Source organism: Cervus elaphus, chromosome 15, assembly GCF_910594005.1.
Source record: "Cervus elaphus chromosome 15, mCerEla1.1, whole genome shotgun sequence".
NCBI classification, from domain to species: Eukaryota; Metazoa; Chordata; class Mammalia; order Artiodactyla; family Cervidae; genus Cervus; species Cervus elaphus.
The window spans coordinates 63541003-63685181 of record NC_057829.1 but is presented as its reverse complement, the minus strand read 5'-3'; the positions used below and the strand labels follow the sequence as shown (position 1 = coordinate 63685181).

Genomic DNA, 144179 nt, shown 5'->3' with positions numbered 1-144179 from the left:
GATAAATTTAGACCTTCTAGTGAGCTACTCTAGATTTTTTTTTTTCCAGATTCACAATGTATTTTTTATTTTTTTGTCTAAAATTTTCTTTTTCATTTTTACCCTCCTGATACTGGAGTTTTCTGCAGCTCTTTTTTCCTCTCCCAAATGGAGTAACTTTAGTTAGTTTTAGTGGTTATTAGAGTTGCCATCATTTCACATTTTCTTGGGAGGATGAGCATAGACCAACTGTGTTTTGGGCAGGATTCAGATAAAGCCAAATCCTGTCACTAACTAGGGCTGCAGACTGAGTGTCGCATCTTTCACTGGTTCTCAACAGTCAACTCCTCTGCCAGGTCCTTTACAAACAAGATTTCATTGAGCTGTCCCAGCTTCCCTGAGAGGTCTGTATTTTGTCACCATTATACACAGGGACACCCAGAGATGTTCAGTTCAGTCCAGTTCAGTTCAGTCACTCAGTCATGTCTGACTCTTTGCAACCCAATGAACCGCAGCACGCCAGGCCTCCCTGTCCATCACCAACTCCCGGAGTTCACTCAAACCCATGTCCATCAAATCAGTGATGCCATCCAACCATCTCATCCTCTGTTGTTCCCTTCTCTTCCTGCCTTCAATCTTTCCCAGCATCAGGGTCTTTTCCAATGAGTCAGCTCTTCACATCAGGTGGCCAAAGTATTGGAGTTTCAGCTTCAGCATCAGTCCTTCCAAAGAACACCCAGGACTGATCTCCCCTAGGATGGACTGGTTGGATCTCCTTGCAGTCCAAGGGACTCTCAAGAGTCTTCTCCAACACCACAGTTCAAAAGCATCAATTCTTCGGCACTCAGCTTTCTTTATAGTCCAATTCTCACATCCTTACCTGACCACTGGAAAAACCATAGCCTTAACTAGACGGACTTTTGTTGGCAAAGTAATGTCTCCGCTTTCTAATATGCTATCAAGGTTGGTCATAACTTTCCTTCCAAGGAGTAAGTGTCTTTTAATTTCATGGCTGCAATCACCATCTGCAGTGATTTTGGAGCCCAGAAAAATAAAGTCAGCCACTGGTTCCACTGCTTCCCCGTCTATTTGCCATGAAGTGATGGGACCAGATGCCATGATCTTAGTTTTCCGAATGTTGAGCTTTAGGTCAACTTTTTCACTCTCCTCGTTCACTTTCATCAAGAGGCTCTTTAGTTCTTCTTCACTTTCTGCCACAAGGGTGGTGTCATCTGCATATCTGAGGTTATTCATATTTCTCCCGGCAATCTTGATTCCAGCCTGTGCTTCTTCCAGCCCAGCGTTTCTCATGATGTACTCTGCATAGAAGTTAAATAAGCAGGGTGACAATATACAGCCTTGACGTACTCCTTTTCCTATATGGAACCAGTCTGTTCCATGTCCAGTTCTAACTGTTGCTTCTTGACCTGCATACAGGTTTCTCAAGAGGCAGGTCAGGTGGTCTGGTATTCCCATCTCTTTCAGAATTTTCCACAGTTTATTGTGATCCACACAGTCAAAGGCTTTGGCATAGTCAATAAAGCAGAAAGTCAATAAAGGAGAAATAGATGTTTTTCTGGAACTCTCTTGCTTTTTCTATGATCCATTGGATGTTTGCAATTTGATCTCTGGTTCCTCTACCTTTTCCAAAACCAGCTTGAACATCTGGAAGTTCACGGCTCATGTATTGCTGAAGCCTCGCTTGGAGAATTTTAAGCATTACTTTACTAGCATGTGAGATGAATGCAATTGTGCGGTAGTTTGAGCATTCTTTGGCATTGCCTTTCTTTGGCATTGGAATGAAAACTGACCTTTTCCAGTCCTGTGGCCACTGCTGAGTTTTCCAGATTTGCTGTTAAGCAACTTAAATGTTCAAAGCTCACAGTTAGCATCCTTGGCTCTAAGCTTTGTAACTTTATTCTTTCCATACTAGAATGCCTCCATCCAGTCTTTTCTTTTATCCCAGGCATCAGAGCATTTCCATACCTGAAATGGGGATTGAAAAAGTTGGCTGGAAAGAACTGGTGGTGGAATCTCTGCAGCACAAGAGGAGTCATCACAACTTCCTTACTTGCCTCCCACCATCTCGCTCTCCATCTGCCCAGTTTCTCCTGGTTCCCCTAGTTCTCCAGCTGCCATCACCACACCTAAAGGACACATTGATCCTCACCTTGAGGCAACCTCAGTCAGTCAGTCCAGTCACTCTGTCCTATTTGACTCTTTGTGACCTCATGGACTGCAGCACACCAGGCTTCCCTGTCCATCACCAACTCCCAGAGCTTGCTCAAACTCATGTCCATCGAGTTGGTGATGCCATCCAATCATCTCATCCTCTGTTGTCCCCTTCTCCTCCTGCCTTCAGTCTTTCCCAGCATCAGGGTCTTTTCCAGTGAGTCACTTCTTTGCATTAGGTGGCCAAAGTATTGGAGCTTCAGCTTCAGCATCAGTCCTTCCAATGGATAGTCAGGACTCATTTCCTTTAGGATTGACTGGTTTGATTTCCTGGCTGTCCAAGGGACTTTCAAGAGTCTTCTCCAACACCACAGTTCAAAAGCATCAATTCTTCAGTGCTCAGCTTTCTCTATGGTCCATCTCTCACATCCATACACGACTACTGGGAAAACCATAGCTTGACTATATGGTGCTTTGTTGGCCAAGTAACGTCTCTGCTTTTCAATACACTGTCTAGGTTTGTCATAGCTTTTTTTCCAAGGAGCAAGCATCTTCTAATTTCATGGCTGCAGTCACCATCTGCAGTGATTTTGGAACCCCAGAAAATAAAGTCTCTCACTGTTTCCATTGCTTCCCCATCTATTTGCCATGAAGTGATGGGACTGGATGCTATGGTCTTAGATTTTTGAATGTTGAGTTTTAAGTCAGTTTTTTCACTCTCCTCTTTCACTTTCATCTTTCATCAAGAGGCTCTTTAGTTCCTCTTCCTCTTCTGCCATAAGGGTGGTATCATCTGAATATCTGAGGTTATTGATATTTTTCCCTGCAATCTTGATTCCAGCTTGTGCTTCATCCAGCCCAGCATTTCTCATGATGTACTCTGCATATAAGTCAAATAAGCAGGGTGACAATATACAGCCTTGACGTACTCCTTTCCCAATTTGGAATCAGTCTGTTGTTCCATGTCCAGTTCTAACTGTTGCTTCTTGACCTGCATACAGATTTCTCAGGAGGCAGATAAGGTAGTCTAGTATTCCCATCTCTTGAAGAATTTTCTAGTTTCTCGTGATCCACACAGTCAAAGACTTTAGTGTAGTCAATGAAGCAGAAGCAGATGTTTTTCTGTAATTCTCTTGCTTTTTTTATGATCCAACAGATCTTGGCAATTTGATCTATTGCTGCTCTGCCTTTTCTAAATCCAACTTGAACATCTGGAAGTTCTCGCTTCACGTACTGTTGAAGCCTAGCTTGGAGAATTTTGAGCATTACTTTGCTAGTGAGAATTTTGAGCCAACCTGAGTGGAGGCAAATCCCCAGCTTCCCTTTTTAAAGCAGAAACAAGGATAGCACTTTTCAGAAATAAAGGAACATTTACAAAGATAAATTGTTATTCATTCGTTATTCATTCGATATAATAAAATGACATGCCTACAGATGCACTGACAATTCCAAGGCTGACCATAAAAGGCCAAAAAGTGGGCAGTGATCCAATTCCTGGAAATACCCACCCCTTCTCTAAAGCAGTTGGAATAATCCTTTCACTCATTAACCTATGAAATTACCCAGTGCATAGGGAAACTGAAAGTGTGTTAGTCACTCTGTCATGTCCGACTCTGCAACCCTGTGGACTATAGCCCACCAGGTTCCTCTGTCCATGAAATTCTCCAGGCAAGAATACTGGAGTGGGTAGCCATTCCCTTCTCTAGGGAATTCCCTTCCCAACCAAGGGATTGAACCTGGGTCTCCTGCATTGCAGGCAGATTCTTTACCATCTGAGAAACCCCATGTTTTGGGGCCTCTCTCAAGCCTTTTGAGACAGACCACATTCTGTCTATGGAGTGTGTGGTGTATTTCTCTCAATAAATCTACGTATCACTCTGCCTCTTACTAGGAGGCAATCAGAAAGCTGAGATATAAAATACCTGAGCTGCAGTAAGTCCTGAGGCCAGGTGTGCTATTTCAATGAAAAGTAAATGGGTTCAGGTCTTAGCTCATGAATTCAAGTCCCAATCTGAATTTTGGCTGGGTTTGAATATCACGTGAACTGTGTGGTTTCAAAGTTAAGAGTGTGTTCACACTCTAGCAATGCCCATCACAAACTGGCTGTGAGACCTCAGACTGGCCAAATCAATCCACCCCTCCAAGCCTCATTTCCTTCCTATGTGAGGTTTCAGGGAAGATTGAAGACGTACATACACACAGCATTCAGTAACCTCTCCCATAATGTTCTGCTATCAGTGAGCCTATGAGTTGGGTGTCAACACTCCAGTTTCACAGGTGAGGCAGCCTTTGAACCGAGGTCTGCCGTGGTCAAGGCCCATGTTCTTCCCATCTCCCCACTGCTGTGACCCTCATGTGAGCACTTGTTCACATACTGTCTTGCACTGTTACCAGACTGTATTTGAGGAGGCCAAAACAGCCCTAAGTAAACAACTGTTAGAACTGCATGCATGAATGCCTATGTTAGTAAAAGGAGAGGAAATGATTTGAATTTGAGAGACAGAAAAAGCTCTTGTACCAGAGGCTAATAGATTAATTCATTTAGACAGTCAGTTAGTTAATATTTACTGAGTATTCATAAGATACCTGGCCCTATTCATATAGATTGTACAATTTTAGATGCCTGGAGGTAGTGGGTAAGGCAAGTTGGGGGGATTGGAAGAATGGGGAAGTTGGCCTAAGAAAATTCTGAATTGTAAATTTTAATATTTCTTATTATTTTCAGATAATGGGAAACCTCAAACTGGGTTAAAAACTATTATTAGAGATAGTAAAGACTGATATTATAGTATGATTTATAATAAATATATTATTAATGTAATAAATATATTAATAGTAACTGTTATGTGAAAACATTTCTGTCCTCTTTCTATTCCCAAATTTGGTTGCTTGCAAACTTTGCATAATCTCTCAAAACTAGCCATTTTAAATTCCAAATTAGCCAAGTCCAAGTGAAGGCTTTTATTGGACTGTTGCTATGGGCAGAAAATACTTGAAAAGAAGACTTCACTTCTTGGATAAGAGGTGCACAGAGTCTTCCAGAAAGCAGGGCATCTTGTCTGGAAGGAGGTTTATGTCATTCATTTAGTTTATGAAAGGGACAAGCAGCACAGGTAGGAACCCCAGAGGTCCCAGGTATGTGTAGTTATTTGAGGGGTAACACCAGCATTGCTGGTGGTTAAGTCAGGATGTGGTTAAGTCTGGATGAATTGGTAGAAAGTGGTGAGGAGAAGGAAGAACCCAAGGCCAAGGATCCCTCCATGTGGGCATCTGCAGGTTCAGGCAGGTAGGAGAATGACAGGTTAAAGCAGGTTGGATCACAAGTGACACAGTGAGGAAGGGCTCATGGGAGTGGCTCCCAAGCATGAATCCTCAAAATGAGTGTTGAAATGGGAATGGGATGACTCTAGGGACCGCACTCCTCTTGCTGTCATTCTTGACTCATTAAATGGATTCTGACTGGTGCAGAAAGGGGATGAAGGAAGGCGGTCTAATCAGGTGCCTCCAAGAAAATTTGAATCCCAGTCTGTCATAGGCTGAGCTATTTTGGTAAATCATTTAATCTTCAGGCTTCCATTTCCTCATCTGTAAAGTGGGGATGACAACAACAGTACCTTCCTCCCAAGATGCTATGAGGATTAAATAACTTGATGACTGTCACATGTTCAGCATTGTACCCAGCACCTAAGCACCTCGGTGCTCAGTACCAGGCAATGATGATGAATGTTGAACTGGCAGGATCTAGGGCTCCCACTTTTGGTTTGCTAGCTCCTCCAGGGCAGGATCTAAGGTTTTATCTTCAGTGCTCATTAAACTATTTAGTTCACCATCATGATTGTTAATAAAATAACATTCAGCTATTGTGTAACGTGGCTTCTGCTTCCAATGATGACTAATATCTGATACCAAGCAACCTCTGTGTGGACTTGGAACCAAGTCCTCCAGGTTTTTTCTACCAGAAGAAGAGACAGCTGAGCTATAGCAACACAGTTGTGCTGTCATGTGAGTCATCCCTGCTCCCACTGCTTATCCTTCCATCAGTCCCTGAACCTCAGATCCTAATAAAAGAGCCAGCATAGAAAGAAAAAAGAAAGGAATATGACAGAAGAAGTAGAGAATGGTCCACCTGGAGGGTTGGAAGGCATTTCTGAAGGTTTTCCAGATCAACCACCCCATAGCCGATTAAGTAACAGCGAAGTCCAGAAGGGGATGGAGAGAAGTGACAGGAGGAAGGAAGGGGACCCTCCAAGAAAAGGCAGGTTACAGATGTTAAGGGTGTTCAACAGAAGCTTTGCTTCTAATTCTGATGTTAACAACTGATCTATGCTATGTTGGAACACCAGACCACCTTACCTACCTCCTGAGAAACCTGTATGCAGGTCAAGAAGCAACAGTTAGAACTGGACATGGAACAATGGACTGATTCCAAATTGGGAAAGGAGTACGTCAAGGCTGTATATTGTCACCCTGCTTATTTGACTTATATGCAGAGTACATCATGATACATGCTGGGCTGGATGAAGCACAAGCTGGAATCAAGATTGCAGGGAAAAATATCAATAACCTCAGATATTCAGATGATACCACCCTTATGGCAGAAGAGGAAGAGGAACTAAAGAGCCTCTTGATGAAAGATGAAAGTGAAAGAGGAGAGTGAAAAAACTGACTTAAAACTCAACATTCAAAAATCTAAGACCATAGCATCCAGTCCCATCACTTCATGGCAAATAGATGGGGAAGCAATGGAAACAGTGAGAGACTTTATTTTCTGGGGTTCCAAAATCACTGCAGATGGTGACTGCAGCCATGAAATTAGAAGATGCTTGCTCCTTGGAAAAAAAGCTATGACAAACCTAGACAGTGTATTGAAAAGCAGAGACGTTACTTGGCCAACAAAGCACCATATAGTCAAGCTATGGTTTTCCCAGTAGTCGTGTATGGATGTGAGAGATGGACCATAGAGAAAGCTGAGCACTGAAGAATTGATGCTTTTGAACTGTGGTGTTGGAGAAGACTCTTGAAAGTCCCTTGGACAGCCAGGAAATCAAACCAGTCAATCCTAAAGGAAATGAGTCCTGACTATCCATTGGAAGGACTGATGCTGAAGCTGAAGCTCCAATACTTTGGCCACCTAATGCAAAGAAGTGACTCACTGGAAAAGACCCTGATGCTGGGAAAGACTGAAGGCAGGAGGAGAAGGGGACAACAGAGGATGAGATGATTGGATGGCATCACCAACTCGATGGACATGAGTTTGAGCAAGCTCTGGGAGTTGGTGATGGACAGGGAAGCCTGGTGTGCTGCAGTCCATGGGGTCACAAAGAGTTGCACACAATTGAGGGACTGAACTGAACTGAACTGAAACTACGTTGTAGAGGCAGAGATTTCTGGGGAGTAGACAGGAGGTTTCTGGGTCTGGGTCTCTGCCTGAGAATCTCTTTGCAAAGAGGCATCTAACATCTTCCGTAGATATTCTCATCAGATAACTAGCTTAAATTATATTAGACTTTTTTTCTCAACCCTAATTACTCTTTTCCACTTTTCTTTTGTAGTACTCAATGTATGTTGCTACCATTCTTTCCTTGCCATCCCTTTCCTTTTTAAAATGTTGCTTCTCTACTTCTCTTTCATTCAAAGTATAAACATTTTTTTTAAAAAGTCCCTTCATTTCCTTCTTTTCTCTCCCACTGCCTCTTCAACGCTCTATCTCCTGCCCTTTGCCCTTCTGTTCTTTCTGATTATTTGTTTCCTTTTCTGTTTTACTTGCCATTTATCTTGCTCTAACGCTGCCTATGAGCCTCTATTCATATTCACATCTACATCCTCAGTCCAAGATAATTCCATCTCTTCACAGGGAGGAGAAAACTAGAAAAAAACCCAGGGCTCTGGGTTCTGGCTCTTCTCTTATTGTGTAGCTCTGTTATTCCCTCTGCTTGATTCTTAGTCTCAGCACTGAAAAGAGAGAATGATGCAGGAATACTGCTCAGCAATGTGCTCCACTAATAATCTTTCAACCAAAGCCTTAGAAGGTACAGCTTTGCTATATAAGGTGCAAGATATTCCAGGCTGATACTATGCCTTTCAGGACTAGGTAATCTGCTAAAGTCCAGCCTCTGCCACTCTACTGCCCACATTGGGACACTATGTGATTTTGGAATTACAGAGATTTTGACAGAAAGCTTCTTCAAAGCCAACAGAGTCAATCTAGCCACTTGCCATCTATGTCCCTGAAAAGGGAAACTCACTACTTCTCGAGGCAGCTTAATTCATTCCATAACCAAATAAGAAAACTAGGTTTTTCAAAAAAAGCACATTCATATATTTTGTCTTGGTGGCTGTTTGCTTAGCAAACTCTCCTTCCATGAACTATAGTTATTTGTAGTCTTCAGTAACCATAGGTCATTCCCCTCCTATCAAAGTCTTTGCAGGAGAGGGCTTTAGAGTTATCAGAATACTGGATTATTTGTCTTTTTCAATTTTATAGATGTGGTGGTAAAAATGTGTTTGTAGTGCATGGATCCATCCTCATCAGCCTCATTGTCATGTATGATAATAATAGCTAATATTTCTATAGAATTACTATGTGCCAAGCATTCTGTTTAGCATTTTGCATATATTAAATCAAGTAAATGTGATTTCTCTAAACAACTTCTCCTATTTGCTTCCCTATTGGGGAATTTGATGGCCCATCAAGAAAAGAAGGAATCTAGATGTCACCTAGTCCAATCCTCAACTTGTCCCATAAACCCCAGAGAGGGTATATAGTGTGGTAGTGGTAGGATCTTAAGTATCATCTTAGGTGGTAGTGTGGGACCTCAAGCATCTTACTAAGAAGTTCATTGCACATAGCCAAGATCAAGAAAGGTATTGTAGGAACCTGAGATTCTCTTTCATAAGAATTTGCCTTACTTTGCTCTACATGTGGCTAATACTCTGCCACAGGGTGCCCAAATCACCAACCTTACATTGTTATCTTTTAAACTAAGTCCTTCTTTGAATTTCTTTTAAGGCCATTATCTCTCTTTCCAGAATTTCCTTCCAAGCCACTGAGATTTCTGAATTAGGAACAAAACCATTTCAACTGCTCTTCCATTAACTCCCCTATCAGAACAACTAACAGACACAGTTCAGTTGACCTATTCGAGATCTACCAGGTCTTTCTGCCTGGCTTGTGGAAGGATGTAAGAAGCAGTGGGAGAACAGGTATCAGGAGAGGGGAACCCTGGGTAGAACTCGGAGATGGATGACGTCTTAGTGGGCTTCATGTGGAACAGAGCACATCTCTGGCAGGAAAGAAGGGAGCTGGATCCCTGGTTATTTGCTTCCATTGAAGTTCACCTGAGTTCTTCTCTGGGATGGAATTGGAAACTCCTGCCCAATACTGATTGTGTACATTTCTTCTCAAGACCCTCTCTATGACCCATCTACCTTTGGAACCATGTTTGGCAGCATCAGTAGAGAAGAAAGATTTAAACTAGAAAGATGGAATTTGTATGGATTTCAGGGTTACACATGGACTTCCCTGGAGGCTCAGACAGTGAAGAAATCTGCCTGCAATGGGGGAGACCTGGGTTTGATCCCTGGGTTGGGGAAGGTTCCCTGGAGGAGGGCATGGCAACCTGCTCCAGTATTCTTGCCTGGAGAATCTCCATGGACAGAGGAGCCTGGTGGGCTACAGTCCATGGGGTCACAAAGAGCTGGGCACAGCTGAGCGACAGCACAGCACACGATCACACACACATCTGTGTGTTTGTTCATTGTACCGCTTAAAACTGTGGGAGCTTGTGTAAGTGACTTAACTCCCTGTCTCCAATTCTTTCCTTGTGACTGATAGCACTGATCTCAAACGCCAGTGTGGGTTTCAAACAAGGTAACATGGAATAAGTTTGCATAATGTTAGGTATAGACACTCAGTAAATGTTAATTTTCTTATCTCTTACTGTGTGTGTGTGTGTTTGGAGAGAAGAGGAGGAAGATTTGATGAGTATGGATGGGAGAACTGGTCCAGAAATAAAGGATCTATAAGTAGTCAAACACAAAACAGAAAAGAACAGAGGTGAGAAATGGAAAAAATAAGTTTAGAAAAATGCTATCAACAGCAAATATTAACTAAACACCTCCTATTTATATGTTTAGGTTCTCTACCAGTTAACCAGTTTATAGGACTAAATGATTTTTTTTTGGCTCTTAGTTCCCACCCAACTCCCCTACATCTGGAAGCCTCAAGTCTTAACCACTGGACCACCAGGGAAGTCCCAGGGTATTCTTGTCCTCAAAAAGCCTCAGTACTTTTGAGAAGACAAGATTTATTCATTTATAAAAGAGATAATTAAAATACAAAGGACCTGCTGCTCTAGGAGTTGAGAGGCAAGATCGGTCTGTGTTTCTAGTCTCTGGAGACTGGACAGCAGTGCATTGGTGCTGTGGGTGGGAGGCAAAGGAAGATGAGAAAATCTTAAAATGATTTCAGTCTGATGACAAAGGCTTGGAAATGTCTTTACACGGGGAGACCGCTGATTTTGTTAAAACTGCAGTGGTGCAAACGATCTTGGTATTTTTGTGACAACAGAAAATCCCCAAACAAACCTAAATGGGGCCTGCTGAGGGGGAGGGGTGGGGGTGGGCAGGCTGAAGACGTCCAGTGCATTCTCCTGGTTTCCTTATTCAATCTGAGAGATGCTGATGCCCCTTGTGGAGTTACTTATCTAGATTCTCTCTAAGCTCCGTTTCTTTCTTTCCCCAGCAGATCCCTGGAGAGATGCCCTTTCAACCTTCCAACTCTGCTAAATGCCTTTTGGGTCCCAGCAGTGCAGCCCATCGGGTGGTTGGATTGACTTACAGCAGACTATTACTGAGGGCTGTTAGGGTTGGTGGAAAGAATTCTAGCCAAATCCTCCAGGTTAGAAGAGAAATGACAGCTCCTCCTCAAAGTATTCCTGTGACAAAGCACAGCAACCACCCTACAAAGGGTTAATACTCCCCCCTCTTTGCCCCCCCACCCAACTTGCTGCCAGAGATCAGCTAATCTGATAATTATGGCAACAAACACAGTTTAGACAAACAAGACCTGACCCTGAGGGTTTGGAATGAAAACATTTACTCTCTCCCTCCCCAGAGAGGCTGTGCCTGGAGCATACACACAGAGAGACACTGGGAAAATATCCTTGTGCAGACGGACAGGGTGAAAACATCTGTGTTCCTGAGCTGCTTAAGAAGATAAAGTTAATGGGGAGAAGGAAGGGGGTGGGGGCGGTGTGGGGAGTGGGGAATGGTCCAGTCGGAGGGTGTGCATGTTTGGAAACATGCACCCAGAAAATATACCCAGAACTGGAGATGTAAGCCAATTGTAACTGATTTTACAACAGAGGCACAGTGTGAGGAGAGGTACAGAGGAATCTGAGTGATGCAGAATTCCAATGAAAAACCTGGATTGTGGCTGGAGGGGGATAAACATGTTAAACTCCCAAAGTAGGACTTCTCCCTGAGAGCTGGAAGGGAAGATTATTCCAAATAGTCCACGATGCTAAGTGAATGTATTAGTAATATCTGCTTGCCAGGAGTGAAGCTCACAATGACTTGGTTGGTCATCCTTTTCTCATCCCCAGTTTTGCTTCTGAGCTGAACACGCCCTTTCCCCCTCGCTGTCTGCCTCAAAACTTGTTGAACTAATAATACTTTCCCCACTTTAGGAATCTAAAATGATGCTTCCCAGAAGAAAATTTTCTGCTTAAACTGGAGATTCTGACCTTGGCTTGCTTTAACCTGGAATTCCAACAGCTTTTCCTTTCTCAACTACCCTCAAGTTTTGCCCCACGTACCTATGAGCCTAATGTCATCCTAGAGCCAGATGTCATTTCTTTTTTATACGTGGCTAGTGGTGTATCAGCTGGTAAACACGCCTTGTCCCTTAGAGCTCTCCAAAGGATCTCTAGGTATCTGAATCCTTGGAGATTTGCAGATCATATATATAGATGACACCGAGCTAAAAGGAGCAACTACTGTGATTGATGATAGGATCAAGGTTTAAAAGGAATTCTGTAAGGTGCAAGATGGCCTAAAATCAATAAGAGAGATGATGCGCCAGGAATGTGAAGCACTGCATTTAGGTCAACTAATCAATTTACGAGTATAGGATGGAAAGACCTGCAAAACAACAGTTTATGTAAAAAACAAAACACAACAAACAAAACATTTTTTGGTCATTGACTAGTTCAATGTGAGATAACAGTGAACCTATCTGAGTGCATGGTAGGTGTTAGTAAATTACCATAATCATATTCACATTTTACTGTATTCTAATCTAGGGAAGGGTAGAGCTGAACAAACTTTCTTCTTCCTTGTTTTCCTAAAGTATAACTGTTGGCTGACCAAGTAGAGTCTAAGAGGTTATGCCGATCAATTTTCCTTTGTTTGTGTTTTAATTTAATTTCAGATTCAAGGGCCAAGTGGCAATCTACGTAGGATCCACCTTGGAAATCATCATACCTTGTTCAGCTGGTTCCAATTGCCCCTGGATTTTGAATCCCACTTGGGTCCACTTACCTCCTCCTCTACCAATCTGTTGGAGAGTCAGAGAGTCCTCTACTCCTAAAGGAAAGACATACCTATGTGTGTGCTCAGTCGTGTCTGACTCTGTGACCCCATGGACTGTGTCCCCCCAGGGTCCTCTGTCCATGGGATTCACCAGGCAAGAATACTGGAGTGGGTTGCCATTTCCTCCTCTAGGGGATCTTTCCAACCTAAGAAAAGATTCTTCTTTCCAAATAGTCCAGTCTTCTCACCTCTCCTTACAGACTCCATGGTTGTTTGTCCACTTGTTCATTTATAAATCCATTGACATCACTATGTGCCAGGCACTGTACCAGGAACCAGGATTCACTAGTGTTAAGACCCAGTCCTTGCCTTCATCAGGCTTATGTTCTCAGGGGGGTAAGCAGACCCTAAATAAAAACTAAGAAAATTTCAGGTAATAAAAAGATATGAAAATTTGGGACTTCCCTGGCAGTTCAGTGGTTAAGACTCAGTGCTTCCACTGCAGGAGGTATGGGTGAGACCCCAGTTCCTTGCAATGTGGCCAAAAAAAAAGGTCTGAAAATTTACACTGTACTTGAAAATCCTTGCATCTTCTGCCTAGAATTCTCAGAATGTTACCTTCTGCTTCCTAATCCAGCTCAAGTTCCACCTTCCCCTTGAAGGTAGAGAGTTCTGCCAGCTCTCTCCTCCGATTTTCTGGTGTCCAGGGACTTGTAACACACAAATAACACTCAGTTGCTCTTTAATTGTTTCCCTTACACTAATTTTGCCTCCCAATTGACTGTAGGAGCCAGTAAACTTTGAAGTTAAAGGATATGCCTTCAATTTAAACATATTCAGTCAATCTTTAATAATACACTGTTAAAAAGGAAACGAGAAGCACAGCTCAAACATAACCTGAGATTTTAAAGCTGATTCCCAGATAACCAGAGAACTTCTTTCAGTGTTTCCGAAATCCTCTAGAATAAGAGAGTAAAATCAAGATGGTAGTTTGTTTATTTGCTGAACTTAACTCCTCCAAAGAGCCCAAGAGTCTGTAAGGAAAGGAGATCTTTAAAGCAACAAACATACTTTGAACAGAGTATTAGTAAGATTAGAGAGAACAGCAGGAGAGAAATAGCCAGCAAGCTCAAAAAGGGAAAAAGTTAGGGCAAATTCAGAAAAATGCTCAGTCCAAAATGAAGCCCAGATAACATTCTTTTGGGCACTTCACACTCTCTAAAAGAAAAACAGCCCCAAAACAAAACAGAAATAGTACAAATGACCATCAATAGAGGACTGATTAAAACAATAATGGCACCTTCAGAAGGTGTACAGGTATGTGGAAAGAATAAAGTAGGTAAAACTATATACATGGATATGAAGAAATGCCACTGTGTAGTTTAAGAAGCAATTCTCAGAATGATACAGATAATATGATTCTTTTCATTAAAAAATTTGTACACATGGAGAATATGCATTTAAGGATATATATACTAAATTCTGGAGAGGGTGTAGAGAAAAGGGAACCTTCTTACACTGTTGGTGGGAATGCAAACTAGTACAGCCACTATGGAGAACAGTGTGGAGATTCCTTAAAAAACTGGAAATAGAACTGCCATATGACCCGGCAATCCCACTCCTGGGCATACACACCGAGGAAACCAGATCTGAAAGAGACACGTGTACCCCAATGTTCATCGCAGCACTGTTTACAATAGCCAGGACAGGGAAGCAACCTAGATGCCCATCAGCAGACGAATGGATAAGAAAGCTGTGGTACATATACACAATGGAATATTACTCAGCCATTAAAAAGAATACATTTGAATCAGTTCTAATGAGATGGATGAAACTGGAGCCCATTATACAGAGTGAAGTAAGCCAGAAAGATAAACACCAATACAGTATACTAATGCATATATATGGAATTTAGAAAGATGGTAACGATAACCCTATATGCAAGACAGAAGAAGAGACACAGATGTATAGAACAGACTTTTGGACTCTATGGGAGAAGGTGAGGGTGGGATGATCTGAGAGAACAGCATCGAAACATGTATGTTATCAAGTGTGAAACAGATCGCCAGTCCAGGTTGGATGCATGAGACAAGTGCTCGGGGCTGGTGCACTGGGATGACCCAGAGGGATGGGATGGGGAGGGAGGTGGGAGGGGGGTTCAGGATGGGGAACACATGTAAATCCATGGCTGACTCATGTCAATGTATGGCAAAAACCACTACACTATTGTAAAGTAATTAACCTCCAACTAATGAAAATAAATGAAAAAAAAAAAGGATATAAATACTAAATTGTTAACAATGGTATTTCTGGGAATGGGTTATAGACAATGGGTTTGGGGAGACAGGAGGGGATTTTAATAATTTTATAACTTTTATAATTTTAATAACTTTATAACTTCTGAACTGTTGTATGTTCTGCACTTAATTATGAATGCCCAGAGTGGTTCCTGGATTTATATATGCCCCTTGTGCCACATGGAAGGACTTCCGAAGAGAATTCCTGAGCACCTGCCAATGGACTGCATGGTTTTGCTGTAGGGGCATTCTTAGGTAGCACCGGAGTGTGTCCCACCAGAGATGTGGCAGGGCACACAGGAGAGCCATGAGGAGGTGACAAGAAGCATGTTTTGTGTTTGCTTCCTTAATGCAACTCAAGGATGCACTGAACAAATTCCTCGACAAATTTTGTTGTTGTTGTTATATAAATGGACTCTGGGAAAAAGGTGTATAAATAGAATTTTTGCATCACCAGGCAGTAAGGGAAACTAATATTTAAGAGATGTTGAGGTCAAGAATGTGGCTTTGGAGGGACTTCCTTGGTGGTTCAGTTGTTAAGACTCCACTGCAGGGGCCTCGGGTTCCAATCCCTGGTTGAGGAGTAAAGATCCTGCCTGCTGCATGGTGTAGCCAAGCAGAAGAAATTAAAAAAAAATTTTTTTTTGAAAGAATGTAGCTTTGGAATGATGCAGACATTTTGAATTCTAAGTTTGCCACTTACTAGCTTTGTGATCTTGGACAAATTAAATCACCTCTCATTGTTTTCCTTCTCCTTCTTCTGAATCTTTTTGCTGGGTCTCCTCCTTTTCTTTTCAGCCCTGAAATGCTAGTGTTCCCAAGGCTGCTGTCCAAGGCCCTCTTCTCCCTTCCTTGGGTGATATTATCTTCTGATGGCTTCAGTTAATACTACTGTATGCCTGTTAACATAAAAGGCAATGAATAAGACCAAATCTCTCTTCTCAGCTTCATGATCTGCCTAATACCTTCTAATGAATCTCCATTTCCCTCATGCTAAAACTCTTTAACATGCATAATATAGTCAGTCCTTCAATATCTTGGGCCAGGTTAGTTTTCCAATCTCATCACTGACACATTCCCTCTTCTCTCTCTGCTCCATTCAGACCAAACCATTTTTAATTTCTTCCACTAACCATGTTATGTGCTTCTTGAACATTGGACTTTTACAACTATTTGGTCCTCCTGCTGGGCAATGCCAAAGAATGCTCAAACTACCGCACACTTGCACTCATCTCACACGCTGGTAAAGTAATGCTCAAAATTCTCCAAGCCAGGCTTCAGCAATATGTGAACCGTGAACTTCCAGATGTTCAAACTGGTTTTAGAAAAGGCAGAGGAACCAGAGATCAAATTGCCAACATCCACTGGATCATCAAAAAAGCAAGAGAGTTCCAGAAAAACATCTATTTCTGCTTTATTGACTATGCCAAAGCCTTTGACTGTGTGGATCACAATAAACTGTGGAAAATTCTGAAAGAGATGGGAATACCAGACCACCTGACCTGCCTCTTGAGAAACCTGTATGCAGGTCAGGAAGCAACAGTTAGAAATGGACATGGGAAAACAGACTGGTTCCAAATAGGAAAAGGAGTATGTCAAGGCTGTATATTGTCACCCTGCTTATTTGACTTATATGCAGAGTACATCATGAGAAACACTGGGCTGGATGAAGCACAAGCTGGAATCAATATTGCCAGGAGAAATATCAATAACCTCATATATGCAGATGACACCACCCTTATGGCAGAAAGTGAAGAGGAACTAAAGAGCCTCTTGATGAAAGTGAAAGAGGAGAGTGAAAAGTTGGCTTAAAGCTCAACATTCGGAAAACTAAGATCATGGCATCTGGTCCCATCACTTCATGGGAAATAGACGGGGAAGTAGTGGAACCAGTGTCAGACTTTATTTTGGGGGGCTCCAAAATCACTGCAGATGGTGATTGCAGCCATGGAATTAAAAGACACTTACTCCTTGGAAGGAAAGTTATGACCAACCTCGATAGCATATTAAAAAGCAGAGACAGTACTTTGCCAACAAAGGTCCATCTAGTCAAGGCTATGGTTTTTCCAGTGGTCATGTACGGATGTGAGAGTTGGACTATGAAGAAAGTTGAGTGCCAAAAAAATCGATGCTTTTGAACTGTGGTGTTGGAGAAGACTCTTGAGAGTCCCTTGGACTGCAAGGAGATCCAACCAGTCCATCCTAAAGGAGATCAGTCCTGGGTGTTCATTGGAAGGACTGATCTCCTTTAGGATGGACTGGTTGGATCTCCTTGCAGTCCAAGGGACTCTCAATATGCTGAAGCTGAAACTCCAATACTTTGACCACCTCATGTGAAGAGTTGACTCATTGGAAAAGACCCTGATGCTGGGAGGGATTGGGGGCAGGAGGAGAAGGGGATGACAGAGGATGAGATGGCTGGATGGATCACTGACTCGATGGACATGAGTTTGATTAAACTCCGGGAGTTGGTGGTGGACAGGGAGGCCTGGCGTGCTGCAGTACATGGGGTCACAAAGAGTCAGACACGACTGAGCTACTGAACTGAACTGAACTGAACTGAAGTGCTATAGCCTACTGGTCTTGCACCTACCCTGGTGGTTTCCCAGTACTACACTCTTCACACTGCCTTGAATGACCTGTTGACACATCTGGTTCGCCCATCAGATCATGAGCCCCAAAAAGCTGGGACCATTTTTGTCTTGTTTGTCACTGTATACTTAGAACATTATGCCACCAATACTGACACTTGATAGTCTAATTATAGATATTTGTTAAATAAAACCGTATTGTTATTAACATGAGCAAGGTAATATAATGGGTAAGAATTGTGAGCAAGGTGATATAATGGGTAAGAATCAAGGTCTGGGTTCAAATTTTAGTTCTACTGCTTCACAGCTGTGCAACTTTTGGTGAGTAATTAACTCGTCTGTGCCTCAGTTTCCTGTTACCTTCTGTGACCCCATCTAAAATGCTTAGAGGAAATGGACTAGATGAAATAATTGTTTTCATTACCAAGCAAGAGCTTAGTAAATATCAGATAAGTTAACACTTAGAAAAACCTTAGAACAGTTTCTGTCACATAGTAATGACATAATAAATATTATTTATTATTATTACTATAATTTTGTAATGATAAAAATAATCTCTAGTTTTAAAACTTTAGAATTCTGTGTATAGATTACACTTAAACCACAGCATATTTGTATTTAGTAAGTTAGGTAGTCTGATATCTTTTCCCCTCTAGGAAGGTATTTGAATGCTCGAGTGGAAAGTTATTAGGAACTGTAAGACAGAAAGGGAGGAGATTCAACTGTGTTTAGTGTTAATAGTGTAGATTTCAGTTTTTCAATACAGTGGTTGGACTTTAATGTTTCTATGGTTGTTGCTTTTGTTCTGATGTCTGTTCTCAAGCTTTGGTGTGCATTGGCATCACCCAGTAGCTTGTTGAATTATCCATCAACTATCTCCGTTGCTGGTCCTGGGACAGGGCCTGGGTCCATGGACTTTTACAAAGAGCCCCTGGTTCTGATGCAAAATGAGATTTAAGACCCTGTGAGCTAATAAAAAGCAACTGGTTAAAATCAACAACTACTATGTCTGGGTGGCAGCTTCGGGCTCAGCAGGACTTTGCTGAAGTTGCCTTCTGGAAAGGACCCTGAGAGATTGGTGTCCCAGAGAAGCCTCTGCTGCTGGGCTCGATCATTTCCTCCAGGAGACTCCTAAAGATGGCTGGCTTCATCTCTAATAGGAACAGCTGCCAAGGAACCGCCCTAGGCTTGTTAGGGAAGGGGAAGAGGTGGTCCCCCAGGAGGTACGCTGGAAGCACCATTGGAAGCCCTTGTGGAGGCGCCATCCTATAGCAGCAAGTAACAGCAGTGCTTCTCAAAGCCAGACTCCAGGATCACCTGCATCCAGAATCACCTAGAGAGTTTGTTAAAATGCAAGTTCTTTGGTCCTACTCCATACCTACTGACTCAGGATCTGCAATTTAAACAAGCTTCATAGATTTGTCTGAGACATGTTGTTGTTCAGTCACTCAATCATGTCCAACTCATTGAGACCCTATGGACTGCAGCACGCCAGGTTTCCCTGTCCTTCCCTAACTCCCGGAGCTTGCTCAAACTCATGTCCATTGAGTCAGTGATGCCATCCAACCATCTTATCCTCTGTCGTCCCCTTCTCCTCCTGCCTTCAATCTTTCCCAGCATCAGGGTCTTTTGGAATGAATTGGCTCTTCACATCAGGTGGGCAAAGTAGAGTTAGAGAACTTGAGTTGATCCCAGTGCATCCCAGCCTCTGCCATCTGAAGTGGAGAGGTGTTTTTGTTTTGTTTTGTTTCGTCACACTCTCCTTCCCAGCAGACTGCACAGGACCTAAACTGACTTCTCGGATTCTATTTTAAAATTTTATTTGCTTATTTATTTTTCGTCTGTGCTGAGTCTTCATTGCAAGGGCTTTCTCTAGTTGCAACGAACGAGGGCTACTCTTTGTTGTGGTGCACTGGCTTCGCATTGCAGTGGCTTCTCTTGTGGGGGGCAGAGCTCTAAGGCCAGGCTTCAGCAGTTGCAACACATGGGCTTCAGAAGTTGCAGCATGTAGGCTCAGCAGCTGTGGCTCATGGGCTTAGTTTCTCTGTAGCATGTGGGATCTTCTTGGATCAGGGATCAAACTTGTGTCCCCCACACTAAGGCAGATTCTTATCCACTTTGCCACCAGGGAAGCCCCAGACTTCTCAGATCTTACATGATCACCAGCCGTCAAAGACCAGGTGGAGGGTGTAACCTCGAAAAGACTTTTGTAAATCAAAGCATAACTTTCTTTGAATTTTTAGATGTTATGCCCTTTTCTGAGGGCAACTCGAGTGGGCATTTGGTTTTCAGGGAGTGTCCGGTTAAAAGGATTTTCTGTAGAGAAATCTCAACTGTGGGCCGTGTCTGGATTCCTCCTGTGGGTCCTGCGAGGGCAGCAGGGCCATCCGGGTGCACTTGGCTCTGCTGAGTGAAGCGTTTTGTAGGTGACATCTATTCTCCTTATCTGTCAAAGAGAGATGAGCCGGGACTGGGTTGCCGCGGGGGATGTTACCGCCTTGGTTTTCCCATCAAACTCTGTCAGGCTTTGTAACTTGAAGGAATGAAAGCGGGGAGCGGGAGAGGGACAGTTTCTAACGAGCTGTCAGCAGGGCCCCACCAGCTTGCCTCTGCCCTGACTTTGTTCCAGTGCTATTAGGGTAAAAATCTTTGAGTTTCTCTCAGAGAAAGAGAAATGGCCCGGGGCTGAGAGGCACAGATTCATAAGTAATTTCCCTCATTATACACTTCCAGTGCTTAATCACCATTTCAAAGAGGAAGAGCCATCACAGTGGACTTTGAAAACTTTGCCCAAGTCAGGGTGCACTGCCCTTGTACTGTAGCTTCATCAGGGTGCCCTTCTCAGCTGCCTAAACTGGGGGAGACCTGGCTCTCAGCAAGGCTGAGCTATAGGAGGACTTCTCTCCCTAGTGATTTTTAGGGCTGAGACAAGGCCTAAAAATGCTTGTCCCACTTTTACAAAGTGCTCGTGCAGAGATCGCTCCAGAAGTGGGATCTGCTCGCACGGATGAGTTTTCCAAGGAACCAGAGAGGTGGTCTGAGTCAATGCCAAGTGTAACCTTGGATGGGAGGGTATCTGGAAAGTCAGAGCAACCCAGTTCCAGTAATCCCAGAGTTGAAAAGCGACAAATTTAGCAGCAAAACCTCGGTACACTAGCCATTTTTGTTTGATGTAGGAATTATAGATTTATTTTTGTCAGTCACTCTACTATTTATTATAAAATTACACATTCAAGATTATAATGTTAAAAAATCATAATTATCTTAAATAATCTGTAATCCAGGATTACAGATGGTATGACAACCAATAGCCCTGGAATGCACTTGGAATATTTACACAAGTAGTGCATGGATACATTCTTGTAAAATATTTAGAAGTTTACACAGCAAAAAGTCCCTTTCCCTCCCATTCCTCTTCCCAGAGGTAACCGCTGTCAACAGTTTGGTAAGTATCCTTCAGTCATCTTTCTAAACATTTATATACACATGTATGTATATATGCACACTCATCTTTTCACATAAATGAGATCATATATCACATATTGTTATGTAACTTAAAAAACCCTGAATAAGTGCATATATCTTGGGGATATTTTCATGGCAGTACATATGAGTCTTCCTCATTCATTTTCACATCAGCACAGTACTGTATTTATTATAGGGATGAACCCTTCTTAGGGAATCACTCACTAACTGGTGGGCATCAACATTTTTTCCAGTGTGTTTGCTATTTTAAACTTTTAAAAACAATGTATGCCCAAGCTGCACCCAGACCCACTGATTCAGAATCTTTGAGAGTAGGGTGTACATTTTGGATTTTTTTCAAGGAAAAAAAAAAAAAAACCTCTGGAAAATTCTAATGTGAAGCAAGGATTGAGAATCATAATCTATACATTAAACAAAATAGAACTCTAGAGCATTTTACGGTAGTACAATTACTATGGAAGCAATCAGAAACTATCAAATAGTCACTCATTAAATTTGAATAATTTACTTTGAAAACAGCTTGAGTGAATCAAGTTATCCAGGTGAAAATAAGTTTGATGTTTAATAGCTGCATAACATTTTTTATCTTTGGAAATGCTTTCCTTTTTTATCTCAGCATCTTGGATTTGAAGCTGTGAGCAAGGTAGTCCAGGAATGAAACAGTCCAGGAAGCTGATGGGGCTAAAAATGATGCTTCTCAAATTTAACGTGCTTAGTAAAAATCTGGGAATCTTCTAAAATTCATATTCTGACTTAGTTGGTGGTCAGAGGTGGGGCCTGAGATTTTGTATTTCCAACAAGCACGTGGGTGACACTGATGTTGCTGATCTGAGGACTGTACTCATCATTAGTAAGAACTGGGGTAAAAGGTAGTAAGCTACATACAATGGAGAACCCAATTCAACAGAAGAAACTGAGTGTCCTCAAATGATGGACACTTGGCCTGACAAAGAAAGGGCTGAAAGGAGAAGGGAAAACAGGGTGGGGAAGGATGAAGGGCAAAGAAGCGCTTCCTCTACATTAGCTAAGCAAGGATACCTTTCATCTTGGAATCCCATGCCCTGGACAGGGGCACATCCTGAGTGTGACACTAAAAGCATTCTAAGACTGTTGGTTGTCGTACCAGCTGTAATCCTGGAGCTTGCCCAATACTAGTTCTTGTCTCTGTAACTTTCCCTTCTGGGGAATCCTGATGGTAGCCCATGGGTCCTGAAGTGCTCATGCCACAGCCTTTCACCTCATTTACAACCCGCTCCTTCCCCTGGGAACCAGAGGCCCTAACTCTGAACTTGACTTGTCTCTGCCCATCATTTACTCTCTTGGTCCATGGTCTTCCAGAGGAGACTTTGTGGCCCAGCACTAGCTGTTATACCCATCAGACATGAAGTAGACACCACAAGTCTCTTGGCAATACCCACTCGCTATCTAGGATAATTCTGTCCTATTTGGGCAATGCCTGTCATCAGTTTTCCTCTCACCCTTTAGAGATTCTTCTTCTGTGTAGAATAAAAACAATAAGCATGTAAGTATGTGTTTCTGATCCTTCCTTTTTCTTGATGTTTGTTTTTTTCTTTAATAAAGATCTGATTCACAATACCCTTTTTTACTTGCTTCACGCTTCTTAACTGAGTCACAAAGATAATATACTTGTATCTTACTAATAGAAATTAGATTTTTTAAATACTATTTTTTTGTTTTTATCATTTGGAAGAAAAGAGCTAGGAGCACTAATACAATGATAAAGATATTATTTTAATGGGCCATTTTCTCTTGAAAATATTGGCCACCAAAATACATTCCAGAAATTCAAGATTAATGTGTGCAAGCTGTAGGGTCTGAGAGGTGCTACTGGGGTGGGAATTAGCAGGGGAATGCCATCCATACTGGAGGGAACATTCTGAGGGGGAAGAACTGGCCTCAACTAGATGAATTCCTTATTATATGCTTTCAGTTCCTTTTCCATGAAAAGACAAACAGTACTCATTATGGCTGTAATTTTGGTAATTTTATTTGTACATTGCTTTTATTGTCTGTCTTCTCCATTAGATTAGTGAATTCATGAGGACAGGGACTTTGTCTTTTTTTTCACCATGTAATCTCTTTTTGGCCCTGCTAAATGGCTGGTGGTATCTTACTGTTTCCCAACCAGGACTGAACCCAGGCCATGGCAGTGGAAGCACCAAGTCCTAATTACTGGGCTGCCAGGAAATTCCCTCACCATGTTGTCTTTAGAACCTAGTGAAATGCCTGGCACATAGTATTAACAGGAAGTCAATAAGTATTGATACAATGAATAAGTGAATGGAAAAAATAATGAAGAAAAGAAATAGTGGTATTATGAGATGAAGTTAAACTAGGTTAAAACTAAAATTAAAACTAAAAAAAGCTCTCAAATTTACAAAGCTAATAAATGTATTATTGCCTGCCATATTAATAAACAAAGGACTACACTATCATCAGTGACTGGGGCCACAGCATAGGGTGAACTGGTAAACCCTGAGGAAACTTAGGAAGGGAAAGAATACCAGTCATCTACCAGCCACTAGACAGCAGCTACTCTCTATGGTGAGCACTGAGAAAACTCAGGATGTGAAAACACAGTATATTGGCCCCAGATAGCTGAGTACCTATCAAAGGAATGATTTCAATGAGCCCAGACTCTTGCACCTTCCTATATAGAAAAGCACTAGATTCCTTAACTTGCAATTTCTATTAGTAGTTTTCTTTAATTAAGAGTAATCTTTTGTTCCTACTACCTGCCCTTTGTTGTGAAACTCCTATATATCCTAGCTCCCTGCTCACCTCTTTGGAACAGTTTTCTCAGGGTTACTAGAGATGCTGCCTCCCTGGCTTGAAGTCATAAACATTCCCACCGAATGAAATGTAACACTTGACTTTTAGGTTGTGAATGTTTTTTTAGTTGACAAATCTTAGCTTCGGAAGAAAGATTCCTGATTGGAAAAGTTGGAGACCCATTCCTTCAGTCATGTGGAAGATTGAAACATAGCGTACCCCTTTCAAATAATTTTGACGTTGTTATGCAAATCTTTGTAAGACCTATGCCTCTTCCATTACTAGAGCACAATATTTCTCTGTTCAGAACTTGGAACTCTTGTATGGAAATTAATATGATGTCAGAAAGCAAATACAGGGACTTCATTACAGAATAAGAACTTCCTGTGGTCTTTTTAAACACAAATAATGGACCAGTAATACAGTTAAAATGTTTTTTAAAAATACAATTTAACTTAAGGAGAAATTATCAGATTAATATTAATATTATTAATATAATAGATAATAAATTACATATAATATATAATCATATAACATATAAAATAATATATTAATATTATATTATATAACTAATATATAATATAATATTATAAAACAATATAATATAATTAATATAATTAGTATCAGATTAATATTTGGTAATCATTAACATAAAATATTCTTTGCTACCTGGAATAAAAGCACAGTATGATATCTAAAATCAGAACATCTCATTCAATAAAATTTTTTGACACCAGAGGCCACATGGCAGAGTGGAGCAGGGACCCTGAAGATAGACTACCTACATTCCTATACCCACCATTGTATCAGCTCAGTTCAGTTCAGTCACTCAGTCGTGTCTGACTCTCTGCAACCCCATGGACTGCAGTACACCAGGCCTCCCTGTCCATCACCAACTCCTGGAGCCTACTCAAACTCATGTCCATTGAGTCAGTGATGCCATCCAACCATCTCATCCTTTGTCATCCTCTTCTCCTCCTGCCTTCAATCTTTTCCAGCATCAGGGTCTTTTCCAATGAGTCAGTTCTTTGTATCAGGTGCCAAAGTACTGGAGTTTTGGCTTCAGAAACAGTCCTTCCAATGAATATTCAGGATTGATTTCCTTTAGGTTTGACTGGTTTGATCTCCTTGTAGTCCCATGAATTCTCAAGAGTCTTCTCCAATACCACAGTTCAAAAGCATCAGTTCTTCGGTGCTCACCTTTTTTTATAGTCCAATTCTCACATCCATACATGACTACTGGAAAAACCATAGCTTTGACTAGATGAACCTTTGCTGGCAAAGTAATGTCTCTGCTTTTTAACATGCTGTCTAGGTTTGTCATAACTTTTCTTCCAAGGAGTAAGTGTCTTTTAATTTCATGGCAGCAGTTACCATCTGCAGTGATTTTGGAGCCCCCCAAAATTAAGTCTCTCACTGTTTCCCTTGTTTCCCCACCTATTTGCCATGAAGTGATGGGACAAGATACCATGATCTTAGTTTTCTGAATGTTGAGTTTTAAGCCAACTTTTTCACTCTCCTTGTTCACTTTCATCAAGAGGCTCTTTAGTTCTTCTTCACTTTCTGCCATAAGGGTGGTGTCATCTGCATATCTGAGGTTCTTGATATTTCTCCTGGTAATCTTGATTCCAGCTTGTGCTTCATCCAGCCCAGCATTTCTCAAGGTGCATATAAGTTAAATAAGCAGGGTGACAATATACAGCCTTGACATACTCCTTTCCCAATTTGGAATCAGTCCATTCTTTCAGAATTTTCCATTGTTTGTTGCGATCCACACAGTCAAAGGCTTTGGCATAGTCAATAAAGCAGAAATAGATGTTTTTCTGGAACTCTCTTGCTTTTTTGATGATCCAGTGGATGTTGGCAATTTGATCTCTGGTTCCTCTGCCTTTTCTAAAACCAGTTTGAACATCTGGAAGTTCACAGTTCACAATTTGCTGAAGCCTGGCTTGGAGAATTTTAAGGATCACTTTACTAGCATGTGAGATGAGTGCAATTGTGTGTGGTAGTTTGAGCAATCTTTGGCATTGCCTTTCTTTGGGATTGGAATGAAAACTGACCTTTTCCAGGCCTGTGGCCACTGCTGAGTTTTCCAAATTTGCTGGCACATTGAGTGTGGCACTTTCACAGCATCATCTTTTAGGATTTGAAATAGCTCAACTGGAATTCCATCACCTTCACTAGCTTTGTTTCAAGTGATGCCCACTTGACTTCGCTTTCCAGGATGTCTGGCTCTAGGTGAGTGATCCCACCATTGTGATTATCTGGGTCATGAAGATCTTTCTTGTATAGTTCTTCTGTGTATTCTTGCCACCTCTTCTTAATATCTTCTGCTTCTGTTAGGTCCATAGCATTTCTGTCCTTTATTGTGCCCAGCTTTGCATGAAATGTTCCCTTGGTATCTCTAATTTTATTGAAGAGATTTCTAGTTTTCCCCATTCTATTGTTTCCCTCTATTTCTTTGCATTGATCACTGAGGAAGGCTTTCTTATCTCACAGTTGTATGGATGTGCCCTTTTTGGCAAATTGTTCTAGTGCTTTTTGCCTCAATTTGTTAATCCATTAAATGGAATAATAAGACCACCTACTTCAACTGTTTTTGTAATTTAAATGAACTAGTTTTTGGTGAGCTCTTAGGACAGTACCTGGAGTATAATAAGCACTATGTGCATGTGTGCTCAGTTGCTCAGCAGTGTCTGACTCTTTGCAACCTCATGGACTGTAGCTCACCAACTCCTCTGTCCATGGGATTCTCCAGGCAAAAATACTGGAGTAGGTTGCCATTTCCTTTCCCAGGGAAATTTTCCTGACTCAGGGATCAAACCTGCGTCTCCTGCATTGCCGGTGGATTCTTTACCCATTGAGCGACCTGGGAAGCCTGTAAGCACTATGCACATGGTTTTATATAAACAAACTCCTGTAATGTGCCAAGCAGGTATCAAGCACCAACAGGCTCCCAGGAAAGTTGTGAACTAGTATCCTCTGAACTCTTGCGATATATCAAGCACTAATCTGTACCAGTTTTGCGTCAATTTTTATGACAATTCTGATGGCGACATCATCCTCCCTCATTCCTTCAGCCAGTACTTATTGAGTGTCCACTAGATGTCAGGAGCTGTTTTCGGTCCTGAGGCACAGCATCTTGGGATTTATGTTTTTAAAAATTATTATTTTACTAACAAATGATTTTCAATAGCGCCCTCAATTTCCAGATCAGCTCTAAATTGTAGTGTGTCTCACTAATCTCTATTAAAACATTCTTATAACTTCTGAAGTTTTAAATTACTACATTCCTAGAGCTTTGTAGAACTATTTTTTCACATGTCTGTTCTACTTAATTATCATTGTTAGAGACTATCTTAATTTTGTATTCTTGTGGAATCACTTTCAAATCTGTCATTTTTCAACAAAAACTTGATTTTTTAGGTTATAAAACAATATATTTGTTGGAAAGTATGTTATTTTTCTATTGAAGCAATGCTGTAATGCATAGTTGCATATCTCTATGCCTATCTATCTTTGTAAACTTATGTAGAAGTCTTTAGGATAGACTCCTAAGAGGAGAAATTGCTTGGTGAAATGGTATATGCATTTTAATTTTGACTGATATTGCCAAAATGCATTCTAAGAAGAGGTTTTTATCTATTGACAGTCTCACCGATAGTGCACGAAAATGCCTACACCCCTACACTCTCAACAACATGATTTAACAATATTTATATATATTTTTGTCAGTCTCATAAGCAAAAATGGATAAATTGGTGTGGTTTCAGTTTTATAATGAGGATGATTTTTGGTCCATTTATTGGCTATTGGTACTGATTGCTGATTGATTTCTCTATATCCTCAATTCATTTTTATATTGATACAATGAAGCTCTGAGTATCTAACAGATGTGACTGATAAGCAGGCTGCAAGTATTTTTTCCAAGTCATATTTTAACTTATGGTATCTATCATCAATTTTTTTCTTTAGGGCTTCTGAGATTATGTCATGATTGGGAGAGTCTATGCCATCCCAGTACTGCTTCAAAAATCTCCACTATCTTCATTATATTGTTTGTAGTTTAAAATATTTAAACCTCAAAAAATTGCTGCTGTGATAGCAATTATGATTAACTGTAGTACTTAATTTTCAGTCATTAGCAGAAGTCACATATTTTGAAAATCAAATAATAATAAAGTGAGTTTGTTTTAATGTGGTAAGTTTCCTTCATATAAATGTTTAATTATATGCTAGACATAAATGACTTGTGAAAGCATTTTATAGAGGCGCCTCTCGTTTCTTGCATATATTCCCATGTTTATAGAAAATGGCTAAGAAAATAGTTAGGGAGAGACCACGGCAGAACCTCTCTGAGGGGAATGAGTATTTAAAACAGAGTAGAAGTCTTTTGATTACCTTGTTCTTCACATCCCTAACCACAGAGTGAAAGTCCTATATTTTCTTCCTGTTTTTGCCCAATCAACAAAGACGTGCTTTGGAAAGCAGGTGATGTAGAAGCTGGTTATTAAGAATTAATTCTGAGTGAAAAAGTTATAGAGATCTGTGCACACAATGTGCATGTAGCTAAATCGACTGTATTGTACATTTTAAAATGGTTAAGATGGTCAGTTGTACGTTATTTTTTTTTACCATAATTAAAGAGTTAATTCTGCATTATAGTGTATGTTTTTAATCAATCAACTAGTATTTGAGTACCTATTATGTATCAAATATCTTGTTGTGGTGGATGATACTGGGAAATAAATTGGTGATTTCAGTCCTCAAGGAACTAACAAGCCATCAAGTTGGAGAAAATAGTTGAGTAAGAATGAAAATGTACAGTCTCAGGCAGTGTAATGATACCAAAGGAGAGAGACACAAATTCTTATAGGAGTTTTAAAAAAGCAGAAATCTGACTACAGTGATAGAAATGTTAGGTACTTAAACGGCTTTCAATGCACTTTTAACATATATTTTCCAAATTGACCCTTTTACCAAATCTAGGAGGCGTTATCTCCATTTAACAGATAAGGAAACAATGGCTCAGAGGTTGTAATTTTTCTGAGTTCACATGGCAGAGCTGGGAACTAGATCCAGCGTTTTCCAGTTCTTACTCCTAGTGGGCTTTTTTTAAGCTGGCACTGAAGATTTACTGCCTGAAAGTTTTGAGGGTTAGAGCAGAATACAAATGTGCTAGGGACACTGTGGTTATGTATTTGTTAGAATTAGGATTATTCTCTCCTCACTGTCATCATGCCAAAGAATATAAAGTAATTTTTATTTATTTACTGATTATGCTGCACGGCATACGTGTCTTAATTCTGCTACCAGGGATCAAACCTGGGTCCCCTGGATCGGAAGCTCGGAGTCAACCACCGGACCACCAGGGAAGTCCCTCAAGTAACTTTTAATATAAAGTAAAGAATCTTTTTTTCTTACTATTTACTGCAGAGAGAAACTCAAATCAAACTGCAATTGAATGAGGACTAATGTGCAAATCTGCAGTTTCACCGCTGTGTATACACAGCCATTTGGCCAACTGCAGTCCATGACAGACATTACTTACCCATCACGTCTGACATCATTCTTTAAAGTCATAATACATGTGGTACAGTTAATATCATTCTGATCTGACCCAGGTGTGACAAAAAGGAAAACTAACGCATGTAGCAGAATAAAGTTAGTGAATTCGAATTTAAAAGCAGTTCTCAGGGCTAAGACCACATGAGTTACATACATTTTCTTAAACCACATCCTGCTGGTTCAGTGAACTGACTCTACCCAGAAAGTGCAGAGCCTTAGGTCTTTTCATACAATAACCCTATCTGATTGCCCAGGGTCAAGCTGCTGTTTATCTTTGCCAGACACAACCCATATCCTGAACAGAACCCATATCCTAAAACCTGTGTTTTTCACCAATTACTTCAGGGCAATACAGGCTCTGACATTCTTTCTACATAATTACCTAAACAAGAGAAATAGTCTAATCTTTTGATTTTAAAGTATTAGGTAAAAGTAGCTCAGTGGTAAAGAATCTGCCTGCTAAGGCAGGAGCTGCAGGGGCCGCAGGTTCGATCCCTGGGTCCAGAAGATCCCCTGAAGGAGGAAATGGCAACTCACTCAGTATTCTTGCGTGGAGAATCCTATGGACAGAGGAGCCTGGTGGGCTATATAGTTCACGGGGTTGCAAACAGGCAAACACGACTGAATGACTGAGCACCACTACAAACGCACATACAGTGGTCAAGAGCTTTGCTTTTTTCATTTTCTTTCTCACGAGTGCGCAACATTTTGCAAAAGAAGGGCCGTGCTGCCCTCTACTGCAGGATGTTGAAATGTTCACAATACACTTCGATATCCGCCTGCCACCCCCACCACAACCCAGCTTTGTGGGATAGAGGAAGACAATCTATTACAATGTTTTACACTATCCCTTTAGGAGGTGTTTAAAAGAAATGTGAAAAACAACAACAACAACAAACAAAAAAGAAATGTGTTCTTGGAAAATAGGTTGAATTTGTTTCCTTCATTATTTCTTTATCTACCTTCATCTTATACCAAAGCGTAGGACTTTAGGACATGATCTAACAACAAAAAAAGGATATTACAACTTGAGGGGGAAAAGCTTAAGACATTGCTCTAGAGGTAAGAGGCTGTGTTTTGGTGCATTTAGGTAGAAACAGAGCAAAGGGAGGAAATTTTATTCTGACTTTAAGTTCTGTGATCTTTTGGTCTCCTTTCATTTGGAGTGTTGTCATCAGTTTTCTGCTAAGGTGATCTTACTAAGTGTCCAGTACAATTCTAAGCATTTTAGAGTCAATCGTTTAATAATATTAAATCATTTAATCTTCACAGCAATCCCATGTGGTAGAATTATTATTAACTCTGTGTTACAGGTAAGGGAACTGAGGTATACAGGGGAAATCTAGTCCCAGAGGCCATGCTTTTAACCATTATACTATACTGCTCCTTTAAGTACAAAAATTATATAACACAACAATTTTTAAATGGTGCTCTAGAACTTAGTTACATTAACAAGTAGATAAAGCACAGCCACACTTTTCAGTCTTGTTGATATCTGTTATACAAAGGCCTCAGCAGTTTTTAAAAAGTTCTGCCCATGTAGGTGCATAGTATAGGAACTAATATTAGACCTTGTCCACCCCAGGCCTCACTAGACATGCCCTTCTATGAAACAGGAAACAGCAAGAGACCTTCACTAGGTCTAATCCATGTGTGCAGGTGGGAAGAGAAGTCATACATAGGGAGGGAGGGATTTCTCTGGTGGTCCAGTGGCTAGGACTCCAAGCCAATGCAGGGGGCTTAGTGTGATCCCTGGTCAGGGACCCCATGTGCTGCGATGCAGAGTTCGAATGCCACTGAAGATCCCGTGTGCTGCAGCTACAACCTGGCGCAGCCAAATAAATAAATACTTTAAAAAGTATATGAGAGAGAGTAGAGGAGTGAGGGAAGAGATGCAAGGAGATGGTTCCACCAAGACACACCCAGGAAACAAACGAGCTAATTTGAAGAGAGTGGTTGATAAGCGATCACTTTCCTTAGCAAGAGTAATCTCAATACAGTAGGAGGACAGCATCAACCTAGGGCTTCTACACTTATCTTCTCGGCCACAATTTAGACACATGGTGACTACTGAACAAATCTCCTCTTACAGCTTTGATTTTTATTGTTTAGCGCACAACTCAGATTCTAAATATCCTACCCTTTATGACAGCGTATGCCCAAACACAACCATTCCAAAGCACTTTTGTGCTTGAGTGCAAAGTGTGATAAACTGCTCTGTCCCTTGACTTGTTGCTAAGTGTAGATCTGGGTATCAGGGGCAAGATTAACTGCAATTAGCAGGTGTAGATTTACTTAAAGGTCCATGCAGGGCCCACTGCTGCCCTAGCCTGCCTCTTACACTATGGGGCAGTGCTGTCTAGCTCTGAAGGCTTCAGATTTCCAAGCGAGTATATTGTTAAAGGGATTCATTCCTGATCAAGTTGTTGCTGTATGGTTCCCACCTCTTCCCTTTCAATTCTTTTAAAGAAAAAAGAAAAAAAGAAAAAGGCAGAAGGGGGATGGTAGGTACAGACGGTCCCTTGAACAGATAATCCTAATGAAGTCAGTAGGCAGGGGGAATACCTGCTGGTCTTCCTTTTGACCCTCACTGCCCTTTCCCTGGACTCTTTTCCCTGCCTGCCTATTTGACTGGGCAGTGTTTGCCTCTCAAGAATCCTTTGAATTATCCATTGGCGGGGAGGCAGTCTTAATCCATTCTAAGTGTTAAAATTAGCGATGGCCTGGAAAGCATTTTGTTTACTTCAATACACAGAGTTTGCTTAGAGGGGCAGCCAGCAGGACTCAAGAGAGGAGTACTGAAGTTAATCTCCGAGAAACATATTCACGAGGAGACTTGGATTCCACATAATATATAGTCTCCTCCCCTAACACCCAGTAATTGTCCCTTTCTAAAACTCAGAACAGATATTATGAAGACATGAAGAAAAACCACTTAAGGTACTTTCTTTACCCCTATCAGCACTGATTTGGTTATGGGGTTGTTTAGGTTGCCAATCAATATTTATTTGGACTTAGCTAAGTTGATAATGTTGAGGTAACCTAGGGTTGTTTCTCCCCCTAGTGAATGACGTAAGGAGTGACCATGATATTGTTGGCCAGTGCTGTGAAGACTGTAATCAAACTTTGGGAAGGCTGGGCTATAGAACATCCCACTCAGCAGTTGCCCTTTGCCTCTGCTTAGGGAAGCACGGGAAGTTCACTGTCATTTCACCTTCCGTGTTGAGCTTGCAATCTTAAAGGAAAGTGTTGTCAATGAAACACTGTGGACAGTTACCTTTAAAACTAGAGGCTAAATTTCTGAAAAGAAGCAAATGATACAAAGGTTGGCAGCTGTTGCGCAAAGGTCTTCTGGCTTTGTTACTTTGAATGAAAGATTCATTTTGAGATTTGTCACATTATCCAATGAAGGGAGGCTTAAGTATTGCTTTTTTTCTGAAAAACCACAAGTACAGGCTCTTCCACCATTTACTGAATACTTACTAAGGGAGACTAATACAGACTAAGATCTCTAGCCAAGGGTGTGCAGATGTGCAATGATGCCAATAGCCAACATTTAGTGAGTGCTTACTATGTGCAACTAAACACTTGATATTTATTAACTCATATAATCCCCACAACAACTCTTAAGGAATTTACTGAGCAGGACCAGAGAGGTTAAAATAACTTGCCTAGACTTGCCCGAGTTGGTAAGTGGTAAGGCTAGATTCTAAACCCAAGTAGTCTGCCTCCAGAGCTGGGGTTCTTAACTGGGCGTTTTCTAAAATATTGCCAACAAGATACAGAAGCATAGGAAAGAGAGATGGATTTTAACCAGAGTGAGGGTTAAGGCAAAGCTTTATGGAGGAGGCATTTGCTCTGGATCTCGAAGGTCAACAGGTGAAGAGAGGGGCTGGGGAGGAAGGAACAGCCTGACTAAAAGAAGACACAGTTTGAGTATGGGCCAGCTGACGACAGCAAGATGTGGTTGAGTGCCCGCGTGGGAGAAAAGCTGGAGGGGGAGGCCGCGCCCGGATCCGGAAGGTCCTTGAGGACCAAGCTCTCTCAGTAAGGCAAGGGGAGCAAAAATCTCAAACTATAAGGGTGGCAGAAAGGAATTCCTGGACACTTCTTCTTTTAGTAGGATGGTCCCCTGTCTGAAACCAAGGCAGGTGGCCCACTAATATTTCTCTCCGGGGAAAACAGCCGATCGAGATGGTCAAGGTCGTCCACGAGGGCTCCGGAGCTGCACGTCCCGGGCGAGGACTCACGTCCCGTGCGCAGAGGCCGGATTTAGCTGCCAGCCCGAGCCGGGCCAGGCTGGGTCAGGAATGTGCGTACTCCCGGGCCTGGCAGCGAGAACACCAGCTTCGCGGGTACGGGAAGGCCAGTACTTCAGAATTCCCGTCAGCTATCTCTCTCTGGCCTCTTGGCCCTTGAAGGTCGAGGAGGCCGCCTCCTCTCTACGCAGCTTGGCTCCTCCCCTCAGCCCCGGGAGGGCCAAGGAAAAACGGCCTCAGTGATAGGAGCATGCTCTGCCAATCAACCATAGCCCCGCCCCTTCCCAGCCAGCATACGTTGCATTGGTTGCATCATTACCGGCCCTCCGATAAGAGTTTTTCTTTGATTGGCTAATAGCATCCCCGCCCTCCTGTCCTTTTTGCGTCAGAAGCTCGCGATTGGTTAACCGCGTTGCCAAGCTCCGGACGCGGCTCGACCATTGGAGGCCGCGGGGCGCCCCACCACGCCGGCTAGGTGAAGGTGAGAGTCTCCTCCAGTCGCCGCGGTTGGACCGGACCGAGAGGCTCCAGGCGCTGGGTGGAAGCTTTCAGTCAACTCCTGCTTTCTAGCTATGGCGCCTCCATCAATCTTTGCCGAGGTTCCTCAGGCCCAGCCGGTCCTTGTCTTTAAGCTAACTGCTGACTTCCGGGAGGATCCGGACCCCCGCAAGGTCAACCTAGGAGTGGGAGGTAAGGATGCAGTGCCTAAGAGTGTGGGCAGCGTGGGAGTGGAGCGGCCTGTGGGGACCGTAGGAGATGCCGAGGTCTATAAAAATAAGCTTGGAGTCGAGGCAAGATCTCCGAGGCTTAGTTCAACCTGCCTCTTGTATATGGAGTCCCTGGAAAAGGGAGATGTATCTGTGTACACACAGAATAAGTGTAGCAGTCAAGACACAAACTCAGGTTTTCTGATTCCACATTGTGTATTCATTGTGTATTACACTGCATTCTTTCTCCTCTTAAGAAATGGGGCAGTCAGGGATTGAAAGGAGGAGGAGAAAAATAAGCCTGATAGGCTTGGAGTCCTGGCTACTGGGGAATGGATAAAGGAGACCTCTTAGCCCTACAGAGCTCTGGTCTGAGTCGGTGAATATTTGAGTGACTACAAGGTATTAGTCAGGTACTTTACCAAGCCTTATTCAGGAAAGACTGAAGCTTGGAGATTAAAATCAGCAGGTGTTAAGTGAAATAATAAAGATCTAAAATACTTCTGAGACAGGATAATGCTCCCTTGGGATCTGGGAAGAATGTTTGGGCTGTGGGGGGGAATGGGTAGAGATGGTGGAAAAGAGAGGAAAGAATGTGGACAGTAGAAGCTTACTTTCCACACATCCTTGTTATCATTTCTTGTGTGTAATTCTTGGACCTTGGACAGCTGAGAGCATTGGGTTCTTTTTTTATTACTACCAAGAAAAAGATTTGGAGTGGAGTGCCTCTGAAGTTCCTTTAACTCTTAATCTTCTCTGATTTTGTTATTTCTGTCAACGTCGTTGGGATGCTTGCAGCCGCAGGACACTTACCCAAGGACATACAAAGCAAGCCAAGGAAAAGAGCACGAGTAGGATCATGTTCTGTGCTAGGGAACAGACAGAGTAGAAGGACTAGAAATTTCAGAAAGAGAAAAACTGAAGTGTTTTGTAGAAAAGAAGCAGTGGCAAGAAGGAGGTTCAGAATCAGGTGTCCCACAGTGATGTCTGTTCATAGGATCTGTTAAAGTTTTCACTAGGGAGTATGGGGAAGGGGTGAGGAAAAGGCAGGTAATGGATACATGGTAATGAAGCAGCAGGTAATGAAGCTGGGTATTGGATACATGGGCATCCATTATATTATTCTCACAACATTTGTATATGTTTGACATTTTCCATAATAAAGCATAAAAAACCAGTTGTACATAGTTTCACCCACAGAGGGAAAGTGATGCTTTTAGCAGGCAGCAAAGTAGGGGTGATATTGAAAGACCTTGAATTGAATTGGAATGAGCACTATTCAAGCTCTTAATTTAAAACCAATCCAGAACCTCCAAGTATTTCTTCAGAGCTGGGTATAACATGATGAACTAGTATTGATGTTACTCTAAATACATCTTTTTAAAACGTTAGATTTTATTTGCTCGGTTACCTTTGAACTATCCTACAGGCTTTAGGTGAGGATTAAATGCATTTAAAATGCTTAGAACAGTGTCTGGCACCTAAGTAGGAGTTATGTAAGTACTAGCTATTACTGTGGTTGTTTTGGCATTTCTTTGGGTGGGTTGCATAAAAGATGTTGAGTAAAAATTTTCAGCTCAAGAACTGCAAAATGAAATAACCCTGGTTCAGAAATAAATTGCCCATGCAGAAAATAATCACCCTGCCAGCTCTGGCCAGAGGTGATTGACTCAGAAGCACATTCTGTGGCCTAGATGGGGGTCACTTTGACTGTGAAAGTGCCTTTGTCATGTGAGAACTGAGGAATTCTTTCTCTTTATTACAAGCAAATGATTTATGCAGTTAATCACATTGAGTGCTCAGGATGACTCTGGAGGGTTGTTTATTACTATTATTGTTTTAGAGGTAAGAAAGCTGAAGCCCAGATTGATGAAACATTTTGGCCTAGGTCATAGGCTTTTAAGTGGGGGAGCTGGGATTACAGGCCATGTCAGGTACCTGGGTCTCTGTCCCCTTCTCTATTTTGGGCAGCTTCAGGTGGTCCAGATGGAGCCAGTGCACTGTGGTGGGAAGAGTGAGAAGACTTGGGTACAGGCCTGGGTCTGTAGTCCAGTGATGTGACCTTGGAAGTGTTATTTAACATCCCAGGCGGGACTCCGTCGATTAAGTGAGGAATGACCTTCCTCTAAAATACTACTCTTAAGATTCACAAGCATGTTACATGACTGTAGTATAGGATAATAATGTTACTGGTCTAATCAGATGACTTTGAAGTAAATAATTACGTGTGAAATGTGACATATAAATGAAAAGTGCTATATAAATGTTATTTTTATTGAACACTGTGACCCATTGTTTTTTTGTGGATGGTAAGTGTTCAGATAAGGGTCTCATTAAAGTATAATATTGTGAGAAGTCTCTTTATGGCATTCTTATGTCCTAGCTCTGTTTATACACATCCCAAAGTATATCCTTTGTGAAGGAAATGTAATCAATCTCGCTGACTTTGGGGAAGGTGCTTTTTTTTTTTTTCCTTTCTAAGTTAAGATAAAACCTAATGGAAGTTATCCAGCTCAAGTTCTGGTGATGCTGGGCATTTAAAATAAGCTGCAACTATAATCTCATTAGATCTTTCCACTTGCAGATAGTTTCCCCAGGATTTTTCTTCTTGCTGTTACTATTTGCATAATTTCCATGTAGTAACAGAGCAGAGCATCATATTTTCCAGTGTTGAATATGAAGCTAAGTTTCAGACAGTAACTTTAAGGGCAGGGGAAATATGCATCTAGCCTGATGCAGCCTGAAGCAAGACATTTCTTCACAGACTCCAGTTCGTTTATCATGTAAACTTTCTTTTGTTCCAGATAAACTGTGCTTGCTTTTATATTTGTTGTTTTTAATGTGGTTTCCTAGCATTTTCAAATAAAATTGTGGGTGAGATGTGCTGTATCAAGGGTTTCTGAGTAACCCCTACCCTTTCCCAGGGACCCTAGTTGGAGAAGGGCCTTAAAGAGGCATATGTTCATGGGCTCTTGGGTGGGAATGGATGAGGAAAGGGGGGGTGATGGTTTGGTCACTTAATTTTCCATGTTCTTTTGGAAATTGAGACCTCTGTACTCACCTGCAACCTGTGTGACTCTTTAAGAGCTGGTCCTTGGGGAGAAGGGCAGTGGGTGCATGGAGTTGGGGGGTGTGCTGGTAGAAAGACCTCTTGCACAGTGAGTCCCCTGGGGCCTGCTGGCTTCAGGCTTTCCCTGAACATCTCTTGCTCATCAGAAAAAGCACAGGGATCCATGCACTTAGTAGTATGGCAGCCTAGCCCTTACTGTCCTGTGATCTTGGGGAAACTTCTGGCCTCAGTTTCCAGATCCCTAAAATAGAGATCATGATATTGTTTTATGAGTTGTTATAAGAATTAAATGACAGTTTTTAAAAAAAGGTGAAGTGTTTAGCACAGTGCCCTGTATGTACTAAGTATTCAGTAAGTTCTTGCTATGACTATGGCTTCAGCCACCATCCATGTCTATAATTATAAAATCTTTTTTTCCATCCTGTACTACTTCCCTGAATGCTGGACCCATACTTGCTACAGTTTGCTGGACGTGTTGTACAACCACCTCAAATTCAGTGTGTTCAGAACAACACGTGAATTCTACCCTCCCCCCATCTTTTCTTTTCCTCTTCTGCTTACTTGGTTGCCCCCTCTCCCACCTCACCCCCACCAGTCTTTATTCAGACTGGAGAGACTTTGGAGGTTGTTGGTGACACTTTCATCAATTCTGCATCTATTTATTTGGTCATTAGGTTCTGTCTTTTCTTTTCCTCATAAGTTTATCGTGAATGTCTTCTCTTTTGTTTATCCCTGCGGCTGCTGCCTTAATTTAGGACATCATTATTTCCTTTGTGGATTATTGCAGAAACCTCCTTACTTAACCATCTATTTCTGTCCTCCTTCCAGTTTGTTTTCCAGTTTGTTGTCACTCGAATGATTCTGTTTAAATGTACGGCTGTCCATGTCACTCACTTAAATGCTTTCAGTGGCTTCCCCAGTGAGACACTGTTCCTTAGAAGAGACTCCAAGACTCCTTGAGCCATTCCTTGCTGTTCTTCCATGGATCTTATTTCTGAGCCACGAAAATGCAGATCCTCAAAAACCTCATCTCTCCAAGCCCCTGGGACCGTGCACAAGTGTTCCCCCTGTCTGGAATGCCCCCTTTCCTTGTCTGTCTTTTAAACTCTTATCATCTTTCATACTCTGTCTTTTGTAAAATCTTCCCTGATCACTTACAGGAGAATTAAGGACTCTATGCTGTGTTTCCTGGGGGGAGACCAGACAGTATCTTGTTTTATCTTAGTCACCTCTGTATAGCTGCTTCTAGTCAGTGCCTGGTTCATGGTGGATTCAGTGAGTACCTGTCAAACAAATGAGAGAATGAAAGAATGAATGAGAAGCTCATAGGTCCAACAAACAGGAATAAAATCCCTATGGCAGAGCAAGAATAGTGGTTGTTGATAATGCCTCTTCCTCACTGCTCTGATCAACTGAGAGTGACTGCAGGACAGTTAGGACATTCAGTAGGATGGTTAGACAAGGCATTGAGAATAAATCTAGAACTGAATCTGGGGGAAACTGGGCAGTGAAGGAAGCAGAGGTGTGAATTGGCCAATTTTTCTTTTGTCACAATATGGACCCAGTGCCTTCCTGCCTCCAGTCATATTACAGGATTTTTTAAAGTTGCACGGAGTATGTTTGTTACTGGTAAGAGCATTCGTACGAGGACTTTTTCTTTATTTTTCACATTTTATTTATTTATAATACATGATTTACAAATGACATAAATATATATAGCATAATTATGTATTAATAGAAATCTTCTAAACATAGATGGGAAGCATAATAGAATTAGTTTTTCTATGAACACCCGTATTCTTGTACATCTAAATAGTATCCCGTCAGTGCTGTAGTCTGTATATACTGCCATTGCCCAGAATTTTCTGGAAACCTTCTTTTCCAGAGCATGTTAGACCCACAGAGGAGGACATCTTTTTATAGCTATTCTCCATTCATATTCAGTCCATTCACCCGCCTACTCTGCTGGGCATAATGCAAGTACTGTTTTCAAAGATTAAATTTATGTTCAAAGGATGAAAATATGGGACTATTGAGGATATGCAAAATAATGAGATGTTGCCTCTATAAACAATTCCAAGAGAAGAATTCCAGGAATATTTAGAACAGTGGTAGCACTGTGATCATAGATGGGGTGATCTCTTTCAGGGACAGTGATTACTTGAGAGTAAGTTATTTTGGTATCTCTTTGAAAAACCAGACCAAACCTTGCCTGATAAAGCAGGATTTTTGAACTCGTTGAGAGGGAGTTAGTTTGGTAGGCCAGTGGGTCTCATGTGACTAATATGACTGTATTGTGCATCAGGTTCACCTACCCAGAGACTGGTTGTTGATTTGTGGCTGTGTCAGTCTGGAACTCTGTTCACATTTTTATTACTGGCTTGATATGCTTATCAGATTTGCAGATGACACATTCCTGGAGGATAGGGTTAGTGGATGGAATAGAAGACAGACGCAAAATCAAAATATCTTATTAAGTCTTATTTGTTGTCTGACTTTTGATCTAGTAATTTTACATCTAGAAGTTTTTCTAAGAAAGCCCTCATGAATGTGTATAAAGATATAAAAGCATTCATTACCTTGTTTATATTAACAAATAACCAAAAGTAACACAAATAGTTACTAAATTATATGTAGAAAGGAATATTGTCTAGCCACTAAAATTGTGTTGTATATGGCTCATGTGTAAGAAAAATGCCCAATTACTTCTATGCTAAGAGAAATGCAAATTTAAACTACCCTGAGATAGCATTTGCACTCTTAAATTGGCAAAAATTCACTCAGTGGCTGAGGCTGTGGGGAAGCAGACATTCTTATACACTGATGGTAGAAATGTAAACTGATAAAATCCCTAACCTATGGTAGGAATGTGTGACTCAGACAGTATAAGAATCTGCCTGCAATGCAGGGGACCCGGGTTTGATTCCTGGGTCAGGAAGATCCCCTGGAGAAGGGAATGACTACCCACTCCTGTATTCTTGCCTGGAGAATGCCATGGACAGAGGAGCCTGGTGGGCTACAGTTTAAGGAGTTGGAAAGACTCAGACACAACTGAGCAACTAACACACTTGGTAGGAAAGTAAACTGCTAAAATCCCCATAAAAAAGCCAAGGTGGCCATATCTATCAAAGCTGCAGATAACACAAAGTATGCTTAAAGGTAACATATTTGCATTTAAAAGGACCATATTCTTTAAACTTTTCATCAGTCGCTGCCAGTTTCTTCCAGTCAGTTGTTTTAACCATATTTGTCATACAACCATGTGTTGTAAATGAAAATCAGTTGAAAGTAGTAAACTAATGTATACCCTCAAAAACAACAACGAAGCTACAAATACACATACTTCTCAACCTACTCTTCCATTTTCAACCCTGCCTCTTAACAGCTATATTTACATACATGTAAGATGATGGATGTACAAGGCTCACTGAAGAATTGTTTTCTAATAGCCAAGGATTAGAAACAACTCCAGTGTCCATCAGCAGGAGACTGACTAAACAAATTATGGTGCATTTATCAGTTATGCAGCTCTAAAAAGAATATAGACACAGTACAGAGATTTAGGTAGTTAATGATGATGAAAGAGATTCATAATATACATTTAACAAGTGGAAAAAAGCATGCTGATAATTCTATATAAAAATGATACATAATTTATAAAAGAGTATACTCATGTAAAGTTTGGAAGGTTATACACCAAAATTTTTGCATTCCTCATCTCTGAGTGCTGGAATTACGTGTTAATTATAATGTTTATTATTTTGTTTCTAGGCTTTTCTAAATTTTCTGCAATCAACATGTGTTGTTCAAAAAACATCAACTACCGTAAAAAGTAATTAGAAAAAAAAAAAGTCAGGGATTAAGGCTGAGCAGAAATCAAGATAAGAATTATTTAAAAAATGTCAGTTTCATCATCCCTTGCCAAAGTATAGGCTTATTGGAGACCTAAACATTCCAGCAGAAGCAAATTCCTCTCAGGAATCCTGCTCAGAGAGATCACTGGCTTGGATACAGGCCAAAGCAGCTGTCCTCTCAAGCTGTAATCTCAGAATGATCATAAGGTACTATAGGGAAAAAAAATCAGTGATAGGGTAACCCAAGGTGGACTGAAAATAATTGTAGCATAGAAGAAATGCTGAGAAATGTGCTTTAATCACTATTAAACGTTATGAAATAGTTAAACTTAACATCAGTGAAAATGTGAAGCTAAGGAAGTGAGTGGTAAGAACAGTCAACATGGTAAACACTGGCTGTTATCAAAAATCAGCAAGAGGACAAAGATGTGTTTAAATTGGATGTTGGATGATTGTGTAACCAGTTTTTGGAATCTTCAGTCACAGAGTGTCTCCTTGCCGTTTGTCCCATTTCTGTTCTTACAGGACCTCCGTCTACTGCCCTCTTTCTCCGTGTTTGTGTTTGCAGGTGAGGCGTTCATCTAAAGTAGCACTGAACCCTTCTCTTGGGGAGATGCAGAAAGAAGGCGGTTGCAGGGCCGGTGGCCCTGGAGACCTGAGTGCCCTAGTAATATTGACATAGCTAGCATTTATATGGTATTTTTAATTTGCTAAGTGCTTTTGCGTGTACTCTGTCACTCAATCAGGCTCTGTCATATCCCAGTTTTATTTCAGCTTTCTACTTGTTGGAGGTAAGAGCTGTAATTTCCAGAAGGATAGGAATCACATCTGTCCTTCTGCTTGTCCAGCACCTAGTCTGGTGCCCGCCAAAAGCAGGCAGTCAGCAAGTGAAAAAACTTTAATTCCCCTCCCAGTTCTGTTTTGATTGGAAGGTGGTAGAACTCCCCCTGTTCACAGTTCCAGACTCTTCCTTGGATGAAGCCTAAGGCTCCTCCGTTGTATGTCTCTTTCTTGTATCCTAGCTTATCGCACCGATGATAGCCAGCCCTGGGTTTTGCCAGTCGTGAGGAAGGTGGAGCAGAGGATTGCTAACGACAGCAGCATAAACCATGAGTATCTGCCCATCCTGGGCCTGGCAGAGTTCCGAACCTGTGCTTCCCGCCTGGCCCTTGGGGATGACAGCCCAGCTCTGCAAGAGAAGCGGGTGAGTTTTGGGTGAGGATCTGTTTTCTCTTTAGAAGCTGTGAGGGTAAAAAGAGGTTAAAAATTAGGTGTCATGTCTATTGAACTGTCAGTGAGTAAGGGTTTAATGAGTGTGACCTCAGGAACCTGATTGTGCAAGTAACGTGCTTTTGTATAAAGCATAGTTTCTTTAGTTGTTCACTTTTGCCCAAGAAATGGTCAGATTTCAGCTGTTGGGTCTGAAGCAGTCACTGGGAATACCAAGCCAAGGGATCTTAATGGAATGATCAAGACATCAGGGTCTGGATCCAGCTCTGCCACTACTTTTGACCAAAGGCGGCCCCTCCAGCCCCTACGACTCATCTATGAGTTAGAGAAAGACTAGTTTATGGTTCATGGTCCCATAAGGAGTATTTGCATAGGGAATCATTTAAGGGACGACTGAATGCCCAAAATTCTGAATTTCAGAATTCTGTGTGTATGTGTATTCCATACCTTTTATCATATTTTCTGAAGGAGCCTGTGGCCCTCCAAAGTCTAAGAGCCACTAGTCTAGACGCTCTCTGAAGATCCTGCCAGTTCTAATATTTGATTCTTCTAGTCTTGATCTCAGCATCTCTCATTTAAGTCCTTCCTGATACGTAGTCTATGTGTAACTAGAGATACATGGAAGAACACATTTGGCCAGAGGCTGTGTGTGACAGAAAGTAGTGTGATAGAGATTATCAGTATTATAGGAATTCAGAGAGAGAGACTGGTAGAGTCTGGAGGTGGGGCTTGAGCTGAACCTTGGGGAATGTGGCCAGGGCTCATTCTGGTTCTGTACTCTGACTCTATTATCTGGGTGGTTTTAAAAGCATACTGGTGGCAGGGTCCCGTACCAGGCCTGTTCGATCCGAATCTTGGACAGTACCACCCTCCTCTGCCCTTTTATTTCCTTTCCCTCCAATTCCCTTCCCCTCAAGGGTATTTTTTAAAAGCTCCTCAATGTGACTCCAAAGGACAGCCAAGGTTGAGAACCACAAAGCACAGAGGAAGAAAAAGGAATATTTGTCTAGAACACTGGGAGTCCAGGGACAAAGGTTGGAGGTAAGCAGGTCTGCTGCTGCTGCTGCTAAGTCACTTCAGTCGTGTCCAACTCTCTGTGACCCCGTAGACGGCAGCCCACCAGGCTCCCCCGTCCCTGGGATTCTCCAGGCAAGAACACTGGAGTGGGTTGCCATTTCCTTCTCCAATGCATGAAAGTGAAAAGTGAAAGTGAAGACTCCTCCGTCCATGGGATTTTCCAGGCAAGAGTGCTGGAGTGGGGTGCCATTGCCTTCTCCGAAGCAGGTCTCGGTTGTAAAAAGACCTACCTGAGTAGAGCTGGGAACATGTTGGCTAGATCAGGCAGGCTGATTTGGCAGCCAGGGCAGGGGAAGCCCCTAGAAGGTTTGTGCAGAGGAGTTACCCAAAAATGGTATTTGAAGAAGATAGACCTGGCTGGAGTGCAGGAGGGGGATGAGCTCAGGTTTTTGCAATAGTCCAGTTAGGTATTGTGCAATTTAAACCAACTGCCCTATTGCTCTGCTGGGCCATTATCAGCCCATTGGAGCAGCCTTCATGTATGAAAGGGACCATGTCTTGGAGTCATTGATTTATTCTCATGCTGTTACCCACACGCCCTGATAAGCACATGGCAGGGTAAAATGAACGTTGCACACTCTAGGATATGTCAGGAGACAGGGAGGCTCTGGATGAAGATCTTGGAACTCAGATTAATGATTAGGTAAGTATCAATTAACTTGATGAGGGTTTTATCTGGATTGGTATGAGAGACTGTGAAGGAATACTGATAGAAATAGGATAGAAATGGTAGAGATAATGGTTAGCATTGGGAAGTTGCCCTGAAAATCCAGGGTTTCCACAGGGGAAGAGAGAGAGTCCTGATGAAGTTTGAAAATGGGGAACTTTGGTAACTGGGGATGATGTTTTGAGACATTGTTGATAAATTAGTTTTAACTCCCTTGTTAACAAATGAAAAACAGATTCTGTGTTGGCAAGCTTCTTCCTCTAACACTGTACATTTCTTACATGCTTGTTAACTCTGCTGGCAGATAGACACTTGTTCCCCTGCCCATTGTTCCCTGTTTTCCTCACTTAATACTCAGGGCTGTTGCTGGTGGAACAGAGCCCTTCCTCTTAGTCTAGTTCATCCTGTGTTGTGTTTTTGATCATAGAACAAATTTAAATGGCAGTCTGTAAATATTTGAAGACTTAAAAGTAAACTCTCTTTTTTTTGGTAATGGTTTAGGGTACCCTCTTGGCATCTCCAAAACTCTAGGTACCTATTGATACTGAGTTCTGAGCTCTTCCTCTTGCCCTGCACCTCCCCCAGGTGACTATCTTGTTCAGCCCATTGTCATCCGATTGGATTCTCATAATAGCCTCTGGCCTCTAGTCTCTTCCCCATTCTAGTGTATACACAGTGCAGCTAGAATGATCTTCCTCAGCAAAAAAAGAAGCTAATCCTGTCACCTGCTTCCCCTGTCACACACACAGTGTCTCCTCCATTATCTACAGGGTAAAATGCAGACTCTGCCCTGGGCATGCTGCGTGTTTTGTAGCCAGGCTTCATCCTGTTCTTCCAGTTAGTTACTCTTGCTCCCAGGTCCTGCCGTCCGAAGAGCCTGCTGTTTTCTAGACCTGTTGGGCCCTGCCGTGACTTGGCACTTTTGCCTCAGCTGTTCCCTCTGCTGGGAATGCCTCCTTCACTTCTCAGACTCTCCAGTCCCACCTCCAAGTCCTTCAAGGCCTGATCAAGGGTCATTTCCATGTTGAATCCTGAGCGCTCTCAGGCGGAGCTGGCTGTTCGAGTGCTCTGAGTCATCACAGGACTGCACCGCCGGGGAAATAGCAGTGCTTTCTGGATTTAATGTACAGTTCTGTAAGCCTCTCCCTCCCACAGAGCCTACCTTCTTCCAGGGTAGGAGTGATGGCTTATTTGTCGACCTCGCAGATCTTCAGCACTTAGCTCCTATCCTGGCGCCTCAGAGACCTCAGATATTTTAGTTCCCTCATTCGCTCAGATAACAGATGAGTGCTCACCGCTAGGCACTGTTCTAGATGCTGGAGCACAGTGGTGACCAAAACACCCCAAGATTCTCCACCTGGCTTACGGTTTTGTGGGGAGAAACCCAAGACTAAACATAATAAATAGAAGCACAGTATAGTGTATTGAGGATGATAAATGCTGAAAAAAAAAAAACCAGGGCAGGGGAAGGTATATTAGGAGTGCTGAGGGTTGGAGTGGAAGTTTAACTAGGGCAGTTGTGGTAGAAATAGAAATAACATTGGAGCCGAAACTTGTAGGAGTTGAGGCGTGAATGAAAGAATGAACCAGAAAACAGACAGTAGTCATGTCTCTTCTTAGACTGTTCTTCTCAAGATTTCACATTACCATGTCCATTAACCCTTTTGAGGAGCCCCGTTTTCTAGACTCGTCACCGCCGCCTACCATTTTTCCATCTTCAGATCTTGGAATCCAGACTAAATGTCCAACTTTCATCTCCTACTTGATAAACATTTCAGCTTCTGAAATTACTGGGCCCCTGCGGGTAGGAGGTCTTGTGAACCATGAGATGGCATCACGGTTCCCTGGCTCGGACCATTACCTTTTAGAGGTTTGGGGTTTTCTCTGTGGTTCTCACCTTGTTCTTGTTGTTTTTCAGTCGCCCAGTCACGTTCCACTTTTTGCGGCCCCATGGACTGCAGTGCGCTATGCCTCCTGGTCCTTCACCATCTCCCAAAGTTTGCCCAAGTTCATGTCCATTGCTTCGGTGATGCCATCCAGCCATCTCATCCTCTGACGCCCTCTTCTCCTTCTGTCCTCAATCTTTCCCAGCATCAGGGACTCTTTTTCTTCATCTAGTTCAGTCCATGTTTATTTAGTGCCACGTGCCAGATACTGCCCAACTAACTGGGGGCACCCAGATCAAGCGGGGTGCATTCTGAGCCAAGCGGGGATTCCTTCTGGCAGCATGGCTAAATTGGAAGTACAGATTATCTACTGGCATAGTTTTCTGCCAAGTCTTAACTGCATTTCTCTTGTTCTGGATACCCCTGTTTAGCCACCGAGGCCCCGTTGCCTGCTCCCTTTGAAGTTTGCATTTATTTTCTTTGCTATTATGGTTTTTTCCTTCATCCCAAATAGAAGACTTTCTTGGGCTTTAGAGCAATTTGCCAAAAATCAGTTCACAGAATGATCAAATGGACATATTATTGATTCACCCAAAGTTTGTTCCTGCTAGTTGTCGATACAGTTTAGAGCAACTCGTGTTTCACTGAATTCATCTACTGTATAATATATTTTTAGAAAGAATGATAATTTCTTGAGAATTTGATATGTCACTGTCATATACCTCATGAATGTCAAGGATTGGTTAATGTTAGTGAAGTGGGTTCATCTCTTGCAAACATTTTTAACCTAGTGCACTGACTTTCTAGGGAATCCCAGGTGGCTTGTGGTAAAGAACCCACCTGCCAGGCAGGAGACATGGATTTGATCCCTGGGTCGGGAAGATCCCCTGGAGAAGGAAACGGCAACCCACTCCAGTATTCTTGCTTGGGAAATCCCATGGACAGAGGAGCCTGGCAGGCTACAATCCATGGGGTTGTAAAGAGTCACACACAGCTTAGTGACTAAACAGTAGCAATTGACTTTCTGACTTCTTTTAGTTAGTGAATTTGCTTTCTGGAGCGAGAAAGGAGTTGGAAGCTGAGCACAGAAAATAAAACCTACACCTGAGAATGTCTTCACTGATATCCACATGCACCTGTCACATATCCATGGTAACTTAAAACCCTATTCAAGGGAAACCTTGCTCATTTGTATAGGAAATAACATACAAAGTGCTGAGGTGTTTGAAATATGAAATAAGGAATAAAGTTGACATTCAACTTAGTTGATGAGAAACCCATGAAAAAAAAAATGTACATTTGGGTTACATGACCTTGGTGGCCATTTGCACAAGGAATCCAGGTAGATCACACGTGAAGGCGAAACCTTTAAAGTAATGGGAAGGTACTGGTGCTCAGGGGCGGGGGTGGAGGCAACTACTGTGAGGAACCACATCGGATGTGCACTGACCTTTTCCACTCCAGTCCACGGCCTTTGCTTCTTGCAGTGGACGCCGTGCTCCGTTCTTTGTTTCCCTGAATGTCAGTCTCATTTCTGTTTCATGTTTCAGTGTTCTCTCTCAGATGCTCAAATCTCTGAATAAAAATAGAGCAGTGGGGAGTAAGAGCGACAGTTGGTATCATTGCATGGTTCCAAGCTTAAAGGGGATTTCTGCTCATGATTCAGTATTCATCATGAAGCTGACACGTGGCTGAGTCAAAATTTTTTCAAGTTGTTTTTAGGATGTCTCCATTGGTTCTTGTTTTACTGAGCATTTATATCAGAAATAGCTCTGTTTTTCTCTCCTGTTATGATGGTCATTTGGTGATCATTTTCTTTATCTAGCAGTATAACAAACTTTATATTTCTTTTCTCTTTTTTTTGAACATGAGAAAATCAAAGTTTAGTAACACATATACATGGGAGAGGCCTAAGAAAACTGACTCACTCCTATAGTTGTTAATAATCACACATTCAAGGGATAACTCACTTGACCAAGGGGTATTTTTAAATGTATTGTTGGATTCATAGTGTTTATTAATATTTATTTGGGACATTAATATCCATATTCATGAAAGAGGGCTCTCTTTTTTGCTTTGTCATCTTTTAGCATTGGTGTTATGCTAGTTTTTTTAAAAAAGATTTTGGAGGCTTTTTTTCCTTATAAAGATTTGTTTTTTTTCCTTTTTTTGTGAAAAATTTCAAACATATGTAAAAGTAGATAAAACATGGTAATGAACAAACCCCCATGGATCCATCAGCTAGCTTCAACAGTGCTTTATATTTGGTCACCAAAGTGGAATTATTTTACAGCAAATTGCAATATAAAATAATAAATAAATATAAAATAAATATATAAAAAAATAAATATATTTTTTAATTATTAAAAAATTTCCAACTAACACATGAATAGATTCTCCTTTTTTTTAAAAAAAAACATAGATTAGGCCAAAGTCCCTTTGACCACTATTCCCACATCCTAGCTCCCTCTCCAGAGGTTGTTGCTGTTATTACATTGGTATGTGTACTTCCTTTTCGATAATTTCTTTATGTGATCTTTTTCTCTCTTTTCTTCTTTAGACATTTAAACAACATGCAATTTATGACATTTCCTTAGTTAGAATTGTGAAAGGGCAGGATTAAAGATGTTCAGATAGAACAACAGAAGTAGGGCCTCGTGACTAGATGTAGAGAGAGGCAATCTGGAAGTATGCCCAGCTCTGCCACTCACCAGCTATAAATCCTCTGGCAAACCACTTCTCTGAATCAGTTTCCTCATGTATAAATTGGGAGTCTAGTACTTATTTTATAGGGCTATGTGAAGGTCAAATAAGTATGTGTGTGAAGTGAAAGTCGCTCAGTTGTGTCTGACTCTTTGTGACCCCATGAACTATACAGTCCATGGAATTCTCTAGGCCAGAACACTGGGGTGGGTAGCCTTTTCCTTCTCCAGGGGATCTGCTCAACCCAGGGATCGAACCCAGGTCTCCCGCATTGCAGGTGGATTCTTTACCCACTGAGCCATCAGGGAAGCCCAAGAATACTGGAGTGGGTAGCCTATCCCTTCTCCAGCAGATCTTCTCGACCCAGGAATTGAACTGGGATCTCCTGCATTGCAGGCTGATTCTTTACCAACTGAGCTATCAGGGAAGCCCATGTGTGTGAAGGTTTTTTGTAAAAGGCAAAATATAAGACTTTAATAATTGCTCAAGTGAGGCCATTCTAAGATGAGGAAGCCTGAGGAGAGAAAGGTAGTGTTTGCATAGCACCTTTGTTCTGTGAGGACATTTCTAAGGATTAGTAAGCCTTCATTATAGCGATGAGAAGGTGCATTGCAGATTGATGTTGATGGCAAGCGCAGAACATACTTTACAGGCTACTGTTGGAGGGCAGTTTTGATCTTGGGATGGGTACAAAGGAATGAGTTTGCCTTGAAGGGCACACTTAATGTGGCCTAGGTATGTCCTCTACCTCTGTGTTCAGAGGGATGCTCCCTTGGGAGTCAGACTTCCAGACTTCCTGGGTGAAGACCTGGCCTTTCTGCTCAATAGCTGGTAACTGAGGAAAGCACTTCACTTCTTAGCCTTTGTTGTTGTTCAGTAGATCTGTCGTGTCCAACTCTTTCCAACCCCCTGGATTGCAGCACACCAGGCTTCCCAGTCCTTCACTATCTCCCAGAGTTTGCCCAAACTCATGTCCATTGAATCAGTAGTGCCATCCAACCACCTCATCCTCTGTCGTCCCTTTCTCCTCCTGCCCTCAATCTTTCCCAGCATTAGTTTTTTTTCTAATGTGTTGGCTTTTCCCATCAGGTGGCCAAAGTAGCTTAGCCTTAGTTTTCTTATTTGTAAACATGGGCAAATAATACTTCTTCATGTCTTCATGATATTTTATAGAGATAACGCATTTAAGGAAGTGCTCTTCATTACTGTATTTTCCCTAATGTTATCTGACCTTACCCTTAAATGACCAGCAACCCTGCTGTTTCTCTTTCAGGTAGGAGGTGTGCAGTGCTTGGGGGGAACAGGTGCACTTCGAATCGGAGCTGAGTTCTTAGCGCGCTGGTACAATGGAACAAACAACAAGGACACGCCCGTCTATGTATCCTCACCAACCTGGGGTGAGTCCTGTAGCTGTAGTGAGAGGAGAAACAGAGGAGCCAGGGGAATTATCCTCATGAGTCTCACTGCTTACACTGAAAATGTAACCCAGCCCTGGATCAACTAACAGTGAGTGGCTTAAGCAGTGGATTATGGCAGTACATGGGTAACCTGATGCTTAAGTTCAGATTGGCAATACTTTTTCCCAAGACTCTGGCGAACTTGTGTTTTAGTGAATGTTGAACCTTCCCGGAGGAGGGAAATCCCTCTGTGGTAGGATGTAAATCAGCATGACGACAACTGGTTGAACTTGTTTTTGGTTACAGTCATTCCTCTCAATCTTAACCTCTCTCCTCTATGTCCCCCAGTGGACGTGGAGCCTGTGAGGGCCCTGGAAGCTGCTTTGTGTCCTTTCCATTTATGCCTCCTAGTGTTTGTAAAACATTTAATGTTTTACCCCTTTGTTTGCAGAGAATCATAACGGTGTCTTTATTGCCGCTGGATTTAAAGACATTCGGTCCTATCACTATTGGGATGCAGCGAAGAGAGGACTAGACCTCCAGGGTTTCCTGAATGATTTGGAGGTGGGTGATTAGAAGAGAAAAAGTGGACAGAATGCCAAGGTTTCAGGCAGAGTGGGGGACAGTCTTTGGATCAGGTGATAAGTGAGAGAGTCTGAGACATCCTCCCCAAGCCAGATGCATTTTTTCTGAAATGGCTCGTAAGGAGGGAGTGCCTGTCCTCTGTGCCCCTGACTCTGCCCCACCATGTCCCTGCTGGTCTCAGAGCTGATGTGGCTTCCTTCTCCCCAGAAAGCTCCCGAGTTCTCCATCTTTGTCCTCCATGCCTGTGCGCACAACCCAACTGGGACTGACCCGACTCCGGAGCAGTGGAAGCAGATCGCCTCCGTCATGAAGGTAACTGCCTTTTCAGGGCCGCTCTTATATTGGTGTGTATTAGCAGTTGATGTATTCAAAAGAAGCACCTATGTACTGAAGAATTTGGAAAATAGAGAAAAGCCCAAAGAAGAAAGTAAGTATTAACTATAAATTCTATTACCCAAAGAAAGCCACTGATAGCATTCTGGTATGCAGAATGTCAGGCTCTTTTCTTTTTTAATTTTTTTAGTGTAGTTATACATGCTTAAGTATGTCACATCACACATTGATTAAATCAGTTGATGGTTGTTTAGAGCCCAGGTTTCTTATTCTTGTGAACAATATATGTAATAAACCATTTTATGATTTCCTTGGGGTAACTTTCTACATTGGAATTTCTAGCCCAGGGTATGTGTGTGTGTGTGTGTGTGTGTGTATTCATTAACGTGTTTAAAGAATGCTTCTTGATAAACTACTGTGTACCCGGTGCCATGGGGGTACAATAGTGAACAAAGCAGAGGTGGTCCTACCTTCAGAGAGTATGGCCTGTCTGAGGAGATAGCTGTGTTGATGGGGTGCCTTGGAGGCACATATCCCAGACTTTGGGGAGTGCGTGTGTTTTGGGAGGGCTGATGGTAGCAGAAGAAGCCTTCCTGGAAGAAATGGTTTCCCTGTTTCGCCTTGAAGGATGAGGACAGGTTGGGGCTGACAGGGAAGGAAAGTTTCCTACAGAGGGAAGAACACTGTCAAAAGCCCAAGACAGAGGTCTTGGTCTGTTTAAGGAAGATAAAGTAATTCTTGGTATGGGCTAGAGTTCCAGGGGAGGGGGTGAGTGACAGGCCAGGTCCTGTGCTGAAGCCTCAGACTTGATTCTGAGGGCGATGGGGAGCCCCTGGAAACCTTTGATATCCTGGAGTGACGTGATCAGTTGTGCCCTGTTGGCAAAGCAGCATCGTGACACTCTTCGACTATATACTTAAAGAAATGAGCTTTACTGATGTCATTAGATTTGTTGCTTGGTATTTAGGTGAGCAGAGAAACACGTGAAGTGGAGTTGGATACAGAAAGGAAAGATATAGGAGAAACGGACAGAATGAGACGTTCCTTCCAGGCACCAGTTGGGGAAGGAAGGCCGATGTCTGAGGTCAGTCCCAGGAGCATTTCCTGCCCTGACTCGCTTTCCTTCCTCGCAGCGCCGGTTTCTGTTCCCCTTCTTTGACTCGGCCTATCAGGGCTTCGCATCTGGCAACCTGGAGAAAGACGCCTGGGCCATTCGCTATTTTGTGTCTGAAGGGTTCGAGCTCTTCTGTGCCCAGTCCTTCTCCAAGAACTTCGGGCTCTACAGTGAGTGCTCTCCTGTGTTACAGCCCGGCTTCCCTGGCTCCACCCTCACTGGACCCCCAAGGCTGATTCCTGACCTTCTTTTCAGATGAGCGCGTGGGGAATCTGACGGTGGTTGCCAAAGAACCAGATAGCATCCTGCGGGTCCTTTCCCAGATGGAGAAAATCGTGCGAATCACATGGTCCAATCCCCCGGCTCAGGGAGCACGGATTGTGGCACGTACCCTGTCTGATCCTGAGCTCTTTAATGAATGGTAAGGGGCTCACGCCCGATGGGTGAGGGGTGGGGATGCAGAACAGAGATTGTCCCATTACATCTCACTGTCTCTTCCTTTTACTTTGGCAGAGGCAGGACAAAATTGCTTGAGCCTCTTTGAGTGTCAGTCATTTCTCTAAAATAGGGCTGGCTCCTACATGTGTGTGTAACATAGAACCGGGAGTGTAGGAAGGATGCCTTGGGTGAATGGGAGTTTCTTCTCCTCTCCCGCCTCCCAGGCTTCCTCCTCTTAAAGTCAGGAAATACAGGGAGGGATTTCTGTTAGAATAAAGTTAGTGCAACAGTTTGGGGGCTCTTCCTTCTTATCTAATTTATATGTATTTTATCCTATTTTGAAACAGAGTAATTTTTGTGTAGTAGCTGAATCTGCAATCTCTACTTAATATTAGGCCTGATAAAATATATTATTCTGTCTCGAGCAGCACCATGCTGAAGTGTGAGTTAAAACATAAGTGGTATTACAGCCAGTCTACCTGAGACTAGCAATGAACTCCATCAGTGAATATAGTCCTTCCCTTCTGTCTAGTAAGTGCATCTCTCTGGTCTCCTTACCCACCCATCTAGGCATCAACATACCATAATAGATAGGTTGTGATTCTGTTTTTAGCTTATAGATTAGGTTACATTTTAAAAATTTTTACGTTTTTGTGTGCCATCTCTGCTCTCTTGGGTTGGTATTCATATTGCTGTCCACTCAGGACAGGTAACGTGAAGACAATGGCAGACCGCATTCTGACCATGAGATCTGAGCTCAGGGCGCGATTAGAAGCCCTCAAGACCCCGGGAACCTGGAACCACATCACAGAGCAGATTGGAATGTTCAGCTTCACCGGGTTGAACCGTAAGTGGCCCCACCACCTGGAATGCTCATCGCTGGACACAGCACTCCTCACAGTCATTCAGGGCTTGGCTCCCTGAGCTGTCGCCCATGTGGTCAGCCATGACTTTGGACTGGAACAAGTTTGATTTTCTCAGTGTGACCCCCTCCATCTCCTGGACCCCTGGGGTTTCAGAAGAGCATTGTTGTGGCCCACTGTCCTGACCATAACTCAGATATCTTCATTTTGGTGGGCTCGGGAAGTGGCTCAGGGCTGACTGGGAAGTAATAGGATTTGTACCTTGGAACCTTCATTTATGAAACATCTTTTATAAAGGCTCAAGCACCTTTTGGCTTGTCCTTAATCTTAAGTATAAGTATTATGTATGATTTTCCAGGGACTTAATTTCTTAACAGGTCTTTCCTAGTCTCCAAGCATTGCCTAGGCTATAACGTTCTCTCTTCATAAAAAAAGAACTTAGATTTGTAGTTGGAATTAAAAGCCGATTGAAAGTCTAGTAGGCAGCCTTGCATGATCTTGGTCAACCATCAGTGGAGCATATCAGCGATGGGCCATCCCGTCTGATGAGAGCAGACGCGTTCATGTAGTAAATTATTCCCAAGCACCTCAAGTCAAGCCACTGTTCATGTGGTGCAGATGTGACCTCGGTGTGGCACTTGTGTCTGAGTGGCTCTAGAGACAGATATGTGCTTTTGGGTAGTACGTGGACTGTCAGAGGTGCTGGGAGGTCCTATAAACCAGGACCATCAGTGCGCCTGTTTGAAATGGGCTCAGAGAAAAGCAAAGGTGGTAGAGATTATATATTGTAGACCCACAGAGATATTTTGGGTAAAATGAGGCTACGTAAGAAAGTAAACAGTTTAGTTAACCTTGGGTGTCCTCACCATCCTGGTGTGGGGAATTAGTGCATTGGACTAAGGAAAATCATCCTTATACAATTTTTAAGATATTAAGTGTAATGGAAATGGTAGTAGTAGTAAAATGGAAATGGCTTAGTAGTAATATTCTGAAAGCTCACAAGGTGGAGATGTCTTCCCATAAAATATCCATATTGTCCTGCTGTCCAGAGTAGGGACTTAGTTTTATTATGGATTGGAAAATGGTGAGAATAAACGTGGGCTTATAACATAAAGCTACATATTTAGAACTTGGCATCATTTACCACCCCCTCCTTTAAAAAGAAAGAGGAGGGGTTTTTTTTGTTCCCAACATTTTATTAGGAAAAATTTTAAACATACAGAAAAGTTGGAGGAATTGTACAGTGAACTCCATGTGCATACCACCTAGTTTTTACAGTTCTCACGTTGCAGAGCTTCCTTTACTACACTTTATCTATCAGAACAGGGGCTTTCATCCTGAAATGATATTTTTAAAATTGTGTTTGTGTATGTTACCCTTTTTTTAGGGAAGGAGTCCCTAACTTTTACTTGCTTCTCAAGTGTGGTACTCCCCTACCCCACAAAAGTAGAGGAGTTTTGTTTCTGTTTAAAAAAAGAAGGTGGAAGTCCTGTATCCACATCTACCTCAGGGGCATGGGCTTAACAAGTGTGCTCTTTTGGGAGTTACAGTGCCTGCCTTAAAATTCCAGATCCAGAGACTAGCTTTGTAGCCTTGGGAAGGTCATGTAACTTCCATCTGTAAAAGGGGGGTGATGACTGAGCTAATATAAAGTGCTTGGAACACTGCCTGGCACAAAGTGTTTGCTCCTCTGATGATTATGATTTTATTACCATGTTAGTCTGCTTGGGCTGCTGTAGCAAAATGCCATAGACTAGGTGGTTCAAACAACAGAGGTTTATCTCTCACAGTTCTGGAGACTGGGAAATCTGAGCTCAGAGTGCCGGCACCATCAGGTTCTGGTGGGGGTTCTCTTCCTAGCTTGTAAATGGCTGTCTTCTTGCTGTGTCCTCACGTGGGGTGGAGGAGGGAGGGACAGAAGGGGAGAGAGAGAGAGCTCATCCATGAGTAGGCTGTCTGGTCTCCTCTTAGAAGGTCATTGCTCCCATCACACGTGCTTACCCTCATGACCTCATCTAAACCTGCCACTTCCTAATACCATCACATTGGGGGTTAGGGCTTCAACATATGAATAGTCCATAACTATTAATATTATCCTGTTCTCTCAAACTGATGGTGTCTTAAGGGTGCTAATTACTTCAGGGGAAAAAAATCACCTAAAATCCCACTAAATGGCTTTACAATAAATCAAAAAAGCTCTAGATATTATGACAGAAAGGAAGTACAGACAGTCCCTTCCTATTTTGTCCACAAGCGTTTCTGCAGACTCAGGGGAAAGCCCTGCTGCATGTGTGTGATTGACAGTTGAGATGCACCAGGCCTGAGAGGTCTTGCAGTTTTCAGCCTGTGAGTTCAGGTACACAACATTTATCCAGTAGCTCTCATCTCAGGGCCTTGTCCAGCGTACTGTGAAAATGAAGTGTCAAAGTGAAGTTGCTCTAGGTGCTCAGAGTTAAGCAAATACAGTTGAAGAAACATAAATGAAGCGATTCTTAACAGTTTTTCATATCAGTGGGTTGGTCTTGTGTCTGTGGGTTTGGTTGGGTTGATGGGCTGTCCTGGTGAATGTAACCTTCAAGGTTTGATGGACAGGTAGTCCCAGATTAAAATTCCCATCAGGAAAAACCATGTTAAGCTTTCTGGGGATTAGAAAGTTAGCTCATGAGAGTAGTTTCCAGAATCTGTTGAGCGTTACTTCTTGCTGTGTCAAACTAACAAAATAACTCCTATTGTTTTGCTTCTCTGTGAAGGGGGAAAGAAGGAAATTGTCACTATAATGGACTCTTTGGACCTCCATTGCTTAAAGGATTCCTTCTGCTCTGATAATGTCTTTTTTGGTTTTCAACAGCCAAGCAGGTTGAGTATCTGATCAATGAAAAGCACATCTATCTGCTGCCAAGTGGTCGGATCAACATGTGTGGCTTAACCACCAAAAATCTAGAGTACGTGGCCACCTCCATCCATGAAGCAGTCACCAAAATCCAGTGAAGAAACTGCACTCAAACCAGCACCACCAAAGCGGTCCTCTGTTTCATGTGTTCCCTGCCTGCACAGACCTGGTTGTAAACATCACAACTAGATTAGAGACTACTGAGGGACAGAAAAGGCTACTCTGGTGAAGTGGCTTCTGTTTAAACTGGCCCCACGGGAAAAGAACATCTCTTGAAAAGAAATAGGGGCCTGGGATTAGAGCCATTTTGGAGGTCAGAGCAAATTAAGGTTTTTATTTGAGAAGAATAAAAAGGTACTTTGATAATGAAACAAATGTCTTGCCCCCTCGCTGGAAGCAGGAGTATTGCCCATGTCACTCACGTGCTCCCGTGTGTTGGTTTACTTTGTATCAAGTCAAGTCCCAAAGATGAAGTTGTCTGAAGAGCCAAGTGTGATTGTGGGTGTTGGCTGTGTCATTAAAACTCGTCATCTCGACCCAGAGTGTCTGCCTCCCTGCTTTTTCTGCATGGTTGTGTCCCTAGCCCTATGCTTGAATTCTTTAGGGTGATCAAGGTAAGAAATATATTTATATCTCACCCACACATTTAACTGAGATAAAAGTTTCCCAGAATAGTATTTACCCTTGCTATGTGTAGTAGATTCTGTTTTCTCTTCTATCATGTTCTATTTCACTAAAGTAATAAAAGTAAAAGTGCTGATTGAGACCCATGGACTTGATTTTGTCATCCTCTAATGGGTTGTAACCCACAATTTAAAATGAATGCTATGGTGGGACTTACCAGTTGCCAAAGAAAATACTAAAATGTATTCTTGTGCTCTGCCTCCCTTTGTGAACTCACCATCCCACAGCCTTTTGTCAGTGTCCTTCAGAGGCCAGCCATCATCTTATATTACATAAGAAACTGAACTTCATGGATTCATAGAAGGGTTGACATCACTCAGGGTGATTCTAAAACACAATCTCTCCCACTATAGTTGGAGTACCTCTTAGTCTATTGAAACGATTAGAGCCACTTAGACATAGATCATATTTTTCCAGGGAGTCCAAGGGCCTCTCCAGATGATGGTTTAGTAGAATTTCAGCCTTACCTCAAACAAGAGGGCTACTATTTGGCATTTTAAAATATTGAAAAATAACTTGTTATGTTAACAGGATCTGCTATGTTATCCTGCTACAAGATCTGTTAACAGGCATCCTTTTTAGGATGCCTTTGAGCTCTAAAATCCTATAGATTTTTAGAATATATTTGCCATGCATATCACTGACAAAGGATTACTATTCTGAATTACAAAGGATTACAATTCAGGATTTTTTATTTTAATTTTTAAAATCCTACATATTAAACATTAAAAGAAAAATACAAATACTGTAGGAAAAAATGAACAAAGGACATGAATGGGTAATTCAGAGGGTACCAGAGCTGTGTGCATTAATGAGGGTAAAGCTCACGGATAATTCTGAGTGGATGAAAGGTGAAATGAGATGCCATTTATGAGACCATTTCTTAAAATGTGCCGCATACTGTAGTTGCTTATGAGTACATACGTATGTAAGTAAGTTTTAAAATATAGGTAGGAAAGGTATACCTCAATCTCAGGAAAGTGGTTACCAGTGAGGAGAAAGGGAGTAAGACAGTGAGATGCTTCACCTGTAACTAATATTTTCTTTAAAAATTACATATGTAAGGGAAATCTGAGGGGCTTCCCTGGTGGTCCAGTGGCTAAGACTCCACGCTTCCAATTCAGGAGACCTGGGTTCGATCCCTGGTCAGGGAACTATACCCCATATGCTGTAACTAAGAGTTTGCACGCTGCAAGTAAAAGATCTTGCATGCCACAGCTAAGGTCGAGGGCTCCCCGTGCTACAACTAAGACCTGGTGCAGCCAGATAAATAAAACTGAATATTTTAAAAACAAAGGTCTGAGGAAAGACTATTGAATATGATTTATTGTCAGGCCCTATTCCAAGCCCTTTATATATATCTATGTAGGTTCACTTAATCCTCAACGATAAATCAATGCAGTGGGCATTAATGTTATCTTCACCGTCCACCGAGGAGAAAACAGGCACAGTGAATCAAGTGACTTGCCTGATACCAGTATCAGTCACATGACTCACAGGTGATAAGGATCTGAAGCCCGAAGTCTGGCTCCAGTCCACAAGTTTAACCTGTTACTTAACCCTGCTGCCAGGCCTTCCTCTCTGAATCTCCTCCAGCAGGAGGGGTGAATGCCGAGCAGCTCTCAGGGTCTCCCAGCGTGGCCTGTGACTTGCTCAGTGTCAAGGGCAGAGTAGACTACAGGGCTTTCTCTGTCAGAATTCAGTCTTTCTGAAGCCTCATCTGAAACTCTTCCCTTAGTGACTCAAAAAGGTACAAGGTGACCATGTTTATCCAGGGCCGCCTCCTTCACTTGCCTCCCTTCCTGAAAATACCTGTCCAGTTTTTCACTCTTCCCTCACAGGAAGAGGGAAGACACTCCTCACCAATTCCTATCCCTCACCAGTTCCTTCAGCATCTGCCTGGAATAGGACGACACCATGTATCTCCTCCTGGTTCTTGACTTGGCAAAGGAGACGGCAACCCCTCTGCCTTTGAAGGGCAGAACCACACATCTTTGCCCAAGAATCCAGTTATACTAGAAGCAAACTTTCCCTCAGTGCAAGGCGAGAACTCCTCTCCATTCCTCATACCTCACCAGCAGTGGCTGGAAGCCTCATTCAGACAAATCTCATGTCACAATGGAGGATTCTGGAATGAACAGAAGACAGTGGGAAGTCACTGGAATCTGGGACTCTAACATTTACTTAGCACTCAGGCATTATCTTAGTCCTCAGTTCAGTTCAGTCACTCAGTTGTGTCTGACTCTGCAACCCCATGGACTGCAGCACGCCAGGCTTCCCTGTCCATCACCAACTCCCAGAGCTTGCTCAAATTCATGTCCATTGAGTTGGTGATTCCATCCAGCCATCTCATCCTCTGTCATCCTCTTTTCTTCCTGCCTTCAATCTTTCCCAGCATCAGGGTCTTTTCCAATGAGACAGTTCTTCACATCAGGTGGCCAAAGGATTGGAGCTTCAGCTTCAGCATCAGTCCTTCCAATGAATATTCAGGACTGATTTCCTTTAGGATTGACAGGTTGGATCTCCCTGTTGTCCAAGGGACTCTCAAGAATCTTCTCCAACACCACAGTTCAAAACCATCAATTCTTAGGTGCTCAGCTTTTTGGTCCAACTCTCACATCCATACATGACTACTGGAAAACCATAGCTTTGACTATATATAGACCTTTGTTGGTAATGTCTCTGCTTTTTAATATGCTGTCTAGGTTTGTCATAGCTTTTCTTCCAAGGAGCAAGTGTCTTTTGATTTCAAGGTTGCAGTCACCATCTACAGTGATTTTGGAGCCCAAGAAAATAAAGTCTCTCACTGTTTCTATTGTTTCCTCATCTATTTGCCATGAAGTGATGGGACCGGATGCCATGATCTTAGTCTGAGCCACCAGGGAAGCATCTTAGTCCTCATGACTACCACAGATAATCTGGAGGTACTTCACACCCACTTCTTACATGAGGCTGAAGCTCAAAGGACCACTGCCGGAGTCATGGGGCTGTCTTAGAATGGGAAGGTTCTGGGCCAGGGGTGGGGCACCCAATGCCTCAGCGTGGGGCTCATTCTGAGGCTTAGCAACCTGCAGGAGCCCCTGGAGCATAGGTACATAGCTGCTGCTGCTGCTGCTAAGTCACTTCAGTCGTGTCCGACTCTGTGCGACCCCATAAATGGCAGCCCACCAGGCTCCGCCATCCCTGGGATTCTCCAGGCAAGAACACTATCCTATAAATCTTGTTAAGTCAGCAAGTCAGGAACACTCAGTGTTGGGCTGCATCCCACAGGCCTGCAAGCCCTGTACTTACCCAGCCTTAAGACAAAAACAATAAAATTTTACAGTCCTTTTTTTAATTAAAAAAAAACAAAACAAAACTGGCTGCATTGTGCTGCATGTGGAATCTTAGTTTCTTAACCAGGGATCAAACCTGCACCCCTTGCAGAGGAAGCATGGATTCTTAATCACTGGACTGCAAAGGAGTCTAAAATGCTACAGTCTTGAGGGCTGATCAAGATCTTAGTAGTCATCAGCTGCAGCCTGTCTCTCCCAATGCAAGGGTCTCTTCCGTGTTGTCCCTGACTCATCACTTTCAACTGGGTTGGGTGGGGGGTTGTGTTCTTTCAATACTTGGTGAAACATCCCATTTTACCGATGGAGCATTTTCATTAAAGAGGTCTTTTACTTTGATCCAGAATTTGATTGCCATCTACCCTATCCCCTGGCTCCCCTCCTCCCTTCCTTTAAACGACACACACTAAATCTCTGGGTACTTCTTTTTTTTTTTTCAGTGGGTTTTGTCATACATTGATATGAATCAGCCATAGATTTACACGTATTTCCCATCCCGATCCCCCCTCCCACCTCCCTCTCCACCCGATTCCTCTGGGTCTTCCCAGTGCACCAGGCCCGAGCACTTGTCTCATGCATCCCACCTGGGCTGGTGATCTGTTTCAGCACAGATAGTATACATGCTGTTCTTTTGAAATATCCCACCCTCACATTCTCCCACAGAGTTCAAAAGTCTGTTCTGTATTTCTGTGTCTCTTTTTCTGTTTTGCGTATAGGGTTATCGTTACCATCTTTCTAAATTCCATATATATGTGTTAGTATGCTGTAATGTTCTTTATCTTTCTGGCTTACTTCACTCTGTATAAGGGGCTCCAGTTTCATCCATCTCATTAGGACTGGTTCAAATGAATTCTTTTTAACGGCAAAAATAAACTCCAAATGGATTAAAGATCTAAATGTAAGACCAGAAACTATAAAACTCCTAGAGGAGAACATAGGCAAAACACTCTCCGACATAAATCACAGCAAGATCCTCTATGACCCACCTCCCAGAATATTGGAAATGAAAGCAAAACTAAACAAATGGGACCTAATGAAACTTAAAAGCTTTTGCACTACAAAGGAAACTATAAGTAAGGTGAAAAGACAGCCCTCAGATTGGGAGAAAATAATAGCAAATGAAGAAACAGACAAAGGATTAATCTCAAAAATATACAAGCAACTCCTGCAGCTCAATTCCAGAAAAATAAATGACCCAATCAAAAAATGGGCCAAAGAACTAAACAGACATTTCTCCAAAGAAGACATACAGATGGCTAACAAAGACATGAAAAGATGCTCAACATTACTCATTATTAGGGAAATGCAAATCAAAACCACAATGAGGTACCATTACTCGCCAGTCAGGATGGCTGCTATCCAAAAGTCTACAAGCAATAAATGCTGGAGAGGGTGTGGAGAAAAGGGAACCCTCTTACACTGTTGGTGGGAATGCAAACTAGTACAGCCGCTATGGAAAACAGTGTGGAGATTTCTTAAAAAACTGGAAATAGAACTGCCATATGACCCAGCAATCCCACTTCTGGGCATACACACTGAGGAAACCAGATCTGAAAGAGACACGTGCACCCCAATGTTCATCGCAGCACTGTTTATAATAGCCAGGACATGGAAGCAACCTAGATGCCCATCAGCAGACAAATGGATAAGGAAGCTGTGGTACATATACACCATGGAATATTACTCTGGGTACTTCTGATTGATGACCCTTCAAATATTTGAGAGTAGTAGTTGGTATTCCTTGCTTTTGCTTCTCCATGTGAAACTCCACCCTCCATGATGCTTCAGTGTTTCTGCACAGATTATGGCTTCTATATCCTTCACCACCCGGCTCGTTCCTTGGAGTCCTTCAGTGAACTTGTGTCGGTGCGTGACTGGGTCTGGAGGATGCGAATGGATATGACCTCACACTCATCTCTTCATTACCTTTCATTTTATTTTTCTTTCTATCAATGTTTGTTCTCCTTCCTATTTAAAGATGCTTGCCCTTCATAAGGGAATGAGAAAAACTGGAGTCCAGTGATTTCTACCTTCTGTCAATCTATCATTCTTCCCAAACATAGCTTTAAACTGACTTCTAGACAGGGGTGATAGGACCTCTAAGGTGGCAAAGATTGGTTCATGAGGGCAAAAGAAGGTCTAAAATATTAAAGTGGTTTTGTGGTCTTCCAAAGCAAAACCCTACTTGACAAAATCTTATTTCTGGGTATCTTAATTTATCAAAATCTTAACTTCTCTTGTTGGGCAGAATTTGAATTGAGTATTTCTCTCTGGGGGGATTGCTAATGAAAAACCAGTTGGAAACACTTCTTTAAGCCAAAGTATACTTACCAAAGTGCTCCAGTGTTTTTAGCATATAAAGAAGTCCCAATCTCATGAGAATCTGGCCTTCTTAATTCTCTTGTTACATGTCTATTCCCTGCAGTGTGTTCCTTTTTTCCACTAGTGTTCACACGAATGGCCTTGGGTAAGTCTGGGAAAAGCTGGCCTTAGCCAGTTACACAAGGTTCTTTACTGCAGGGCTTCTCCGTGCGCCTCTACATGTGGGCACACTCGTTTCTTTCTCAAAACCACCCTGGGAAGGAGCATGGTCCCTGGCCTGTGTCACAGTTTGTGAAATAGGTTATGAATTGCTCAAGGTTCCATGGCCACGAAGTGGTGAAGACTAGGAGCATGAGTGCTGGGCCGATCCTACCTTTGAAATTCACATAGAACCCTCAACAAAATAGTTATTAGTATCATTTATTTAAGGCTTCCCTCATGGCTCAGAAAATAAAGAATCTGCCTGCAATGCAAGAGGCCCGGGTTTGATCCCTGGGTTGGGAAGATCCCTTGGAGAAGGGAAAGTCTAGCCACTCTAGTATTCTGGCCTGGAGAATTCCATGGACAGAGGAGCCTGGCGGGCTATAGTCCATGGGATCGCAAAGAGTCGGACATGACTGAGCAATTAACATAACATAATTTATTTACTGTTAATGAAATAACAGCTGGTGCGAGTGGTAAAGAACCTACCTGCCAATTCAGGGGACATAAGAGATGCAGGCTTGATCCCTGGGTTGGGAAGATCACCTGGAGTAGGAAATGGCAACCCATTCCAGTTTTCTTGCCTAGAGAATACCATGGACAGAGGAGCCTGGTGGGCGACAGTCCAGGGGGTTTCAAAGAATCGAACACTACAGAGCATGCGCGCACAGTGAACTTTACAGCCTGTGGGCAGCTCCTGGGAAGAATCCCAAGCAGTCCTGGTGCAGGTCACTCACTAATTGTCCTGTGTGCTGGTTGGAGACAGTAGTAGGTGAGAGATGCCAACCTTCCACAAAGTCCATAAATACTTCAGTGACTGCCCACCTGTTGGTTGTCTCCTTGTTCCTGTCTTGGTTTATAACTACTCAATAAGCCCTCCCTGCTCCCTTGTTCCTTTTCCCAGCCTCTGGTTGGAAATCACTGGAATTGGGCTACTTTGGCTCCTCTCCAAAGGGCCTGCAGAAATGAGCCAGCTAGCACATTGCTTCAAACGCTAGACTGGATCTGGCCCCTAAGACCTTGAACTTGGAAGGCACCCAGTCCAGTACCTCGCAAACACAGGGCTCCGAAAAATGCCAGCCCTTCTCATTTTCATCCTCATGCTCCTTTCTTGTCTAAAGTCACACTCTGGCTTCTCACCTGAGTTTTACTTTCCATTTCTGAAATTTGTTCCTGCAAGATCTTACCCATCTGACATCCCAAAGCAGAGCACAGGGCTTTCCTGTAACCTTACCTGCAACCTCACATCTGGCCTTGAGAGGAGTGCCTCTTCAGGCAGGTGGCCCTCAGGTAAGGTAATTATGTGTGTGCCCCACCCCACCCTACATCTCAAAGGAAAACCACTCTGGAACTCTGAGATGCAGGGGCAAGGAAAACAGCCATAGTCCAGGAAAAGGATTTTTATTTTATTTAAAAATTATTTACAATGTATTGAGCCTTCATAAATACTTTATTTCAAAATCCTCGTTTTTTTTTTTAACTTTTTTTGTAACCTGAAGAAAATCTTGGGATGGGGTGGGGTAAAGGGGGAGGAGTGGTGACAGGCTCCTTAGGGATTTTGCAAAGAGACGGGTGTAAAGCAACAGCAGTGACCTAAGGGGTAATGAAAGGAAGACTAGCCAGGCGGAACCCTTGGGCCAGTGGCCAGCTGGGCAAGAAGACTGCGTGACTGCACACCTTGTTTGAAACAGCATTCACCGGTTTGGGTCAGAGGCACCCAGCACCGAGGGCTGACACTTTGGCTGTTTCTGCCAGGCAAGGGTAGGTGTTGGGGGTGGGTGGTAGCTGTGAGTTATTTACGAGAAGTCATGCACTGCTGAGCCTCAGGCAGGGCCAGGCAAAGGATGTGAAGTCAATAATACACTGCTGAAAAAGGCAAAGTCCACTTCCACATGCTGTGCCCCTCCTGTCTGCAGACACCTGCTGGGGTTTGGTGGGGACCAAGTTACGTGGGTGTACGCTGTAAATACCATAGAGTATGCCAAGGACTTCTGACGACTTCCACTTGGTGGGTGCCAGCTTTCGCCATGGATTTGATGGACACTTGGGAAGACCATTTACAACTAAAAATCTGTCTCAAACTACCCAGTATTCACTTCATTCTGCATTGCAGAAACTCTGGGCTGAAAGTTCCACTAGTTAAACAGTGGATTTTAATACTCTGTGGGTCTGAGAACTTTGAGAATCATATGAAAGCTTTAGCCCTCTGGAAAACACACATAAGAAGGCAGACACTAAATTCTGACAGAGTTAGGGGTTTCATAGACCCTCTGAAGTCCAACAATGGACCCTCTGGAGTGACGGACCCCAAGTTAAGAACCCCTGAGGTAAAGGTTCCCGTGGGTAAGCATTTTCTTTTGAGATGCAAATAACCCAGAGGAATTATCAGTCTCTCCACCCTCTATGTGATTATTGATTGAATGGGTTTGGGGAAGTGGGAGTAATGGTTTTGGAGGAAGATGAGGGAAGCCTGAGAATTACATCCCCAAAGAAAAGTTAGGGAATGGTTTTGAGATGAGCACTGGATTACTGGATTCCTGATCTAGGGAACCCAATGGGTGGGATATACATCAGAAATGGATACAGGTGTCCCAAAGACAACCTTCACTTACTTCCACATGTTCTGTAAGGCTGGCTCTGTGGTTTCTCCTGTTTCCTCTTCAAGCAGGTCTGTGCAGTCATCCTGCCATCTGGTGGTTATGCTTGGAATTGCACCTGTCCCAAGTGAAGTGAAGTGAGGTTCAAGTTGCTCAGTCGCATAGGAAGGATTCTTTGCGACCCCATGGACTACACAGTCCATGAAATTCTCCAGGCCAGAATACTGGAGTGGGTATCCTTTCCCTTCTCTAGGGGATCTCCAACCCAGGAATCGAACCCAGGTCTCCCGCATTGCAGGCGGATCTTCACCAGCTGAGCCACAACGGAAGCCCAACATCAGGTGAAAATGGTGTTGAATGTACCAGCTCTGTCTGGTACTTTATTCAGAGATCTGGTATGTTCTAGGAATAAAGTACACTCAGCTGATTTGATGGAGTGGAGGAAAGGGTGGGGGTGGAGGAATGGACAAAAAAAGAAGAGTGATTCTTCAATGTTCCAGTATAATACACACTGAAGCTGCATGAGAGCTTGCATCCTTCTTGGCTGACCTGGGCACTCTTTGGCTTTTCATGGCTAAAACTTTTCCACATATATATATATATATATTTGGAATTTAAAACCTGAAGTTCCATCTCTGGCTCCCAAATGGGTTTCTCTTCTCCTTGCTCCTCTTCCAGAGCAGATTTACTGAGGGACTGATGACTACTAATCAGGAGCCAAAACAGATGTGTCCCTGGGAAATACAGTGACTTGAGGTTTCATCTTACATTCTTTTCATTCCAGCTGAGACACACCTCCCAGGCTGCTGGAACCCTCTTCTAACAGGAAACTGGTCACCAACAGTTTTCTGTCCTGTAACGTCACATGGCAGCATGACTGAGTCCCGCTGCTCTAATGTTCTGGAGAAATTCTTGGTGCGTCTCCCGAACTAACTCTCCTACCTGCTGCCCCAGCCTCCTTTGTTCTCACCTGCCAGTGGCACCTTTTGACCTAAGGGAAGCATGAAATATGGTGCCAAGGGACACCAAGGAACAGGAAGTGCATCAGGGGTCCTAGAGTGGCATTGTCAGCCTGGGGTCATTTCTTCTGCAGTCCCAGACTGTGCTGTGGACGAGATCATTTTTAGCATGTTCCACTGAGGCACCTCCTTCCGTCACGGCCACCACAAGGCTCTGAGTCAAACTGGAGGTGATGAGAGAAAATCTGCCACACTGACGGCTAGGGGTGAAGAGGTGGTAAAGAAAGCAGTAGGCTGTGTCACCAGTGGGAGGCCTTGGGGAGAAGCAGACGACGGGAGGATGGGTTCTCCCCAGAGCTCTGGAATCTCACGCCCCCAGTGGACGCCGATAGCCCTGTCATGTGATGAGAGGCGTTAAGTTGGAGTTCTCCTCAGAGGTTCTCTCTCCATCTGGTGACCTCTTCCTTTTTCGACCACCTGAAAAACACAGTTTCTAAGGGTCAGTCTGTAAGGCTGGGAGAACATGAGTACTCTCTTGGGGGCTCAAGCGCTCTTCAAAATAGAAGCAGGAGACAAAGCCCTCGATAGTTTGGCAGTAGTCTGCATTGTCTCCAGGTGCTAATATCAGCATATGCACATCTTGAAGGATTAGAAGGCACCTTCCACCTGAGATGACATCTCCAAAAAGCTACACGTCCAGATTAGTGCCAATGGATCGAAGATTTCCTGGACGGGATTGAGCGAAGCCCACACAGTGTCCCAGGAGCATGCCTCCTCATCCCCAGCTCAAATGGTTGCCAGACACCCTCAGAGAGAAGACTGGTCTCACGGACTTTGATGTCCCTGAGCCAGAGGTGGCGGTTATAGCTGGGAGCCATCCCCAGGGACCTACACTCTCTAGATCAGAGGCAATCTCTCTCCTGCATTGGGGTAGGCGGGGGTGGAAGGGTACTCTGTTCCCAGCTCCATTGTTTTTAGAAAGGAGTATTTTTCACCTTGTTCTCCCTGCCATGGACTTCCTTCCACAGAGGATATTGCTGTCCTTTTTACTGAATTTCCTGAACACAAATTTTCTTTAAAAGACCAGATTGTAAGTATTTTAGGTTTTGCAGGCCATTTGGTTCCTGTTGCAACTACTCAACTCTGCCATTGTGGCCATCAATGACTAGTGGGTTCTATGATCCAATAAAGTGAAAGTGTTAGTTGCTCAGTTGTGTCTGACTCTTTGCGACCCTATGGACGGTGGCCCGCCAGGCTCCTCTGTCCATGGAATTCTCTAGGCAAGAATACTGGAGTGGGTTGCCATTCCCTTCTCCAGGGGATATTCCCAACCCAGGGATCGTACCCAGGTCTCCCACATTGCAGGCAGATTCTTTACTGTCTGAGCCACAGGGAAGCCTCCTTATTTTTTATAGGGATGGGCAGGGGAGGAGGTCAGGATTTGATCTGTGGCCATGGTTTACAGACTCCTGCCCTAGACAACTACCCATTGAATGGGACGGATGCCCAAACTATCAAGGGTGCAGTACCTGCCCAAACCCCATTACAGGTTTCCATAATTGTACCTCACTTGGATTCCCAAAAGGAGTCAATGGTTTCTCCTTTAGGAGTAAGATCCTAGCATGCTTTTCATACTAACCAGCTGGTGGGTGGTTTTCATCCTGGTAAAGAAGTACTCACTCAAGGTTCTCAGCAACTTCTTGCCCATGGTTTCCTCCAAGTCGCTGCTGCAGGGGCTGGTCTCTGTGTCCAGGTTGACATGACAACATTCACTATCTGATGCTGAGAAAAAGAAAAGAAGAAAGAACACAAGCCTTTCCACCAGAACACCCAGGGATCCAGGTAGGGTGTTTTTTGCCAATGCTCCTTGGCAGGTGAAAGCTCAAAACCAGAGCCAAGGCAGTGGTGGCTGTAACATAGAAGGGATGTCCAGGAAGACAAAGGCTCTAATTACTTAGCAAGAGGCTTTTTAGGGCCACAAAAGGAACTAAGAAACAAGGGAAGAGGAGCAAGAATCCAACTCTCCAAGCACTGTTAGGTCAGACAGAGAAGAGAACATGAGCATTTCCATTCAGTATCTGCCAGATAAGAAGCACCTTGGAGGACAGGTTGGGTGTCACCTTAACCTTCCTCTCCTTGCATGGACCCTGGAAAATCACAGGGCTCAATAACAGCTAAGCTCATGTGCTCTCTTCTTCCACCAAACCCAGGGGGGATTCAGAGAGCTGCCAGATCTGAGAGCTGGAAAGGGACCCCGGCCCTGACCACCAATGCCTCTGAATCTCACTGTGGAGGCACATGGTGTGGTGGATTGGGCAAGTCATTTCCCTTCTCCAGGCGTAGGCCCTCATGTGTCATATGAGGAGGATGGACTGGAATAATCTCCAAAGACTGGCCCATCTCCTCTATTCTCATTCCTTTGATATCATTTCTTGCTACAGGTGTTAGCCATTAAAATCCATCATTCTAAAACCATCATTCTAAATTCAGGTCCTGGAATTGTGATTATGCAAATCCTAGATTTTCTGAGTTAGCCACAAGCTCAAACATGTTGTCTCAATGACTTCAAAAGTCTATGAGCACTTGTCAGGTCACTGCTCTGGACCTGAGGGATCTCAGTCTTGTGGACTGGGGCGGGTCTGGAGGCGGGATGGGTGCTGGCCTTGGGGTCGTTGGTGTGTGTGGGGGTGCAGAATACATGGAGATGATTAGCAGGCAAGCATAGAAGGATCTCAAGACTGGTGGGAAGCTGGGAGCTTGGAGCAACACTGCAGTCAAGACAGGAGTATTCAGTGTCTCCATGGGAGGTGCTATGATCTCAGAGATCAGGACAGATCCTACAGACTACTGCTAGTCTCAGGGGCTCAAAGAAGGGGAACAGCCCTGCCAGTAAGAGCAAAGGCTGACCTCAGTTTCCTAATCTATGTGCTCAATTGCTCATTTGTGTCTGACTCTTTGAAACCCCAAGGATTGTAACCTGCCAGGCTCCTCGGTACATGGGGATTCTCCAGGCAAGAATACTGAAGTGGGTTGTCAAGCCCTCCTTCAGGTGATCTTCCCAACCCAGGGATTTAACCCGGGACTCCTGCATTGCAGGTGGATTCTATACTGTCTGAGCCACCAGGGAAACCCTTCCTAATCTATAAATTAGGCCTAATAATAACTTCCTAATATTTAGGGAGCACGGTACCAGTACTATGATGTACCCTCCTATAAATGTTATTTCATTTCTGCTCAAAGCTACCCACCGTGAAGTAGCCACCATGATTTTTATCTATTAACATAAGGAAGAATGGGTTTCCTTGGATGTTCAGTGGTAAAGTACCCGTCTGCTAATGCAGGGGATGTGAGCTTGATTCTGGGTCGGGAAGTTCCCCTGGAAAAGGAAATGGCAACCCACTCCAGTATTCTTGCCTAGGAAACACCATCGTCAGAGGAGCCTGGTGGGCTACAGTCCACGGGGACGCAAAAACGTCAGACATGACCGAGCGACTGAAAAACAACAAACATAGGGAAAGATATCTATTAAGTTAAGGAAACTGAGTCTTAGGTTAGAGTAACTTGCCTAAAGTTGCCGAACTTCTAAATGGGGAAGCCAGGGTCTGAATCCAGGTGGAAACCTAGCTAACAATGTTCTGAGAATAAACTACCGCGGATCTGATGCCTGGGAGTTTTACGTGGGGGCTATGGTCCCAGACTTCCCTCACCTGGCTCACCTGGGGCCATACCAGGACCCAATGGCCTTGACCCATTCCCCCTTTACTTCCACGGGACTCAAGTTTCCCTCCCTGACCTGCTCTAGCGGGCACAGCGGCAGGAGACAGCGAGAGCTGTCGCGTGTTCTGCTCCTCAAAGTCGGTCATTTCCTCCTGGGTGAAGGCCATCTCCTCCATCCGCAGGTACACGACCTCGCCGGGGCTTCTCAGCCCATCTGAGCGGCTGCCTGGGGAGGACAGTAAGTGTATCACCTCCCTGCTTTGGAGGAGACCTGGGGCCCCCTGAGAAGAGACTGCAGCTCTGGGCGGGGCCGAGGAGGGAGGCGGGGCCGAGGAGGGAGACGGGCCTTCCCCACCCCACAGCGGCCCAGTTCATCACCTCCCAACCGGCTTACACGGCAGGCTGCTCCGGTGGCTCAGGAGGGTGGCCGCAGGGTCATCCTTGGGAGTCTGGGGTGTGCCCCGGGTCGTGGAGGCCTCCATGTCGGGGGACTGGGGTGAGCTCTCCATGTGGCAGGCGGTGAGCGCGTTCTGGTACTGCTGCCGTGTGATCTGGAAGATGGAGGCACAGAGCTGGGTCGAGGTTCAGGAGAAGTTGGGCAGAGCCCTCCCTGGACCTGGCTCACCTTCCTGAGCTCAGAAGCACCGCCGCTAAGGTGTTTTGGAATCTCTGGCCTTGGTGGCCTGGGATTCATGTTCTGGGGCCCAGCAGTTAAGGGGCAAAGAGGGAACCCCTTTTCCACCAGCGTTCTTCTGCTCATTTTTATTGGCTCTGGACTCTTACACCTGGAGGAACCTTCTCCTGAGACCCAGGAAAGGATGGAAGGCCCTTCAGTTAGCAGGCGGTTGCCGACGGAGAGGTTTAAAACACAGGCTTATGTTGTTGCCAAGGGCCCTCTTCCTAAAGGGCAGTCAGTGAGGACTCAGCAAGAACAAGATCCCCAACTTGTGTAGAGGCTGAAATAAGCAACCTCCATGTGAAGAACATAAACTTTGGCAAAACCACAGATGAAGTCAATTTATTACTACTGTTTTTTCTAATGCCTTCCATAATCATATAGGAATCCATTTAATAAATCCTTCAAGAAAGTAGTGCCAGGAAGAAGCTCCTTTCTGTAGATGCATTATATACTTCCTTATATTGAATGAGGACTCAAATATCCACTAGGTTTCCTTTTTTTCCTTTTATGACAGGAAGCTCACAAATCTATTTATTTGCAGTAACAAACTCATTTCTGATAGTATTTGCATGAAATTTGGCTTGTAATCTCAACTTTTTATTTAAAACATCATTGGGTTATTTATTTTTGGAAATCCTATATATTATTGGAAGTGCTACAAATATACTAAAGAGATGGAACTGATGATTCGATTTTCAGACATTGGTGAAGGCTCTAGTGCTAATGTTATGCAGAAGAGTTTGCTTTGGCAGACAGACATTGGAATATGAGACTAAAACTTTCCATCCATTCGGTGCATTATGGCTTACAGAGCACTCAGGAATGCATTATCTCCTTTGGGCACCATGGCTGCAAGGGGGTAAGCATGAGAGGTCCTGTGATGCCCATTTTACAAATAAGTAAATGAAGTTCAGAAAGGTTGGGGATTTGCCTAAGGTTTGACAGTTAGCAAGCCTTCAGAGTTCCAGCCCTGAGATGTGCATTCTACTTGGGAAAGTGCTATTCATTCTCAGAGGCCAGGAGATGGAAGGCGAGGTGGGACTGTAGAACTCCAAGTTCTCTGAGGAGAAACTCCAGGGTCTGATAATGGGCAGGATCTGCCCTTGCAATCTGGGCATTTCAGTTTAAAGGGCCTTTGCTCTTGCTGTCCAGGGAAAAGCATCTGAGCTCATCTCTGTACATTGTAAACGCACCTGGCTGCATTAGGCTGCCTTTCACAAAACTTTAGGGGAGGTCCCTCCAAAACTGCTATGTTGTTTTGGGGGCCCATAGGCATCATATGGGAGAAGGCAATGGCAACCCACTCCAGTACTCTTGCCTGGAAAATCCCATGGATGGAGGAGCCCGGTAGGCTGCAGTCCATGGGGTTGCTAAGAGTTGGACACGACTGAGCGACTTTACTTTTGCTTTTCCCTTTCATGCATTGGAGAAGGAAATGGCAACCCACTCTAGTGTTCTTGCCTGGAGAATCCCAGGGACGGGGGAGCCTGGTGGGCTGCCACCTATGGGGTCGCACAGAGTCAGATACGACTGAAGCGACAGCAGCAGCAGCAGCAGGCATCAGATGACTGAAGAGAAGTAGGACACATGGTCTGAGCCAAAATTATTATCAAAACTCAGTCTTCTAATGTTACCATGGGTTTCTAAAAGTGAAGCTTTCTTGGGAGTCTTGAAGGTTCTCCTGGCTTAAACGACAGGAAAATGTCCTAAATGACTCTTGGTAAGCCCAACAAAGCACTTGATATTATTCTATTTGGGTTCTTTTAACTAGTTTAGATTTGGCTTCCAGTTTAGTTCCCTGGTGACTCAGATGGTAAAGAATCTGCCTGAAATGCAAGAGACCTGTATCAATCTCTGGGTCAGGAAGATCTGGAGAAGGGAATGGCTGCCAACTCTAGTATTCTTGCCTGGAGAATTCCATGGGCAGAGGAGCCTGGCGGGCTACATATAGTCCATGGGGTCCCAAAGAGTTGGACATGACTGAATGACTAACACTTTCACTTTTTCACTTTTAGTTAAAGACCAAATTATTCTTCGCCTAAAAAATATGGTGTGAAACACACTGCCTATTCAAGACAAAGGCATTGGGCAATGTCTTGGTTACCTGCTCTAGAGAACTCACAGCCTTGCTTTCACAATGCTTCCTCTTTTAAGTTAGAAAAGTCACAAACAAATATGATGTCAACGAAAGTGAAAGTTGCTCAGACATGTCTGACTCTTTGAGACTCCATGGACTGTTGCCTGCCAGGCTCTTCTGTCCATGGAATTCTCCAGGCCAGAATACTGGACTGGGTAGCTGTTCCCTTCTCCAGGGGATCTCCCAACCCAGGGATCGAACCCAGGTCTCCCGAATCACAGGTGGATTTTTTACCATCTGCATCAAAGTGTCACTTTAAAAGAAATTTGAGAAGGCACTAGTCAAATGTATTCAGGAAATCTCCCCAGCTGCATTTCTAGATTCAAGCATCACTTTTTGTCAGTTCCTTCCTCCTGTTCACCTGTGAAGCCTCTTCTACCTAGCACAGTACTATCCAAGAAAAATATAATGTGAGATCACATAGGTAAAAATTTTTTTGGCCAAGCAGCATGTGGGATATAAGTTGCCTTACCAAGAATTGAAATTATGCCCCCTGCATTGGAAGCACAGAATCTTAACCACTGGACCACTAGGGAAACCCCCACATAGGTAATTTAAAATTCTCTAGTTGTCAAGTTTTTAAAAAAGTAAAAGCAAACAGGTGAAATTAATTTTATATATTTCATTTAACTTAACATATCCAAAATGGCTTCACTTCAATGTGTCACCAATATAAAATAATTAATGAGGAATCTTACATTCTTCTTTGTATCAAGTCTTTGGAATCCAATATGTATTTTACATTCTAGCAAACCTCAGTTTGGATGAGCCACATTTCATATGCTCAACAGCCACATATGGCCACTGGATTCTGTATCAGACAATGACGGTCCAGATCAACTAAATAGCTCTGCCCAGTTTTGACAATCCAGCCTTGCATGGTCACAGTGTCCCCCTGCTTGCCAGCACAGAATCACTGGTCCGGCTCAGCCCCTCTTTTACATTCCTTGAGTGCACCATATTCATTTGCCTTCCATACCCCTTCCTTCCTTCTCCCTTTTGGCCTTGCCTTCACTTGCCTTTTAGTCTTTCCTAATTCTTAAAGGTCCAGTGCATTCTCCAGCCAATACAATGCTTAAAATAAAGTGTCATATGATTTCATAATCAATTAGAAACTACCCTGCATTGGTCACTGTCATTTGACTTATGGTTCTTTTCCCCAATTATATTTCTTGAGTACAGCTCATGATGCCTAGAACCATTGTTAACTGCTTACCAAATAGTTACCAATTGGCACCAAGCGAATGAAACCACTGTTCAAAGGACACCATGTTCTTATTCTCTCTTCACTACTGTAGCTACCATTTCTTAGCAATAGCTTGAGTTCAAGTTGTCTTTTACTCTAGCCAGTTAAGAACTCAAGTGTCCTCTAAATTACAAAAGAAATGGAGATCAGTTGACCTTGAAACTAACAGGAGTTAAGGGTACTCTTTGGGACATTTTGACTTAGCAGTCAATGCATCCAGAAGTTCACCTTTCAGCCAGAGTGATGTTTCCAATCCTCTTATGATGTTCTGCTTACATTTTCAACTCTTGGGTGGTTTACTCATCCCTCAAGGGCTTCCCTGGTAGCTCCTTGGTAAAGTATCCACCTGCCAGTGCTCGAGATGAGGGTTTAATCCCAGGTCAGGAAGATCCCCTGGAGATGGAAATGGCAACCCACTCCAGTATTCTTGCCTGGGAAATCCCATAGACAGTAGAGCCTGGCAGGCTATAGTCTGTGGAGTCGCAGAAGAGTTGGACACAACTTAGCGACTTAACAGCAACAGAAATTCATCCCTCAAAACACAATTTTGCAATTTAGAGGTTCTGCCTCCAGATGGTGATGGGGCATCTTGGCCATGGTTACACAATTCAGGCTATACAACATCTGTCAAATGTTCTTAATTGAAAGGTGATATTAATATTTGTTGAATAAAGAATTCCTAAAAATTCTTTGGTACCTTCGTAACTTATTAACTCCTATTAATCATGGCTTTGCGGCTTCCCCGGTGACTCAGTGGTAAAAAATCTGCTTGCACTGCAGGAGACTTAGGAGACAAGGGTTCGATCCCTGGGTTGGGTTGATCTCCTGGAGGATGGCATGGCAACCACTCCAATATTCTTGCTTGAATAATCCCATGGTCAGAGAAGCCTGGTGGGCTACAGTCCATAGGGTCACAAAGAGTCGGACATGACTGAAGTGACTGAGCACACACACACACACACAAACAAACACAGACACAATCATGGCTTTAATACCTTTCCCAGATACTCACTGGATACTGGATATACCTTTCTTTCTAATCTTATATTTAACTCAGATTACTCCTGGACTGAATGAACAGTTCTAGAACTTAGTCTGTTGGACAGGAAAAGCCTCTGCAGCCAGTCATAGGGGCTTAGGCCAGTGAAATCACCCTTGAGCTTTCTCAAAAACTCTTCATATTAAAAAAAAAGGTGGGTTTGAGGAGGTGAGTAAAAGAGCAACCTGAACATGGCCCTAAAAGTCCATTCAGTCAGGAAAAAAATGTCATCTTATATTAAAAAACAAAACAGAAAAATCAAACCCTTAGGTTAAACAAGAGCTTGAACTTACAATGTTCCCTTCTGTAGAACAACCCATTGCAACTGAAGTTTTTAAGTGACTTGAATCACAAGTTGAAAGAGATTTCTGAATAATATTTTACTAGGTTTCTAGCCTTCCCTAAACTTCTACCTCTGACACGTAGCTTTCTCAATTTCAAAATATCTAGGGAGACAAAAGGACCATGTGCAGTGATGCCCCGCTGCCCCAGTCACAGCAAGGCCCTCTGGCCTGAGATAAAGGATGACTGACACCTGTACCTGAGAATTGACCTCGGATTTGGAGTTCTCAGCACACCACTGGCTCACTGTCAGGAAAGGGACTTTCCTTTTATGTTCCTTGTTATTTATAGAATGTTCCATTTGTTTTTAGGAGTGGATACATGAGATATGTGAGATCAATTTGTAAATTGTAAATCCTTACAAACTTAGTGCTGGGTATTCATCCTAACACATTCCATTTTGAGGAATAGCCAAATCCATCTCCTAAAAGTGCTCTCCAAGCTATGCACTCCCAGAGATGCTTCAGAAAACTCTGGGCTTATCACAGTTGCTCATTAAACATGACACCTCAAAATCTCCTTCACTTTTCTCTCCAAAGTCTTATATGGATTTTCTCGACTTATGATAAAAGTGGTGTTATGGACTGGATGTTTGTGTTCCTCCAAAACTCATACGCTGAAATTCTAACTTCCAAGGTGATGGCATTAGGAGGTAGAGCCTTGGAGGTAGTTAGGTCATGAGCAGGGAGCCCTCATGAATGCGATTGGTGCCCTTATAAGAAGGAAGCCTACTTCCTCTATCTCCCTATCTCCCTGCTCCTTACCACCACATGAGGATACATAGAGAAGACAACCATTTTCAAACCATGAACTGGACTCTCACCAGATGCCACCTGGATTGACCAGCACCTTGAACTTGGAGATCCAGCTTCCAAGAACTGTGAGAAATAAATGCGGTCTGAGTCACCCAGTCTATGGTAATTGTTATAACAGCTAAAATAGACTAAGACAAGTGGAAAGACCTGAGAAACAAACTTAACAAAAATTCCCAATGCACTTAAAACAGAATCCAGACCCTGTGCTCTGGCCTAAAGATGCCAGGTAACACTGCTACCCACACTCTATTCCCAACTCACGTCAGCCTCTGTCTGCACATAATGCGCCAGGCCAAATATCCTCGGACCACCAAACTCTTTCCTGCCTCTGTCATTTCTATCTTGAACATTCTCTCCACAGTCCCTTCCAGGTCCCAAGAGAAAATTTTCTTTTCTCAGCCTGCTCTAATAACCATTTCTAAAGCAGCCTCCTTGCCAACTCTGCCCAGGCACTGTTTATCCCATGATCTATTTCCTTCAGAGCCTTCATCACTCTCCTAAATAACCTAGGTTACTGATGTGGTTACTTGTTTATCACCTTTCTCCTCCTATGAGCCTGGAAGCTCTAGAAAAGCAGGAACTCGCAGTCTTGTTGACCACAGTATCTCGTTGATGCCTAGACACTGCTGAGCACGGGCAAGTGGTCAGTAGATACCTGTTGAGCCACTGACTCATGTCATGACCTTCAATTTCTTTTCCCACAAACCATGTGCCCAGTACTACCAACCACTGAGTTAGCACAGCAGAATGTCTCTCCTCCCACTTTTTCCTACCCCACTTCTGCGGATGGTCTACAATGACAGGGCTTCAGGGCTGGAGGCAAGAGGGAGGAGAATCGTGGGCTGTGGTTTTCTGAGGTTCAACCTCATTGTCACGATAGACTAGTTAAAGTGTCCACAATTATGCATACCGTGCATACTGTTGGATACTAAAGCACTTTACCTTGGCTCCATCAGCTCTGATTTTCCTGAACTCTCTCAAAGCCCAGTGACTTGAGGGGTTGGACTCTGGAGACAGAGAGACTTAATCTTGCAGCATGCAGCTTGGTTCTGCCACTTCCCAGCTATGAGAACTTATACTCCTCAAACTTCCACGTGTATGTATGCTGAGTCACTTCAGTTGTGTCTGATTCTTTGTGACCCCATGGACTGTAGCCTGCGTGGCTCCTCTATCTGCAGAATTTCCCAGGCAAGAATACTGGAGTGAGTTGCCATCTCCATCTCCAGGGGATCGTCCTGACCCAGGGATCCAACCGGCATCTCTTATGTCTCATGCATTAGCAGGTGAGTTCTTTACCACGAAAACCACCTAGGAAGCCCCCTCAAGCTCCCACTTCATCTATAAAATGGGGATGACAGAGTACCTACCTCTTAAGGTGGTTGTGGGACTAAGTGGATAATTTAGATCAAGGACTTAATGTGCATAGCACAGAGCACGCTACCAACAGTCATTACCCCAGCCCACTCCAGAGGTACGGCCCCTCCTCTGGTAACTAACTCTCCACGGTTACTTTTATCAATGATGTGTATTTTAGTTCAGGGTGTCTACAGAGTCATGGAACACAGAAAGCCAGTCAGCACACATCACCCTCAAATTATCAGGGTGAGTGTTCTGAACAGAAGGAAAGGACCTTCTCCCACCTTTGTGATTCAGCACACCATCATCTGGCCTGCAACCGGGATGACAGTCACCAAGTAAGCACGTTGGGTGTTTAGTTGGACTCAGGTAAATGGGTTCCCTTCTGATCTCAGGCCAAGTGTGTAATGATTTGTGGAATGCTAGCAAACAAAACCAACAAAATAAAACCTATCAAAGCAAGAGAAAGGAGGAAATCTTAGAATATGTTTGTCTAATATTAAACTCAGTGAGGGGTATGAAGAAACAGCTTTCCTTAATTACAAGGTGATAAGCATTGCTGCCTCTTTCATACTTGCAAAGTGATTCTCTTCAAATAGCTCAGTGACAGGGCAAGGTGGTATGATAATTACTACAAAGATTTTCAGCTAACATAACAGGCTGCATTGTGTTTTAGATTTCTAGATAATAATATGTGAAACCTTATACATATGTAAGATCATAGCTGGAATTCCCAGGTGGCTCAGTGGTAAAGAATCTGCCTGCCAATGCAGAAGACGCAGGAGATGCGGGTTCAATCCCTGGGTCAGGAAGATCCCCTGGAGGAGGAAATGGCAACCCACCCCAGTATTCTTGCCTGGGAATCCCCACAGAAAGAAGAGTCTGGTGGACTAGAGTCTGTGGGGTCACAAAGAATCGAACACCACTGAGCATGCATGGAGGCACCTGAGAAGTCACTATACACTGTATACTACTATATTGTTGTTGTTGTTTAGTCCCTAAGTCGTGTCCAACTCTTTTGTGACCCTATGGACTGTAGCCTGCCAGGCTCCTCTGTCCATGGGATTTCCCAGACAGGAATACTGGAGTGGGTTGCCATTTCCTTCTCCAGGGATACTCTACTATATGCTTGGTTTATTAATCCCCTGCAAATTTATCTTGAATAAACCAAATCAACCTTGTGCCAGTGATGGGGCAATTAAAGGAAACAGTCCTGCTGGCAACTTCTCTCAGGCAAGCTAATTCCCTATCTCTTCCTGCCTCAGTTTCTCCACATGAAAAATGGGGAGACAGTCATGAACAACCAGGGTTCAAAGGAACAATAATAGTGACAAATAATGAACAGAATAAAACTGACTGGGGAGAAAAAAAAAAACTGGCTGAAACCAGGGCCTTTGGAGAGCCGAGGTATGGTGTTCACGCAGCATTCTCTTGGAATGGGGAACAGAAGGCTGCAGGGTGGGGGTGAGCGGAAGGCCCTCTGTGGAGTTACCTTCACGAACTGCACGTCGCTGAGGATGTGGACCGAGTAGTCGGGCGTGTAGAGGTTGTTGCTGCTGCTGCATAGCTGGGTGTTGCTCCCCCCAAAGTCGCTGCGCTCACGGTTTGGAGACTCCGAGCGGTTCAACCCACTGCAGCGGGAAGGGGACCGGTTTACTGCAGATGATGAAAGAGGAGATGTGGGGGAAAGGCAAGGAGGGTGGGGTGGGGAGGCAGTAGGGGGAAAAAAAGAGGGAGAGAGAGGAAGGGGTGCTGTTTACTGAGGTCCCGCGGGACATTTAGGTTATGGCAACACGGGGCCCTCACCTCTCCCCTCAGAGCCCAGGAAATGCCCTGCTGCTCCGTTTATGAATAACAAATTCAGACCTCTGGGCTCCACTTGGCTCAGGCTCCTTCTCTCCCCATGACCTCTACCAGTAGGGAGCTGGGTGGTCCACTGCCTTTCTTGGTTCAGGGGTAAGGAAGGGCAAGAGATGAGGACCCTGCTGAGAATGTGGGTGGCTACTTGAGACCCATGAGACCCTTTATTAACCAAAGTGAGTTGTTTTATATAAACTCCATTCACAAACCTTCTTCCAGAAAGGCTGAAGCCTTAGGTTTGCCCTAAAAACCACCTGGCAAGCACAGATAACCAGCCCTCACTGTGGTGAGGCATTTCAGAGGGAATGTCAGGCCTGCTCCATAACTGGCAGGCAGGGACCAGCAGAGGCCCACAAACCATGTGGATAGATATTTAAATCACATCAATAAACTGTTAAAATATGCTCTATACTTCTCTTTGACAAATATACCGTCTTAACAACCTAGTAGGCCAGGTCAGGCTCCTTAGATTTTTGTGCCAGAAAATAGGCTGTAGGGGAGACCCTGCCCTGCCCTAGGGCTTCCCGGCCTGGTCTCCTAGAGCTGTCTGGGTGGAAAATTCAGGATTCCTGTATCTGAAATATGTTCTAGAAGGAAAAACACAGCTCTGGGTGGTATACATCCCTTTGGCTCTGTGAACTACTTGCCCCATAGACAGGAGGTGGAGCTGGGGAAGGCCAAAGTGGGGCCCCCTCTGGGGGGGGGGTCTCAGGCAGGGCTCTCTCTAGGCTCACAGGCTGGAGGCTGGAATAATGCTCCAGACCTTCTGTCAAAGGCCTCCTGAATATTCTGAGTCAGTCTCTTTTTCCATTTTCAAGAACAATTTCTTGGGAAAGTTCAATTATGACCGTATCACTTGGTTTCAAAATGGACTGGGAACTGCCCTCCCAGAATCAACAGAAGAGAGGTTCCTAAGGTGATCCCAGCATTATCTCCACCACAGAATAACCCTGAGTGAGACTGCAAAGCCCTTTCCACCGCTCTGCATCCCTCTGACACCACTCTGCATTTCTTCCCAAGAAAGAGAAGTGGGAAGCTGCAGCCTCTCCTAACACAGTCAGTTCAGGGGCGCCATTGAAGAGCCTGATTGTTTAGAGATTAGGCTCCTCGGTTCCTTCAGGGAAGAACCTTAGGAATTTAATTTTGTTTCTTAAGATAATGCTGCCATCAATCAAAATGATTAGCATCTCTTTGGAGTGACTTCCGGAGGTCTGATGGTCTGTTTAGCTGTCAAGCTGTTACTGTTGTCTGGCAAACCATGTAGAGGGAAGATTAAAATGACAATATGTTGAATCATTTTCTCATTAGAGCCAGAATAATCACTGCCTTGATCAGATTATAGAATTAAGGGTTCTACCTCCAGTCTTTCCCTTCTCAGTTAAGTGTTATCCATATATACACTGTTACTTGAACCAGAAACCTGGGAGTCTCCTGCGACTCCTGCCAATCCATCAGCCCCACATCAGGTCTCTGTCTCCGCTCAAGTCCCAGTTACTGTCACTCTTGCCTAGACCACAGTCTGGTCTCCCCACTTATAATCTCATAATCTGTTCTCACCTCAGCTGTCAAAAGCACATTTTAAAAACACAAATCAGGGGACTTCCCTGGAAGTCCAGTGGTTAAGAATCTGCCTTGCAAGGTAAAGGACACAGGTCAATTCCTGGTGGGGGAATTAGCAACTAAGACCACATGCCACAGCTGGAGAGTCTGTGTGCTGCAACAAAAGATCCTGAGTGCCACAACCAAGACCTGGTGTAGCCAAATAAATAAATATTAAAAACAAACAAAAACACACAAATCAGCTTCCAGTTGAATCTAAGCCCCCCATGACTTGACCCTAAGCCCTAAGCCCCCCATGACTTGACCCCTGCTTTCCCATCTGATCTCCTGGGGCTCTTCCCCACCTTGCTTGTTCTGCTCTAGCCTACCGGCCCCCCTGTGGATCCTCAATCATGTAAGCCTCCCCCACCTCAGTAGATGCCATTACCCCTGCTCCCCTTGCCCTCATTTTACCCTCATGCCCCCTTTTCTCTCCTCCTTTTAGCCCTCCAATCCCTGCACTCACTTTTCAGTCATTAGGTCTCAGCTGAACTATCACCTTCTCTGAAGACCTGGTCTGGCTACCCTAAGAATATTCCCCATATTTTCCTCAATCACTGTCCCCTGTTCATCCCTTTAAAACAGTTTTCACAAGTTTTAATTAATTACAGGTTTGTATTTATTTGTAACATCTGCTCAGTTCAATGCTAAATTCCATGAGGGCAGAGACCTTGTCTTTTCTGGTCATTGTTGTACATCCGGTATCTATCACAGTGCCTGGCCCAGAATAAGCGCTCATTAAAGAAGGATGGAATGAACAAGTCAGCACCTAACAGTCCCTGAAGGAGTTTTAATTTAGAATCTAAATTTTGTTTTTAAAAAGGTTTCAGAGCTTTTAGTCACTCTGGAATCAGAGAGCCTTTTCCAGCAACCTAAGTCATTCCCGGTAGACTGATTTCTTGAAGTGAGGGGTGGGCAGAAGGACTGCCCAGAAATGCACTGCCAAGGCACCATAACTTGAGGAAGAGGCCTCAGGAAACATCAGAACTTTCTGTTTGTCTGTCTATTTAATAAGAGTGTGTGAAACCAGGAGTCCTGGAGTCCTGCTTACCAGCTGCGTGACACCAGAGTGACCAGGGGACGAGAGGAACAGTGATGGTGATGTGGAGAACAGAATAAAGCACCGATGTGACTACAGAGCAGCAGTATTGGGCAGAAAATGACCCATTTCACATTTGGCCCTGGTCCCTTGAAATAAATGGACAAGGTCTGGCTTGACCCACTATGGCTGTTCTGAGGTGGTGGCTGACTGAGTCAGTTGGTAGTTCTTTCTCAGGTCTGGCTGTCATGGAAAAGGGGGCAGGCAGTCCTGCAGGAGTGTGGCTTCCTTGGTTCGAGAAGAGTCTGGAAAACCACACCTTGATCTGGTAGGTTTTGTCTTCAACTCAGTTTGGAACAAAGAGAGTGGGTGTGAGCAGGGGTTTGTGGCTTCAGTTACCCTGAGAAATAACCACTGTTCATTGATAATCCTCCACTTTGCCTGGTGGGACCTGTGCCCCACAACCCCACACCTCTGTTCTATATTCTCATCCCTTATGTCATCATTCAAGACAGCTTCAGCAAGGCTGATAGGGAAATATATTGTGCTTACTAATCAACTTCCGCTTACTTACAAGCTATGACAAACCTAGACAGCGTACTAAAGAGCAGAGACATTACTTTGCTGACAAAGGTCCGTCTAGTCAAAGCTATGGTTTTTCCAGTAGTCATGTATGAATGTGAGAGTTGGACCATAAAGAAGGCTGAGCAGTGAAAAACTGATGCTTTTGAACTGTGGTGTTGGAGAAGACTTTTGAGAGTCCTGTGGACTGCAAGATCAAACCAGTCACTCCTAAAGGAAATCAGTCCTGAATATTCATTGGCAGGACTGATGCTGAAGCTGAAACGTCAATACTTTGGCCACGTGATGCCAAGAACTGACTTACTGAAAAAGATCCTGATGCTGAGAAAGATTGAAGGCAGGAGGAGAAGGGGACAACAGAGGAATGAGATGGTTGGATGGCATTACTGACTTGATGGACATGAGTTTGAGCAAGCTCCGGGAGTTGGTGATGGACAGGGAAGCCTGGCGTGCTGCAGTCCAAGGGTTTGCAAAGAGTTGGACATGACTGAGCGACTGAAATGAACAGAATTAACTTCTGCCTGAATCACTTCCACTTGCTGTTGAAAACAGAGGAAACAGTTTCACCCCTGTTCTTCCCAAAGCTCTCATCTTCACTGGCACCCAGCGCAGGCATGTCACCCTGCTGTCACTCATAGGGCCCACACGTCAAACACAAGCAACATCACTGTTGTGCTGGGAGGAAAAACATGTTTCTTTCTTTTTTTTTTTTTTAAGTAAAGACAATGCTATTGAAGATTTATTCATAATATCCCAAAGGATTCCCAACACCAAAAGATACAACTGTCTTACAAAGGTTGGGTCTATAAAAGCCATCTTTAAAATGAAAAAGGAATCTTCATTTCATGACAAAGAAAGTCCCAGCCCATCTGACTGTGGTGCAAGATCAATGATTTTATGTCCCAGAGCCTGACATTCCTCAATAGGTAGGATGCTGATGACTCGGCATTTTGGTAATTGTGCACATACACTCAGAAGTTTTTGAGCAAGGGAAATGGAAATGCTTTTAATAAAAAAAAAGAGAGAAGAAATCAGTAACAGACGAGTGTCCCAGCAGCATGGCAAACTAGTTCAAGTTGTATAATTCCCCTTGGCATTTTCTAAGAGCACAGAGGCACAGCTTGGGGGAGTGAAGAGAGAAGAAAAATTCTAAGCACAGAGCAAAGAGGTCTAAGAGGCGACGGACTGGGCAGTGATGCATGAAACTGACCACAGGATCCCTCAGCAGGGCGCAGGCCAAGCTGTTGACATCTCCCTCGCCCATCTTGTTCTTACATCATGCTCTCAATTTGGGTGGAGAAGTGTGGCAAGCTCATTCCTGCAGACTTCATGTGGTTAGCCTGTAAGGTACATCTGTCCTGGATGGCAAGTTGGAGTTCCTGAGGTTGGGTGGAGAAGACATTGGGGTAAAATCGGGTTGGGGTGAGAGAAGGGGTGGAAGAGGTTTTTAAAGTGCAGTCAGGGCTGGATGGAATCTCCCCTCATTCTGCACGGATAGGCAGGGGCCCTGAAAACCTAGACACACCTCTGGGACTCTTGCTTTACTTGTGACACCTGTGCCCAGAGCTTTCGCAACTCTATCCCAGGAACAGGAGCCACGCACAGAAGAACACCTCATTCTCCTTTTCAATCTGGGGATGTGAGAAGAGGTAGGGTTCAGCAGCTGCCTGCTTACATCTTTCCGAGTCTCACTGAGGGACAGCCCAATTTGGTCATCGTCACTATGCCACAGGCCATCTGTGTTTTCTTACTGGATGGGGGAATTTAATTACACAGGCTTATAAGAGTACAAACTAGGATTATTAAAATTCATCATCCTGGGGTACTATTCAACATCAGACAACCAAATGCCAAAAGCTCTCTGTCAAAGCTACAATGTGAACTCTGCAAATCAGCCCAAGTTAGGAGCCCAGATGAACTCGCTCACGTTACATGGAGCTTTAATGGTTCCCAAATGTTTACTACGCAAGAGCCGACCCAAAGGAATATTTCCACTTACCACATTTCACAAAGTAAAAAGATTATTTTTAGGTACTTCCTTTATATTCTGGGGAAAAAACTATCCTCACTGATCTCAAAGTACATTACAAATGCAACTGGGCATGGAAAAAGGACCCTTGCTTGAGGCCTCTCTCTTGCTTTTGTTCTTTCATGGATTCAGAAGGACTGTCATGGGGAACTTGAAATCATCTCTACCACCAGGAGAAGAAAAAAGGAATGAATCCAGGGAGAGAGAATGATAACTGTAGTGGGGCTGTGTACTCTCAGTGGTTTTATTTTTAAATGAAAACACCTGCAAATCTGGCCAATCACAGCACACTCTGGAGGTAATCCACACACACTCTGCTCTCCTTATTTCACACTAAGTCTCAACTAGAAGGAAACTGCCTTTGCATAATGGTGGCAATATTTGGAGTAGGGACCGCCGGCCTCAATCCAAGGTGAGTACCATAGTTCATTAGCACAGCTGCTTTCAAAATGCAAACAAGTCACAGCCCTCTAGAGGGCACAAGAGGCCTGCATTCAGAAATGCAGTGAGGTCCCAGGCAATAGAACAGGGCTTAAGGGAGTTGGATTCTGGTACTCAGCCCTCTACATCCTAATTACACCTCTGACACTGACCCAATGGCTTAATTTCTTAAAGCTGTTTCCTTACCTATTGTTCCCAAATAATTTCTTCTCATCTCCTAAGGTGGTTGTGGGGATTTAAAAAATAACCAGGCTTTTTAAAAAAACTTAAAAGCCCTCTTAATTTCCAGGGACTCCCCTGGAGGTCCAAAGGTTAGGACTCTGTGCTTCCACTGCAGGGGGCATGAGTTCAATCCCTGGTGGGGGAACTAAGATCCCGCCTGCCATGCGGTGTGACCAAAAGATGGGAGTAAGATATAACATGTGTAAATTAATGTATCTGGGTAATAAATCAAGTATGGGGCCAGAATGTGCCCAGAACTGCTTTCTGTAAATCCAATGACTGAGGCTTCTTCTTCTGCTGATACGGAACAGAAGCAAGAATGACTGGAAATACTAAATTATAGGATTATACTGATGAACAGAACTTCCTTCTGTTAAGTAGGAAGTTATCATTAACTAGGTTGTCTGATGAGCTGAGGGTTAATTTTTAAAAAGTATGTCCCTGCTCTCATGCTTTCATTCTTCTTTTTTAACGCTTTGATCTTTTTAGTTGAAAACCTTTTAAAAATGTGCATCTTCCCTTTCTGCTGAAACTAAAGAGCACATTATTCATTCACCAAGACTCCCCACGTGGGAAGGATCTTGAAGGTCCATGATGTGGTTGTTTCTAATTTTGCTGGCATGTGGGAGTGACCACTCAGCTGGTAAGGGCAACAGATTGGCATCTCCGATGGGCCACTCTCCTGTAGTCATCATAAAGGCATGAGCTCCCACAAAGTGAGAAAAAAAAATTTATTTCTTGGTGGAAAATCACCATGAAGTAAGAGAGAAAACTGATGAAATTGGAGAAGGTGGTTAATTTGTCTTATACAGATAAACATGGGAACCAGATGGTTTTTGATGGAAAACTCTGATTTGTGAGAAAGTAGAAGTCAACATAAATAGTTCTGAAGTTGCAAATGTGGGGGTTTGAGGTCACAGCCTATTTGAATGTTGAGAATCTACTATATACACAGTGAAATACAACTGATTTCTTGATGATGAGGCTATGGTGGGGCCTCAGAATCACTACCATAGCATTGGAATAAGGAAGACAGATGTAGAGGGTGTGGGAAATTGGATTGTGCTTTAACTTCAGGGTAACTTAAATAAATCCTTAGTTTGGTCATTATTTTCTCCATGAAACTAAGAGATCAACTTCTAGGGATTGAAAAAAAGAAAAAACAAGCTCTTAGCCGATTGTTCAGATTTATTACATTCTACTCCATCTTTGAGTTATAGTATGGAGCTGCTTTACCTGATTAAAAAGAAATTGGTAACTTTTCATTAACAGGAGAGGTTAAACCTAATGAAAAGTTGTTCTGAAGTTTTTAATATAGCATCCTTTTGTGTGAGCACAGCCAGTGAGATTATGGTCACTACACTGTAACATTTCTAGGAAGATGAGGTGGGGGTAGTGGTTAACTGAGGTCAGAGACTACATAGAAGAAAAGACAGAGGAAAAATGGAAATAAAGCATAGCCTTTCATTGTTTTCTCCCATTTTTCACCTGCTGCACCTCTTATCCCTCCTTTCTGCAGTCAAACAAACGACAAGGAAAAACTCAAACCATTCCCCCCCAGCCCTCCGCATTTCTCACATGGATGCACACAGACATATCCCTGGGGCCTCAGTTCATAAGTGACAGCACCGCACCAGCAATGCTTGGGCAGTGAGTACCAGTGAGTATTAGCAGTGCATCGTGCTATGCCTTCGTCCTGGGTGTGTCTGTTGGGAGAGGCTAGTTTTCATGTGGGACAGTGACAGAGACCAAAGGCCTCTTGTAAACCCCATGAATCTATGGAGACCCCATGGATCTATGGAGACCGAGACCCCATGCATGTTTACCTGGGGAGCCTGCCAGAGAGTCCCCTCTGCTGAAGGCGAAGGTACGAGACACAGAGACGGGCACTAAAGAGTCAAGGATTTGTGAGTTGCGAAGGGGAAGATAAACACAAAAGGAGAGAGACAAAGAGCGAAGTGGGTGAGACAGTCTGCTCCTGGATCTTCACAATATCCCATTTCTCTGCCAAAGGGAGTCTTGCCTCTGGAAACATGGAAATCACATCTTCTCACAAAGTCACTCTCCGGAAAGAAGAAAATAAATAGATTTTGCTGAAGGTCTTCCAAAAAGATGCACAATAATCTCAGAGGGGATGAGACCCACCAGTGACAAGAACAGGTAGTGCCCCAGCAGGAGTAGGCGTGGGCAGTGTTCCCTCTGAGGCACCTTCTTGAGCCAGCACTTGTGTTGGGAGCCCAGCACTGCATTCCCCCAGGCCCTTCCGACTGCCTTAGGGCTTCTCACCTGCAGCAGGGCTGAAAGCAAAGTGCAAGCTCCTGCTAGGGGCATCCTTGAGGAAGAGGAGGCCATCTTCTGCCTCGGACTCCTAGGAGTTCCCTCAGTGGGCACAGTGCTGGGGACAGCTAGAGCCTCGGGACACAGGAGGGGCAGTTTCTAGCAATCTTAATGTGAATCAACTTGATAAACTAAATCATAGTCACTTCTTAGCAAGTACAAGTGCTCCAAAACACCTCTCTTCCTATCCCCTTTTCCTTCTCTCTCTTTCCCCACAGTCTGAAATGATGCTGGCTATCACTTGGGGCCTGGGTGAAGTGGAGTGTGTAGTAATATTCCAGTCCTTCCCCAACCTTGACCCTCAGCAGTATTTCCGGGAGGGAATCTGTCTTTATCCCTCTTTTCTGATCATTCCCAGAACCCCTTCCAAGAAGCTAAATGAAGTCAGTCTGCAGGGGACAGCACACTGAAATAGGTGGCTTTGGCAGTCTTAGTTGCTGTACCCGATGACTTGCCTGAAATTACCCAATAGTGTAAAGGGGAGAGGGGAGAGCCTTATCCTACCTGATAATCATTTACTTTGTCAAATAATCATATTCTTTGTCAAAGAATATTTAAACGGGCCCCTAGTGTTGCAAGACACACTGGAATAAGAAACCCCATTGTCTTGAGAAGAAACCTAGTGCTTCCAGGCCACAAATTAAATATATCTCAGTCAAGCAAATAGGAGACTTGTTCTCTCCCACTTCCACACCCCTGTGGGCATCTGTTCTGGTCACGCTGGGCTCAGGCCCCATTCCTCCAGATTACCAAGCTCACTGTGGTTCTCCTGGGTTCCCTGGCAATCAGAACCAAAACAAAGGAGACAGTGCTGACTGTTTCCTTCACCTAGCACAGGAAAAGCAGAGGACAGACTTATAACCTCAGACTGACTTATAACCTCAGTCTCAACTTTGAGACATCAGTCACAGGGCCAGTGTTCTAGCAAATTCAACATCTCATTTATCACCCTCAAGGCTGACAAAGCTCTAGACTGACATCAAGGACAGGGCTAGTTAGGTAGGCTGAGATCCTACAAGGGTCCACCACCTTGTGGTTCAGCCTTAAGCTCTTCCTTGACCTACAAGTAAGGTTCTTGGACAGTGAAAGATTCTGGGTGGCTGGACCTGGGCTGAGAGGTGGACCTGGAATAAGCAGGGGCAGGGGGTAGTGGTGGTGGTCTTTGCAGTTATCCACACCTCACTCTATTAGGTGTGGAGGGCTCATGGGGGAGAATGGAAAATGTCTCTATATCACTACAAGCTAATTTGATTTCTTTTTCCTCCTGAAGATGGATAAATAAAGATGCTCAGAAGTGTGGGGAGGGAAAGAGAGGTTAATATTTCTTTTTAGTTAACCAGTTTTGAAGGAGAGATTTCTATTGCAGGTTTATTCTGTCTCAATGATAAAATGGATTTTGATTGAAAGAACTAGAGGCAGGAAGCAAGGAGGAAACCAGATAACATTTTCCTACTACTTAAAAAATTTTTTTTTAAAGAAGAAAGTCATGTAAATTAGATTGCTTGGGACCTTTACACAGCAATTTACCCCGAGTCCCCACTTCTTCTGGTCTTATGTAAAGGCCAACACATCTAGGTAACACTTTGAATCTCAGTAGTCACTCTACCTTGTGCAAGCACCAATGTGATGGCTGGTGGAGACCTCCTTTAGAGAACCAAGGTCTACTTGGTCCTACAGACCATCCCTCTCCCATATCTTGACTTCTTGTTCTGCCAACTGATGCTTCCTTCACCAACCTTAATTGAGGTTTGCCGGTTTATAAGATACCAGGGTTTTTTATGTTACAGCCCTCCTTCCACATATGTGGGACCACTCCTTGGGTGTGGGCAGCTATTTCAATTTCATTTAAGCCCTCTGTTGGGCCAGGATGGGAAATTACACTGTAAATTGTCCCAATATTCCCACATAGAAATGATATCCTGGACCACGTTGGATCTAAGATCTGTATTTCATTGTGCTGTTTGAATGAGTCGGGCCCCTGGAATGCATTGAGGTAAATAATTGCATTGAGGTGATTCGGAGCAAGTCATTTCTTTAGTTTCTCTGTTAAAACAGTATCTGCTTTTCAGGTGCCAAAGATTGTGAGTTCAAGTTTTGGGACCCTCTGATAAATCCCAATATAAAGCACTATGGAAGATTTTTTTTTTTATGATGAGAAAAAACACCCATTTGGCATTAAAATGGCCACCATAAATACTAAGAGCTGAAAGCAATGCAAAAGTCAGACTGGTGAATCAAAGACAAATCTAGAGAAATAATGCTTTCTGGATCACACTTATATCACAACAAATGCCATGCCCTCTAAACACAAGTACGATAACTGATGCAAGAAGCAGAGAGAAGGTAGAGCACAGAAGGGGCAGAGAACACCCACCAGCAGCCTGTGCCAGCCCCTGCCATCAGCATGCACGGCCAGTCGCAGACCCCTCTCCACCTGCTGAGATGTGGCCAATGAGCAAAGAGAAGCAGATGAGCAACATACGTGCCAGCCAGGGGTTTACATCCTAAGATCTTGCTGTTGCTGCTTACTAAATGCCACAGACACAATAATAGCATATTAAGGTTTGCAAGTAGAGGACAGAGGGTGAATTATCACAGTACAGAAGGAACGGTTCAACCTCCAGCAGAGCACACAAAACCGCCTGCTTGCATTCCCTGGCAGGTGACAGCAAATGGTGCCTCCCCTCACAACCTCCCTCGCTGGTCATTCATCACTTTGCACATGAGCAGAGAAGCAGCAGAAAACATTCTAGACTCTCAGAAACTAAGCCCCCCATGGCCTGCGGGTACCTGGCAGAAAGCAGTGTTCCTGGCAGAGCATACAAAGAGGCTGCCAGCATTTTTGCTAGTCCCAGCCCAGGCTGAGAGTGGTCAGTCCGGGTCCCCAGACTGGGCTGAGGCAGGACCTTGGCAGGGAGGACGAGGGAGGGGTTTGAGAGATACATACGAAAGACAGAGGATCCAGCCAGACTTCCAACCTTCCGCACATCGTTATCTAAGGACAGAAGGATGCAGTGTGTTTCAGAGGCAATTCAGAAAACACACCTTCTTAAAGGAATTCTCCCTCTTCCACCCCACCCACAGCACCAATCAACCCTGAAAAAATAGGGTAATCAGGTGGAAGTATAAAGAGTAAAATAAATGTGTCTTTTCATATTGAAAATTACCACTATCCATCCCTAACACTGGATAATGTTACAGTCTACCATGTACTTCCACTTCTAAAGTCTGGGAAAGTAAAAGGCTTGTCCGGGGTCCATAACAGAGTCATGACTTGGAACCCAGATGCATTTTCTCCACTATCCCACTGCTTCCCCAATAAGCTATGGCTTGGAAACTGGAATACCTGAGCAAGCAGTGGTCATGATGGCTGGGACACCATAGTAGGTGAAGGCTCCGTTCTCGAAGCGAAGGCCTTCCTTACCAACCTCCACCTCCACTTTACCCTGGAGAAAGAAGGAAGTGTGCTAAGGGTGTGGACGAGCACTTCCAGCTCTTTTAGTGAAGACTACCCTAAGCACTTCTGTTTGGATAATAAGTGGACCTAAAATCTTATCACAGGAGAATGTGAATTCCATCCAGATATGTTTTGGAAACAGCAGCTTTAACTTCAGGAGTCCTTGGCAGTAAAGTCCTTGCTTAGTTCATAAAGAAGTATCCAGTCATGAACATGCAAGCTTTCCTTGAAGACTCTAATGGTTCCTTCATGAGGCAGGTCCAGCTAGCTCAGGACCCCATGAACCCCATAAACTGCTCCAGTGGTATAGTCTGAGAATAGACCATCTCTATTATCTCTAGCTGAGATAAAGCCAGATTCTGTGAGAAGCTTGAGCATATGGTATGCTATTAGGGGTCTGAAACCATGTATATGCACTGCAAGGATCCACCCCAGACCGTACGAGGTCTGTACTATTTTTACCCCCAGTTTTAAAGATGAATCAATTTTGAGGCTCATAAAGATTACATAACCGAGTCAAGGTTAGTTAATTAGTACCAATATTGGAATTTCAAAACTAGGTCTTTCCAATTTCTGAACCTACCCTCTTGCCCCTATATTTTACCCCCGCCAAGATTTATTTGAAAATGGTTACATTTATATTAGGCACAAGACTCTACTTGCGTTCCTTGTGTTATATAAACAATGTAAACACCCTTCTCAATTTCCAACAGTGAAGAATGCGACTCCATTTCTGGAGAAGGCAGCATTTTAATGAGGCTATCTGGAAGGATGGGTTTGAGGCATATACCGTGTCCAAGCAGACAGGTGGCAGGGGGACTGTAACAGAGAGGCCCTTTCTAAGTCAGTGTGAATTTAATTAAGATTTTAAGACAATCATTGTATTTAGGGTTCACCAGATTCTATTGGGAAGAGACGGTGAATAGGGACGGGGCTAATGGTGGAGCCAGGCCAGAAGGCGGGGCTGGAACCATGCCTGACACCTATTTACAGGCCTCTCCACTGAGCGACTGAACTGAACTGAACTGAACTGAACTGAACTGAACCACTTATTTACACCCCCCTCAGGGCAGGGGGAGGGGTGACTGTATTCATGTGCGTACCAGGAAGATGCTGCATCTCTCTCATTTGCTTGTTTATTCCCTCATAGTCCCCTAAGGAGAAGATTAAGGGACTGCAACGGTTGATGTGTGGCAGAGAGAGTGGACGTGTTCCATGTGCCTCCAGACAGCAGAGCAAGGACCAGTGGGTGGAAATCAGAGATGGTGAGATTTTAGCGAGACAGAGAGAAGAGCTTAAAACAAGGAGTGCCTGAAATTTGGGAGGCAGTGCACAGTTGCATTCCTGGGCATGGCCAAGCAGAGACAAGAGGTGATAGGGATTTTGTAGGACACCAGTTTAGGAAGTTCAGCAGCAGAACCCCCTTGGTTGGGAGTTACCCACTGCACCCCCAACCACAAACATTGCTGACATCAGACTAAATGCCATCTAGATCCCATCACTCTAGGATGCCAGCCAGTCACACCTGTCTCCTTCTGTGAGTCATGGACAAACGCCCGCCCCAGCTGGCCTTGCTCCCAAGGCAGCCTTGGAACTTGGCTTGGAGGAGGCATGGGCATTCCTCTTTAGCCTGGAGAAGTCCCATCTTGCCCTTGGAGGGTCCAGGGCTTTCCCACTCACCTGCAGAAGCAGCACAAAGTAGTCCACTGGGCGGTTGCGCTGATAGAGGTAGTGTTCTGGGGCCTTCTTGTTCTTCTCATCAAACTTCAGCTCCTGAATCACGTTGGGATGTTTCAAGAGCCGGAGCAGGATCTTCTCCGAGAGGTACAGAGACTTAAACGGCTCCACTTCTAGGGGAGAGTGAAGGTAGGAGGAATGGGCAGCAGGGAGGAATCAGGGTGGACACACCAGAGCCATTCCCGCTCCATGCTCCATCCTGCAATTCCCTTGGGTGGGTGGGTGGGGGAGGGGTGTCTTAAGCCCAGTGTGCATCTTTGGGCCCTCTGGGGTATGGGTCCCTGCACTGGCATCTCAGGCTGCTGTTTTGACAGTGTCCATTTTGTTATTAATTTTCTCCTTGATTTTCTTTAAAGCTGCACATAGACTTAAAAAAGAAGAAAATCCTGCCATTTGTGACAGCACAGATGAACCTGAAGGATGTTATGCTAGGTGACATAAGCCAGGCACAGAGGGACAAATACCCATGATACCATTTATATGATGAATCTAAAATAGTCAAATTCATAGAAACAGAGAGTAGAATGGACTGGGAGAAGGAGGTAATGGGGATATTAGTCAGAGGGTATAGAGTTCCAGTTATGCCAGATGAATAAATCCGAGAGATCTACTGCACAGCATATAGAGCCCAAGAACAATACTATACTGAAGACTCTAGAGAGTCCCTTGGACAGCAAGGAGATCCAACTAGTCCAACCTAAAGGAAATCAGTCCTGAATATTCATTGGAACGACTGATGCTGAAGCTGAAACTCCAATACTTCGGCCACCTGATGCCAAGAACTGACTCCTTGGAAAAGACGCTGATGCTGGGAAAGATTGAAGGTGGGAGGAGAAGGGGATGACAGAGGGTGAGATGGTTGGATGGCATCACCTACTCCATGCACATGAGTTTGAGTAAACTCTGGGAGTTGGTGATGGACCGGGAGGCCTGGCGTGCTGCAGTCCGTGGGGTTGCAAAGAGTCGGACATGACTGAGCGACTGAACTGAACTGAACTGATACTTAAAATTTTGCTAAGATCTTATGTTAACACACACACACACACACACACAGATAGTAATAACACATATAGAAGGTGGGAGGAAACTTTTGGAAGTGATGGATATGTTTATGGCACAGGTTATGATGATGGTTTTATGAACGTATGTGTATTTCCAAGCTCATCAAGTTGTTTACATTAAATAGGTACCATTTTTTGTATGTCAACTATACTGCAATAAAGTGGTTTAAAAAGCAACTGGAGTTGAACATGGATAAGTAAGCCATGTGAACATGGCTAAAAGGCTTTAATTCTATGATCAAATGAAATACGGAGAATTTAATCTGACTTATTTGTATGATGTATATCTGTTGAGTGAAATGAAATTTCAAGTTTACAGGAACACTTAATTATTTAAGTGGAAAGTTCTCAATAAGAAGCATCATTGAATCATATTTACATATTAATATTATTTATTATTATTATATTATTATTTATATTATGTTATACTATAGTATTATATTAGCCGCTTCCCTGGTGGCTCAGATGGTAAAGTGTCTGCCTGCAATGCAGGAGACCCGGGTTCAATCCCTGGGTTGGGAAGATCCCCTGGAGAAGGAAATGGCAACCCACTCCAGTACTCTTGCCTGGAAAATCCCATGGAGAGAGGAGCCTGGTAGGCTGCAGTCCATGGGGTCGCAAAGAGTCGGACACGACTGAGCAACTTCACATAGTATTATATTATGGCATATCATTATATTTACAGATACATCTGCTTTGTTCTAGGAAATCAGATACCTAGTTGACATCTGTAGTCAACATTGAGAGATTATATTAGAACTATAAAGTCAGAACTATATTACATGTTGAAAACCCTAAAGAAGCTCCAATTTAAAATTTTCTACCTTTTAGCATCTGGAACAGTACTAGCATTCATTATACACTCAATAAATACATGCTGGATTAATTAAATAGTGAACTTACTAATGTGTGTGATCGTTGTAGGTCAGCACATTAATTAGGCATGAGTGAGAAGATTAGATAGTTCAAAGACAATTTTACCTTCTTTACAAGAAGGAGAAGTTTATCTTTGGATCCTCTCTCTTTTTCCTCTAAAGATTCTGGGATTCACAATTCACGTCTGTATTTGAAGAACTCATAGGCCTACATGGCTCCTGGAGGGTCCGGGCCCCAGGGCCTTTGTGGCTACATAGGACATCGCCTTGTCCCTCCCAGATGAACCCTCTGGACCACCAACCCCCACCATGAAGCAGGTAGAGGAAGGGAAAGTGCAGCAGTGGATTCCTCAGCTCTTTTCTCAAGTAGAAGAGAGAAAAGCAGAACTGCATCATACTTACTTACCCTGAGAAGACTGGAGGCTGAAAACGAGCAAATGTAGGGTCCTGTTGCCCAAGCAAATGTAGGGTGCCCTGCCCAAGGATAACCTCCTCTTGCAGAACAGCGGTTCTCAGTCCCTGCACTGGACTCACGTTACAAGGTATTAAGGATGACTGGTGCCTGGGTTCTACCCTCCAGAGCTGCCTTGCCTGCCTGGGGTGGAGATGCAGGAGGGCAGGGTCATCATACCTGTGGCCATGAAGCGGTGCGTGGCCAGCAGAAGCTGCGGTGAGATCTTCACCCTCATCTCCGAGTCGGAAAGCTTAAACAAGGAGAAGTCGTGCCGCTTCCTCTCCCTGTGTGGGACCCTCTGCTTTTTCCGATTGTCTGCTGTGGGAACAGGGGACAGATGGCAACGTTCTCAGAGTCACTGTTGATTTTTGGAGGTTTCACCTGAGACAGGTCCTTTGGGACCATGGGGATTTTTGGAAAGTGTCAACAAAGTCTCGGTATTAATTGCACTGAAGTGGTGAACAGTGGAAAAGCGGAAGGCTGGCCTGGGGCTCCCAAGTTCAGGCTTCTAGGGCTGGCTCCCCTGCTTATGAGCTGTGCAGCATCTCTAAGCATCACAGCACTTGTGTGCTTTCATTTATACAATAAAGTTAGTGATTAGTCATAACTCTTCTGCTCATAAGTTTAGTGCCTGCATGCTTAGCCACTCCATTGTGTCCGACTGTATTCAACCCCAGGGACTGTAGCCCGCCAGGTTCTTTTGTCCGTGGGATTCTCCAGGCAAGAATACTGGAGTGGGTAGCCATTCCCTTCTTCAGGGGTCTTCGCAACTCAGGGATAGAACTCAGGTCTCCTGCATCGTAGGCAGATTCTTTACCGTCTGAGCCACCAGGGAAGCCCCATAAGGTTAATGATTAATCGTAATTTTTCTGCTCATCTCAGGTAGTTATTATGAGACTTCCATCAGAATCTATCTGTGAAATGCTTACAAATAACTGTATGCTTACAAAAAGGCCTTCACACATGAGGGACTTGTGTTGTTAGCATCAAGGACTATGGCAGGGCCTGGGGGGTTTCTGCCTTGGCCATACTCCTGTCCTCAGAGCTGGACTCATCTGGTCTCTTCCCACTGATTTAAATCATGCTCTGAGCAGTACTGAGGGATGCCACCCAAAGGAGGAGGGGGGTGGTCACTCCCTCTTTCCACTCATAATTCTCTTGCTTCAACTCTGGCCCCTCCACTGGGAGAGAATTGGGGGAAACAAAGGAAAGAAGGAGAAAAAATGTGACTAGCTTTATAATTCATAAAGGTGAATTCTAAGGGTGGGGGCCTCAGGCAGGACTATTGCGATTATTGATTGAAAAAAATCTCTGCTTTTTCCAATTTAATTTTTCTCCCTGCTTTTTAAAATCTTGTCTAAAATGTATATATATTTTAGATCTTGTCTAAAATATATATATTTTCAGGGGGTGACTTCCCTGGTGGTCCAGTGGCTAAGACTTCATGCTCCCAAGGCAGGGGCCTGGGTTTGACCCCTGGTCAGGGATCTAAGATACCATATGCCACAATGAAGTGTTCGCATGTTGCAACTAAAAAGATCCTGAGTGCTACAACTAAGACCTGACACAGCCAAATAAATCAATAAAAATCTGTTTGGGGGTAAAGAGTAGGTTTTCTTTGGTCATATGTCTCTTGCTTTCCCTTAGTACTGAGTAAAATATTGAAACTTTAGCCTATCTCTCCTGGAGAAGGAAATGGCAACCCACTCCAGTATTCTTGCCTGGAAAATCCCATGGAAGGAGGAACCTGGTAGGCTACAGTCCATGGGGTCACAAAGAATCAGACACGACTGAGTGACTTCACTTTCACTTTCACTTTCAACCTGTGTTAGGGGAGCAGAGAAGCAAATTAGGGTTTTTCTAAAGTTGGCCTGGAGCAAAACAGGGGTGCAGGGAACTCTCAGTACAGGCTGAACAGACACAGTGGAAATGAAAGGGAGAGAACTCCAGGGGACGGGCTCCCAGGGACTCCCCCCCTCTTTCTGATTTTGCTCTGCCACATGACTGAGTTCCCTTCTAGAAGGAAGAAAGTGCCCTCCTCCACACTGCTCTCTTGTGGGCCTGCCTTGGACTCCCGGCCCCGGCTTTAAGGCTCCTTGTGTCTGGGTGCCACAAATGGTGAGATCCCACAGTGAGATCCAGGCCCAGCTGTCCTGGGGTTCAGGATCTGGGGAGAAGCAACCAGTAGTCCTGGCTCCTCAGCTTTCTCACCTTTCTTAACGATTCATGCTTATTTATGAGTGGGAAAATCATAACCCTCTCTTTTAGAGAGAGGATGGTTTAGCAAGAGAGCAGCAAAGATATCTATCAGATCATTCTTTTCCAATTACTAGTAAGTAACCTTCTGATTTACATGATGTGTTCATCTAAATATTCCCTCTCTCTCCTCCATCAGAATGCTACCGAATAGTTCATCACTGGAGAATCAGTTTCCTCTGATCTCCCTCTTCATTCCTTCTATTTTATTTTATTTATTTTTAAAATACTTTTTTTGATGTGAACCATTTTTACAGTCTTTATTGAATTTGTTATAATATTGCTTCTGTTTTATGTTTTGGTTTTTTTTGGCCATGAGGCATTTGGGGTCTTAGCTCTCCAAGCAAGGATTGAACCCATACCACCTGTGTTGGAAGATGAAGTCTTAACCACTGCACTGCCAGGGAAGTCCCCATTCCTTCTACTTTAATAGTGAGTATTGGAACATCAGGTTGTTGAAACAAATGCCCTAGGAAGAGCTTACTCACTTAGACTGTTGTCACTACTATTAACATCAGCCACTATTAACATCAGCCACTTCAGTGTGAATGTTTTCACCAATATATCTATTGAGACACTTGGGATTTCTAAATCTAGAGCAGAGTGATAGTCAGAGGTGGAGAAGGGGGAAAGGATTGGGGGATGGAGAGATCAACCCCTATTTTAAGGAGAGGAGCCGGGCCAGGGCTCCACTGCAGCAGCAGACACTGTGATGCTCCTGCTATGTTTCATCAAGGCTTGGCCCACCTTGGTCTGATCTCTTCTCACCCCAAAGGGAAGCACTCTTTCTGCACCACTCACTGCCTTAGAGTCTTGAAGTTTTTTCTGCTAGGAGCTTGTCTCTGAACAGTTGCCTCCAGCAAACTAAGGACACAGATCTGGAATGGGTTCTCTGAGGGGAGGATGGGGACTGCTGTCCCAGTTGATGAAATTGGGAGGAGGGGACACTTACTGGCCTAGGGACTCCCATGGATTTGATAACACTCCCATTGTCGAGGAAAGCAGGCCTTTGTAATGTTTGTGAGCAAAGCTTTGATAAGTTCCAGTAGCGAAAGCAGTCACTATCGCAGGGAGGAACCTGTGTTGTTGAGGGGGAGTGGGGAGGAGGGTGAGAAGACTAGAAAGGGGGGAGCAAGGACCAGAGCCAGGGGTGGAAAGGGAGGAAAACACACATAGGACAAGAGCAGCATCTAAAAGGATGACTTAGGTTTGGCTTAGGTTGTGCTGGGTGATGGAGAAGGCAATGGCAACCCACTCCAGTACTCTTGCCTGGAAAATCCCACGGACAGAGGAGCCTGGTGGGCTGCAGTCCATGGGGTCGCTAAAGGTCGGACACGACTGAGCGACTTCACTTTCACTTTTCACTTTCATGCATTGGAGAAAGCAATGGCAACCCACTCCAGTGTTCTTGCCTGGAGAATCCCAGGGACGGGGGAGCCTGGTGGGCTGCCGTCTGTGGGGTCGCACAGAGTCGGACACGACTGAAGCGACTTAGCAGCAGCAGCAACAGTGCTGGGTGATGTCATGAGTCTCTACAGCACACTGATGTTGTTGTGAGTGAATCATGAGTGGAACCCCTAGGGATGCCAGGGTCTGTGTCCAGGTGGACAAAGAGACAAACCAGGAACAACATGGGACAGAAACAAGGGCAGAGAGGTCATCCGAGGTGTACTTCATTTCCTGCATCCAAAGGAGGTCTCCTTCTCATAGTCTTGGCTCTGTTCCTGAAGGTTCTCTCTTGATAAACATTTAGCTAGCACACTCTCAGTGACTCAGCCATGGTTCAAGCTGGGGCATCTTGCCAGCCCCTGGCAGGAGGGGGCTGACACACAGCAACACTTGGGGCTTGTCCTGACGCCCTTTCACACTGTCCATTAAATTAAGCCAGCTCTGAGAACCTCAGAGGAAAATATGATGGCTTTGGACAAGAGCCACTTACTGTAGAGGTCAGTTTCATCCAGGATCTCCGACTTGATGATCTCCTCTATGATGTCCTCCAGTGTGACGATGCCCATCACCTCATAGAAGGGGTCCCCTTCTCCCTCGTTATTCACCCGCTGGACAATGGCCAGGTGAGACTTTCCTAGAGACAAAGGAAGTCATAGTTAAGCATCTGGGATATTTTCAGAGAACTTTCCTTGTGAGAAAATGATCCTAAATTGCTCTCTGACCAATCTTAGGACTGAACCACTGAACCCATTCCAGGATCTCTTTAAAATATGAAGTTTGTGTACAACCTCTTATAAATGAAACTTTATACTTTTATATCACTGTCTCTTTTCAGGCAAGTTACTTGGACTTCCCTGGTAGTCCAGTGATTAAGAATTTGCGTGCCAATACAGGGCACATGAGTTTGATCCATGGTCTGGGAAGATTCCACATGCCTCAGAACAGCTAAGCCTGTGTGCTACAACTACTGAGCCTGTGCTCTAGAGCCCACGTGCCACATCTAGAGAAAGCCCATGTGTGGGAACAAAGACCCAGTACAACCACAAATAAATAAATAAATAAAAAGAAAGTTACCTGATATACACAATGCCATTTAAATTTTTTTTTTTTACTATAACTTTCCTGTATTGAGAAGTATATCTAAGCTGAAGGAGGATGAAGGATGAATAATCTAATTGAGAGAATTAGAATTTGGAGTTAGAAGAACTAGGTTAGAAGCCTGCAAACCTCCCCACCGCCATCCTTAACTCTCTTAGTGAGTCTCTGTGCAACTCACCCTGGACAAACCAGTACATTAAACCTGTACTGAATCTCAAGCTTCTCATCCAGCATTAGAGGATAATACTAAAATGGAGATTCTCAATGTGGCTCCCAGAGGCTTTGATACGCCTCCCATTGAGAAGTGTGGTCTAATCTCCTCCCTTGAGTCTGGGCAGGCTTGTGACTGCTTCAATCAATGGAGAACAGGGAAAGTGAAAGTGTTAGTTGCTCAGTTGTGTCTGACTCTCTGTGACCCCATGGACTGTAACCCATCGGGCTCCTCTGTCCATGAAATTCTCCAAGCCCAGGGGATCTTCCTGACCCAGGGATCAAGCCCGGGTCTCCTGCCTTGCAAATAGATTCTTTACCACCTGAGCCACCAAGGAAGCCCAGAGAACAGAGAAGTGTCTGCGATGAGGCTTCTGAGAATGCATCATAAAAGGCATGTAGCTTTTGCTGCAGAAACACTCTAAGAAGTCTGACAACTACCTTGAGGCCACCATGGTGAAGGGGACCCATGTCGGTGCTTAGGTGACAGTCCCAGCTAAGCCTGGCCTTTCAGCCTTCTCACCAAAGTGCCAGACAGGTTAGAGAAGAAGCCTTCTATGGCAGTGGATCCTGCCCCACCTGCTGGCATCCTCCCCAGCCATCTAAGACGTTTCTAGCCACCAGCACAATCACTGTGAAGCAGAGATAAGCAACTCCCACTGAATTCCTGACTCAGGAATCTGCAAGCATGATAAAATGGTTGTTGTTTTATGCTTCCAAGTTTTGAGGTGGCTTGTTAATAGCAGCAGTTAACTACGACAATCAATTTCCATCAAGTGATTCTGGAGTTCAAATGACCTAGTGGATGTGTCCAGGATCAGTTGCACAAATAGTCACTAGGGTAGTTAGGGAGTAGGGGCAGGGAGGTTTCCATGGTGTGGAGGCACCGTATAAACTATGTCATAGGCATTTAGTTAACTTACTGCTCAACAACTGACTAACAATAGTTAACATTTATTGAGCTAACTACATGCCAGGTACCATTTGGAGCACTTTACATGTATCAGTTCGTTTCATCCCCATAACAACCCCTGAGACAAGTACCGCTATTATTCCTCTTTTACAAGTGAAACAACTGAGGCACAGATTGGTTAACTAATAAGCCTAAAGTTACAGTCTGTGTAAGTGGCAAAGCTAGATTTTGTGAACCCAGGTAAACTGGGTTTTGGTCCTAACCTAGAGACTGTCTTACCTAAGAGTCCTGCTTCACCTTGGTTTATTTTCATCCGCTGATAGATGCATTTTCTGGATCTGTTTCTAAAAGGACAATCTGGGTGGTTCTTTTCCTTCTATCTCCTTAAATTAGGAGAATATCTAGGGTAGTGATTCAGATGCTATTCTTGCCCCCCACCCCCCAAAAAAAGGAAGTTCATGCCTTATCACTGCTATCGTGTATAAGCTTTTGCTCACCCACTGCTAGAAATAGCAGAGTAGTAAGCTTGCCAGTGCATAAATAACCATTAAAATTTAAACAACATGAATTTCTGTATCAAATACCTCAAATCGCAAGATAGTTATTTATTGGGATTTTTAACAGGACAGATGGCATCTATATCACTCAAAAATAGTCTCTAATTTCCTCCCCACCTTCAACTCATCCTGCGACTTACTCCCAAACTGACTTGATCAGGCCACTCCCCCGCTCAAACAGCCTCCCTAGTGTGCACAAAATCAAATCTAGGCTCATTAGTTTGGTATTCTCAAGACTGTAAAATGTAGCACCTCCCTGTCTTTCTAACTGCATGCCCCGCCACATCCTCCAAATATCCTGTACTCCAGAGGAACCATGTTACCTCCAGCTTCCTCCACATCCATTTTCCAGGTTCTTACTCACACTGTTTCCTTTTTCCATTCTGTCTCCATTGGACCTTCAAGCTTCAGCTCAGTGCCAGCTCTTCAAGAAAGCTCTCCTGGATTTGTCCCATTCTGAATCTGAACCAAACTTTCCTTGCCTGTGTCTCTAAGCCCTTGACAACTCCATTAAAGCATTTATCACAATTTGCTGCTTCTCATAACTTATAATGTGTGTGTCCTCTACAGCAGCAGTCCCCAAACGTTTTGGCACCAGGGACTGGTTTCGTGGAAGACAATTTTTCCATGGATGGGGAGGGGGATGGTTTTGAGATGATTCAAGTGCATTACACTTACTGTGAATTTTATTTCTAATCTAATGCCGCCACCGATCTGACAGGAGGTACCAGTCCGTGGCCTGGAGGCTGGGGACCCCTGCTCTACTGGGCCTACATTTCTTCCTCAGATTGTAAGATTCTTCCGGACAAAGGCTCATACACTTAGTCAGGGTTCTCTCTACACGACAGGCAACCAATAAGTGCCTGATGAACTGAACTAAGACTGAATAAAAATCCACAGTTTATGTAATACATGATATTAAAACCAGACAAAACCCTTTTTAAAAACTAAAATGCAGTGTGTTTAAATTAACATTTAAACTGAATCAGTGGTTCTAAAATTATACTTTGAAACAATGACATCCTGCCCAATTGGATTGAAGTGTTTTGTAGCTTAAATTAGATTATGTTAATTGTTAGGATGTGCTCAATTTAAAATTGTTTTTTTTTAACACATGTTCTTAAACTTCTGGCACCTGCTCTTACTTTTCTGCTAACATGTGCTAGCAGATGACAAAACAAATGACTAGCATAATGGAAAAAGTTGGAAAAGTGATTTCTTAAAATTATTTTCTATAATTGGATAACTTTTTGTTATGTGGAGCCCAGAATATATATAATACAGCCATACTTCCTGCCACTAAGAGGTTAGTTCATATAATGGGATTAAATAAATCAACATCTTGTGTTGTTTCACAAGAAGTGTCCTAACTTCCATGTGAAAATCCACCTTTGGTCTACACCTTTCAAGGTCAATTTGAGGACAAACTATATGATCATCAGTGAATAATGATTTCAAGTCCTAATTATATGATATTCAAGACAATGTACTTGTGTAATCTATTTAGAAATACTTTATAATTCACAATCAGCCTTTATGATTCCGTCAAGTGCCTATAGAGATCTACAAACAAATGAACGAAGTCATTGTTTCTTGGGGACAGATTGGAACAGGAATCAATAGTCACATAACCCTGTTCTGAGCTGACAATGGGACAAGAAAACCAGCTGTTCCCATGACACACATACCCCAGGTCCTTCCCTCAAAGCAGCTGGCCTTGGAGACGTAACTCCTGGCACTCCTCCTCTTCCTGGGCCCCAGAAGTTCTGGGGAGCTGTGGGCCTGGGACGGAGTAGGTTCATGTCTCTATTAGAGAGCTTATCAACCCTGAGGGATGACCTATGAGTGTTCAAAACTGCGGCCATGGGGGCTCAAATTTTGCAAGTGTTTTCATTTTTTGCTGGGCAAAAACTGGTTTCTAACATGCTTTATTTCTCCTCCCATGTTTACTGTGTTTACTTCCAAATGGCACACGTGAGGGAGTGGCTTCAATCTTGGTTGATCCCCTCTGCTGTCCTACACGGTTCTGTGAATGCTGTCCCTCTAGAGACTAGCAGAATTTCTCAAGTTCCTTCTGATAACCACTAGCCTATTGATTTCAATTTCCTTCCAACTTACTAAAAATTTGGGTATCTGTGAAAGAAATTTAAAATATCGATAACCTCAGGTATGCAGATGATACCACCCTTAAGGCAGAAAGTGAAGAAGAACTAAAGAGCCTCTTGATGAAAGTGGAAGAGTAGAGTGAAAAACATTCAAAAAACTAAGATCATGGCATCTGGTCTCATCACTTCACGGAAAATGGATGGGGAACAATGGAAACAGTGAGAGACTTTATTTTCTTGGGCTCCAAAATCACTGCAGATGGTGACTGCAGCCATGGAATTAAAAGATGCTTGCTCCTTGGAAGAAAAGCTATGACAAACCTAGAGAGCTTATTAAAAAGTAGAGACATTACTTTGCCAACAAAGGTCTATCTAGTCAAAGCTATGGTTTTTCCAGTATTCATGTATGGATGTGAGAATTGGACTATAAAGAAAGCTGAGTGACAAAGAATTGATGCTTTTGAACTGCAGTGTTGGAGAAGACTCTTGAGAGTTCCTTGGATTGCAAGGAGATCAAACCAGTCAATCCTAAAGGAAATCAGTCCTGAATATTCATTGGAAGGACTGATGCTGAAGCTGAAACTCCAATACTTTGGCCACCTGATGCCAAGAACTGACTCCTTGGAAAAGACCCTGATACTGGGAAAGATTGAAGACGGGAGGAGAAGGGGATGACAGAGGATGAGATGGTTGGATGGCATCACCGACTTGATGGACATGAGTTTGAGCAAGCTCTGGGAGTTGGTGATGGACAGGGAAGCCTGGCATGCTGCAGTCCACGAAGTTGCAAAGGGTCAGACACGACTGAGTGACTAAACTGAACTGTGAAATAATTTAGGTTAATGATGATGAATATTAACATTTATACAGAACTAACAATTTGTTAAGATGTTTCATACAGGGTATAGGAGAGTCATGGACATTGTGAGAAGATTTCCTGAGAACTGTGAGAAGCCCTCATTTTTTGAATTAGAGATGTTTGGCCCCGCTTTCTCCAGAATCTATTGAGAGGCAATAGGAACTGTGTCTTATACAAGTGTCTTATGCGTATTTTGAAGCAAGGTAGCTTCTTTCTCAACTTCTGCTAAAGGATTCTCTCTCATTGGGTGCCCACTTCACTTGAAGAATTAAAAAAGACTATTTCTTTAGCATCGTTACTATAATAAACAAGATGGCACGTGGAGAACGGCAACACTGTGTTGAACTGCTCAGGGTGCTTTGCTCAGTACTTTGCTCTGCAGCCTATAGGTAAGTCCAAAGCAACTGGGTCCCTGGAAAAATCACCCTTCCTTTTGCTAAAAATAGTCAAAGTGAAAAAATTTAAGTTTGCTAATTCCAAGGCCCTATTTGATCTGATTAAGATATAAAGATTCAGGGCTTACCTGGTGATCCAGTGGTTAAGAATCCATCTGCCAGTACAGGGGGACATGAGTTTGATTCCTGGTCCAGGAAGAACCCACATGCTATAGAGCATTTAAGCCTCTCCACTGCAACTACTGAGCCCATGTGCCTAGAGCCCACCCTCTGCAATAAGAGAAGCCACCATAATGAGAAGCCTGCTCACTGCAACTAGAGAAAGCCTGCGTGCACTTAAAAAAAGATACAATCAGGCAAAAGGCAATTCTTTAAATAGAAAACTCATGAAAGCTACCACTTGATAAGGTATTTTAACATGTCCCTTGACCATACTACCATGGCACTGAACACCAATAGATGAAAATCTCTGGATTGAATTGAAAGATAAGGAAACTGGACTTTACGGCAATGCACTTTCTAGAAATTAAGGCAACATCTGTCTCTGTTGTAAGAATACATTTCATTCTGGGTTCAGTAGTGTTCTACTTCTGAACTGGTAGTTACTGGCTTGAACTGGTAGCTACCATGTTCCTGGTATCCAGCCTCAGTGGAAGCCCCAGTCCTGTCCTGCTGATCTGGCCTGTTGACACGCCTTTCCTGGCTTCCAGCAGCTGTAGACTCCTTAAGCCTTGGTTTGCTGCCCTCTAGGCTACTTCCTCTCAGACTCTGATTTGCAATCTTCAGCTCCAATGCTGTCTACAGCTTGATGAACACAAAGTAGAGAATATGTACCTATGGCTTAAAACTTGTTTGGACCACAGTGTTAGGATGATTTTGGTGGAACTGGAGAAGTAATCCTCAAAGAAGCATAAGGGGTAAGAATATGGGATTAAGTCATACTAAAGCCCTCCATTAAGCAGGGCCACAATATTTGGAATACATTCCACCTAGTTCAGTGTTTCTCAGTGCTGGCTCTATACAAGAATCATCCGAGAAACTAATAAATACACTCTGAAGACTGGATCTCATGCCCAGACATTCCGATTTCATTTGTTTGGGAAGGGGCCAAGACACCAATAGTTAAAAACATTACTCGGGTAATACCAATGTTCAGCCAAGTCTGAGAATTATTACTTGCTTTACAGTCATAGTTCTCTAAGTGTGGTCCCTGGACTGTCAGCATAACTTGAAATGCAAATTCTCAGGCCCCACTCCAGACCTAGTAAATCAGAATCTCAGGGGGTACGGCCCAGTGATCAATGCTTTAGTAAGCTTTTAGCTGGTTATGATGCAGGCTAAAGTTTGAAAACCACTGGTTTATAGGTAGGCTCTATGGCACTCTGGTTGTCTGATGACCTCTACTGAAGAAGAGAAACAAACACTGAGGTTTCTAATACAATCCTCATCCTTTCCATGTACTTGGTTTAAGTCACAAGATGTTAAGTATTCATGAAAGGAGAGAAAATAACCTTCTGGACAAATGATAGCTGTGTGGCAAGCTGATGAATGCTTTCTCTCATATGATGTGGTCGTTATGGTATTTTGCTACAGGGCACAGAGTGGCAGCTGACTCTTTCATGCTGAGCCTGGAAAGAGGTTTCTTACAGCTTTGTACCAATGAGACAAGTTTGAAGTACTGCACCATCTATTAGGCTCTTGGTATCACTGAGGTCAATAAAATTTCCCACTTTTGAGAGTCAAATTAGTCTTTTCTGTTGCCCCAAGAATCCAAAGGGTGGTCCTAGTACTGGTTTCTGGTAGTTCTCTGTCTTCACTACCTGTCATCAACATGCCCAAGCTATAAGTCAGACTTCTTAGAAGGGTGACTAGGTTTTCAAACATTGCTTTTGAAGCAGTGGTTCTCACCTGGGGCTGACTTTTGCCTCCCAGGGAACATCTGGCAATGTCTGGAGACAATCTGGCTTGTCACAACTTGGGGCAGGAGATGATACTGGCATCTAGTGGGAAGAGGTCAGGGATGATGTTGCTCTACAACAACCTCAACATAAGGAGTGTCAAGGTTGGAAACCTTGCCCTAAAGAAAGTTATAAGTGTCAGCAACGTTACAACTGTACTTTAGTATTTGAAGAAGTTGGAATATCCTCCAAAGGTCCTTAATAAGTGTAGCTTCTAGATGGTTTAGGCATATCCACAGAGAAGAGCTCCCAAGTACCCTATCAGCATACCTTCCATGCCTTGAAAAGAAAATCAAATAATTGATTTGCTTTCTCTCTCTTTCAAAAATAGTTACAGCACTTTGGTAAGGTAATTGTTCCCAAGATAAAATACAGAAGCTGGGGGGAAGCTTACTGCTTGAAAATAGAGAACCAAGGAAAGCAGAAATCATTTTATGGTTTTATGGTTTCTGCCTCACTTATGACCTTCACCTTGTAAAATCTAGCGGCTTTGCTACATTCTTATTCTTTCTGATATCCCTACAATATCCTTTATTCATTTGGTAGGCAGTATTGAGTGCCTCTTCTTTCCTTCCTTTTTAAAAAAAATATTTATTTATTTATTTGGCTGTGCCAGGTCTCTGTTGCAGCATGAGGGGTCCATTTCCCTGACCAGAGATTGAAACTGGGTCCCCTACATTGGGAGCACTGGACCACCAGGGAAGTCCCAAGTGCCTCTTCTTTCTTATTATGGTCTTGGTGACTCTCTATCACTTGAAGTGTGGGACCAGCAGCATTGCACATCACCTCATTCAAAATGCAGGCTGTTGCATTTGAGTCAGTTCTAATGAAGTGGATGAACCTAGAGCCTATAATATAGAGTGAAATAAATCAGAAAGAGAAAACGAATATCATATATTAACACATATATAGGAAATCTAGAAAGATGGTTCTGATGAACCTATCTGTAGGCAGCAATGGAGATGCAGACACAGAGAACAGACTTGTGGACATGAGGGAGCGGTGAAAGAGAGGGTGGGATGAACAGAGAGAGTAGCATGGAAATGTATACACTACCATATGCGAAACAGATAGCCAGCGGGAATTTGCTGAATGACTCAGGGAGCTCAAACCAGCGCTCCGTGACAACCTAAAGGGGTGGGAGGGAGGTCCCAGAGGGAGAGGACATGTGTATATCTGCGGCTGACTCATGCTGATGTGTGCAGAAACCAAAACAATATTGTAAAGCAATTATTCTTAAATTAAAATAAATGAATTAAAAAAATGATGCAGGTTCTTGGGTTCTATTTCGGACTTATAGACTCTGGATCTTGGTGGGTGGGGTCCAGACAGCTGCTTTAATGATATCCCAGGTGATTCTTATGTACATTAGAGTTTGAGAAGCACTGCTCTTGATACTTGCTATTCAGTGTGGCCCTTGAACCAGGCATCATAGGATCACCTGGAAGCTTGGCAGTTTGAGTCACAATCTGCAGATCCTCAAGATCTCAGGTGATTCTTATGACTCTTATGGAGTTGAGTATGAGAAGAGCTGGCCAAGACTACCCTGTATCGCTTTCTACCCTTATGACTAATATTTTTCTGCTCCCATTGTGGATTCCTTTACTTTATCCTCACCTGAAGGTAAATATTAGAGAAGGAAATGGCAACCCACTCCAGTATTCTTGCCTGGAAAATCCCATGGACAGAAGAGCCTGGCGGGCTACAGTCCAGGGGGTCACAAGAGAGTCAGACACAAATTAGCAACTAAACAGCTACAACAAAGATAAATATATCTTAAAGACTTTAGCCCAGAGATTCTGGACACTGGCTGCTTGTGGGAATTAGCTGGGGAGTTTAAAACCTATTGATACTGTGTCCCATCCAGGAAAGTTCTGACCTAATTAGTCTGGCATGTGGTCCAGGCATTGGGATGTTCAAAATATCTTCAGGTGACTCTAAAGTGGGCAGTTGCAATTAAGAACCTCCACTCCAATCCCTGATCCTCTGCTCTTGTCTCTCCTCTGGATTAAATATCCCTGGGACTTCCCTGTAGTCCAGTGGTTAAGAATTCACCTTACACTGGAGGAAATGTGGGTTTGGTCCCTGGTTGGGGAACTAAGATCCCACATGCTGTAAACAACTAAGCTGGTGAGCCTCAACTAGAGACTGAAGATCCTGCCTGCAGCAACTAAGACCCGATGCAGCCAAATAATCAATTAAAAAAAAAATCCCAGCACAGCCTTTCAATGTCACCATCACCTCTTTCCTGAACTAAATTTATATCTTAACATCAGAGTCTATTTTGAACTGATATCTTGTTTTAGACATTGTGCCTGAGCTGCCCCTTGTCTTGTCAAAATCACTTATCCAAATAAGAACACACGATCTCCAAGACCCACTATCCCCACTCTGCCTCCCTCTCCACCATAACAAATGGGACCTTCAGCTCTAATCCAGGAGTTGTAACCCAGGAGTCAGTTTTTACCTTCCTTTCCTTTGCTCCTATTTAGAAAAAAAAATCCCAATAAACTTCCAATTCTTTTTCCTCTTCATTCTCTCAATTGGTATTTGTTAAATATTACTATGTGCCACGGAGAAGGCATTGGCAGCCCACTCCAGTACTCTTGTCTGGAGAATCCCAGGGACGGGGGAGCCTGCTGGGCTGCCATCTATGGGGTCGAACAGAGTCGGACACGACTGAAGTGACTTAGCAGCAGCAGCAGCACTATACACCAAGCACTCATCTAGGCATTGGGCATGCAGCAATGAACACGATGGACAAAATCACTTTCCTCCTGTAGCTTACATTCTAGTACATAGGGTGAGAGATAATAAGGCAGATAAATATATGAACTCTATTGCTCTGGCTACGGGAAAAGCACAGCAGGGAAGACTGGTGAGGGAGTGTGTGGATGGAGTGACCATGTCGTACAGTTCTAGGCAAGGGATGCCAGATAAAGTCCCTGAGAAGCTGGTGTATGAATACAGATCTAAAGGCGGTGAGGTAGGGAGCCCTGTGGATACCTTGGGGATATCAGCAGCATAAGATGCAAAGGCCTTGAGTTTTAGAAGTGTAACTGATGTGCTTGAGGAATGGTTGCAGAGTGAAAGAGGACAGTAGCAGGCCAAAGTCAAGGAGGAAAGGGGTGGGGTATTTGCCACTTTGATAGATAGAGCCTGAAAGGTCTTTGTGAGGAGTCTGGCTCCTACTTTGGGTGAGATAAAGTCATTGTAGAGTTTTGTGTTTGTGTGTATGTTTGGTTTTGGCAAAAAAGTGATATGATCTGACTTACATTTTAAAAGAATCTCTCCAGCTGCTGTTTGAAGAGTGGACACAAAGTGGGCAGAGGTGGAAGCAGAGAGACCTCACAGCTCTGGTGTTCATCCAAATGAGAGATGGCTGACGGCATGGACCAGAGTGTATTGGAGGTAGTGAGATGCAGACAGATTCTCTATATATGTTGAAAGCAGAACCCATGATGGACTGGGTGTGTGGCAAGAGAAACAGAGAAGTTTGGGCCTGAAAAACTAGAAGAATGGAACTGCAATTTAGGGAGTTGGGGCATATTGTGCAAGGTGTAGATTTAGCAAAGAGAGCAGAAGTTCAATTCTGGATAGTTTGAAGTTTGAGATGCCTTTTAAGCCTCCAAGTGGAGATGTCAAATGTCAATTAGAAATTTAAGTCTGGTTTAGGTTGGTGATCTTTGGGAGAATGAATGAAATAAACAAAGGGAGTAAGAGAAGACAAAGAGATTTATTTCTCAGCCCTGGGAACTCCCACTTTCAGAGGTTATAGAAATGCAACATTCAAGCAACAGATATCTGAGTGTCTGATAGGGGTAGGTCCTGTCCTAAGTTCTGACAATGTATCAGTGAATATGATGTAGGAGGAACAGAAAAAGAGACTGAGAAGGAGTTTCCAGAAGGCAATGAAGCCTCATATTTCCCTCTTTCCAATTGCAAGTATATAGTTGTTAAATTCCATACTCTCATTTTATCCTGGAGAATTGCACCAATGTCCTACCGAGTCCTCCTGTTGATTTTTCCTGCTGTAATCAATCCTATCCAGTAAAAACAGATTGACTTCCCCCAAACACTACATTCATGAGGTTATTCCCCATCTCAGTAACATGGATGGGTAACCAGGGAAGGTCATTTCTGAACTCTTCTTCCTGCCATTAGAGGCCTCCATGGCTTGGGGTATATACATTGCCTTCTTTCCCACTAACTCTGTCAAAATATGTTGTGCCAAAGAATTGAGGCTTTTGAACTGCGGTGTTGGAGAAGACCCTCAAGAGTCTCTGGGACTGCAAGGAGATCCAACCAGTCAATCCTAAAGAAAATAAGTTCTGAATATTCATTGGAAGGACTGATGCTCAAGTTGAAACTCCAATACTTTGGCCACATGATGCGAAGAACTGACTCATTTGAAAAGACCCTTATGCTGGGAAAGATTGAAGGCAGGAGGAGAAGGGGATGACAGAGGATGAGATGGTTGGATGGCATCACTGACTCTATGGACATGAGTTTGAGTAAGCTTCGGGAGTTGATGATGGACAAGGAAGCCTGGCGTGCTGCAGTTCGTGGGGTTGCAAAGAGTCAGACACGACTGAGTGACTAGACTGAACTGAACTGCAGCTTTAAGAGCTTTCATTGATCTGGCATGATATTTGTTTGTAGATTATGTTTTTTTATTTGCCTGGGATGTCTGAGGAAGGGCACAGTGATACAGAAGGAAACCTAACTGATGACAGGATAAAAGGAATGTAAGGAAATTTCCACAATCAATTTGGTCTCTGGGCCCTATCCAAGGTAAACAGCTATCATTCTTATTTTCTTATTATATACAATGACTTCCATATGGGCTGAATCAGGGAAAGCACTTGTTACACAAAATAACTAACTAGATAGAATTCATTTAACTAGATCAGTGAGGTGAAAGGCAAATGGGGGAGTGTCTTAAGTACTATATAAGCATTATCTTTAGCCTTCATGTTAATCTTACAAAGTAGGGTCAATATTGCTGTTTTTAAAATATTGTCATTTTAAGAAGGAAGGTAAGCCTCATTTGGAGTGGTGGAGTGACCTGCCCTAGTCACACAGCTAGTAAACAGAACAGCGGGGTCCAGGTTCCTGTGACTATGTCTGGCTGTGGTTCCGTGGTCTGAGACAGCAAATCACAGATGTGGCTTCTGGTTCTGCCACAGTCACTAACACTGAACAGGACACTTGTGTCTCCAGATCCCATGTGCCTCTTCAACAAAATGGGGATAAATTCTACTGACTTCAAATGCATGGTGAGCACAAAATGAATTACTGTTTGGAAAGATCTTTGCAAATGTAAATGCTTTGCAACTATAATGGATTATCATTGCTATTTTTATAATTTGTCTTTTCTGGGCCTCAGCTTTCTCTGCCTTAAAATTAAAGGACGGGGGGATTTACTTGGTGGTACAGTTGATAAGCGGAGAAGGCAATGGCAACCCACTCCAGTACTCTTGTCTGGAAAATCCCATGGGTGGAGGAGCCTGGTAGGCTGCAGTCCGTGGGGTCGCAAAGAGTCGGACACCACTGAGCAATTTCACTTTCACTTTTCACAGTCATGCACTGGAGAAGGAAATGGCAACCCACTCCAGTATTCTTGCCTGGAGAATCCCAGGGATGGGGGAGCCTCGTGGGCTGCCATCTCTGGGGTCGCACAGAGTTGGACACGACTGAAGTGATTTAGCAGCAGCAGCAGTTGATAAGATCCTCCTGCCAATGCAGGGGACACGGGCTCAAGCCCTGGTCTGGGAAGATTCCACATGCCTTGCAACAACTAAGCCCTTACACCACAACTGCTGAGCCCCTATTCTAGAGCCTGTGAGCCACAGCTACTGAAGCACACATGCCTAGAGCCAGTGTTCCCCAACAAGAGAAGCCACCGAAATGAGAAGCACGGCAACAAAGAGTCAGCATAGCCAAAATAAATAAACAAATAAAAATTACAAAAAAATTAAAGGATGGGATCAGGTGATCTCCAAGGTCATTTTTCATGCTCTAAAATGCTATACTAAACAGTCCTGGGTTACAAAACCAGTTTGGCTTAACAGGGTGCTTTGTGATGAGATGTGCTTTGCTTAATCACTCAGTCATGTCAGACTCTTTGCAACCCCACGGACTGTAGCTCGTCAGGCTCCTCTGTCCATGGGGATTCTCCAGGCAAGAATATTGGAGTGGGTTGTCATGTCCTCCTCTGGTGTGATGATATATGACATACCAAAATTGTAACAGTACCAATAATTATAGCCTCTTAAGTTTACAAAGGAGCTTGAACTCCTAAGTTTTGTATTTTAATATTAAAGAATAAGATAAGAAATATTACCTTGACACAAGCTAGGCTTTAAAAAAAATTTATACAGTCAAATCAAATCCCTTTTTATCAAATCAGGAAGAGCAACATAAAAAATATCCTACCAGTCCTGCAGCAACCACCTTAATCTGGAAAAGCAAAACAGTCCCTTTTTCTAGTTTTTTTTTTTTAAAGTCTGTACTTTGTTGTAATCCTGCCCTACTTCATCAGAAATAATTAATGCATTTATCACAAAAAAATTTCTCAAGCCACTAAAAGGCAATTATAAAAAAAGCCACCCATGTCACCCAGAACACCATGGTAACCAGCATCACCAGGGCATGAAGAAAATAGTTGTTAGTCACTAGACTCTAAGCTGGTTGGCAGTCTGGCTTGCTAAGCAACACTTCAAAAATAGCAGCGTAACCACCCATTATCTGGAGGTGACTTCGCACAGTTTTGAGTCAGGTCCCAGGAGGAACTATTCCAGGTCTGAACACCAACCCCATGCCTGAGACTCCCAATCCAAGCCTAATTAATCATTTATTCAACAAATATTTATTGAAGCCTATTGTACATCAAGCATATGATCCCCAACCTGTGTATTTACTTGGTTTCTCAGTTAAATAGAATGATTTTGTGATGAGCGAGGTGGGGACAGGGATTTGCTTGAGGCTGACTCAAAAAGAACTAGCAGCTGACAGCAGAGGATAGAGAAAAATGAAAGCAGAGAACTGATTTATAATGCAGCATAAAATAACTACACTCTCATGACCATGATCATGCGTCATCAAGAAAAGGTTGTTATATTTAGGATCCTTTATTAAGACAGGCAGGAATGGGCATAAAACATTTCAGAAATATCACCACCAAAAATGGTTAAAATATACAGTTTTGGCACTTGGAGAGAACATAAATTATGTTTGACAAACGTCTCAATCTGCCTAGTTTCCCATTTTGCTGGAAGAAAAGCAACAATATAATCACGGCTTTAACAGCTTTTGAAGGTCCTCTCGGCTCCCTTTCCTTTTCTCGCTCAAGCTCCTGCCTCAGCTAGAATGTTCTTTCCCTTCATAACTGCGTATCAGAGTCCCTCTTCATTCACTTCCTCAGAGAAGTTTTCCCAGATCTTTCCAGGGAATCAGTTCTCCCTAGCAGCCAATCCCTCTCGGCCACCCCATTACCCATAGATGTTGTCTGGATGCCCTTGTCTGTACCCCAGGCTGCTCTGTATCACTTCCATCAGGGCCCTTCCTCTTCTCATGCTCTTGGATATTTATATTCATATCCATCTCCCAGAGCCCTGGTAGCCCAGCATTCTGATAACGTCTACAGAAAGAAGACTGGTCGGCAGAGGTGGCACTTTCCCCACTGGGTGTCAAATGGCCCAGGAACCCTGCAGGACATCCACTTGGTCCTCTTTCCTCAGAGCCTTTGCATGTCTGTTCCCTTCTCCTGGAAAGCTCTGGTGAACTCCTCTCCACCCTTTAGGATTCAGCACAAATATCACTCGGGCAGGGGGCAGTTTATCCTAACCTGTAAGACCAGGTCAGGACCCCCTGTTATATGCTCTCAGAGCTCCCTATACTTTTCCTTCAAATCACTTGTCTTCCTTTGTAATTATTTATTATTAGTATGTATCTCCTTACTTGACTACAAGCACCAGGAAGACTGGAGGCCTCATAGAGAATAATGTCATATGGAAAGGAAGGAAGGGAGGAAGGGAAGAATGGAAGGAAGAATTGAGAAGAATCTAGTCTGGAAAGGAACAGGAAATAGAGGATTGAAATTGTTATTAAAGGTCCAGGAATCTCTAAATATGGGCCTAGAGGTAAACCAGTTTCTGAGAGTACTAGAAAAATCTATTCACCACTAAAAAACTAAGATCATGGCATCTGGTCCCATCACTTCATGGCAAATAGAAGGGGAAAAAGTGGAAACAGTGACAGATTTTATTTTTCTTGGGCTTCACAATCACTGAGGACAGTGACTGCAGCCATGAAATTAAAAGATGCTTGCTCCTTGGAAGGAAAGCTGTGACAGACCTGAAAAAGTGAAAGTGAAAAAAATAGTGAAAAAAAAGTAAAAGCTCAGTCGTGTCCAACTCTTTGCGACCCCATGGACTATACAGTCCATGGAATTCTCCAGGCCAGAATACTGGAGTGGATAGCCTTTCCCTTCTCCAGGGGATATTCCCAACCCAGGGATTGAACCCAGGTCTCCTGCATTGCAGGCAGATTCTTTACCAACTGAGACAGATAGTTGTATTAAAAAGCAGAGATATCACTTTGCCAACAAAGGTCTGCATAGTCAAAGCTTTGGTTTTTCCAGTAGTCACGAATGGATGTGAAAGTTGGACCATAAAGAAGGCTGAGCACAGAGGAACTGATGCTTTTGAATTGTGGTGCTGGAGAAGACTCTTGAGAGTACCTTGGACTGCAAGGAGATCAAACCAGTCAATCTTAAAGGAAATCAGTCCTGAATATTCATTGAAAGGACTGATGCTGAAGTTGAAACTCCAATCCTTTGGCCACATGATGTGAAGAATCGACTCTTTGGAAAAGACCCTGATGCTAGGAAAGATTGAAGCCAAAAGGATAAGGGGACAACAGAGGTTGAGATGGTGCGATAGCATCACCGACTCAATGGACACGACTTTGAATGAACTCCGGAAGATAGTGAAGGACAGGGCAGCCTGGTATGCTGCAGCTCATGCATTGCAAAGAGTTGGACATGATTTAGTGGCCGAACAACAATAGAAAAATCTACAGACCCCCTGCCCTGAGGCACCAAATGCTTTAAGGGAGCCAGAAACATGACCAAGTGTAACTGGTTGTTAAAAAGTAGAATCGAGGTAAGCTACTGTGTCCTCCAAGTAAAAGATGACCCACAAAACATGATAAAAAGAGGAAACAGAATTTGACTGCAGTCTGTGGGGTTTAGATTAGATATAAACAGAGACTGATAACAAAGGCTGTTATGTCCTAGAAAGGATAAGTAAATCTAAAAAAAAAAAAAGTATGAATTAGATTCTCTCTCAGGTATTTCAGTGCTCCTTTCAGTTCAGATTCTCTTGTTAGCTGGTATATCTACTGCTAGGCTAAGAAAAAAAGAAGACTACTGCATAGCAATATTAAAACAATCATAATGAAAAGTTGCAAAGAAAGAAATATAAATCAGCAATTTTAGCACCTTGTAGAATTAATTGTTTTCACTTTTCCTTGTTTTCTTTTGTTCTTCCTTCCTGGATATGATGGACTATGCTTTGTTTACTGTTATTCTAATTATTGTTTAGAAGGTAAACATCTTATTCTAAGTTTTACTAATTATTATTTAGCAAATGTTTAACACATTTTAAAGCATTTTACCTCTAATTATATCGGTGAAATATAACTTTGAGTGAAATAACTTTTAATTTTCTCTTATAGAAGACAAAGAAAGGAGCATTCATGTATTGGCAGCTTTTTATAGAATTAAACAGTGGGATGACTATTCTTTCTGCTAAAATAGCTCACAATAGAATTTGGAGTGATGAAGCAAAACACTGACTTTTCAGATTATTCCCCAGTGAAAATATTACACTGTGTGTCTGTGCCAGAAGCACTTACTGGCTGGTTGGATGTTCTTTAGGGAACAAATCATATGCAGTAGACCAAAAATTGAAGTGGACCTCTTTCAGCCCCATAATTGCTGCTCAATGTCTTTCTTGTTCACATCTATATTCCCAAGTCCCACCCAGGTGCCTGGCCCAAAGCAGGAATTCAATAAATATTAACTGAATGAATGAATGAATCAATCAATGAACAAAGGCCGAGTCTGAAAATAGCAATAGGCCATTTACATAATTTTAGATGGCTATGCTTGCCTACAGATAGAGTACCCCAGCATTACATGGATTTTGCTGTCTTTTGTTTAGGAAGACAGAGCTATATTGTTTAACCAAGTTAGATACTGGAGCTATAGTACCCAGAGGCCTTCAACTTTGGAACAAAGCTTTTTTCCTTCCCTGTGTTATCTATACAAGACTAGTTATCTCCTAAAAACAATCCAATAAATAGAAGAGTAAACTTTAGAAATTAAGTTCAATAAATTTCTAAGGCTGTGTTTTATGAATTAGTGTTCCCAAATTATAGAACTCAATTCAAGGAGACTAACTGTGAAAATAATACCACCTCATCAAAAAACCACTCTTCAGATTAAAATGGGATATTTGATCTCTGGAAGAAGGTAAGACCAGAGGGTTTTTCTTTTTTTCCTGTTTAAGAATTTGATTAATGTTGTTATTGTATGCAACATATTTTTAACATGACAAAATATTAAAAGTTATTATTTCAGGACAGTAGAATGATTATCTTCTGGTGATTTTCATGCTTTGTTCTACAGTTTTCAATTTTCTAGAGTGAATAAGTATAGAAACTTAAAACTTTAGTAAAAATTTTGTAAAAGCAAAATAACCCTATCATAATCACTCTGTTCTCCATAGTCTCATTGCATATTAGTATTTCTGTTATTTCATTTTTGCTTTCTCTGGTGGCTCAGCTGGTAAAGAAGCCACCTGCAATGTGGGAGACCTGGGTTCAATCCCTGGGTTGGGAAGATCCCCTGGAGAGGAGAATGGCTACCCACTTAGAATTCTGGCTTGGAGAATTCCATTGACTGTATAGTCTATGGGGTTGCAAAGAGTCGAACATGACTGAGCGACTTTCACTTTCACATTTGCTTTAATGATTTATGTACAGGTCTGTCTTATCCACGTAACTTACATGCTAAGCTATGACTTGTGAAATGTAACATTGTAGGAAGTTGGGGGGAAAAGACCAGTCCAGGCTGCCTTCTAGCTTTTCAAAGGGGAAAGCTATTTTCTCACTAGGCTGAAGGCTCCTTGAGAGGAGGGATTGTGTCTCATATACCCAACTCTTAGCACAGTGTTTGAAAAGGGCTAAATAATTTTACTTAAAGAAGTAAAGAAACATAATGCTGCTGCTGCTTACCTGCTTCAGTCGTGTCTGACTGTGCAACCCTATGGACTGTAGCCTGCCAGGCTCCTCTGGTCCATGGATTTCTCCAGGCAAAAATATTGGAGTGGGTTGCCACACCCTCCATCACGGTGAGAGGGTAACAGGCAGGAAGGCCAGGGGTCTCCAAACGAAGGAAATAGGCTGCAAGTGTCAGACATTTTTATCTCTCTTAAGCAGCAGAAGGAAACAAACTGGCGATATATTTTTTTTTCCTTCTCTATACAAATTTAAAAGGAGGTTTCTCTTAAAATACTGTGTTGCCATGACACCTGGTTTCACCTGAAGCTAACTATTCTCAAAACCTTGAGTTAACCAATACATTTTTCTTATGGAAATGTTTGTTTTAAGCTATGTTAATGTGCTATGCATTTACCCCAAACTCTGTAAGTTCCGCCAAATGGCTCAGAAACTACTTGACAGACCAGTATGTTATACTCAGATATTGTTCCCCTAATCTATGTAAACGAAACAATTTGTTTGGTAATCTGCCCTTCTACAAGATTCAAGTCAATTGTTTTATGGCCTGGAATGAATTATCTGGTGCCAAGATTATCACAAAATGCAACTTATGGATGAGGGGCCTGGTGCCATTCTGAGTTTTAAGACATTCCTTTCTTTTCATTAACAGACTGTGAGTGACTATATAACATCCAGCTGAAGACTAGCAGGGGGTACTCTTTCTGCCCCCTTCTGATACCTGTATCAGAAGCTTTCTCTATCTCCTTTATACTTTAATAAAACCTTATTACACAAAAGCTCTGAGTGATCCAGCCTCGTCTCTGGCCCCAGATTGAATTCGTCTCCTCTGGAGGCCAAGAATCCCGGCATCTTATGGTTCAGCAACAACCTTTCACTGGGATCTTCCCAACCCAGGGATCGAACCCAGCTCCTGCATTGCAGGTAGATTCTTTTACCACTGAGCCACCAGGGAAGCTCAAAGAAACAAATACATAACACTTTCCCCCTAACATTTAAACTTTGACTTTGTCCTTCTGCATGGTCCAAAGTGATTGGACTGAAGATAATGAATGATTCATTTACTAGAGCTCTGCAGATCCCTTCCATTATATTCAAGTTTAACTCCTTCCAGTTATTCATTCAGTCATTCAGTAAAGACTTATTGAAAATTTACTGCGTCATATCCATTGTTAGGTGCTACAGCTACAAAGGTAGATATGACAGCCTCTGTCCTCCAGATGATCTTTATATGGATGGGTGACACTTTTCAACAGATACTATAATACCCCATTAATTCAATAATGGAGATATTGAAGAATTAATTAAGTTGGCCAAATCTGAGGTTTACAGGAGAAGCTTCACAGGGGAGGTGGCCCTTGTGCTGTGTGTTAAAGGAGGGGCTAGAGTAGGAATTGGGCTTCCCTGGTGGCTTACATGGCAAAGAATCTGCCTGCAAAGCAGGAGACCAGGGTTTGATCACTGGGTCGGGAAGATCTCCTGGAGTAGGAAATGGCAACCCACTCCAGTATGTTTGCCTGGAGTAGGGATTAGTCGGGTGATGTATGTTTCTGTCAAAGAGGACAGCATGAGTAAAGGGACAAAGGCAAGAAATAGCACAGTGTGGCCATGAAGTTTGGCCTTGCTGGAGCATAAAGCTGTGGGAGTCTGCAGGGGAGGGCTGGGAGCAGGTCCTAAGGACACAGTTTAGACTTCATCCTGCAGGCAGTGGGGAGGACTGCAGAAGTGTTTGAAGCAGAGGATGATGACACCAGGGATTATTTATTGGCTCTGGAGAGGATGGATTTGAAGGTAAAAAAAAAAATTGGAGGATGTAGAACTTCTCAGGAGGGATTTGCACAAATGAGTATGTAATAGATTTGTGTTTATATTTAGTAATCAGAGGTAACATTTATTTAGCACTTATTATATGACAGTTACTAAATGAGCTGTATTATGCAATATTGTCTTGCTGCAGCTGCAATATTGTCTTAATATTATCTTAATATATCAAATAATCCTGACTCAAACAGAGGCTCTGTATCAACCTAGAGGGGTGGGATGGGGAGGGAGATGGGAGGGAGGTTCAAAAGGGAGGGGATATATGCATACCTATGGCTGATTCACTTTGAGGTTTGACAGAAAACAAAATTCTGTAAAGCAATTACCCTTCAATAAAAAATAAAGTAAAAAATAATCCTATTATTACCCTAATGAAGCAAAGAGTTAAATAAATTGCCCAAGGCCAGGATGCAACTCAGAGTGGTCTGGTACCAAAGCTTATGCTCTTAATTCCTATCTCATTTGTTTAATTTCTGTCTCCTGTATTAGTATGAAAGCTCCATTCAGACAGGGGTCTTATTGGTAGTAATCTCCACTGTGCCTACACAATATTATTTATTGAATAAAATTAAAGAATAACCTAGGCAGAATAAATAGTGGACTAAGGTATGCATAGGTATTCAATAAAAGAAATATGCAATATTGGCAAAATTTTGCAGACTTTGTTCAAATATGGGGCTGACTTTGGAGATTATTATGGACTGAATGCTTGTGTCCTTTCCCCTCTCCAAATTGACATGTTGAAGCCCCAACCCCCAGTGGGCCTCTAAGGTTCAATGAGATCAGAAGGGTGGGGTCCTAATCCAAAAGAATTGTTAATTTCATGAGAAGAAGAGAGACTGGAGCTGTTTCTATGTCTCCCTGTGCATGTGCACTAAGGAAAGGCCACGTGAGGACACAGTGAGAAGGTAGCTGTCGGCAAGCCAGGAAGACAGCTCTTATCAGAGACCAAATCAGCTGGAACCTTGATCTTGAACTTCTCGCCTCCAGAAAAGTGAGAAAATAAATTTCTGTTGTTTAAGCCATTCAATTTGACATCTGTTGTGGCAGCCTGAAATCACTGTGGCAGACAGTGATTAATAGGATGAGGGTGGGGGGAAGGAGAGAATTTCTAGCCTGGTAGCCTGTGGGCACAGTGGTGCCATTAACTGGAGTAGAGAACCTGGGAAGAGGAAAGATTGGTCATGGTCAATGGAACAACACTAATTATTCTGTACTTAAAGTCCACCTCACTCAAACACAGAAATAAAATTGAAATCAGCCATTTAAGATAATGTATTCAATAAATATTTATTCAATGATATTTGAATAATGTCTTGTCATGATGGCCAGGGCTTTCCTGGTGGATCAGCAGTAAAGAATTTGCCTGCCAATGCAGGAGATGTGGGTTCGATCTCTGGGTTGGGAAGATCCCATGAAGAAGGATATGGCAATCCACTCCAGTATTCTTGCCTGGAGAATTCCATGGACAGAGGAGCCTGGCTGGCTATAGTCCATGGGGTCACACAGAATCAGATATGACTTAGTGACTAAACAACAACAAGAAGAAGTAGTCTTGAGGGCCACTGTGTTTGTTCTGAGCACATAAAATAAGTAAGATTCATTCTCTGCCCTCAAGGAATTAACAGTCTAGTGGGGAGAAATATTGTTCCATTTTGTAAAGCTAGCATGCTTGCTTTCCTTTCCCCCACTTCTAAAGACTTGGAACTCCTAAGAAATGTATAGAGAAAATCTTAAATGGATATGAGCTTTGGAGTCACAAGACCCAGACTTGAATCTGGGTCTTGGAATATACCAACCAGGTGAGCTGGTGATCTTAGGCAGAGCAAGTAACTCTTCTGATTCTTATGGTCCTCACTTATACCTGCAGAGTTGTTTTACGGATAAAAGAGGTAGAAATTTTTTGTAAAATGCATATTAGCAATTAATGTAATTATAAAAAGCTACATTTCCAACCTGCAGAAACAAGAGGTGAATCATGGGCAGCAAGTCTGAAGTGAAAGACCAGCTTTGAACTCTTTGGATGGCAGGAGTTTGGGGATGGGAAGTAGAATAAGACGTGTGGTGGGGAAAAAACAGGCTTTCGGGTCCTTCAATCTGGTTCAAATCATGATTCAGGCAATTATTAGCTCTGGAAAGTTGAGCAAGTCATGTAATCAGTCTGAGCTCTAGTTTCTTCATCTGTAAAATGGAGTTAATAATTCTCACCCAGGAGGGTTGTTCTGAGTATATAAAGAGCTTGGCGTGGTGCCTAGTAGAGCTGTCGCTCAATTAATGGTAACTGTTGTTCCTATTAAAATGACCATTTTCCTATCCTACCTCCTACGGGGTTTATTTAGGCGGTTAAATTACCTGAAGTACAAGGGAGTGAGGTAAATGGAAGGGCTGTTATGACTTGACTAAAATGTTATTTTTAAAAGTAAAGAAAGATAGTTCAATTTGGTTTTCCTCTCCTAACCTATGATGGAAATAGAACTCTTATAAAAAATGACCACTGTATTATATGGCTTGGAGCCAGAGAACACCTACCTTAATAATTATACCTTATATTTATTCTATTCTAAGTTAATCTACCAATCATTGTTTTTTTTTCCATTTATTTTTATTAGTTGGAGGCTACCAATCATTGTTAATAAGAATCTCCTAAGGCAACGCTTCTCAAAATTTAATGTACACGTGAGTCTCTTGGGGACTTGCTAAAATGCAGATTTTTATTCAGTGGATTTGGAGTGAGGCATGAAAATCTGCATTTCTATAAAGGTCCCAAGTGAGGCCCATGCTTCTGGTTCATGGACCACACTTTGAGGAAGGAGGGAGGTTCTAAGCGGGCATGGAAACATCTTCCTTGGTGTAACTACCTGCTTCTCTTTGGAGATCTACCTAATTGCAAACTAACCACTTGCTGATAGAACACTACCAGGACTTTTTAAGACCAGATTTAGAAATTCTGCAACAGGACTCATATCTGATCAATACTGACTTTTTCAAGCAGCCTACTATGTGCGAGGCACAGTGCAAGGTGCCAGAGATATAGTGGTTAGAAAGGCACAATTTCTGCTTCAGGAGACTGCCTTTATTCTAACACTGTCCTCCCTTGGAGACTGTTATCTTTCTCAGGGAAATCTTACTGTCTCTCCTGTTCCCTAGCTCTATATAGATGCCCAGTAAATAATTAATGAATAAATGAGTTCCCAGGAATTTCATTAAAAATGTTGTCTGGCAGAGAAAGGCAAATGCTGTATGATATCACTTATATGTGGAATCTAAAAAATAAAACAAACTAGTGAATATAACAAAAAGAAACAAGACTTATAGATATGGAGAATAAACTGGGGTTACCAGTGGGGAGAAAAAAGAGAGAGGGGGCCCCATAGGGGTAGGGGACTAACAGGTACAAACTATTATGCATAAAATAAATAAGCTACAAGGATATATAGTGCAAAACAAGGACTACAGCCAATATTTTACAATTACTAAAAATGGAATGTAATCTTTAAGAATTGTGAATCACTATGTTATATGCCTGAAACATATAATATTGTATATCAACTATACCTCAATAAAAACAAATCTTGTCTAGCAGTGCATGACAATGAACACTATCTTGGCTATCACATGTAGAAAATGAAAGTTGCTCAGTCACGTCTGATTCTTTGAGAGCCCATGAATCCACCAGGCTCCTCTGTCCATGGAATTCTCTAGGCAAGAATACTAGAGTGGGCTGCCATTCCCTTCTTCAGGGGATCTTCCCGACCCTGGGATTGAACCCATGTCTCCTGCACTGGCAGGTGGATTCTTCACCATCTGAGTCACCAGGGAAGCCCAATCACATGTAAGAGGTGGTTAAATTAAAAAGGGGTGGATAGGGTGAGCCTTAGGGCTTCCCAGGTGGCTCAGTGGTAAAGAATCTACTTGCCAATGCAAGAGCCGAGAGTTCAATTCCTGGGCTGGGAAGATTCCCCTGGAGCAAGAAATAGCAACCCACTCCAGTATTCTTGTCTGGAAAATCCTATGCAGGAGCCTGGTGGACTCCAGTAGATGGGGTTGCAAAAGGATTGGACACGACTTAGCGACCAAACAACAACAAGGGTGAGCCTTAATCCAGTCTGACTGGTGTCCTTGTAAGAAGAGATTCACACACACACAGAGACTCCAGAGCACACACACCAAGCAGCCACTATGTAAGGGCACAGCAAGAAAGCCGCCATCTGCAAGCCAAAGACAGTGGCTCCAGAAGAAATCAAGCCTGAAGACACCTTAATCTTGGACTTTCAGCCTCCAGAACTATGAGATAATAAATTTCTGTTGTTCAAGCCACTCAGTCTATGGTATTTTGTTATGGTAACCCTAGTAAACTAACACAAATTCTCATAACTTTTATGCCCAGAACCCAGACTCCATTCTGGAGGGTACACAAAACGTCAGAAAAATACTGAGACTGGATGGATGAACCTCCAAGTGCAGTGGGATTGAGTCATGGAAGGATTGGGGGGAGACCAAAGAGGGTGAGATAGTAGCCCAGATTGGGTTAAAACAGCTGCAATATATGTACATTTCCTTTCCCTTCTCATGATACCAACACAAAATGTAGGATTGTTCTCTCTCCAAATCTGAGATTGAAAGTAGCTTTTTTGACTTTTTCCTCCTTCTCAGGTTATGTTTTGATATTCAATACAATTTTACTTGTTTAAAAATATTGTGGCAGGAGGAAGACCACAGATTTCTCTCTGAATGCAAATTATTCATATACAAAGAGTACCTGTGCTGATAAAATAGGTAATGAGACTGAATTTTTGACAAACAAAAATATATCAAAAACACGCAGTCAAGTGAGATTTCTGCTAGCCACAGGGAGCTACATTTGCAACCAGATTCTAAAGTCAAGGGATTATTTTTTTGCTTTGTTTTGTTTTCAATAAACATGCCAACTCATATGTATAGATGAATGCCTCTTTTGAAATTCTGGGAGGTTCTACACTTATTCTAACTGTGTCACTGTTTTCAAATCATTTCTTCGATTGCTTTAAGGGTCTGTGAGATGGTCTTCTGAAAGCTCTCAATGTGACTTGTGAAGGTAGATTTGACTTTCAAAAACAACCCAGGGTCCTTCTGGGTCAACTCTGGTTAACTAGGGGGACCAGTCAAACTGTAATGTCAAGAGGATCAACCCTAAAGTTTCCAGGATGATTTTTCTGGAGTGAATCATTCTCAACCTCAGAAGATAGTTTCCAAAGGCAAACCCCAGACATGTAGTAAACATGTTACAGGCATGACAACAAGGGCAGGGGATGTGACTGCTCTGAAGGAAACCCCATTCATTTGGATATGCAAGTTTTTTAGTGGTTTTCTTTACCAGAATATTTCCTCAGCTCTAGATCTACTTTACTTCATGAGACCACAGTTTCCAGAAGTCCAAGGATGTCACTGCCTTAGTTAACTTTTAATCTCCAACCTCGGTTCTTGGTCTGTGTCCAAGGCATAGCTGATGGAAAGATCAATATGGGGGAAGAATAGCTAAGATGCCTGGGGCTTGCTCTGTGTGATTCAAAGGGCAAAACTAGGAACCAGAAAAAAGCTCTGGAGACATAAATTTCTGCTCCTAGTAAGAAATACATTGTCAGCAGCTGGAGCTGTCCAGCAATGGAGTTTGCTCTGGAATACGAAATGGTGAACTTCCACCCAGAGTGCAGAGTTCAAGGCAAAGACACTTGTTACAGGAACCTTTAGAGGTTTCTCCTGCAATGGGGTGCTATGCAGTGTCCACCAAGGACTAACCCCTGAGTCCTACCTGCACAATAACTGACAATTGGTGGGCCCTGAAAAAATACTGGAATGGAATGAATGAGGCATGCAGTGAATCTTGTGAACCACATAAAGGGGAAGAGGCAGGAACTCAATCAGCCTCAAGGAAGGTAGAGAGAAGTGCAATGAAAAGACCCAGGAAGCCATGCGGTAGGACCTTCCTCGAGTTTTTGGTTCCATAGGAGAGAAGCTGCTCTGGGTACCTGAAGCCTCACGTGTTTACGAAAGTCCATGCGGGGGTCGCACCAAGTCGGGCACGACTGAGCACGCAAGCACTCCAATATTTTAAAGGGGGGAGGAGTGGAGGGAGGAGATAGACCACATGCTCACCCTTCTTAAATTCCTCCAGCACCGTGTCCAGCCGGGTATCGTTGAAGACGCAGTGTAGGGGCCGGTTGTAGAAGCGGGTGACAGTGAGGAGCGGCGTGCAGTCGTCGGGGTCCACGAAGGCCAAGTCCTTGACAAACAGAATGTCCACAATGTTGTGCCGCTGGTCGCCCTCGTATACGGGGATGCGCGTGTAACCGCTGCGCAGGATCTCGGAGACGGTCGCGAAATCCAGCACCGCGTCGGAGCGCAGCATGAAGCAGTCCCCGAGGGGGGTCAGCACCTCCTCCACCACCTTGGTGCGCAGCTCCAGGGCGCCCTGGATGATGTTGAGCTCCTCTTTGACCAGGTCGCTGTAAGGGTCCGCGGCTCGCAGCGTCTCCAGCAGCTTCTCCCGCGTGTAGAAGGTGCTGATCTCCTGGCGCAGCGCCCAGTCGAGCAGGCGGCCCAGTGGGTAGCACACGGGGAAGGCGGCCGCCATCAGAAGCCGGGTCAGGCACACGCTGTGCGAGGCGATGACCAGCCCGTGCCGCGAACACACGGAGTAGGGGCAGATCTCGGCGCCCAGGAACACCGCGCCGGTGCACACGAGCGCCGGCAGCCACGGGAAGTGAATTCCCGCGTCGCCGTAGTCCTCCCCGGTGCCCCCGACGCCCGGCGGCAGCGAGGCGTACAGCCAGCCCGCCAGGGCCGCGTTGGCTCCGGCTTGGCCCAGGAGCAGGGTGCAGAGCAGATGGGTCCCCCTGCCGCGCACGGCCTGCACTCGGCGCGCCTGCTCCTGCTCGGCGGCCGAGCCGCTGTTCCGCAGCACCCGTAACTCCACCGGGTCCAGCGAGAGCAGGCTCAGGCGTAGGCCGCTGAACAGGGCAGACAGGGCGAGCAGCAGGAGTGCTCCGAGCGCCCGCAACCAGGCGGGGGGCAGCAGGTCCCCGCCGGGGCCGTACAACCGCGGGCGGACGCGCAGCAGGAAGCCGCCGGCGGCGCCGTGGTGATGCCAGGCGCGCCCGTCCCAGGCGCACAGGGAGAAGAGCTTCCCGCCACCGCCCGCGCCGCCTCGCTCCGCCTCGCCCTTGCGGAGTTCCCGCACCCGCACCTGGACTAGGGCTGAGCCCGCCACGCCTCCGGGGCGCAGGGGCCCCAGGACCTCCACGTCCGATGCCCAGTCGCTCTGCTCGCGGCAGCGCTGCGGCCCCGGGGGGCGAGTGGGCACAGCGCTGGGCGCCGCGCCGCTCCCTCCCGGAGGCTCCTCGATAAACACGAGTCGTGGAGCCCAGTCGCCGGTGCTGTTCTCCCCCGGGGAAAAGGTGGGTGCAGGTACCGGCGCCGCGGGCGCCGCGGGCCCGGGCTGGAAATAGACTCGCAGGAGGAAGCTGGTGCCTTCCGCGGCGCGCAGGGTGCCCCCCTCTAGGGACACGCGGCCTCCGGCGGTGTCCTCAGGCCGCAGGCCCAGTAGCCAGGCGGCGGCGGCCGGGGGCCGAGGGGATAGGGAAAAGAATAGCAGGAGCACAGCGCCCCGGCTGCAGCAGTCTCGGAGCCTGACACCCACCGCTGCAGCGGCCGCCGCCATCCTGCACCCGGCGCGGCTGCACGTGATACTGCAGAAAGCCGAAAGAGAGCTGGAGGGAGGAGGAGCCGAAGCCGGGAACCCGGCCCCGGGCAGGTCACCACGTGTACGCCCCCCCGCACGCGTGAGCCGGAGGCCGTGGGGGTTCAGACCCAGCCCGGGCCGTGGGTCCCCACGGGAAGCTGGAGATGGTCATGCATCTTTGCACTGTGACCCCGACCTACTTGGGTACCCAGAGTCGCAGCCTAGGGGAAGCTGGTCTTGGAGCATGGCCTCCTACTAGACCATTAGGGCGCCCCTGGGCGAACTCCTACCCGGCAGTAATTTCCTGCTGGTCCTTCCACTTTACGATTGGCCAGGGAAATTTCCCAGCATTTCGCCTCTCCTCCTGCCTCCAGCGTTCCCCCTCCTGGTCAAAAGATACTCTGGAGACAAGTCTTGAATCTGTGTTTGTCTCAATTTCAGCTGACCTTTCATGTTTTAAAAATTTACAGATTACTTAGGTTAAATCCTTTTTAAGATCTCAGTGTCCATTGATTGGAAATTGTGGAATGAAGCTATGATTCCACTGTGTGATGGAATACTATGCAGCAGGAAAAATAATGATGTGGCTCCACGTGTTTGTGATATGGAAATACCTCCAAAGTAATAGTTGAAAATATCAAGGTGCAGAACAGTGTGTGTCATATGCTACTGTTTGTATTAAAAATATGTACGTATTAATGTTTATGTACACATATACATATATAAAGTAATAGATTTAATATGCAGAGGATACACAAGAAATTTGTAGCAGTGTTCAACTCAGGGGAGCAAGCCTATAATACAATGCCAAAAGCAGGAAATTGGCATTGAAGAGTTTTGTCTCATTTTACCGAATGTATAGATTTATATAGTCATTGCTGAATCAAAATGCAGAACTATTCTATCACCATAAAGAGCTGGGAGGGAGACTTTTTACTGAATTCCTTTTATTGTTTGAACTTACCATGGGCTTGTTACCTTATTTTACTTTTATGCATTTTGAAAAAAATTATATAGTAAAATTCATCTCCTGGTGTACTATTCTGTGAGTTTTGACATATGTTCATTTAATGACCACAGTAAATACTAGTGCCATGGGGACTTCCTGGCAGTCCAGTGGCTAAGAATCTGCCTTGTAATGCAGAGGACGTGGGTTCTAAGATCGCACATGCTGTGGAGCAACTAAGCCAGCATAATTTAGCTACTGACCCCGTGCACTCTGGGGCTCACTGGGTGCAATAAAATATCCCACATGAAACAAGTGGCAACTAAGACTGGAGGCAGCCAAATAAATAAATATTTAAGAAAAAAAATAGTGCCATCATCCTCCAACTTTCACTCTTTTTCTTTGTGGTTAACTCTGCCCCCTCCCCCCGCCCCCCAACCACCTCTATTTATTATCTAGCAGCTACTGATCTGATTTGTTGTCTCCTATAGTTTTATTTTCCATAATGTCATATTAATGAAATAATACAGAATATGGCCTCCTGGCTCTAGCTTCCTTTACTTACTTATGCAGTTGAGAGTCACCCATGTTGCTCTGTTTATCAATAGTTCATTCCTTTTTATAGCTAGGTAGTATTTTATTACATTGGAGAAGGAAATGGCAAACCACTCCAGTATTCTTGCCTGGAGAATCCCATGAACAGAGGAGCCTGGTGGGCTACTGTTCATGGGGTCGCAAAGAGTCAGAAAGGACTGAGTGACTAACCACATTCTATTACATAGATGTATCACAGTTTATCCATTTACCAGTTAAAAAACATCTGAGTTAGTTCCAGCTTTTGGCAGTTGTGAATAAAGCTGCTACAAATGTTTGTATGCAAATTTTTGTGTGAACATATGTTATCATTTCTCTTGGGTAAATTTACCACAGGTCTGTATTACCTTTTAAAATATAAAAGTAACAATACTTTGGCATACTACCTTTGGCACCTCTGACTAATTTAAAAAAATCATATGTGAAACATTATATTTCATCGAATTTCAAAGATATTGATTGAGAAAGACTTGCAAAAGGTGAAGCTCAATATGGTCCAAACTCAAAGTTACCTTCTTTTCATAACAAACTCTTATCATCCAGAGTGGAAACAGCCCCCTCCTTGTCTGTGACTACTTAGGCCTTAGTGGGCTGCTGCTCACAGTCTGGTCTCATAGGCTGCCTTTCACACTCTGCAGGGAGGGAGTGTGAAGCAAAACTCCCATTGCCTTAAAATACATAGATCCTATGTGCTACAAGCTGCCTCTTGCATGGGCTGCTTAGGAAACTGAAGAAACATTTAATCTAGAGAAGGAACATTGAAGCATTTATTGGAAATGTAGGGGAAAGAGTAGAGGTGTCAGGCATGTGATTGTTTCTCTTAAGTTGGCAAAAAAACCACATTCTCACTTTTGTCCTCACACTTAGATCTCCCTCCTCTCTCAGCACACAGGTATCTGTTATCCTAAGGGTTCTCCCACCTCTTTTAGGTCACAGGATTTTATCATCATTATAATACCACCTGACATCTTTAGCAAGCTTTAGAGTTACAAAGGGATTCCATATCTATTATTTCACACACAAACGCATACATGCACAGCCTTGTGAAGTAGATGTAATTGTACCCATTTTACAGATAGGGTGAAATGACTGGTAAAACTTCTTTGAATTCTAGGCTGATGCTCCCTCACTCCATAGGGCTGACATGTGCCAAAATAGAAGCTCAATTAGGAATTAAAAAACCTAAATGTCGAATACAAGGTATTACATTCCCATTGAAAATAAAGTTTTAATACAGAAAAGCTTACATAAAAATAAACTATAACCCCACCAAGCAGAGATAAATAGTTAATATTTTGACACATTTCCTTTTTTATTTTCCACATAGATAACTGAGAAGAACACATACATCTATATATTATGCATAGAATTTTAGTCTGCTTCTATCACTTAACATACCAAGAACATTTTCCCTAATGTAATAAAAATTCTTTGAAAAGCATATTTTTTAATATTAACAAGTGTTAGGCTTTGGAAAGTCAACTCACAATTCTGGACCCATTTCCTTATCTGTGAAATGAAAGACAGTTTTAAGGTCCTTATCCTTTCATGAATCAGTGAGTACGGACTAATGTACACCAGGTGAAGATAATCTAAAGAGACTGAGTACTTTTCCTTTTCTGAACAAGAGGTTCTGGAAGAGCATTGGGTTTCCAAAGCTTTACTGTAGCTGAAATGATTCCTGGGGACAGATTCAGGCAGTGTGATTCTAGTAAGTAAGAGCTGCCAAAAACAGTTCTCCAGAATCTGGATGTTGACTATCTTTTTGGCTTACAAAGTGGGCAACTCCTCAGTTCCCAGAGAGATGGAGGAAATGATACTTGCCTTTAATCTCATGACTAAGATATTTCAGAATATATGTATTAAAATGCTTTTATTTATTTCATTACTTGTTCATTCTTTCAATAAATACTTGTTAATATTCAGTAATCCTTGCCATCACTGAATTTAGATTCCCCCAAGAGTGACAGATGTGAACCAGAAATTGCTTACCTATCTGATTAATTAGTTATTCCTATGAAAGAGATGTTCAAAGTGCATGCAAGTATATAACCTAGGACAAAGAGGAAAGCCTGGGCAGATTATACCCAAAATGAAATGAAATGAAAGTGGAAGAATTTAAATATTAGGAAGAACATGAAACATATATTTTGTATCTTCTTTTTTGTAATACTTTTAAAACTATGACAATGTATTAATAATATCCCTAAGAATATAATCTGTTGACATTTATCAAGTGCTTACCATGTGCCAAGTACATTATCCCTTTTCATTCTCACAACAGATGAGACAATTTAGGCTCTGATTGGGTAACTTTGCAAAATTCCTGTTGCTGGTGGGTAGTGGTGCTCAGTTGGATACACAGGTTGAGTTCAGAGAGTACAGCTTAAAAAGTTAAGAAAACAATACTAGTTAACCCTTACTATGTATTAGGCATAAAGTAACTCATTTAATTCTCAGAAGAACCTTTGGAAGTAGGTGTTATTATTATTTCCACTTTACATGAGGAAGCTAAACTACAGAGAGATTAAGCACCTTGGTAGCCAAGAATACACATATACAACCAGGGCAGATTCACTGCCACTGTACCACACAATTTTACACAATTCTCTACTACAGCTACCTGTCATATTTTTGCCCATTTACATACACCATCTTACATAGTCACACATGTATTTCTACAACTATAGTATTCTGTTTCTTTTCATTCATCATTATAGCATGTTTTCCCTTATTAAAACTAACTGTAAACATGTTTTTCCTTTTTCCTCCCGACCTCCAAGTCCATGTGTGCTAAGTCATGTCTGACTCTTTGCAACCCCATGACACAACTCCTCAGTCTGTGGGATTTCCCAGACAAGAATACTGGAGTGGGTTGCCATTTCCTCCTCCATCCCATCTCTGTATTCTGTTGTTATTGTTGATTATTTGTTAGTTTTACCACAGGCACAGAGGATTGAGTTAATCATCTTTCTCATTTCATGGGCTTTGTAAAGTCCTCCTCCACTCCATCCTGAAGGTTCCCTGGTGGCTCAGTGGTAAAGAATCTGCCTGCCAATGCAGGAGACATGAGTTCAATCCATGTGTTGGGAAGATGACCTGGAGAAGGAAATGAAAATGCACTCCAGTATTCTTGCCTGGGAAATCCCATGGACGAGGAGCCTAGGTGGCTATAGTCCATGGGGCTGGCAAAGAGCTGGACACAATTTAGCAACTTAACAACAACACTACATCCTAATCCCAACCCCATCTCCTCCTGCTTCAGGCAGCCATTCCAACTTATTTGATATGTCCTTAAAACAACTATAAAATATTGTTTGGGGCTTCCTTGGTGATACAGTGATTGAGAATCCATCTGCCAATGCAGGAGACACGGGTTCAATCCCTGCTCCAGGAAGATCCCACATGCCATGGGCAGAGCAACTAAACCTGTGTGTCACAATGACTAAGCCAGCACTCTAGAGCCCGTGGTTCACAAAAAGAGATGCCACTGTGGTAAGAAGCCCGTGTACCATCACTAGAGAGTAACTCCTGCTCTTTGCAACTAGAGAAAGCCCTTGAGCGGCAACGAAGACCCAGTATCAGTTTGTTCAGTTCAGTCGCTCGTGTCCGACTCTTTGCGACCCCATGAACCACAGCATGCCAGGCCTCCCTGTCCATCATCAACTCCCGGAGTTCACTCAAACTCATATGCATTGAGTCGGTGATGCCATCCAGCCATCTCATCCTCTGTCGTCCCCTTCTCTTCCTGCCCCCAATCCCTCCCAGCATCAGGGTCTTTTCCAATGAGTCACCTCTTCACATGAGGTGGCCAAAGTATTGGAGTTTCAGCTTCAGCATCAGTCCTTCCAATGAACACCCAGGACTGATCTCCTTTAGGATGGACTGGCTGGATCTCCTTGCAGTCCAAGGGACTCTCAAGAGTCTTCTCCAACACCACAGTTCAAAAGCATCAATTTTTCGGCACTCAGCTTTCTTTATAGTCCAAGTATAGCCATAACTAAATAAATCTTTTAGAAAACATTGGTTTGTGTTTTTTTTTTTATTGTAATATGTTTCCCATACCATAAAATTCACCCTTTTAGAATATACAATTCTGTGATTTTTAGTATATTCATAAAGCTGTGCAACCGTCATCACTACCTAATTCCAGAATATTTTCAGAAACCTCCCCAAAGAGACCCTTATTTATTAGATGCTTCTTTCCCCCTGACCCAGCCTTTAGCAACCACTAGTCCACTTTCTGCTTGCACTTTTCATTTTCATTAGAAGTACTGTAGAACTTGTTCTGCTTATCACATTTTCACTCAAGACTACATTCGTGAAATCTGTCCATATTGCTGAATTACAACTGATATGACGGTTCTCAATGCTCTTCAACACTGCATTGCCACAACATTAATTTCATTCTAATGTCCCTTAGAGAGGGACACTTAGATTGCCATCAATTTCCATCTACCACCAACAATGCCACAGTTCAGTTCAGTTCAGTTCAGTCGCTCAATCATGTCCGACTCTTTGCAACCCCATGAATCGCAGCACGCCAGGCCTCCCTGTCCATCACCAACTCCCGGAGTTCACTCAAACTCATGCCCATCGAGTCGGTGATGCCATCCAGCCATCTCTTCCTCTGTCGTCCCCTTCTCCTCCTGCCCCCAATCCCTCCCAGCATCAGGGTCTTTTCCAACGAGTCAACTCTTCGCATGAGGTGGCCAAAGTATTGGAGTTTCAGCTTCAGCATCAGTCCTTTCAATGAACACCCAGGCCTGATCTCCTTCAGCATGGACTGGTTGGATCTCTTTGCAGTCCAAGGGACTCTCAAGAGTCTTCTCCAACACCACAGTTCAAAAGCATCAATTTTTTGGCGCTCAGCTTCTTCACAGTCCAACTCTCATATGCATACATGACCACTCGAAAAACCATAGACTTGACTAGACAGACCTTTGTTGGCAAAGTAATGTCTCTGCTTTTTAATATGCTGTCTAGGTTGGTCATAACTTTCCTTCCAAGGAGTAAGTGTCTTAATTTCATGGCTACAATCACCAGCTGCAGTGATTTTGGAGCCAAAAAAATAAAGTCTGTTTAATAAAGACTGTTTCCACTGTCTCCCCATCTATTTCCCATGAAATGTTGGGACCAGATGCCATGATCTTAGGTTTCTCAATGTTGAGCTTTAAGCCAACTTTTTCACTCTCCTTTTTCACTTGCATCAAGAGGCTCTTTAGTTCCTCTTCACTTTCTGCCATAAGGGTGGTGATATCTGCATATCTGCGGTTATTGATATTTCTCCCAGCAATCTTGATTCCAGCTTGTGCTTCTTTCAGCCCAGCGTTTCTCATGATGTACTCTGCATATAAGTTAAATAAGCAGGGTGACAATATACAACATACTCCTTGACATACTCCTTTTCTGTTTGGAACCAGTCTGTTGTTCCATGTCCAGTTCTAACTGTTGCTTCCTGACTTGCATACAGGTTTCTCAAGAGGCAGGTCAGGTGGTCTGGTATTCCAAACTCCTTCAGAATTTTCCACAGTTTATTGTGATCCACACAGTCAAAGGCTTTGGCATAGTCAATAAAGCAGAAATAGATGTTTTTCTGGAACTCTCTTGCTTTTTCGATGATCCAACAGATATTGGCAATTTGATCTCTGGTTCCTCTGCCTTTTCTAAAACCAGCTTGAAAATCTGGAAGTTCTCGGTTCACATATTGCTGAAGCCTGACTTGGAGAATTTTGAGCATTACCTTACTAGTGTGTGAGATGAGTGCAATTGTGTGGTAGTTTGAGCATTCTTTGGGATTGCCTTTCTTAGGAATTGGAATGAAAACTGATCTTTTCCAGTCCTGTGGCCCCTGCTGAGTTTTCCAAATTTGCTGGCATACTGAGTGCAGCACTTTCATAGCTTCATCTTTCAGGATTTGAAATAGCTCAACTGGAATTCCATCACATCCACTAGCTTTGTTTGTAGTGATGCTTTCTAAGGCCCACTTGACTTACATTCCAGGATGTCTGGCCTTAGGTGAGTGATCACGCCATTGTGATTATCTGGGTTGTGAAGATCTTTTTTGTATAGTTCTTCTGTGTATTCTTGCCACCGCTTCTTAATATCTTCTGCTTCTGTTAGGTCCCTACCATTTCTGTCCTTTATTGAGCCCATCTTTGCATGAAATGTTCCCTTGGTATCTCTAATTTTCTTGAAGAGATCTCTAGTCTTTCCCATTCTGTTGTTTTCCTCTATTTCTTTGCACTGATCACTGAGGAAGGCTTTCTTATCTCTCCTGTCTGTTCTTTGGAACTCTGCATTCAGATGGGAATATCTTTCTTTTTCTCCTTTGCTTTTTGCTTCTCTTAGTTTCACAGCTACTTGTAAAGCCTCCTCAGACAACCATTTTGCCTTTTTGCATTTCTTTTCCATGGGGATGGTCTTGATCCCTGTCTCCTGTACAATGTCACGAACCTCCATCCATAGTTCATCCGGCTCTCTCTCTATCAGATCTAGTCCCTTAAATCTATTTCTCACTTCCACTGTATAGTCATAAGGGATTTGATTTAGGTCATACCTGAATGGTCTAGTGGTTATCCCTACTTTCTTCAGTTTAAGTCTGAATTTGGCAATAAGGAGTTCATGATCTGAGCTACAGTCAGCCCCCGGTCTTGTTTTTGCTGACTGTATAGAGATTCTCCATCTTTAGTGACATCCTTACCATTGCCTTCTGGATCAGTGGGTGTTTCCTCTGATATGTACCCACTGTGGAACTGTTGGGTCACAGTGTATACATATACTCAGTTTTACTCAGTATAACCAGATTGCCCTTAACCAGTAGTGTCTGAAGTTTTCTGTTTTCCTACATCTTAGCCTACACTTAGTATCATTCACTTTCCAAATCTGGCCAAGCTAATGGGCATGAAGTGCTTTTCCATAAAACAACAACAACAACAAAAACTTGCCTGTCTCTTATTTCTAACACTTTAAGCATCTCTTTATAAATTTGTTAGCTTTTCAGTGTGAAATTGAATGGATTGGGGCTGAAGTTTGAGGCTGGCATTTAAAGTACATCTGCTCTTTTCTAGGCCATATATTCAACAGTGCTTCATATTGAAAACACTAACTCACGCTTTACTTGGCTTGAAGCCCTGCACCATCCCAGACAGAGGCATGGAGAGGAAGCTTCCTGATAGAGAAGGGGTAAAGCAACCTGGATTTGTTAATATCTACAATAAACAGTTAATTGTGTGCACAGCATTTCTCAGATAGAGGCATTTTTAAGAGTTAATAAGAGAAGTCCCTTCCCAGGGTAGAGAGTTTTATCCCCCTAAGAAGGTCAAGAGCTTTTGAGGGGAATGATTACTCTCCAGCATTTGGGCAGTCAGAAGCTTAACTGATTAGTCAGTTAATCAGTTCAATTCAACACCTGAATGAAGTAATACAGTGGTGGGGTACCAGCCTGGGTCCCAAAGAGTTGGAGCCAGGGGCAATAACCTCCAGTCAAACAGAAAAAATATTCATAACATTGAAGGTGTTTTCTTTACTGAGTGGGGATGGGGATTGAAAGTTACTTATATGTGATTGGCTTGATGTTGCTTTCCAGGATAACCCGGTTGTCAGATGGGCAGGAGAGAAAGTAAGTCTTATTAAGATAGTCTTTAATGCACTCAAACATTAATTTTTTCATAGCTCAATGATTCTCAAGTTTTTAATGCATAAAAATCTCTTGGGAGTTTTTTTTTTTTTGACAGGTTCTAGAAGAATAGATAGGAAACTGTTAACAGTGGTTGCCTCTCTGAAGAGAAACTGGTAGCTGGGAAACAGGAATAGGAGAGACTTTTCCCTTTTGATCTTTTAAATTTCATACAATTAATATACATTTTCTATTCAAAAATAATTTACATTTTATTAAAAAAATGCACATTCCTATTTTGATTCTGTGAGTCTGGAATAGGATCCAAGAATCTGCATTTTAACAAGCATCTCCTGTGGTTCTGATACAGCTGACTGTTGGTTCACTTTTTGACAAAAGATGATATAAAAGAGTGGCTTTTAATCTTGTTTGGATTTACACACTCCTGTGAATTTCTAATGAAAGCTATGGGCCTTTTCCCTAGAAAACTGCACATGTACTCAAGGACATAATCATGTGAATATGTTGTGAATACAACTATAGGCATTCGTGCCATTCCAGTGGCATTATGCATTCCATGTTTCTTATGTTAGGGACCCTGATGTAGAGGTTTTGTTCTGTATCATGGCAAGGAGTTTATTTTAAGAGAGGGAAATTCATAGAATTGAGAAGAATTTCAAGTAGGGGCATTCATGTGTGCATGGGTGTGTGTATAAGAAAAGAACAGAGGCAATTTCTACTTTTGATGATGGGGCTCCTTCTGTATTTCTAGAACCAGTTCCTAATTAATAAGGGACAGAAGATGGATCCCTCAACAATTCCCTTCCAGCTACATCCTGTCCACAAACATGCTAATGAAATCTGCAGATGACCCCAAAAGAGGATATGCTTCAAACACCAGGAAAGCCAAAGAAATTATATAAAACATTAGCAATATGGCAAATAGAATGACTCTCAGCTTGGAAAAATTTCAAGTTGAAGTACCTAGGGAAAAGTAATCAGAAAGAAAATTTTTCATGGGGAGGGCAACACCTGGAAAATAGTAATGTCTATAGAAGGCCCAAGGGTGATGCTAAATGGCAAATTAGATACATGTCTGTTGTATAATGTTGTGAGAAAAATAAGACACTGACCTCTTGTCATAAAGCAGTGAGATAATGGCTCTTTCTGTTTGGCCCTAGTGAGATAGCACCTGGGATGCTGTTTTTGGTTTTGGACACTTCATTAGTGGAAAATTGTTGATTAGCATTTGGGAATTTGGAGGCAAGAAACAATTAAAAGCATACATTTGAAATGACTCAACTATTCAAAACCAACAGCAAAGAGAGAAAAAGGAATAAGGAAGCTGCACTTAGATTATGCTTCTGAGAAATCAAAAGTCTCTTCATTTCAAGTTCAGCATAGAACCACTGATTGTTGGAGCTGGGAGGGACTTTGGAGATGACTTTTGCTGACCTTTAATTAAGTTCCTGGGCAGTACCAAGATTTTTAGCTAGGCAGGTTGCTCTTGAGCTATGGATCCCACAGCTATGTAGAAAGTTTCCTCTTAAAATATAGATCTGGTATTATTCTCCTAATTAAAACCCTCCAATGGATTCCACAGCATTTAGCATAAATTCAGCTTTTTGTCAGGGCCCACACTGTTCTACTGAATCTGGCCTTTACCTAAATCTTGACTTTTACCACTATCCACGGAGCTCACCAATGTTCAGCCACAATGTGCCTTCCCCCTCCACCTCCTGCTGTTTCTAGAACTCTCCAAGGTCTTTTCAACCTCAAGGCCTTTGCATTTCCTGTTTATTTCTCCAGTTCCTTGTATTATTGATTCCTTCTCATCTTTCTTCCTTCCATAACCATGTTATCGAAAGTCTCCATCCCCACTCCATCATCCTGCTTATAGTGTTATCACAATTTGTAATTATTTGCATTTAGTTACTTATTTATTATCTTTTTCTTCTATAAGGATGTAGAATGCAGGAGAGCAAGGACCTTTTCTATCTCACCCATTCTTATATTTCCAGTGCCTTGAATGAAGTAGTAGCTAACATATATTGAGTTCTTATTTTATGTCTGAAACTGTTCAGTGTCTGACATGTATCAGCTCATTTAATCCTCACAACAACCCTATGAAATTAAACTGTGATTATCTCCATCTTACAAATGGGGAAAATGAAGTGCAAAGAAGTTAAGTTAAATCCCAAGGTTAAACAGTAAGTGCTAGGGACAGGATTTGAATCTTGGCAGTGTGACTTGCCCAGGGCCTGAGAAGTTAATGGAATAGTCAAAGATAGCATCTAATACTTTTGACTGCCTTGTGCTCATTCTGCCTGGAAAACTGGCAATGGATTAATTACTTGGATAGTTACACACTATAACCTTTTCCCCTATGAGAAATTCTAGTAAATGAGAATTTGCTTCCATATTTGAGAATGTGTGATCTTGAGTCATTCCTTTTGGGGCTAATGAGGAAAAGAGGCAATTTAGGAAGAGGGACAGGAACAAAAACAGAAAGTTAAATATATGGTGGAATGAGATTTGAACTTTCTGTGATACAGTCTTGTGAGAGGCAAAGGAAGCTAAGAGGAAGTAAAGCAAGGACATATTTTTCTGGACCATTAGGAAGCAGGGAAGTGGGGTGGTATAAGAAGAATTAAGGGCATGTGCTTTGGCATGAACTTATTATGGGCCAAAACAAGACCTATATAACTCCATACTTTAGAGAGACGATTGAGAAATGCCTGTTAGCTAGACCAAAGAGACTAAACAAAATATGTCAAAGGACTTTTTGCATTGAGCATCCAAGTGATGCAGTCTCTCTGAAACTGCATCAAGAATGTGGGAGTCAGTGACAGCCTGGTGTTACAAAATGAGAAAGGCTTATTTGGATAGAGGAGCCATCAGGGACAACATTTTCTTAATTTTCAGATTATCTGTTACCAAACAAACCAAATTCCAAACCAACCAAGAACAAACTGGAAAGTTTTTAGCACGCATGGTAATTTTAGCATGCAGTATAATTTCAATTACACTGAAATTATTTGGACATATCACTATTATTTATACAGCTTATGAGGTTCTCATGGCAAGTATACTGGGGTGGTTTGCCGTTCCCTCCTACAAGTGGATCACATTTTGTCAGAACTCTCTACTATGACCTGTCCATCTTGGGTGGCCTTACATGGCATGGCTCATAGCTTGAGTGACATAAGCTTCTTCACCACGAAAAGGCAGTGATCTGTGAAGGGGATAACTGTCCAGTGTTTTGGTCATCTGATGCAAACAGTCGACTCATTGGAAAAGTCCCTGATGTTGGGAAAGTTTGAGGACAGAAGGAGAGAGGGGCGTCAGAGAATGAGATGGCTGGATGGCATCTCCGATGCAATGGACATGAACTTGAGCAAATTTTGGGAGATGGTGAGCAACAGGGAGGCCTGGCATGCTGCAGTTCATGGGATTACAAAGAGTCGGAAACAACTGGGTGACTGAACAACAATGAACAGCAACACTACTATTATTCACAGACGTGAGGTAAATGTCAAGAGAGTTCCAGGAAAAAAAAAAAAAAGAGAGAGTTCCAGAAAAACATCTATTTCTGCTTTATTGACTGTGCCAAAGCCTTTGACTGTGTGGATCACAATAAACTGTGGAAAATTCTGAAAGAGATGGGAATACCAGACCACCTGACCTGCCTCTTGAGAAACCTGTATGCAGGTCAGGAAGCAACAGCTAGAACTGGACATGGAACAATAGACTGGTTCCAGATAGGAAAAAGGAGTACCTCAAGGCTGCATATTGTTACCCTGCTTATTTAACTTATATGCAGAGTACATAATGAGAAATGCTGGGCTGGATGAAGCACAAGCTGGAATCAAGATTGCTGGGAGAAATATCAATAACCTCAGATATGCAGATGACACCACCCTTATGGCAGAAAGTGAAGAGCCTCTTGATGAAAGTGAAGGAGAAGAGTGAAAAAGTTGGCTTAAAGCTCAACATTCAGAAAACTAAGATCATGGCATCCAGTCCCATCACTTCACGGGAAATAGATGGGGAAACAGTGGAAACAGTGAGAGACTTTATTTTTTTGGAATCTAAAATCACTGCAGATGGTGACTGCAGCCATGAAATTAAAAGACACTTACTCCTTGGGAGGAAAGTTATGACCAATCTAGACAGCATATTAAAAAACAGACTGTGCCAACAAAAGTCCATCTAGTCAAGGCTATGGTTTTTCCAGTAGTCATGTATGGATGTGAGAGTTGGACTATAAAGAAAGCTGAGTGCCGAAGAATTGATGCTTTTGAACTGTGGTGTTGGAGAAGACTTTTCAGAGTCCCTTGGACAGCAAGGAGATCAAACCAGTTCATCCTAAAAGAGATCAGTACTGGGTGTTCATTGGAAGGACTGATGTTGAAGCTGGAACTCCAATATTTTGGCCACCTGATGCGAAGAGCTGACTCATTGGAAAAGACCCTGATGCTGGGGAAGATTGAAGGCAGAAGGAGAAGGGGACAACAAAGGATGAGATGGTTGGATGGTATCACTGACTCAGTGAACATGAGTTTGGGTAGGCTCCAGGAGCTGGTGTTGGACAGGGAGGCCTGGTGTCCTGCGGTTCATGGGGTCGCAAAGAGTAGGACACGACTGAGTGACTGAACTGAACTGAACTGAGGTGAATGTTAACGTTAACAGCCTTAACAGTTTTATTAGCAGGAATAAAAAATACCTACAAGAGCTTTGATTGGTTCACTCTTGATGACCTTGGATTTTTCAACTCCCTTTTCCCTGACTCCAATCTTCACAAAGCAGAGATTGATATTTTAAAAAATTTCTCTTAAAAAAAATTATTATATTGAATTATAGTTGATTTACAATGTTGTGTTAATTTCTACTGTACAGCAAAGTAATTCAGTTATACATGCATACTTTCTTTTTCATATTTTCCCCATTATTATTTATCATAGGATATCAAATACCATTCCCTACAGTCATTTTACAGTTCAAAGTGATTTATACCATCATTACAGTATTAGAGTAAAATAAATTTGACTATATGCTTTCTTTTACCTATTAACTTTAAGCTTTCATGTTTTCTGATTAGTGTCCTCTCATTTCAGCTTAAAGAAATTCCTTTAGCAACTCTTGTAAGGAAGGTGTAGTGGTGATGAATTCCCTTAGTTTTTGTTTATCTGGGAAGAGATAGATATTCGTAAAACAAATCCCTCTGCTTCCAAAGGCTCTCTGTTTTTTATATGTGGCTTATCAAAGTCCTTCATGAACTGCCTTCTCTCTGCTTTGTCACCCTGCTTCTCCATGATGATAAGTGGCAGAGCTGGGGTTTGAACTCAGATAATGACTTCCAGAGCCAATATTCTTAATGGCTTGCTTGCATTGCCCCAGCAGTCAGGCATACTGAATGTCCTTTATTGTCTCCAGGGATCTATGATTTTTCTTGTCTCTAGGCTTTATGACATACAGTTGCTTATGCTTGAAACTTTCTCTGCCCACTCTCTTGGCTTGGAAAACCCCTCTATATTATCTTTCATATTTTATCTTTGAAGTTTCTCTAAGCTTTATGAGATTCCCCAAGTCTGGGTTAGAAGCCCTTGTCGTATAGTCCTATAAATCCTCTCTCTTCCTCTGACATGTAACTTATTTGTTGTATTGTAATTTCCAGTTTATTTACCTCTTTAATGAGATTTTTAATTCTGTGATTTTCAGAGGCTGGGATATTTTATACATCATTACATTCCCAGTGCATATAGGAGGCACTGGTAAGATATCTTGTTGTATAAATGAACAGAAAGATCCTATTCTGCAAGTTTTAGAAACTTAATACTGGGGGTTGAGAAAGGAGTACTGTTGTCATTTTCCAATTTGGATCTCCTGCTGGGGAGGTTCAAAGCACAACCTAAAAAGAACTCAAAGGCAGTCGTGATGCTCAGAAGAGAGAGAGAGGTCTGGGATGAGTGGAATTTGGTGCTGCTTTGCTCCTAGGGTTTTCTCTCCGTGGCCTTTCTTTGTGGGTGGACCAGTTTTATTGGTTGGGTGGAGCCAGAAGCCCCCTCACAGCCCAGAATATCTCGCGGTGACTCCTCATCAGCGAGAGCAGCGCAGAGCCTCCTCACAGCCCACATCGGTCGTGCGTGGTGTCACTGAAAGTGCAGGAACTTTCCACAGGTCGTTGAACATGCGGTGCCTTTCCAACACGTGTTCTGCCTCCGCTTGACTTTCTGGGGTGCCCAGAACATGGAACTGAAACCAAGGAAGCCTGCGCAAGAGCGATGTTCCTCTAATTGGAGCCCCCTGAGGGGAAGAAACCTGGCGAGTGAGGAAAAGCCCACCGAGCCCTGCAGGCGTTGCCGCAAGCGGCCACCCCACGCCTGACTCGGACCCCACCCTGTGCCCTCTGACGGGCTGAGGACAAAAGGGAAAGCCTGCGTAGGGTAGAGAAAAAGAGGGACCCGCGAGGGGGTTATTTTTCCCTGTCAGCAGTGGTGAAGAGTCCCAGGGTCGGTGGACAGAGAACGGCACCGAGCCGACACCCGACCGTGGGCTGAGGGACCCTGGGCTGAGGGGACCCTGGGCTGAGGTCGGAGAGCAGCAAGTGGCGACTCAGAAGACAGGTGAGCAGCACCCTCTTTTGAGGACTCCGGGAGGGACTAACGGAAGAGGGGGTATACCGAGAAAATATGGACTCCCTGCTAAAGAAGGGGATGGGGACCAAGGGCACAAGATTTGGGGTGTGGCCCTGAGGGGATCAAA

At 43.3% G+C, this 144179-nt stretch overlaps 2 protein-coding genes across 5 annotated transcripts; one reads left to right on the top strand and one right to left on the bottom strand.

Moving 5' to 3' along the window:
• The first annotated feature begins 34124 nt into the window (after nt 1–34124).
• On the top strand, nt 34125–57258 carry GOT1 (glutamic-oxaloacetic transaminase 1). Its single transcript, XM_043926191.1, has 9 exons — nt 34125–34368; nt 42332–42513; nt 50146–50269; nt 50721–50833; nt 51062–51166; nt 52321–52471; nt 52557–52722; nt 53444–53586; nt 56451–57258. Exons 1-9 carry the CDS (start codon nt 34251–34253, stop codon nt 56588–56590), a joined length of 1242 nt encoding a protein of 413 aa, XP_043782126.1. The 5' UTR covers nt 34125–34250; the 3' UTR covers nt 56591–57258.
• A 7158-nt stretch (nt 57259–64416) lies between these two features.
• Nucleotides 64417–129295, bottom strand: CNNM1 (cyclin and CBS domain divalent metal cation transport mediator 1). Of its 4 annotated transcripts, XM_043926541.1 has the most exons (12): nt 126672–129294; nt 99807–99950; nt 95789–95929; nt 93165–93334; nt 91374–91473; nt 90975–91022; nt 87517–87579; nt 79411–79574; nt 70699–70855; nt 70381–70530; nt 68268–68369; nt 64417–67064 (listed from the first exon to the last, which is right to left on the bottom strand). In XM_043926541.1, exons 1-12 carry the CDS (start codon nt 128233–128235, stop codon nt 66985–66987), a joined length of 2883 nt encoding a protein of 960 aa, XP_043782476.1. In that variant the 5' UTR covers nt 128236–129294; the 3' UTR covers nt 64417–66984. The 4 variants fall into 4 exon arrangements, with proteins under 4 accessions (XP_043782476.1, XP_043782478.1, XP_043782477.1 ...); XM_043926543.1 differs by lacking the exon at nt 70381–70530 and having other exon boundaries at nt 126672–129295; XM_043926542.1 differs by lacking the exon at nt 87517–87579 and having other exon boundaries at nt 126672–129293.
• Between the last annotated feature and the right edge of the window lie 14884 nt (nt 129296–144179).

Coding starts and splice junctions, on each gene's coding strand:
- GOT1 (XM_043926191.1), top strand. CDS start 34,251: ATGGCGCCTCCATCAATCTTTGCCGAGGTTCCTCAGGCCCAGCCGGTC. Junction 34,369..42,331: donor GGTCAACCTAGGAGTGGGAG/GTAAGGATGCAG, acceptor CTTGTATCCTAG/CTTATCGCACCGATGATAGC. Junction 51,167..52,320: donor AGATCGCCTCCGTCATGAAG/GTAACTGCCTTT, acceptor CCTTCCTCGCAG/CGCCGGTTTCTGTTCCCCTT.
- CNNM1 (XM_043926541.1), bottom strand. CDS start 128,235: ATGGCGGCGGCCGCTGCAGCGGTGGGTGTCAGGCTCCGAGACTGCTGC. Junction 95,930..99,806: donor GGATGAAACTGACCTCTACA/GTAAGTGGCTCT, acceptor CTGTTCCCACAG/CAGACAATCGGAAAAAGCAG. Junction 91,474..93,164: donor ACTTTGTGCTGCTTCTGCAG/GTGAGTGGGAAA, acceptor TTCTTTCTCCAG/GGTAAAGTGGAGGTGGAGGT.